Source organism: Mustela erminea, chromosome 5, assembly GCF_009829155.1.
Source record: "Mustela erminea isolate mMusErm1 chromosome 5, mMusErm1.Pri, whole genome shotgun sequence".
Taxonomy (NCBI): domain Eukaryota; kingdom Metazoa; phylum Chordata; class Mammalia; order Carnivora; family Mustelidae; genus Mustela; species Mustela erminea.
Window position 1 is genome coordinate 5405857 of NC_045618.1, and position 141252 is coordinate 5547108.

Below are 141252 nucleotides of genomic sequence, written 5' to 3' on the forward strand. Positions count from 1 at the left end.
TCATTCTGGGACAGGCTGGCCCAAGATCAGCCCTTTGAGACCTCAGACTTTGGCGGGGAGGGGTGTCCAAAATCAATCTCTGGGCCAAAGCAGTAGTTCTGCCTGGTTGGGACAGGGAGAAGGAAGCGTTGAAGTCAGAAATTCAAGGTCGCTTTCTTGGCCCAGCCCCATCTGGCAATGCGGACTGTGAGGCAATGAAGGGGAGAGCTGGGGCCACAGGGCAGAAAAGAGGTTGCTAGTATGTGGAGTTGGTGTGATGGGGAAAGCGGGGGCTGGGGTCAGATTTTTCTACATAAAACCCGACTCAGCTGGTGTCTCATTTCCAGAACAGGGGCGATGAGACTTGGGTCGCCTGTGACAGAACCAATCATATTGTCTTCTGCAGGACAACAGGCAAAGATGGGACTGTTTGCCAGGGTGGATCCTGACCGCTTCCAGATAAATCGGGATAAGCACCAACCACAACCGTGGAGCCGAGGGTGTGCCCCAACACTTTTCCCTGCGTTATGTCACCCACCTCTCCCGGCAGCCCGGCTACTGTGGTAATTCCCATTTCGCACGGGAGAAAACAGAGTCTGGCGGGGCTGAAGGACTTCGAGGATTAGCAGCTTGACCTTCTGGTGAGAAGCAGAGGAGGAGAGATTTCAGCTCTTGACTCGGGTCAGTCTGCACAACTCGTGGACGGGACCGGAGTATCCGCGAGCGCGAACTTGAGGAGAGCCGACGTGCCCGTGGCCTCAGTCCAAGAACGCGGAACCCGCACTTGGTTCATGCCAAGGAGTTTCAGCCCAGCCGACGCGAAGGGCGCAGGCGTTTGCTCACTTTGGGGGTTTAAGCTGATTTGTCAGCAACGGACACCCAAGTTTAAATAGGGCATCCCGGAGAGAGGGGTTTAGCCTCGTTGACAGGTGCCCTAAGCCCTCGGCTCCCGCCCCAGCGCGCGGGTCGCGGTGGGTCTTTCGGCCTCTCGCGGCAGCCCCTTGGCGCCAATGGAAGCGCGCGCTGGGCGCTGGGGCGGGGTCCGGCTCGTGCGCGGTTGGGGGTGGGGGCGGAGGAGTCCGGTCCGGCCCGGCCCCGGCCCCGCCTCCTCCCCGAAGAGGCCCAATCGCGTGGCGGCCTCCGGCAGCCCCGCCCCGCCCCTGCCCGCGCCTGGGCGCCGGACGGGCCTGGGCTGCACGCAGCCAGGCAGCCGGGGGCAGCACCGGCGCTCGCGTCTGGCCTGCTTGGCGGGATGGCTGGCTACCTGCGGGTCGTACGCTCGCTCTGCAGAGCCTCCAGCTCCGGGCCGGCCTGGGCGTCGGCAGCCCCGACGGGCCCCAACTTGCAGGAGCAGCCGCGGCGCCACTGTGAGTGCCACGAGGAGGGTCCGGGCGGGGCGCGCGCCCGGCACCGCGACGTGGCGGCCTCTCGGGCGGAGACCTGGGAGCCCGAGTCGGGACAATCGCTGGGCTGGGGACGGCGGGCTTGGCACACACACAAAGAGCGGGGGGCGGCCACGCGCTCCCCGGCCCCCGGCTCTCTGGCCGCGCCAGGCGCAGGGGTGGGGACTTGAAGGACGGTGGCAACTGGTGGCCCTGGCGCGGCGGGTCCTGCGGCCCTGCGCGGGCGGGGTCCCGAGCCCGGAGGGTATTTTGCCGCCCTGCCTGCCCAGCGTCCCCAGGAGGGGGACAGGCGAGCGAGTAGGGGGCGGGTGCACCCGGCCCGGTGTTCCGGTGAGAGCGAGGGTCGCGGCGCGGGCCGGGCTCAGACAAAGGCGGGGAGGAGGCATCCACTTCCCCTTCCTTTGCAGCCGGGCGCTCGGTAATCCCTCCTCACTGTCAGGCCCGCGGCCGCTATTTTTGGAGCCTTTCACGCGACAGCTGGAGGAGCGTCCTTTTTATTTTCCCTATTGTTTGGTGACCCCCACCCCCCACCCCGCTCCGCTCCAGTCTCAGGAGCCTCTCCGCGGCCCGACCTGCCTTTTCTCGCCAGTATGCCCCTGCACTGCTCCTTGGCTCGCTCCTCTCTCCCGCCTGGGCAACTGGGCGGTTGGTCAGCGGCACCAAAAATGCCACTTTCCTGAATAGTTCCTCACTGCTTCTGTGACACCCTTAACGTCCCGCTCGGAGAGAAAACAGTAATCAGGTCAGAATAAGCAGGATTTAGCCTGAACCTCCATTACCAGCCTCCGCTGCCTCCCACCCCTAACCCCGTGGCATGTGGGCGTTGGCCAGTACTGTGACTCTCCACTGCCAGCTACAAAAGGCAGGGAGAATGTGGGTCCCTTGGCCCTGTCCCTTGCCTGTTGCCACGGAAACCCCTTTCCTGACCTGGCCTGCAGCCCCCTCCGAGTGAGCCAGGACAGTGAGGAAGAGGGAGTGGGGCCCAGGCAGCTTGGCCTTACTGTTAGGGTAGGGTAATCTTTAACAAGTGTGGGAGCAGCTGACCAGAATTGAGGAGGGGAGGGGGGAATCGCTGGCCCACCCCCCTTCTCCTGCCAAGAAGAAAGGGGCATTTCTGCTTTTGTATTTCTGGGATTTGTCTCTAAGTAGTCCGTCTTGCAACTCTCAAGATTCCAAGTGGCCACAGGCCTCAAAACGGAGTTTTCCATATGGTACCAACTTTAGCAAAATAGAGTGGGAGTTAAAGACATTCTCCGGTTCTTCCTATTTCTCCCCTGCACTGATGGTAAGAAAGAAAGCTTTTTTAGTCGTAGGTCTTTCCAGATGTCCCCAAGCCGTTGGTTTATTAATGGAGCCAATACGTAGTATTTGAGTTGGACAAGAGATTCCAACTGGGCTTTCTGCTAGCTTGTTACCTGGCAACGCTGCAGGAGACAGAATGATTTGGCATTCCCCTCGAGGACAAGGAAAGAATATATTGTTTTTGGCTAAAACACTCGGTTGTCTTTGCTGCTCGGTAATTCATGCATGGCTCTAGTTTTGGAATTCTAGGCCTCCAGCGACTGCTGGTGGTGGTTCCCATATGCTGGCTTTCTCGGCTTTTGGGAAAGTGAGGGTTGGCTCGGCCCAAGCACTCACGGGAAGAATGGGTCTTGTCTGGCCTGCCTTACCTCCACTCCTCACCTGGGAACTTCTTGATTTTCTCACCCCACCTCTTAACTTTTCAGACCTTGGTGACTTGCCTGCACTCCTAGATTTCAGGGAGTCACTTAATGATTGTTCAAAGTTCTGCAGACCCACCGGTGGAGGGATTTTATTATTGTTTTAAGTTTTATTTATTTGAGAGAGAGAACAGGAGAGGGGGGAGGGTCAGAGGGAGAAGCAGACCCCCTGCTGAGCAGAGACCCTGATGTGGGACTCGATCCCCAGACTCCTGAGCCAAAGGCAATTATCCAACCCACTGGGACACCCAGGCACCCCCACTGGTGGCGTTATTATGTGTTCTCTGCTGAAGCTGGTTTCAACCACAGCAGGTAGGACCACTGCTGCCCCATCAGAGGTATTTTGGGTGGGCATGTTTAGGCATGGCAGGTTTAGAGGAACATCCTCCAGAAGGCCTGGGGCCAGCCCTCATATCCTCCCTGGGAGGTTGAAGCCTGTTGCGCTGGTTCCATTCAGGGTATGAGGTGCTGGACACTGCCCTCTGGTTCCTGGAAGCCAGGCTCTGTGACCTGTCCTGGAGTTTACACTAATAGAAATGCATGTTGAAAATGCCAGTGCAGGGACCCCTGGGTGGCTCAGCCCGTTAAGCACCTGCCTTTGGGTCAGGTCATGATCTCAGGGTCCTGGGATCCAGCCTAGCATTGGGCTCCCAGCTCAGTGGGGAACCTCCTTCTCCCTCTGCCCTTTACCCCACTCATTGTCTCTCTCTCTCAAATAAGTAAAATCTTTAAAAGAATATAAAATGCCAGTGGATTGCACATTTTAACACAGTGTAAAAGTGTGAGCTTTTCCAGGGCAAGTTACCCACTGCCTGGCAGAGATGGCATCCATGTACATTTGTGATGGTCTAGGTGCTGGGGTATAGCTCAGTGGTAGAGCATTTAACTGCATTTGTGATGGTCTGGTGCAGTCTGCTGATGAGAATTCCTCAGTCTCTGTGGCTGTGCATTCCAGGTTGGGGGGAGGGGACAGGAGGGGAGGGAGGCGGAACGCCTTTCATCCCAACAGGAGGCAAGGGCAGGACAGACCAGATTGACTGTGACTTGACATTTCTTTTCTTTCTTTTTTTTTTTTTTTTTTAAAGATTTTATTTATTTATTTGACAGAGAGAAATCACAAGTAGGCAGAGAGGCAGGCAGAGAGAGAGAGAGAGAGAGGAGGAAGCAGGCTCCCTGCTGAGCAGAGAGCCCGTAGCGGGACTCGATCCCAGGACCCTGAGATCATGACCTGAGCCGAAGGCAGCGGCTTAACCCACTGAGCCACCCAGGCGCCCATGACTTGGCATTTCATTTGTGACTTCAACAACTACTGTGTTCTCCTGTGGGTCAGGTGCGGTGCACGGTGCTGGGGATAGAGCCAGGGGTAAGAGGCAAAGATTTCTGCCCTTGGGGAGCCCAAATTCTGATGCGGGGACAGTCAGTAAAACAAGGCCAAAGTTGGCTAGTGTGGTGTAAAGTAACACGAGCTGAGGGGAACAAATCGGCCAGGCAGGTGTGCGAGAAAGTTTGGATGGGACGGCGGGAAAGGACCTTGAATCAAGTCCTAAGGCAAGGAAGCAAACAAGGCCATTTGGTTTTCAGGTGCCAAGGCCATGCTGGAGGGGACCACCTTTGCTTGAGGGAGGAGTGCCCGAGGCTGACACAGAGTTAGGACCGGTGGTTAGGGACCGATTAGGTCAGGCCTCATGGGGGGCCTTGCATTTCTGAGGGCTTTGACCTTTACTTTGAGTGCAAGGGGAAGTTTTGGAGGGTTTTGAGAAGATTTACATTAAACAGGAGTGCTCTGGCTGCAAGGTCTTCGTAGGAGGCTTGTAGTCCTAATCTGGCAAGAGTTGGAGAAAAGAAAAAAGAGGGGGGTAGCGCTGCATTTTGAAGGAAGAGCCCCTCACCTTTGCTGATCTTAGCTTCTCTGCTGACCGCAGTCAAGGTGGGAAAGTGGTAAAGCACTCACTCTTCGGGTGGCTCTCTCGGGACAGAGAGACCTTCAGCCTTGAGTTTGGAGCGGCAGGCTGATCTTGAACCTGGGGAACAGGCTTTGAAATCCTTACTTCGTGTTGGGTGCTAGCGGTCCAGATGGGGAGGAGAATTGGCCTTCCGGGCCGCCTGTGGCTGCTGTAATTCCATCCCGCACCCTGGCCAAGAGGATAGCGTGCAGTATTGCGTGGAGGCTGGCCCTTGGAAGCTGTCAGGGAGGCCCATGAGCTCTGTTTCTTGGATTTCAGATTACTTGTCATCATTGTCTCCCAGAGAGGGGCAGATGCTAGGGTGTCTCTGCCATATTGGCTGAACCACACACCAGGTCTCCCAACTCCGATGCCTTGGGGCACACGACCTTGGAGAGTAGGTGATAGGCCTGGAATGAAGGAGAAGCTGTGCCCCCTGCACAGCCCATCCTAGCTGTGGGTGAGCGCCAGCTCCGTGTGGGGAAAGAAACTCATGCTTCAGGAAGAGACTGGGGGGCGCCTGGGGGGTTCAGTGGGTTGAGCGTCTGCCTCTGGTTTGTGACATTCCAGGAGTTCCTGGAAATGCTGGGTCAGGCTCCCTGCTCCCTGAGGAGTGCCTGCTTCTCCCTCTGCCACTCCCCCTGCTTGTGCTCTCTTTCTCTCTCAAATAAATAAATAAAATCTTTAAAAAGAAAAAAAGAAAAAAGAAGAAGAGACTGGACTTTTATGTAAAATCTCCTGGGTTGTCTCTCCCTCCCACCCCCCCCCCACGGGTTTAAATTTTTAAAAACTTAAAAAAAAACTTATTTTGTATCGTGGTAAACAACTACACAACAAAAATCTCCATCTTGACCGCTTTTAAGAGTGCAGTTCACTAGTGTAAAATATTTTCACATTGTTGTTGTACAGCCAATCCCCAGAGCTCTGTAATCTTGCAAAACTGAAACTCTGTACCCGTTAAACAACAAGGCCCCACCCCCTCCTCCCCCCAGCTCCTGGCAGTCTCCGTGCCACTTTCTGTTTCTATGAATTTGACTACTCTAGGTACCCCCTGTAAGTAAAAATAAATAAATAAATAAATAATTTATAGTAACTAGCTTATTTCGGTCCTCATAATGTGCTCCAGGTTTATCCCTGTCATAGCTTGTGTCAGCATTTTCTTAATTTTTACGGCTGAATAGTCCATTCTCTATATACTCATTTAAAAAATAGTCCACTGCCTTCCACTTAGGTCGCGATCCCAGGGTCCTGGGATCGAGCCCCACGTTGAGCTCTGCTCAGCGGGGAGCCTGCTTCCTCCTCTCTCTCTCTGCCCGCCTCTCTGCCTGCTTGTGATCTCTGTCAAATAAAATCTTTTTTTTTTTTTTTTAAAGATTTTATTTATTTATTTGTCAGAGAGAGAGCGAGTGAGAGCAAGCACAGGCAGACAGAGTGGAAGGCAGAGTCAGAGGGAGAAGCAGGCTCCCTGCAGAGCAAGGAGCCCGATGTGGGACTCCATCCCAGGACGCTGGGATCATGACCTGAGCCGAAGGCAGCTGCTTAACCAGCTGAGCCACCCAGGTGTCCCTGTCAAATAAAATCTTAAAAAAAAAGTCCATTTGAAATTTGTTGACCTTCTGAGTAAGGTATAGGAATTGGGAAAAGCGTAAGCAGTATGGTTATTAATTCCTTGTGTATTTATTACTGCTTCTATTTTCTAGTAAGTTACCTCTTACCTATGTTACTCGCAGCTGGATTGAAAGTGTAGCGGTGCTGTCTGTCTGTGTAAGTATTCCACATGTTGAGTCTGCCGGCCATCCCGGGGGAAACGGACTTTGTGGAATTTGAACCTAAAGAACTTGAGCAGCAAAAGCTGTTGACTTAGCTCCAGGGCCCATCCATCGCTGTCAGAAACCTTGGCAGCACTGCCTTTTTTAGCTTCCGAGCAAGTCCATTCATATTTGAGTGGTGGGGACCCCAGTCTTGGAGAAACTTGGAATTAGGAACATTGTTTAACGTTTGGAGGGACATTTCTCTTAACCTTCCTGGATTTGTTTCCAGAGTCGTCTTCTCTCCAAGGTTCCTGTCACATTTTGTTCATCCGTTCCTTCCTTGACAGACACTTGATTTGCTTCTGCCTCTTGGCTGTTGTGAATAATTCTGCTATGGACATGAGTGTACAAATATCTCTTTGAGACCCTGCTTTTAGGGCGCCTGGGTGGCTCAGTGGGTTAAGCCGCTGCCTTTGGCTCGGGTCATGATCTCAGGGTCCTGGGATCGAGTCCCGCATCGGGTTCTCTGCTCAGCGGGGAGCCTGCTTCCTCCTCTCTCTCTCTCTGCCTGCCTCTCTGCCTACTTGTGATCTCTCTGTGTCAAATGAATAAATAAAATCTTTAAAAAAAAAAAAAGACCCTGCTTTTAATTATTTTGGATGTATATCTAGAAGTGGGATTGCTAGACAGTGTGGCAGTTCTTTTCTTTTTTTTTTTTTTAAGGGGGGGAGGGCAGAGGAAAAGGGAGAGAGAGAATGCCATGCAGGCTTCATGCCCAGAGCAGAGCCCAAGTACCCCCCACCCCCAACTCCATTTCCCAACCCTGAGATCATGACCTGAGCTGAAATCAAGAGTTGGATGCTTAACCCACTGAGCCCCCCGGGGACCCCTGGACAATATGGCCATTCTATCCTTAATTTTTTTTTTTCTATCTTTAATTTTTTGAGGAACCATCATACTGTTTTCCGTAGTGGCTGCAACATTTCCATTCTCACTAGCTGTCTTACACAGGATTCTGGTTTCTCCACATCCTCACCAGCACCTTTTGTTTTCTGTTTGGGGGAGGTTTGTTAAGTTAGTTTGTGTTTTTTGATAGTAGGCATCCTCTTGGGTGTGAGGTGGTATCTCATTGTGATTTTCATTTGTATTTCCCTCATGATTAGTGCTGTGGGGTGACTTTTCATATGCTTATTGGCCATTTATATATCATTTAAAAAACATTTTATTTATTTATTTGACAGAGAGAGAGAGAGAGATCACAAGTAGGCAGAGAGAGAGGGAGAAGCAGGTTCCCTGTGGAGCAGAGAGCCTGATGTGGGATTTGATCCAAGGACCCTGAGATCATGACCCAAGCCGAAGGCAGAGGCTCAACCCACTGAGCCACCCAGGCGCCCCATTGTTGGTGGTTTTTATTTTATTTTTTTAAAGTAGGTTCCATGCCCAGTGGGGGGCTTGAACTCACAACCTTGAGATCAGGAGTTGCGTGCTGCACTGACTGAGCCACCCAGGCGCCCCAAGCCTCTGCTGCTTTGCCTCCCATGGCTGCGCCCATCTCTGGCAAGTGTGCCTTCAGGGAGGCTCTACTTGTGACTTTTTTTTTTCCCTTAAAGATTTTATTTATTTATTTGACAGAGCAAGTGAGAGAGAGCACAAGCAAGGGGAGCGGCCGACACACGGAGAGGGAGAAGTAGGGTCTCGGCTGAGCAGGGAGCCCGATGTGGGGCTCGATCTCAGGACCCTGGGATGATGACCGAAGCCGAAGGCAGGCGCTTAACCAGCTGAGCCCCGCAGCGCCCCACACCTGCCTCTGATAATAGCCCCTGCTTGCCTACTCTCTCCATCTGTAGGTTTCCCCTTACATACTCACTCCTTGAGGTCTGCCACTGTTAGGTTTTTCTCAGTGTTTCAGGAAGAGGTACTTAACACCTGGTTGTAAATAAGTGGGCCCTGTGTTCTCTGAGGGTTTGACACCTGCCGGCACAGCAGGGAGGGCTTCCCACTGTGATCTTGACATTGAGCTCTGGGTGCAGGGTGTCCACGGCCCACAGGCTGCTGTGTCTGAAACCCAAAACTTGAGTGGAGCCCAGGTGAGGCTGAAACCTTTAGGACTGGCCCCGGATGAATTCTCCTTTGGGATTATAATTATGGCAGATTGAGTACAGTTAAAAAAAAATCTTCATTCGCTCTCATGACATTAACTCATAAGAGATGTTCTTAAAAACTAAGCGGGCTGTGCAACACCTCAGTAGACTTTCTGCAGGTCCTAAAGCCCTTTTATACTCAAGCTTTCAACCAAGAAGGGTGGAGGAATTTTTTAACTTGGGTCCAGAGGCCCCTTCGAGTCCTGGAAGGGGTGGTAGATTGCTGCCAGCCAGCTGCGTCTGCCTTGTTCTCTAGGGAACGGAATGTTTGGAGTCTGTGTTTGCTCTCTGCTTCTCTGCATGTGACCCACGAGGGTGTCCAGAGCCGCTCTTCAACCAGAGACCTGGGATCTAGTCTGACTTCTGACACAAGCCACACTCCCTGGGTCTCATTTTTCTTCCTAAATAATCTCTCCCATTCTTTTTAGGTTAAAAAAAAAAAATCTGTTTGCATATCCTTGGGAGATTATTTTTAGATTAAAAAAAATCTGTGCACATCTTTGGGAAGTGAGTCATTTTTGCTGCACATAATTCACCTTTTTCTTGGTGGGCCGGGGATGTCAGCATGAGTCACACGCTGGTGCGTGTTGTAGGACGGAGATAGGCTTGCGGTTGTGGGGTTTTGGTCATTTCTGTTTTAAAGGTGTGTTGGTGGTCCTGCTTGTTTAGTCTCAGGCCTGCTTTTCAGAGATTTCTTTCCCTTGCCAGCCTCCCAGCGGTGGTCACTTCTGATGTTTTTAAGTGAACGTCCCGGTCCCCTCTTAGGACTTGCTGTCTAATCTCTGGTGAGGCAGAAGACCCAGAACAGTGTCTGTAAGGATTGTGTGCAACATAAGAGTCCGTGGGCCCTGAGTGAGGGCTGAGGCGGCTGCTGGGGACTGAGTCCCGCTCTCAGCTGTCCTCCTGCCTGAGCTTTCTGGTGACAGAGGCCCGACTGTAGGTTTTACACAGACCCGCTTGCCTGACTCTGGAGGCCCTGCTTCTTCCCCGGCTGTGGGCAGAGCGACGTGCTGGAACAGGATACCTCTCTGTCTGCTACAGGCTAAGGTTCATCGCTCTCTCCCTCCAGGTAGCCTGCACTGATTGAAGGGGGTGGGCGGTTTCCTTGAGTTTTCTTTGAAATTCACTGCTCAGACTGTTGATGTGTCTCGTGAGTCAGACTTTCCTTGGAGAGCCGCCCCCCCCCCCCCCCCCCCCCCCGCCACTTCTCTTGTCCTCTACCATCTCCTTGGACCTTAGATGCTTCTCTGACAGGACTGGCCTCCCTGAGTCAGCTTGGCTCGAGGATTCTGAGTTCTGTTCCAGTTGCCCTAAGCCTATGCTTTCCATGGATTTCGAAAGGTGTGAATCCTGGATGTGTTGTCTTCAAGCAGTGTAACGGAACGGGGTGGCAGCGGCTCGTAGGTGTCCCTCCCTGACTTACTGCTGGATGGGGTGACCCCAGCTGGCTCTTAGGCTCTGTGTTGGTCTCTGCTGCCTTCAGATCCCAGGGCAGAGGGTCTGATGGGCCAGACTGGCATCCTGCTGGCCAGTTCTGGGCAGCCGTCCTGGGCGGGGGAATCCAGGCCCCCCAGGTGGCCAGGGAGCTGCTCCTGCGGAGGGGGAGGGAACGTGGCTAACGGGGCCGGCTCCCTCCTTGATGAAGGGCAAGTCCAGCCAGGTAGGAGAAGGGCTCCCCCTTGAGCCTTCTAGAGCTGTGATCGCTGTGTGGGCCTGGTTCCAGATGCCGACAAGAGGATCAAGGTGGCGAAGCCGGTGGTGGAGATGGACGGCGACGAGATGACCCGGATCATCTGGCAGTTCATCAAGGAGAAGGTAGCCCCTCCCACAGCGGGTGGCTTTCCGCACGGCCCCTCATCCCTGTGACGGCCCCCGGGGCTCACCTGCCACCCTGGTGGGCAGCCGCAGCCCCGTTCCCGTCCTTCCATCCACCCTGCTGTCACGTCCACACCATGCATGGTTTTCACGACGTCGGGCGGGGGCCCGTCCTCAGCCATCTGTCTTGTGCCGGTGCCGGTGCTGAAGCCCACGTGTTTTCCAGAATGGGGGGGGTGCCCGCTCAAGGCCTATCCTGTATGGTGTCCGTCTTGATGTCCCACAGTCCGATGGGCATTCTCAAGGGAGTGGAAAGAGCAGGGTGGCGTGCTCACCTTTCCTCAGTGGTTCAGGGACGTTATCTGGGGTCGGGGCCGAGGTGTGTCCTGACAGCAGTGGGTCTGAGCCATCATGGCGGATGGCTCCCAGCGTGGCTGCCGGGCTTCTCCAGAGTCTCGTGGTCTGGATCTGCCTGGAGAGCTTGTTGGCCATGTAGAGACCCCCGTCCTGTATTGTGTGTGTGTCCGTAAGAAAAAGGTCGAGAATGGCCACTTCTGAATGGGGAAGAAGAGGGAACCCGTTGTACGGAGAAATCTAGATTCATCTCGAGTTGGTGGGCCATCGCAGTCCATGCTAGGGGCTGGACCCTCTGAGGGGCTGCAGCCTGGTCTGCTGGCCTCTTTCCAGAGAGCCCTGGCATCCTGACAGCTTCCGCCTGGCCCCTCTGAGGAATGGCTGATCCTGCCCCTCCCCCCCGCCATGCTGCCTCCTTCCCTCATCCCTGCCCTTCCTGGGTGTCCTGTGCTATGGCCCTCACAAGCTCCTGAGACACACACACACTGATGCCTGCCCCCGTCATCTGTCCCTAGCTCATCCTACCCCATGTGGACGTCCAGCTCAAGTATTTCGATCTGGGGCTCCCACACCGTGACCAGACCGACGACCAGGTCACCATAGACTCGGCGTTGGCCACCCAGAAGTACAGTGTGGCCGTCAAGTGTGCCACCATCACCCCCGATGAGGCCCGTGTGGAAGGTATGAGGGTGTGGAGGGGAGGTGGGTGGGTCGGGGCAGTGGGGGCTCTGCCATGAGCCCGGTCTCCCTGTGACAGCCGGGGGGATAGGGGAGCCCTAGGGGTTCCTGCAGATGAGGCTGGGTGGGGTGGTGCTCCCAGGCCGGTGGTGTTTGTGCTGTGCTGTGTGGCTCTGGCCAGGGTAGCGGTCCTTGGCGACAGCGAGGAGGAAGTTCATGCTGATGCTGTTATAGTAAGGACAGGCTCTCTGGGCAGCCTGCCCCTCTAGCCTTCTAGACTGTTCCACAGACAGGTTTACGTAGACACTGGGGTACGTAGCTCAGGGGTTTGCAGGGGTGGGGCCACCCCTGTCCAGCAGAGTGCTCTGTGTCAGGCATGTATCCTTGAGAGCCTCAGGGCTCTCTCTCTGGCTTGTATCTCTCCACTGTCTTGGCACCACAGCTCTGTGGCCGGGGAAGGGTCTCAGAGAGGTGCCCTCACCAGGCTTGGACTGGCTGCTGGGCCCTGGTTCTGGGGACCACTTTCAAGGGTTCCATGAACTCAGGGACCATTGTGTGGACAGAGGGGCCAGGTTTGGAAAATTCGAGAAAGAGTAGCTCAGGGGTTTGCAGAACTCTTTCTCTGTTGCTACGTCCTGCAGTGTGAGGGCTCTGGGAGAAGGCATTCAAGGCCCATTTCCAAATGCCCGAGTGCCTCCTGTCTTTCGGGTGGAACCTGACCATAGGCTGTTGGAATCATCTTAGTGTGAAGCTCTTTTTGCAGTTTTTCTCTCACTTCTCCGGAGTCCTGGGATTTATGCATCCCTGTTTTGTGGACGAGGAATTAGGGAGTCACCCTCTCAGTAATGCGGGCTGGACCCGGTGGCTGGAACCGCACGTCTGCAGTGAGGCCAGGTGCTGCCGCATCCGAGCGTGATGTGGGAAAAAACGGCAGACGCTAGCCATTTCTGAGTTTATTTAATTGCCCAAAGGCTAAGTATTTTAGCAGTCATTTCATTTTTCAGCTCAGGTTAAGCCACTTGCATAAAATTCACAGTTTGAGGTGGTGGAGTTAGACCCAGAAGCCAAGAAATCTGATCCCACAGCCTGCACATTCGAATCCCAGACAACCCCGGGCCGACTTCCAGGGCTCCCGTCTGGCTGCGTTCTTGCTGAGGGTTCAGATTTTGGTTGGAAGGCGGGGGCTGCAGCGGGGCCACTTTGACTCTGTCCTCACAGAGTTCAAGCTGAAGAAGATGTGGAAGAGTCCCAACGGGACCATTCGGAACATCCTCGGGGGGACCGTCTTCCGGGAACCCATCATTTGCAAAAACATCCCCCGCCTGGTCCCGGGCTGGACCAAGCCCATCACCATCGGCAGGCACGCCCACGGCGACCAGGTGGGTGCCAGCGAGGGTGGGCTCGCACTGGCTGGGGCACCCTCACGCGGACCCCCCTGGCCTGAGCCGCGCTCTTGTCTCCATAGTACAAGGCCACGGACTTTGTGGTGGACCGGGCCGGCACGTTTAAGATGGTCTTCTCCCCGAAGGACGGCAGTGGTGCGAAGGAGTGGGAGGTGTACAACTTCCCCGGCGGCGGAGTGGGGATGGGCATGTACAATACCGACGAGGTGAGGCCCCCACGGCTCCTGAGCGCGCCCCTCCCTGAGCCTGGACCCCTCCCGGGCTGCTGCGGACTGTGGGTTCTCACTTCCCCTGCGTCCGTGGCTGAGGCAGGTCTGAGGCCTGTGAGCAGATGCAACCAGGACACGTTCAGGGGAGCCCGCAGTGTGCCTGGGGCGGAGTGGGCGGGAAGACTCCTGATTAGCGAGCTGCCCGCTCCCTGACTCTCTGTGCTCCTTCTCCGACACCCCGACCTCCTGTGCTCCTTCTCCGACACCCCGACTTCTGTGCTCCTTCTCCGACACCCCGACTTCTGTGCTCCTTCTCTGACACCCCGACCTCCTGTGCTCCTTCTCCGCCCCCCTCCCCGGGGCACGTTAGTTGGCAGCATGGTTGGCTTAGCCAACTGGATAAGCATTTTTCCCTTACCCAACTCTTGGCTTTCGTGTCTTCCGCGGTTGCCCTCATTCTCGGGCTGTGAGGAAGTGGCCACAAGGAACCCCAGGCTTGTCCCCTGCCAACTTCGTTGCCCTGTCAGAAAAGGGCCTTGTTGTTCATGGTTCTGGCAAGAGTGCCAGGCCTGGTCCCAGGACCACCTCCGAGCCAGGCACGGAGGGCTCAGAGAGGATGAGCCCGGACACTGGTACCCTCTAGAGACAGGCAGGTGGGCGGGGGGAATGGGGGAATGAGACCCACCCCAGCCATATGGTCGAAGAACTGGGGAGAGGAGGGTAGTTCCCAAAGCAAACTTGAGGGGCTGCTTTCTCCCAGAAGTTGGGAGGAAGCTGCTGGGCCAGTAGAAGCAGCTACGGCTCCCTCCAGGGTGTCAGGGCGGGTGGTGTGGAGGGAAGGGATGCCATTCCAGGGGTCGGACCTGGTGCCCAGCGACCAGAAAGGGCTGGCGGTCCCCAGGCTGGGGAGCACACCAGGGACCTCTCTCTCTCCCCCCGCAGTCCATCTCGGGTTTCGCACACAGCTGCTTCCAGTACGCCATCCAGAAGAAGTGGCCGCTCTACATGAGCACCAAGAACACCATCCTGAAAGCCTACGACGGGCGCTTCAAGGACATCTTCCAGGAGATCTTTGAGAAGTAATAGCCTCTTGCTTTATTGCTCCCTAAGGATTCCACAGCCTTTCTTGCCTGTCCCCCTAGCCCCCAGCCTACGGGGGTGGGGGCCATTGTCCTGGTGCATTTGGTTCAGCTCTGAGCTTTGGGGGAGAGCCCCAACCTGTCAGCCTCCCGCCCTCTCCGCACAACAGGCCCTTTTGCTCCCAGGCACTACAAGACTGACTTCGACAAGAATAAGATCTGGTATGAGCACCGGCTCATTGATGACATGGTGGCTCAGGTCCTCAAGTCTTCGGGCGGCTTCGTGTGGGCCTGCAAGAACTATGACGGAGATGTGCAGTCGGACATCCTGGCGCAGGGTACGCTGGGAGCATCGTTCCCCGATGGGGTGGGTTGTTGGTCTTCTCTGGCTGTGGGATTTTTCAGACCCTTTTCGTAGAGAATTTCTCTAGCGTGGCCCACTGGCTCGTTGCAGGGTTTCCCATGGACAGCAGGGGGCAGAAACTCTCTGACATCTGAGGGAGGAAGGCTTCCCAAATTAGGTTTGGACTAGTGCATTACAAAGGCTACTGTTAACAGAGAAGAGAGAACATAGGAATTCAATCTAAAGGGCTAGGTGTGTCAGCTTTGAGGTTGTCCCTGCCCAGAGGCCAGGTGACTGTGGCTCCGGGTTTGGGCTAGGGTTGGCTCTGAGAGAAAAATGGGATTGAGTGCAACCGGCTGCTTTTTGAGGCACAGAGAATTCATTTTGCAAAGTAAATCTGTTGGATGCAGAATATTGGGGAAGGTGGCAAAGCCCCAAGCCCTAGAGTGTCTTAGGAGACAAATTGGATTGCAGCAGGAGTGTGAATGAGGCCGTCAGGTAGCGTGAGAACTAGCCCAGTCCTGTTGGGAAGGAGAGCTGGAAAGGCTGTGGGAGTTGACTGCGGGGGAAGTACAGCGAGGGAGGAGAAGCAAGGTCACAGGAGATGGGCTGAAGTCTAGCTCCTGATCAGGAGGAAAGTGGACTCCACCCAGGTGGTGATGAAAAAGCCTAGGGGCCCGATGTTCTATAAAAACCTTTGGCTTTATTATTTCAGTAAGTGCAGTGGTGATCCTCTCGCTAGAACAATTCCTGTCTAGGATGGAAGGATGAAAAGACATAGCAGACAAGAGAAAGGCATGAAAGTTACCCTTAAGTAATAAGGAATTGGTGAGTGTGAGGGTCCAGTAAACACGGAGAAGAGACACCCTCCCCCCAGCCAGACATTCTTAGACAACTAATTTCCTTTTCCTTTTTTTTTTTTTTTTTAAAGATTTTATTTATTTATTTGACAGAGAGAGAGATCACAAATAGAGAGGCAGGCAGAGGGGGAGGAGGAAGCAGGCTCCCCGCTGAGCAGAGAGCCCGATGCGGGGCTCGATCCCAGGACCCTGAGATCATGACCTGAACCGAAGGCAGAGGTTTAACCCATTGAGCCACCCAGGCGCCCCCACCTCGCCTTTTTTTTTTCTTTTTTAAAGATTTTATTTATTGGGGCACTTGGGTGGCTCAGTCATTAAGCCCTGTTCAGTGGAGAGCCTGCTTCTCCCTCTCCCTCTGCTGCTTCCCCAGCTTGTCCTTTCTCTTTCTTGCTGTCTCTGTCCAATAAATAAAATCTTAAAAAAGTTTTTTACTAATTTATTTATTTGAGAGAAAGTGAGATAATACAAGTGGGATGGGGCACGGGGTTGAGCAGAGGGAGAAGCAGGCTCCCCAATAAGCAGAGGGACTGACATGTGGCTCCATCCCAGGACCCCAGGATCATGATCTGAGCCGAAGGCAGACTCCTAACTGACTGAGCCATCCAGGTACCCCTTAGATAACTTGTTTTGTTAAAGAAGTTTTTCACTTTTTTGGGACGCCTGGGTCGCTCAGTCAGTTAAGCATCTGCCTGCAGCTCAGGATGTGATCTCTGGGTCCGTGATGGAGTCCTGCATTGTGCTGCCTCCTCAGCAGGGAGTCGGCTTCTCCCTCCGCCTGGCGCTCCCCCTGCTTGTGTGTGCATTCTCGCTAGCTCTCTCTCTGACAAATAAAATTAATAAAAAAAATTTTTTTAATAAGTTTTTGGCATTTACTCTTATTTATTTTTTGACAGATGGAGATCACAAGTAGGCAGAGAGGCAGGCAGAGAGAGAGAGGAGGAAGCAGGCTCCCTGCTGAGCAGAGAGCCCAGCGCGGGGCTTGATCCCAGGACCGTGGGACCATGACCTGAGCTGAAGGCAGAGGCTTTAACCCACTGAGCCACCTAGGTGCCCCAATAAAAAAATTTTTTTTCACTTTTTTCTAATTCTTGGGACTTAGAATTCTTATTTTGGTGCCACGGGGTGCTTTTGAACCCCAGGAGACCTTGACCATAGGAACGGTTGACATCTGGATTTGGGGAGATTTGGAAATAAGTCTCCAGTTTAAAGTCACCTAAAAGAGCAGTGGATAAAAGTGATGTTTATGCAGTCGTCTGCTCTGTGCTTGAACGGGCTGTTTGGTTATGAGCCAGGCTGGAGGGGTTGGGGGGACGGAACTCTTGGGGTCTGGGGCCCTGGGGGCCACAGGCTCGGGGACACCTGGTGGCGGGGACCCAGATGTATGTTCACAGGCTGATGTACACCCCGCTGCCCTGTGCGGGGCTCTGGAGACCCACAACAAGGGTAGACAAGCCCGAAACGGGGGCCTCCTCCCAGGCGCCGTCGGGGGTCCTGAGCTGAGAGGCAGCTCCCAAGCAGGAGGGCAGGTGGGCTCAACCTAGTGGTCTGCGGAGTGGTGTTGGCACTGAAAGGAGGGCCTTTCCCATCCACAGGTTTTGGCTCCCTTGGCCTGATGACGTCTGTGCTGGTCTGCCCGGACGGGAAGACCATCGAGGCCGAGGCTGCTCATGGAACGGTCACCCGCCACTACCGGGAGCACCAGAAAGTGAGTGGGAAGACTGTGGTCGCATGCGCTTCTACCCCAGGGAAGCTGGGGCTGGCTTGTCCGTCTGGGAGCGGGCACCTGCATCCACGCGGCCCCCTTGTCAGCTGCTTTGGCTCCTGAGCCCCCTGTGACCCCTGCCTCCCCCCACCCAGGGCCGGCCTACCAGCACGAACCCCATTGCCAGCATCTTTGCCTGGACTCGTGGCCTGGAGCACCGGGGGAAGCTGGACGGGAACCAGGACCTCATCAGGTGAGCGGAGCAGGAGGGGGCCTGAGCTGGCCCAGGGTGGGGTCCGGGCCCAGCCTCTGTAAGCTGGGGCCTCACTCTGCCCCACCGCCTGCAGGTTTGCACAGACCCTGGAGAAAGTGTGTGTCCAGACGGTGGAGAGCGGAGCCATGACCAAGGACCTGGCGGGCTGCATCCACGGTCTTAGCAAGTGAGTGGCCTGTGGCAGAGGGTGGGGCTGGCCTTCGGGGACCTCAGGGCTGGGTGGGGAGAAGCCTGAGGCTCCTCTTGGAGGCTGCTTCTGGAATGGGCTTCGCTGCCAAGGGCCTAAGGTGAGACAGGTCCACAGTCCTGAGGCCCAGTGAGTTTGTCCCCATCCCTAGTGGCTCGAGCTTTGCCCTCCCCTTCCGGACGAGCGCCTGCGCAACTCCAGGCCGCGGTGGGCTCTAGGCAGCCTGACAGGCGGCCTGGGTGTGCTGCTCCCTGCGGGCCCGGGAGGGCAGCCCCCCCACCAGGTTCCTGAGCCCCAGCTCTGCCCCGGAAGGCCTGGCGGGACCTGTTCCTCACTCGAACCGTGTTCTCTCGGCAGTGTGAAGCTGAATGAGCACTTCCTGAACACCTCCGACTTCCTGGACACCATCAAGAACAACCTGGACAAGGCTCTGGGCCACTAGTGGGGGCTGGGCTGGGCCGAGCTGGCCGCTGAGTGACCGCCCCCCCCCCGCCTTTCTAGGGGACATTTTTTATAAGCAAAATGTTTTTAATATCTTTGTGTTTCGCCTCATGGTGATGTGAGGGAACAGAGTGTTTTACCTCAGCCCGTCAGTGTGTTTTGCATACTGTAATTTATATTGCCCTTGGAACACACGGTGCCACATTTAGCTACTAAAACAGCTCTTCACAAAAATCGGCTGCTGTGTTTGTGCCCGGGGGAAGGAGGCCGCCCAGCCCGGGCCCCGGAGACAGAGGGCCTCCAGGGCTGGTAGGTTGTACCCAGGACAGACTGGGACCCTGCAGACCTGTGTCCCGGGTCTCCATCTGTCAAGGGCCACCTGGAGGGGAGGGGACAGGCAGCAGCATGAGTGTCCTGAGTTCCCTCAGAGCTACCTGACGAGCCGCTGGGACTCGGGGCGTGCAGGCCTGTGGGCTCCCTGGAATGACCTCGCACAATCCTGTTACTGTACCCTCCTCTCTCTCTCTGCTTTGGGATTGCCATCACTTCCTGTGAGATTTTGGTTTTTTATTTTGTTGGTTCAAACCTCAACATCTCCAGACCTCTTTCTGTGGCCTTTTCTTGGTCTTCAAAATGGATCCCACACAGCAGCTGCCCCTCTGTCCCCTCCACGACTGCCTGGGGCTTGGGGCTCGGACCCGGACTGGAGTGGGGGGGGCGCGCAGTCTAGACCACTGGGTTCCAGACTCAGGTTCATCTTCACTGTTCTTTGGCAAAACTGGAAAGGTAAGATTATCAAGTTGCTGTAAGCTGGAGAGATCCGTCGGAAGGGCTGGTTTTCATGCAGGGATTGCATTCGACTTGGTGTCTGGTCCCCTTCACTTGCTACAATATATACGTGGCAACCCTAAGTCCATTTCCCCAGTCTCGGGGGGACTCTCCTGGCTCCTGACACTGGACAGTTGGGACCTTGGGAGCCTGGATTTTTAGCCCCTACTCGCTCCGGTGGCCTCCATCTGGTCAAGGGACTACTTACTCCCTTCGCCAATACCACGGAACTTCCCGGGGCTGTAAGAGGAAAGCTGGTGTGCTAGCTCTGCATAGGCCCATCTCCTGGGGCAAAGCGCAAGGTTTCCGGCCCTTTCATGCCCATCACAAGGAGCTGGCAGCCTCCGAGTGCAGTCTGGCATCGTGAGCTGGCTTCGGTCCTGGTGCCCTGTTGGTGGGTCAGGAGGGAAAGTGGCTTTCCTCTGCAGGTGGTGGGAATTCTGGGGCCTGGGCCCTGGGCTCTTGGGGGGCTCTGGGAGCAGCTCCCGGTAGGCACCTGGCCCTTGCAGGTGGCCATCCCCAATGAGGCAAAGGCTGGTCTGGGTTTCCTCCCCTCCTTGGAGAGAGATCCCCCTGCTGTGCGGGGTTTGGAAAGCCTTGTTGCGGGTTCCTTGTGGGGGAGGGGTGAGGACCGAGTCCTCAAGAACCAGGGGAAGAAGCACTCACAGTCACCTCGCTAAAGAATATTCATTTATTTATAATTATTGCTAAGTAAACTTCTCTTTTAAACAGGAACATAAAAACACAGTAGGGCTTTGCACAAGTGGAATTTCTAAACAGGTGGTTTGTATACACGTCAAAATAAGTTAGGATGGAATATGTCCAGGAGTTTCCAAGTCACCCAAGAGGCCGCGCGGGTGCCTCTCTTGAAAGGTCGAGGGAGGGGTGAGGACAGGAGCCTTGCCGAGACCACCCCCCAGCTCCGGTGTGTGAGTTGTGCTGTTTCCTTCTCTTCGCTTTGCCCGGGTCCAAGGCACAGGGCAGGGGGGCGTTCAAGTATCGAACCTCGCAGAGGGCCGGTGCTGATGGCGGGGCTGGGGGAGGAAAGGACAGCCCCACCCTGGGGGCAGACCTTCTCCCTTGGGTTTCCATGACCAAGGCCACTGCACTGGCAGGAAAGAGGAGGAGGACGAGGAGGTACAGGGTTCTTTTTGGTACCAGGGGAGAAAGACATTGTGGGAAGAGGTAGTTTGCAGGGGGTGAGGCTTCTGCTCAGCAGGAGAAAATGTCTTCTACAGTGACGGGGTCACTGCCACCTGAGGGTCATCATGGCGGGCACCTGGGGGGCCGGGGGGAGGGCCTCGGGGTTCTGGAGGGGAAAGGCTCCCGTGAGCCCCCAGCTCTCTTGTCTGCTGCCTCTTAGCGGGAGGTTTAGCAGAGAAGGAAGGGGCACTTGGCTGCCTGCTCCTGAGGCCACCTTGTCCTCCCTCAGTCCTGATCACAGCCACCCTGAAGCCTGGCTTGGTCCTTCACTAAGGATACAGCTTTGGGGGCAGCTGCATTTCCGGCTGGTCCTCCCGTCCACCCCGGCTGTTACCCCTCCTTTCCTGGTTTCCGGGCTGAGGCTGGTGGCTTCAACTCCTTCGCGCCTTTGGGGACAGCTCCGCCTGCCCCTCCCCACCGAGGCCTCGGGAGGCAAGCGGGCAGGAGTCCGGGTGCCCTAGCGGTTCCTGAATGTGCTACTTCATGCCCTGGGCGGCCTGTCTTCAATTCCCGGGGCGGGAGCTGGCCTGGGACAGAGGCCAGGAGAGCGGGCAAGCGAGGGAGCGAGCCGCCGGCTGAGCAGAACCGAGCGGCTCCCGCCACTGGTGCCGCGCGAGTCACTGGCTGGAGGGGCCGGGCAGGGAACAAGGACCTGCCCGGTTCGGCCTCCCGCCTCCTGCCCCGGCCCCGAGGCTCCCTGCCGGCAGCCCGTCCCCTCCGCGCCTGAGCCCTGCCCCGCCAGCTGCCCGCTCGAGGTTGGGCAGGCACGAAGCACGCACAGCACATGAGGGAGCTTCCATTTGGAAAAAGAAAATGATCTCCATCAGAAAAGAATAGGCTACACAGAAGTGGAAAGGAAAACAAAATAAATTACCTTCAAAATACCCCATTTGCTCAAAAAAAAATTTTTTTTTTCTCTATGGTCTTCATTTTCTTTTTAACTAAGTGGCTCTTCTTGGGAACCTGTTGACTCTTGGCTGTCCTGCTTCCTCAACACGGATACTTGTCAATAATACAGCACCCCAGCCACCCCCAAGGTGGTCCTGGGCCGCCTCTGAGGACAGCCCCTCTCGGTCCCCTGCCCCTCATTTGAGGGGCCTCCGTCTGCTTAGCAAGTGCCCAGCCAAAGGCACGTCCCTGCTCTACTCAACGTCGGGGGACCCTGGTGCAGTGACCCGTTCAGCAAGGAACTGGATGACAACTGCTGCAATCTACTTTAGGGACACCCACTTTCAAACTGCTGGAAGGTGGGGGCCTTCGGGGGATTGGCTGGGGAGGACACCGGCTGGGGGCTGGGCTATACCCCGCTTTCCTGAGGCCAGGACCGGGCTGCATGCATGCCTGGCTCCGGAGAGTGTGGGAGGCACCAGGAGGTAGAAGGCAGGGGGTCCTGCCTGGCTGTTGACAGATGGGGTGGGGAAGGGGGCTCTGGGGCCTGAGCGGTTCCCAGCCCAGGGCCTGGTGGGGGAATAGGGTGGGGGTGGGGCGGGCAGTGCTGACCAGCACAGGAGCTCAGACATCCCTAGAGGCAGGAGTTGGTGGGGAAAGGAAACAAGGCCAGGCTCAAGTTCTGTCTTCCTCCAGTGCCAGGACCCCTGAGGAGCTATCAGGAGGCCCCGCCCACACCGCTGCCCCAGCTCTGTGGGGCCTGGACAGACCTGAGGACCTGGGCCCTAGTGTCTTGGCCCCATATGGCCCCCGCCAGCATTTTTCCCACTCTCCCACAGCAGCAGGCCAGGGCGACCCAGAGCTGGGCCCCCTGTGTTCTCCTTCCTTCCCCAGATGCCTGGGGCCTGTGCCTGGGTCACAGCTGAGGCCAGTACAGTCTCCATTTGGTCTACAAGTCCCTAGTGGTGCAAACGACTCGGTGGGAGGGAAGGAGGGCTTAGGACCATGGGGCAGTAGCTTCTCCGCTGCGGGAGGGGTGGCCCGCAGCACGTGGGTCTCCCCCCACATCCCCTGCCCTCCCCGCCCCCTCTGGACGGCCCAGCTTGTGCTATAGCACGTTGTAGTAGGCCATCTCCTTCATGGCCTGTTCGGTGAGGACGCTGGCCTCGGCGCTGCTATCCACACCGGCGTAGGCGTAGGCGTTCTCGAAGTCCTCCATCTCCTGCTGGCTGTCGAGCTCGGAGGGGTCAGTGCCCGTCAGCTCCATCATGGGGTCTGCAAGACAGGGGCACAGTTAGGCCCAGAGGCCGCCTCCCGGGAAGAGCCAGTCACTTCTACACGGACGCTGAGGGCCTTTGTCAAGAAAGGGCTTCCTAGTCATTGCTTCCAGAGGATTCTCCACGGCTTCTCTTCCTTCCTGTGCCAGGAAGCCCCAGGCTTCGCAGATGTGTCACCAGACCTGAGCGCTGAAGGTGGGGAGGGGGGCGTGGGGAAGGGGGAGCCGTGCAGGATTGGCCTTGAACTCTCGTTTGCCCTCCTATGCATCCTCTGCAGTGTTTTGCATTGATCCCCTTGGCCACATGAAAGCCTGCGGCTCTACATCATGTTTATACACCCATTTAGCCCCTACTGCATACCTGGAACTTTCCAAACACTGTCTCCTGAACACGCACAGCAATCCCATGGAGGAGGCCAAAAGGAAGTTCAGAGAGGTTAATCAACTTGCCAAAGGGCACCCAGCTGTTGTTTTGATCCACTCTGCTGCTCTGCCTCAAATGGCCAGAGGGAGCCCTTTCTAACCTCTGGCTTCCTACCAGCCTTAGTGCTTTAAACCAGCTCTGCCCAGTGGTCTCCCTGGGCCTTACTCTTCAAGGACAAACACCCAATGTAGGTCAACAGAGATGCACGAGGCAAAAACTCGAAGAGGCCTCTTGTAATTTAGTCAATTTGAAATCTTACTATAAAATTCTTAGCGTCATAACAAAAGCCAGATGGAAAGCTCCACAGGGCGGCCCGGGGCTGCCTTCCATCAGAGGGAGGGAGGGAAGCCCAGGGTATGATCTGGGGACCCTGGGAAGCTGGCTGGCAAGGACTGTGGCTGAGTCCCGTGCACCTAGGAGAAGTGATGTGTTTTGGGGACAAACAGACCCCGGTCAAGGGGGTGGCCCTAACAAGTCTAAGGCAGGGTTTTGGCACTATTAACATTTGGGGCCAGAATTCTTTGCTGCGGGGGGTGCTAGGATGTGCATGGTATGATGGCTAGCAGTTTCCCTGGTCTCATGCAGATGCTGGTAGCATCACTGCAGGGACAGCAACCAAAAATGTCTCTACACTTTACCAAATGTCTCCAGGGGGCAAACTCACCCCCAGCTGAGAACCAGTGGTCTAAGGGCAATTCTGTCCCTTGTCAACGAGTGGTTCAGGAATGAATTCAGGCCAGTGAATCATGAGGAGAGGCCTGCTTGTAAATTTTTTGAGTTCACACAATTCTCATCAGTTTCACAGAGCAAAGGGAAGAGTCTCTTACTTTCCCACTGGTTGTGCAAAAGGAAAGAAGGGCAATGGCAACCATCTTGTGACCATGAGGAAAATCAGAGCTAATCAGAGCTAATGCTGTGAACAGACAGAGGGAACCTCATCCTGGTGTCCTTGTTGAGGGGCTCAATCAGCCAACTCTGAAGACGGCCGGGATTTCGAGTTCTTTGTGAATCTACTTCATTATTGCTTACGTCAGTCTGAGTGTGGCAGGTCTACTAGGCATGCCCAGAGCATCTGACCCACCATGAGTCTTCCTGACTTTATAAAACAGGGTCAGCGGTTTGAAATCTTGAAGACACTAGGCTGTGTCTTCCTGAAAATCCTAGTGCCATGCCATCATGTAATGCATTTGATTAAACATTAAAAACAAGCTAATAGCATACCACTTTTTACAAGGACATTGATCCATCTCCCAAATTAGAGTTCCAGTTTATTAGATGGTTCCTTCTAGAATATACACTGCCTTTCTCCTGCATCAGTGTGAAGCCCGAGCTTTTTAGACCAAGGCTGAATGTGAGAGACAGGCTGGCTTGGGTCCCAGCCATTCCAGTGCCAATCACTCCTGTACTGCCTATCATCTGGAGAAGTCAGGAAGAAAACAGTCCTATGCATCCCTGGTTACTGACCTCACACAGAAAGAGTGTGTGCCTCCACCATCCCCTGGGGACAATGTGTGCAGGGACAGCTGTTTCCAAAAGGACAAATTCTGCTCCGGTCCCTCCTGGTTGGGTTAGGTACATGGCGGGTCTGCCAGACTGTGGCTAGTCAGACCCTAGTATACACAGAGTTATCTAAAGTGCTTTAAAGTGCTGATCCCAGGCCATATGCCAGATCACTTACTTCGGACTCTCTGGAGTTGGGACTCAGGCATCAGCATTTTAAAAATTCCCCAGGTGCTTCCGATGCACGGCCAAGTTAGAGAATCAGACCTTTTAGAGTCCAGATCAAAGGTTCTCCAAGTGAGGTCCTTCATTGGCAGCTTTGGTATCCCCTGAGAACTTGCTGGAAATGCAAATTCTGCAACCCTATCCCAGACCTACAGATTCAGATGCTCCGGGGGTGGAGCCCTGCCATTTGTTTTAACAGATTTCCAGGTGATTCCAATGCAAACCAAAGTTCGGGCCTCTAAAACTCTACTGTGTGACAGATTGCCCTGGGATCTTTTTTGAAATGCAGATTCTGATTCGGCAGGTGTGAGGGAGGGCTGAGTTTGCAGTTCCAGCAACATCCTAGGCGATGCTGATACTGTTGGTTCTCATACCACATTCTGAGTTGGAAGGGGCTGCACAGAGCACGTCTGTGCAGCTAATGGGGTTGCATCCTTGCTCACAAGAATAGAAAACTGAGGGCATCCGTTTCTGCCAGAAAACCCAGGCCACTCCCTCGTTAGCTGCTGCAAAACCAAGTTAGGGTGCCCGCAGCCATACCCAACCTCTGACTGACTGCCTGCGAGTAATGTCATCCAGGGAGGTTAACTCACCCGTATTGTTCCCTGCTATGTAGTCTGAGAAGGCATGCCGGATAGTCAGCTAGCTCCAGACCACCCAGGGAGCCTTTCCAAAGTGCTATCAGCTCTTTCTTCCAGTAGAATCTCTAAAGTCCCTTCTCCCCTCAATAAGGCCAGAGAGACTAATGTTCTTCCACAACTGATGAATGTGGAGGGCACAGGCTGTCGCTCACACTTAGGGATGTCACAACACCAGCCTATGAAACGGCTACCGACTGCAGAGGTGAGGCTCCTCCTCTAAGTGCATGGCCTACATGGTCTTCGGCAAGCACCATGAAAAGTGTGATGGATTGTGGTCACACTTTTTGCCTTGGCTGCTGGGAAACTCAGAGCTCTCCCTGGGGCTGTCCACACACCCTCCCGTAGATGGGACTGGGACCTCACCCAGCTTCCCTCATCTCTCTGGCTGCCCTATCCCCTTTTGTTATTTCCTTTCCCAGCCAAGCGTTTCTTTTAAATGTTACTGTCACAGTCATACAAGTGTCTGTCCTCCCCCCACGCCTAGGTGTTGTGATCCTCCCTGAGTACCTAACTTCTCTGTCCTTCAGCTTCTGCTTCTCTAAGATGGGTATGATTAGCAGAGCCGACCTCCCCATGTGGAGCCCCTGAGTTAATAAAGGCCTGGCACACAGTCAGCACTCAATCAATAGTGGTTAGTATTTTTATTTATCATAGTTTACGTGAGCCCGCTGAAGTCCTCTGAAGCATACATACACGCCCCATCGCCAGCACCACCTTCCAGGGCGCCTCCCGGCCAGCCCGCAGCCCAGCCCAGTGAGGTCTCAGGCCTGGCCAGCCTTCCCCGGCCCCTGATTGGACAGGAGGCTCCCGAGTGAGCTGTGATGGGACCGCTCCGGCACCGCCCACTGTGCGTGGCCCACCCACCTTGGCTGTCCAGGCCGATGTCCATAACACCGTGCTTGACCTTCATGTGCCGGCTCAGGTTGCCCTTGAGGTTAAACTTGCTGGAGCAGTAGGGGCACTTGAAGGGCTTGCTGCCCGCGTGCAGATGCATGTGACCCAGCAGGTTGTACATGCGGTTGAAGGACTTGCCACACACCTGCAACACGCCGACTGGGCATCAGGAGCCTTCCGGGGGGCCCGCCCCTCCCCCACCCCCAGCCCGCTCCCACCTCCCTGCGGGGGCTTGAATCCCATTCGCTATGGACAGTGCTCACTCTGTCCTTTCCTAGGTGACCAACCCTAGAGGCCTGAGAGTCATAGAACCAAGGTCACTGCTCTACTCTACCTGAGCCAGAGTTACCAGAAACCCAGGGCTGGGGTCTCCAGCCACACTGAGTCCCATGCCTGGGCTTCTCCCCTCTGGCTGTGCCAGGACCTTCACCCCCTCCCCACCTTCCAAAAAAATACCACCTCAACAGCATATAGGCTCTGAACACCATGACCCACGGTGACCCACCCCCGCAACCCTGAGCCTCGGCATTTTCACCCCAAACTGGGCTCCCCCTGCTTGGTCAGCTCTGGGCAGGTCCCAGCTGCCGCCATCATGCCCACCCAGGGCCACCCTTGGGGATGTCCTGCCCAGGGACGCTGACAGCCCCATACCTTGCATTTGAATGGCTTCACAGGCGAGTGTACAATCATGTGGGTCTTGAGGGTCTGCTTCTGCACGAAGGTCTTGAAGCAGATGTGGCACTGGTAGGGCCGGACGCTGGTGTGGATCAGCATGTGTCGCTTCATGTTTGCCTGCAGGGTGAACTCCCGGCCGCACACCTCACACTTGAACTCCTTCACGCCCTGGAGGGGGTGGGGGTGGGGGTAGAGATGATGGTCAGGCCACACGATGGGCACAGCCTCTGGAAGAGTGTGGGTGTGTGCAGGGGTAGGGGCACAGTGTCTGAGTGTGTGCACGGCTTCCAGAAATCGACTTCCTGGGGGTGTTCTGGATGGGTCCCACTCGTGGAAAGCCACTGGGAGAATGTCAGGACAGGGCCACCGTCTCCAGAAAGTCTTCCGGTTCCTACCCACACACCTGCTGTCTCCTGCCCACCTGGGCAGGTATACCTCTAGGTCTGCCCCAAGGCAAATGTGTATACTCGTTCATTCGTTCATCCAGGAACCATCTACTGGGAAGCATCATGCCAGGCATCTGGGATCTGTGGTCAAGGAGACAGCCACAGCTTGGTGGACTGTCCTCAGGTCAAGGGCACATGTATGTGTTTTTCCCCTTAGTGTTCTGTCTCAGCGGTCCTTCTGGCTCACGGACCCCCCTTGACAATCTGATGGAAAGTATGGACACTAAGGAAAAAATGACACTTCAGGGGCGCCTGGGTGGCTCAGTCAGTTAAGCGTCTGCCCTCAGCTTGGGTTGTGATCCTGGGGTCCTGGGATTAAGCCCCGCTTCGGGCTCCCTTCTCAACGGGAAGCCTGCTTCTCCCTCTCCTAAGCCTCTGCTTGTGTTCCCTCTCTCACTGTGTCTCTCTCTGTCAAATAAATAAAATCTTTAAAAAAAAAAAAAGAAAGAAAGAAAAATGACACTTTCGTCTGAATGCAGAGTTCTCAAACCTCTGGAGCCCATCTAGTTTACCCCTTGAGAGTTTCCCAAGCTTCCCTGGTGATAAGAACCAACCGCCTTGTTGCTCACGCAGTCTCTGGAAGATTCCTCCCTGGAGGGGCCGGGCCCAGGAATCTTTGGTCTCAACAGGTTGCTGAGATGATTCTTATCATTGAAGTAGTTTGGGACACCTGCCCCAGGAGACAATGCTTCCAGTGGCAAAGCCTCTGGTTTGACTGTAACAGGCTTGTCCACGGTCTGGAGGGGACCCCAGAATGGGACAGGGTGTTGTGGGCACAGGGGGTCCGACGTATTGTTGGGGGGAATAAAGTCAGGACAAATGCGGGGACCTGATCTCTCTGCTGAGCCAGTCACACAGTAGACCCCCAGTGGGACAGACATGTGTTTGGGGTCACAGCTGCTGTCCAGACTGCTTACGTGAGTTTTGTATTACAAGGTGGCAGCGCCTGTGTCTACCTCCTTCAGCAGACGGGGCTGTGTGTCCTGTGTCTGGACTCGGGGGACACACTGAAGATGTGTCTGACCACCAGGGGGCCCCACCTCCAGGCGCTGACTCCCTAAGTACATATATGCACGCACTGTGCAAATCCAGACTGACGACAGGCATGTTTTCCATCTTGCCGGCCTCTGATTTTTGTTCTCGGATTTTCTTCACGGTATTATTTCTCTTTTAACACTTTGCAGACTTGTGGGGCTTTTTAGTAGAGGAGAAAAATGGCACAGAGAGGGTCCGTGTGCTTATGGCTCCCACCACCGCCCCCTGCAGACATGAAGTCAGTCAGTCGTCTGGTTTCACTCGACGCACGGTCCCACTTTTATGGCCGAGCCTGGACTCAGCTTCAGAATCCTTCTTAACGTCACACTCTGGGCAGCTGTACCCTACTGACTGGGGAGCAGCGGCCAAAGCCTACAAGTCGTCTCTGCTCTAGAGGAAGATAGTCCCCGGGTGGGGAAGGAGGGAGTCACCCCCAACCCCACCACTCGCTGCGGCGTCCACTGGGAGAGGTGAGGATGCAGGCTGGACCCCGAGTGGCCTACGGCTGCCATTATGGAACAAGGGAGCTCTTGCACGTTGAGCTGCAAAACGTGAAGTTGGTTGGATTCAGGGTGGAGACGATGGTGTAGGCTGAGGGCCGAGTGAGGCTGTGGGACCCAAAAGGCCTCATTCCATCAGCCTGGACAGAAGGCCCTCTGGGAAGGGGTGACAGTGGCTGAAAGGCAGGGTGGCTTGTGGGGAGGAAGGGGATGGTGGGGGACAGTGGGTCAAAGTAATGTCTCGAGGACACAGTGGACAAGGCCAGTGTGCTCCATCTTTCATCCCTACAAATCGCTCTGCCTGGTTTGTGTCCTTTTCCATAACAGATATTTTTCCTTCTTTCGGTTCCCTTTTAAAATGAAATATATTTAAGCTTTTTCCTAAAGGGAAACCACAGGTTTGGACACAGTTCGGTAATTACAAGGAGCAAAGAAAACCTCCACTTCTGACCGTCTCGTCCACTGCCCTGTGGCCTCCGCCCTCCGGGAGGGCAGGCTGCTTCGGAGGTTCTCCAACTGGGTTCCCTGGGGCCTGCTGGGGCTTCTCCAACATTTCATTCAAAAACTTCAAAAATTAAGTTTTACTGTTAAAAAAAAAAGCCCTGAGTTTCAACTGTATTTTTTTTCTAATACGGCTCCGAAAGAATATGTAATTATAAACATGACAGGTTCATCTGCCTCCCGTCTCTATAGCTCCCTAAGGGATCTGAAGCAGGACTTTGGGGAGCACTGGACAAGGTCTGCAGGAGGAGAGGGAAGAGCCTCAGGCCTGGGGCCAGGCCCCTTGCGGGGAAGGAGAGGTGCTGGGGAGGATGTGCCGGGGAGGAGCAGAGGCGCCAGGGCAGCCCCCAGGGAGGGCCGGCAGCTAGGTCCCCTCCCCCAACAGCCCCAGGAGGGCAAGTGGCTAGAGCCCCCTTCCCCCCTGTCAACCCTCCCCCCACAAGCCCCCCTACCTTGTGGGTGAGGGAGTGCTGCTTCAGGTGGTGGATCTGGCTGAACTCCATGCCACACTCCGTGCACACGAAGGGCCGCACGTTCTGGTGCTTGAGCATGTGGTTCTGCAGCTGGCTGCGGTAGTGGAAGGACTTGTCGCACTCGAGGCACTGGTACAGGGTGGGGCCCTGGTGGGAGGCCAGGTGGCGCTTGAGCTGCGTCAGCGTGGAGAAGTCCAGGCCGCACTCCACGCAGACGTGGCAGCGGCCGCTCTCATGCTTCACCTCGTGCGCCTTGAGCTCGCTGGGGTAGGCGAAGCCGCGGCCGCAGAAGTGGCAGCTGTAGGGCTTGACCTCTGAGTGCAGCAGCATGTGGCGCTTGAGGTGGCTGGTCTGCGTGAAGGCCTTCTGGCACACCTGGCACTTGTGGGGCCGGGTGCCCTGGTGCGTCAGCAGGTGCGTCTGCAGGTGGCTGGGCTGCTTGAAGAGCTTGCTGCAGTGCGGGCACGAGTGCGGCTTGATGCCGTTGTGGCCCAGGATGTGCGTCACCAGGTTGTACTTGGACGTGTAGGACTTCTCGCACATGCGGCACTGCCAGCGCTTCTGCCGGTCGCCCGCCTCCACCAGGTACGAGTCGTCGATCTGCACGTTGATGTCCAGCCGGTCCAGCTGCGCCTTCTTGTGGCGCTCCACCGTGGAGCCGGCCGCGTCCGCCTCGAACTCGCTGGCCTCCTGCCACACGAAGCCCTGCTCCGGCTTCACGGGCTCCGGCGACTCCAGGGCGGGGGCCTCGGGGTCGCCCAGTGGGGCCAGGTGGGGCGCCTCGAAGCCGCACTCGGAGGACGGCAGGGGCTCCGGCCCGGGCAGCGCCACGCCGGGCTCTGGGAAGCTGTCCCGGGCCGGGTCGGGGAAGTGGGGGTCGTAGGCGGTGGCGTCCAGCTCCGGCCGCGGGGCTCGGGGCAGGTGGCGCAGTGTCCGGGGCTTGCGGCTGAAGGCGCTCAGGTCGATCATCTTGACAGCGCTGCTCTGCACCAGGGCCTCGCCACCGCCGCCGGCCACCTCAGCAGGGGCCTCGGGAGGGCCCACATCCTTGTCATCACCGGGCACGGACACCTCGTAAACCTCCTGCTCCTCCTCCTCCTCCACCTTCTCAAACTTGACCTTGGGCACCAGCCGTACAGGTGGCCGCGTCTTCCGCCGGGTGTGCTTCTCGAAGGCGGCCTCCACCTCCAGCACCTCCTCTTCCACCGGCTCCTCCAAGGCCCTCCCGTTGCAGGCCAGCTGGTAGACATCGGGGCCGGGGGGCCCGGGCTCCCCCATGGCCGTCCCGGACAGCTCGGGCCCCAGGTCCGGGTAGAAGGCTTCGGCGCTTATGGTGGCTCCGAAGAGCTCATTTTCCGAGACCAGGCCCAGCACGGCAGCCTGAGCCAAGGACAGCACCACCACGGCATCCGTCTGTGTCCCTGAGTCCATGAAGCCCTCCATCCCGTGGCGGCTGGCTAGGAGGGCATCGCTGCAGGAGGAGAAGGGAGCGTCAACACAGCCGGCTCCAGGCTGCACACAAAACAGACACACACACACACACACACACACACACACACACGTTCAGCAGAGACTTGGCTAATTTGGGCTGTGTCTGTCCCTGGTGTGTTTCTCTCGCTGCCTTGGGAACAGGACACCCTTGTCATCATGGGGATGATCTGCCCATCATCTCCATCTCCCTGTGGGATCCCAGATAAGCTGTGCCCCCTCGCCGGCCTCAGTCTTCCCACCTGTTAACAGGAAGGTGGCATTTCCACAGTGGTTCTCAAACTATGTTCCCCAGAACGCCCTTCCAGAGAGTTCCTCCAAAAAGCTGATTTGAAATTGTAAAAAAAAAAAGATTCCTCTCTTTCAAAAATCGATTTTAGAGAACCCATTTCCTCAAACGTAATATATGCCTTCCCCCAGCACATTTTGTAGCCCCACTGGCTTTGTTCCCCAAGGTAATGAATTTTACACAGACCTTGAGACCGTACAGAGGTGTTAAACAACTGTGACCATCAGTAAGGGCTTGACCATATGAATGAGCTGTTGTGGTTTTTAGTTTTTATTTTTTTAAATGTGTTTTCATTATTACTACATATATATATATATATATATATATATATATATATATAAATAAAGATTATTTACTCATTTATTGGAGAAAGAGAGAGAGAGAATAAGTGGGCGGCGGAGCAGAGGGAGAGGGAGAAGCAGGCTTCCCACTGAGCAGGGAGCCTGATGCGGGACTTGATCCCAGGACCCCGAGATCATGACCTGAGCCAAAGCAGACACTTAACTGAGCCACCCAGGCACCCTGTTTTGGTTTTTTAAAAAATATATCAAATACAGATAGAGATCTATCTCTATCTATATTGAGGTGGGGGGAAAGAAAACAAATATATGGCAAAAATAAGGTAACACAAAAATAAATCAGGTGCCAAGGTCGATCTCGGGGTTACCACCTATCTATGAAGCCTGATGCTCCACGACTGTGTCTCTCTAACAGGTGATTGTTCTGGATTAGCGAAGTATTACACATTTAGATATCTAAATTTATGCCGATTAAAAGTAGGCCTTTCCTCTGATTTGTACACTGGCGTTCCACGTAAAATGTGATCTGACGGAAGTCCCCATGATGGTTAACGCCAATGTTTGAGAGCACTGTCTGAAATAAAGACCAAGAGTCGACCCTCAGGTTCGCAGGCACGCGCTCTGACCTGACCGGTTCTTCTAAAAAAGCCAATGCTCTCACCTGTTGGGGCCCAAACCCTGGTGCACGGGCTCCCTGCCTTCCTGGGGGCGCAGTCTGGGTAACAGGCCTTTGCACACGGCTCCTCCCACCAGCCTCCCAGGCTTCCCTCAAATTCCACCTGTTCCTGGGACTCCCTGGCCCTCCCTCGGGCCCAGGCACCCTCTCCAGGCCTCCCCAGGACTGCTGTGTGTGCCCCGGATGTGGGAGGGCCTCCTCCCTGGCCTGGGACACTCAGCCTGACTGCAAGGCCCACCCTCACTCGGCGCAGTCCCATCAGAAGTGCTCCATAGGGAGGGGAAAGATTATTGCTGGGGTGGCTCCTGGCTGCCCGGCCAGCTCTGGTCCCAGGGTCAGGGTCAGGGGCATGGCGGGCTTCAGCCCTTCCTCAGGAAACTGGCTCTGGGCCTCCTGCCTCCCTCCCCCCACAGGCCAATGGAGCTTCCCCTTCCTGAAGCCGGCTAAAAATAAAACACCCCAGACAGGAATTTAGCTTCCTTGAAATGGACACTAAAGATTAAACTATTAATCTTAAAGTCAGGCTCTCGTGGGAGGGTCAGGTGGAACGGAACCTGACTCGGGCTCAGGGTCCATCCGGAACAGGCCGGAAGGGCTAAACCTCATTCAGCCCTGCCCCAATGCCCCACTGCATGGAATGGGGGTGGGCAGCTTGGCCCCAAGTCTGAGCTCTGTCACTTACAAGGGACTAAGGTCACTTCAAAGTCTCTTCTGCACCTCAGTTTCTCCATCTAAAACATGGCGATGGGGGCGCCTGGGTGGCTCAGTGGGTTAAAGCCTCTGCCTTCGGCTCAGGTCATGATCCCAGGGTCCTGGGATAGAGCCTCAAGTAGGGCTCTCAGCTCAGCAGGGAGCCTGCTTCCCCCCTGCCCCCGCCTGCCCCTCTGCCTAATTGTGATCTCTGCCTGTCAAATAAATAAATAAAATCTTAAAAAACAACAACAACAAAAAACATGGCGATGGAAAGACCTACCCACGGAAGGATCGTGAGAGCCCAGAGGTCGTAACTAGATGAAGGGGATTTGTTAATTATCAAGCCCTCACCAAATGCAAACAATTAAACTTATTTATTCACCCAGATCCTGGAAGAAGAGCTTCCTGATGAAGGCCATAGAGCAGAGAGACGTCTCCCTCCCGGGGCCCCCAATTCAGCAAAGGTTGGGGTGCTTCTGGGATGAGAACCCATTCATTTCTTTGTGCCACAAACGCTTGCTAATAAAATCCCTGCTCCGGGTCCAGCCCTGTGCTCGGAGATGTGAGCTGGGGGAGGTAGTGGGTGAATCCTTAGAGACCGCTGTGCCCACCACGCCCACCCTGTGGGGCAGCATCGTCGCCTCCCCGCCCCCCCGGGGCCACCAGTCTGACACAGCACCCAGGAGCAGCCCTTATGCTGACTGTGGGTTTGAGCAAAGAACCCGCTCAGCACTTTTTCTAGACTCCTGTGAAGTCAGGGCCAGGGAGGGAGCCACTGACCGCCAGCAGTGGAACCAGTGCTGGGGACTTGGCCCTGGGTCTGGAGTTCAAAACCGGATTTTGCCCTTTCCTTGCTCAGGCACATCCCACAGCCTCCCCAGCCTGCTTCTTCATGGGTGTGGCGGGGGAGCAGCGTCTCCTCGTGGGGTGGAGAAAAGAGGAGGACGGCAGTGTGGATGTTCGTTCCCTCTCTGGGCTCCTCTCTGTGGCCCCAAAGCCGGCACCCTCCCCTCCTGGCGACCTCGAGGGAACATGTGCGAAGAAACCATCAGGCCTCTGGCAGCTGATGGGGCGTGGGAGCACAGGTGGTCCCCCGGGGGGCGGGGCATCCTCCAGCTTATTGTCCCTGCTAGGAGTGCCCTTTAAGAGTGCAAGGGACCACTCCTAAGGATCACACCAGCCTCTGACGGAGCAGGCGTCCCCTGCCTCTGGGAGCAGGCAGGCTGAGTCAATGTTTCTGTGACAGGAGCCTCGGCCTGGGTGTGAAAGGCGACCTGCCCGGGTTTCTCGCTCGAGAGGAGCTTGTGCCCATGCGGGGAAGAGCACACAGGTGCCAGCAACTAACCCTGAATATGGGCAGAAGAGCTAACTTCCCATTAACTGAGTGCTCACCAAGTCCCAGGGGAGCCATTCAATCCTGAAATAAGCCCCTGGGGGGTGGGGCCAGATGCACTCCACGAAGCCCAGGAACCCAGGGCCTCAGTCACAGGCTTGAGTGTCCCCTCAGTCACAGCAGAGCTGGGCCGTGCAGGCCCGGGGGCCCTCCGGCCCGGCCCCATCAGGGCCCCAGGCCTCCAGCTCTGTGCCTTTAATCTGTGCGACCTGGTAGGTCGTGTCACGTCTCTGAGCCCGGCGTTGGCTCCCAGGCGATGCCCGGTCACCCCCAGGTTCCGAGGAGCCAGCAGGTGCTCAGATGGGGGGGCCCAGGTGACCTCCAACTGGGAGGCCTCCGAGCTGTCCCTGCCCAGCTGATCCAGGGACCCCTCTAGCGCACCTCTACTCGGACTGCACTTCTTGCTGGAACCCTGCACCAGCCCGTGCCTGCGTGGCCCGTCAGATCCCTGCGCTTCCACTTGGCTGAGCAGAACACCGCCCCCCCCCAACCCATCAGTGCATGTTCAGTGGGGTGACAGGGCCGGCTGAGTGCACGCCTGCGTCTGCGTGTACGTTTCAGAGGGGCCCTGTTTGCTGAGACAGAGGCTCGGAGAAAGAAACAGAGGGAATCTAATTTACCTGCATTGTGCATGCGAGCTCCGTCTACCAGACACAGAAACAAGGAGTGCAAAGCTGGGGACTCTGCAAATCAGTGTCCCTATTTCTCTCTTCTGGGTCCTCTTTTGGGCACCCCCCCAGCCCCCTGCTGGCACAGCCCTTCTGTTTTATGCCCTAGCTCGACACTGCCCAGGCCTGGAGGAGAGCCTACCAGATGTGCACCACCTGTGGGCCAGGTGCTCCCTCCTCACGGCCCCCTTTGTGGCCTCCCCTCTCAGGACAAGGCCAGCCCACCCCCCCCCAATTTATATGGTGCTCAGAATAAAAGCTCACCACGGTGACCCCGAGAAAGGGGAGCTCAGACCTTCCTGGGCTCTCTTCTGGGCAGGCTGCAGCTCAGCCTCCTGCCGGGGCACCCTGGGTTCCCAGCATGGAGAGAAAGGACATGGCAAAGGCAGGAAAAGAGAGAAGATAGAATAGCTGGTTGGTGGTAGCTTAAACACTGGGACGGGGGGGGGGGGGGGGCGTGGATGAGAGGCCATGGAGGGGTAGGGAAGAAGAAGGGGAGAAGGGAAGAGGGGAGAGAGAGGGAGGGGGTGGGGAGCTGTAGAGGCAGAGGAAGGGGAGGGAGGGAGGAGCAGCCCTACATCCCCGGGCCAGGCACCACCCAGGCCAGCCCCCTGGGGAGGGCCCCAAGCCTCACCCTGAGGCCCAGCAGGAGGCCTGGACAGCGACCCTGGCCCCCAGAGCGCGGTCACTTCACCCACTGCTGTACTATAAGGGTTCCTGTCAACACCAACATTCTCGTCAAATGCGTTAAGGGTGATTTGCTGTGTGACCCTGGACGAGTCACCTGATCACACAAGGTCTTGGTTTCCTTGTTTGTAAAAAGGGCACATGCGGTTTCTCGGAACATTGAGGGCAGGTTAATCCTTGGCCTACCTGCCTGTCCCCCAGGGTCCCCTCTGCAAGATGGGGCAGCACTTGTTACCCACCCCCATTGTTCTAGAAGGTGCCTTTCCTGTCAGTGAGAGCCCCTTCACGCATCCTCACTCTGAGAGCCCGAGAGGTCTGGGGAGCTCGGGGCGGCCAGTGTCCCTAGAACACAGATGGCAGGGCAGAGCTTGGGAGGAAGGCACTGGAGCCTGGTCTGCCTCAGGGCCCCCAGGAAGGAAGTGACCAGCAGGTTATTCCTTGACTAAATTCTACCACCAGGACATCTCAAAAACCAACTGACAGCACAGGATCCCCCTTTGGGATGTCCCCATGCACCCGTGATCCACTCACTTCGATGACTACCCTGAGGGTCTAGAGGTGCCCCCACCTGTGCCCACACACAGGCTGCAGGGGGCTCCAGGCTTGTGCTGGAAGGCAGGTTTGGCCCTCGGCCCCTTCATCTTGGCCTTGAGGCACCAGGTGGCTGAGACGCTATGTCTCCAGTCTGGCAACTGAATCACTAACTCAGCCAGAGCTCCTGGGTACCCACTAGGGGCTGGTACTGGTCTTGGTTGTAGGGATACAGCAGAGAGCACTCAAGCAGCTGCCCTGAGTGAACTCAGGTACAGTGGAAGCACCAGGATCTGGCGGGTAGGGGAGGGCATGGGGAGGGGTGTGTGTGTGTGTGTGTGTGTGGTGTGTGTGTGGTGTGTGTGTGTGTGTACGCGCCTTACTGGGGTGGGGTAGGGGCAGGGCTGAGGCCCCGGGGCCCAGTGGAGACAGTTCAGGGCCCCATAGAGAGCAGAGGATGGTCTCACATCTTGGTCTGGCATTTGCACCCTTTGGAATGTGATTCAGCCTCCCCTTTCTGCCCCCATCACCAGCTGCGGGGGGGTGGGGGGGGTGGGGGGTGTGCGCATGCGCACGGGTGTGGGCCGCTGGGCCCTCTGCCCCTGGGTGTGGAGGGGACAGGTAGCTGAGCCCAGGGAAGGAAAAAGGTGGTTAGAGGTATGACCCGGCCTGTGAGCACTCCTGGACTTCAATTTGTAGCAAAACTGCCGTCTGTGTCCTCGGCTGTCTTCCTCACTGCAGACTTCAAGGTAAATCCCCAGAAAGGAAGAGGAAGCAAAAGCCAGGGCTGGAGTCTTGTGCAAACCTCGGGGCTCTTTGCCACAGTCTCACTTCTGCCAGCCCGGGGCCTTCACTGGACGCAGCAGCCTAAGGCCCGAGCTGAGGGCACGGGTGGGGGTGGGGCACAGCAGCCAAGGGGGAAGTGTGGGAGTCTCTGTCTGCCTCAGCTTCCCCTTTTCTCTAGGGACAGATTTGCTGAGCCTGCCTCCAGGAGTCGGGGTGGCTGGGCCACCAGCACAGTGTCACCAACCCACAAACCACACAAGGGCCTGATATACACGTACACTGTGTTCAGCCACTTCTTTTTACAGGTGAGGCTCAGGGAGGGGACTGGCTCAGGGTCATTCAGTGAGAGCATGAGGCAAGGACTAGAGTATAGGTTGTAGGCCTACCCTCAGTCACATGGCCTGTGGGATAAAGTCCTCATGGCCTAGCAGGCTGCTCGGTGCTATGGCCAGCTGAGCTACACCTGATCCTCCCAAGCCTTCCTGACTGCAGTGTGTGTGTTCACATGTACACACACACACACACATGCCTGTCTCCGACCTCAGGGCCTTTGCACAGGCTGACTCCTCTGCCAAGCCCGAGTGAATAACCCCTCATCCTTTAGGGTTCAGCGCAGGCACTGCCTCCAAGGAAGCATTCCTTAGCCTGAGGGCAGGGTGAGGGCCTCTTCTACAGCCTGAGGCCCTCAGGTTAATATTCCTGTAGACTTGGCTGGGCCGTGGCGCCCGCTGTTTGCTCAAACACTAATCTACATGTTGCTGTGAACGCTTCTGTGGATGTGATTAACATCTACAATCAGCTGACCCGAAGTAAAGCAGACTGCCCTCCTTAATGTTGGCAGCTCTTATCCAATCAGTGGTAAGCCTCCAGAGAACAGCCGAGGTTTCCCAGAGAAGAAGGGATTCTGCCTGAAGACCGAATCATGGAAATCCTGCCCGCGTTGCCAGCCTGCTCTGCAGATTTCGGACTTGCCAGCCCCCACAATTGGGTGAGCCAATTCCTTAAAATAAATCTCGCTCTCTCTTTGTATATATATATCCTACTGGTGCTGCTTCTCTGGAGAACTTGGTACAATCACGCTGATTCATGACTGTATGTTTACGATCATCTCGCCAGCAGCCGGCCCACCCAGAGGACAGGGACTGGAGGGGAGCAGAGTGGGCCCGCCAGGGAGTGTCCTGGGAGAGAGGCACCAAGCTAGGGGAAGCGGGAGGGAAAAGCTGACAGCCACTGTGTAAGGTCCCCTCCTCCAGGACGCTGTGACGCCTGCACCCAGGGAAACAAGGGATGGAGTCCCCGGTGAGAGGCACAACCTTGGGCTCCCTGTATTTGTGTGACCTCACAAACTGTCCCGAGGGCAGACATCCTGGCTTCACAGGGTCTAAAGGCCTCAACTGATTAAGAGGACCAGCGCCTGGGCCTGGAATCTTCTGAGATATTTTCTTTTTAAGTTTATTTATTTTTAGTAATCTCTACACCCAACGCGGGGGCTCGAACTCATGACCCCAAGATCCAGTGTCGCACGCTCTTCCGACTGAGCCAGCCAGACGCCCCTGGGCATCCTAGCGTTCCAAAAGTTCCCCAGCTGATCCTGATTCTCCCAGTTAATTAGTTAAGATCTGACGAGCACCCTCGCAGTGACCTGGCCTCGAGGGTGAATTAGGAGTATCCTACTTTATTAATAGGTGGAATTTAAGAAACAAAACAAAGGAAAAACAAAGCAAAGGGAAAAAAAAAGAGAGACACAAACCAAGAAAGAGGTAACTCTAGTGAAAACACTGCTGCTGACCCGAGGGGAGGAGAGGGGCGTGGGGGAAGCAGGTGCTGGAGATTCAGAAGCGCACAGGTGATACGCACAGGGTGACGTATGGAAATGCTGAGTCACTATCGTGCACACCTGAAACTAATGTAACCCCATGTTAGGTAACTGGGATTAAAAAGGAGGACCTACCTTCTTGAGGCTGTAACAGCTCACCCCACGTGGGCTCCTTCCTCTCCCTCCCCTAAGGGCAGCTGCCCCACTCCCAGTGCGGGGTCACCCCACACAGGCGGTACCCATGGGAGCTGGACCCAGATCCTGGCCTGCTCCTCCCCATGCCCCAAATGGACTTGGGCCAGACAGGCTCCTCTCTGGAAACCTGGCTATGCATCAGGCCTCAAGCCCTCAACCACAGGGATGTCCGAGGAATTCACCCAGGCATGCCGTGAGACGGAGTCAGGCCAGGTCAAGAATGGGCAGAGCTGAGCGAGCCTGAGGCATGGGGAGTGGGAGAGGAGGGCTGGGGGCTGTGCCTGGGTCTCTGAGGAGCAGGGCCCTGGCCAGAGATGGACTGAAGCACTTTCGGGAGAGCCTGGGGAGCCCCGTTCCCTGGATGGGCCCGACCCCTGCTTTTGAGATGGGTCGGGCCCCCTTGTCCTGAGATGGGTCGGGAGGGTCTCTGATCCTTACAGAAATGAGCCTGACTAAAAACGACCCAGGCATCTGAGGCAGAAATTAGGGGAGCAAATGTCACGCCGCCTGCAGAGATGCGGGTGTGGGAATGATGCGGTGTCTCTGAAGTCACCAGGCCCCTAGAAGCTGTGGGCCCCCAGCCTCCCACCTGACGCCCCACAGGCTCCCTGGGCAGATGCGTCTGTTTCTTCACCACAAAGGAAGAAAGCTCGGTTCTGCCACAGCGGGACAGTGGCCCTGCTGAAGGGCCTCGGCGCGCACACTGTCGCCGTGTACCCTCATGGCTGGCCTTGGAATCTTCATCGGCAGGGCTGGAAGGAACTCTGTGGACCCTCCTGTCCACCAGCATCATTTGGAGATGTGGGAAGCCAAGGCCCCGAGCCCTCCCCCCACCTCAAAGAGGAACCTGAGAGCTCTTGATTCTGGCTACATTTCTGTCCAACCATGTCAACAAACATGGTGGTCACTCCACACTCAGCCTCCCCCTGGGGTGTCTGTTTCCACGGTCTGAGGGCCTCGAGGGCGGGCACGGTGGGCACGGTGGGCAGTGGAGTCAACCAACCTGCAGGAAGGGTCCTGAGCTCTCGAGAGTTGGCCCTCACAGCTGGCCCTTGGCCTCCAATGCTAGAATAGTCCTAGCTCCCCACCCTGCTCAGGGTGTCAAGTGCAAACACCTCCACCAAGGACTTAGAGGAACTTGCGTGATTGGTTTCTGCCCATGTGACAGCTTCGGGGCGTGCTGCTCGATCCCTGACTTATCACTCCAGAAACGTGGGCTTTTTTCATCTTTAACAGACCTGCCCGCACACAGCCTTTTCATACGCTGTTCCCCCTGAATGGAATGTTCTTCCTCATCTTTTGCCTTTCTAGGGGGCTGCCCTTCCTCAGGAAGCTGTCCCTGACTCTCCCCATGACCCCCAGTCAGGCCTGACTCCCCCACGTTCTAAGAAGCTAGGCATGTAATACTTTCCCTTCCTGGACCTTATTAAAAGTCATAATGCTGTATCTCTTTATGTAACTCTTGGCTTGTTGGCTGGCCCTGCGGTTAGCTCACCCTGACAAGGCCAGAGCAAAGAGCATGTCTGTGTGCTCCCCCCCCCGCCCCCACCCCCCGTGCCTTCCCAGCAGAGTGTGCACCCAGAACGAAGGCCGTCCTTTTGCAAAGACCCATATTCAAGTGCAAAGAAAAAAAAAAAAAAAAGAAGCCCTTTGCTGAGCCCCAGGTGGAACCAGCTCCTCCCCTGAGCCTAGACTTCCGCTCCTTGAACTCCACGACCAGCGCCAGCTCCCAGGAGAAGGGACAGCAGGCCTCGTGTTTCCAGAAAACTCCATGTCTTTCCTCCAGTTCCAGAAGCAAAAAGCACATCTGCTCTCCAGACAACGACCCTGTGCTGCACCCAAAGATCACCAGGTTCATGTCACAGGGAAAAACAAACAAAACTTGGGCTTACAAGTTCATGGGACAAAGATAAGAATCACAGATGGTGGAACGACAGGGCATTCTATTGGGCTTGAACTCCGTCAGGCCCTGTGATGAGCACACACAATCTCTCGGCTTCCGGGAAGCCCTCTGGGGACCGGAGGACCGTTTCTGTTGTGCGGTTGTGGAAACGGAGGCTTGGAGAGAGGCAGCCCCTGTCGGGGGGCGGGGAAGGGGGGACTGTGTGCAGCTGACGCCAGCTGGGTCTCCCTAGGACCCGGGCCAGCTCTGGGCAGGGATGAGCTGTCCAGTTGCATCTTCTACTCCCGCTGACCTCAGTTTCCCCGCCAGGGCCAGAGTCAGCCGTGGGAGCCCCTCATGGCTTCCCTTCTTCCTCACCAAGCCCCGCCCTCGCGGGGACCTCAGCCTCCTCCATCCTGTCTTCCTCTCCCTCCATTCCTCCCCTCCTTCCGTTTCCGTGGCAACCCCATCCTCTGCTCTGCCGCTTGGTCCCGCGCTCCCATCTCCTCTTTCCTCTTTCATCTCTCCCCTCCGCGCGGGGTATGGTCCACCTACCCCTCTGTCCTTTGCTTCCGGTCTCTCACTCCCTTTTGCTGTGCTTTTTATCTCCTTCAATGTTCTCTTGTCATCTCAGGGCGACATTTATTTATCTCTTGCTTAAGAAAAAAGAAAAAGGAGGGAAGGAGGGAAAAGAAACCCCCGTTTCGCCAGCCCGGCTTCTCCAGAACCTAGAGACACAGATGCAGACTCACCCCAGAAGGGGCCCCCTGCCCGCCACCCTGCAGGCTCCCCACGGACCTCACCTGTAGAGGGGAGGAGGCAGATGCACGGCGGGTAGGATACCTGGGAGGTGTCTGGGTGAGGGCTCACTGGGGCAGACACTCCAGCGGCCTGCACCCTGCTCTCCTAAGCTGGGGGAGACGCCGGAGGTCCCCTCAGGATGCAGCAAGGGCAGGAACTAGAGCGTGGGATGAGCCACGTCCGGAATCCCTCCTCCAGGGAGCCCACAGAAGCCCACACGCACACGGCCCCAGCCCCACATGTGGGACGCCCAATCTACGAGGCGACGTACATTCCCGCTCCAGACGGGATGGCGGATCCGTTCCTTCCTCAAGATTCACTCTTCACCAAAATCCTAACCTGTCTCCGAGAAGAGGACACGTCCCCTCTGCTAACCAGCTCTGCATCTCCCCAGTCTAAGGCAGACAGAAGGTGGTCGGCCCATTTCCCTCCAGCCATCATCTACCGAGCTTCTGTGACGGGCCGGGCACGTGATGCGGGCCATCCCATGGAGACGGGCATCTTAATTTTCATTTCACAGATGGGCAGACCGAGGCTTGGAAAAGCGGTCACTTGTCCACATCACGCCGTCAGTAAGTGGTGAAGGTGGGCTTTGCACTGGTTACAACCATGTTCTTCCCCAGTTAGGTCCCTTCTGCCTGAGTCCCCAGGAGGGGAGGGTCAGCCCCCCCGCCCCCACTCCGGCCCAGCCAACCGCATCCCCCCAACCCTGCCTGCTGCATTTCTGTGTTCAATCTGGAGTGATCAGAAATGACAAGAGAAACAAAGAGATTTACCACGGAAATGACAAGGAAGCCGATTATCGCCGTGGCCCCAGCGTCTCAAAGTGACAGAGAGGATAGATAGCTCGGTGGAAAATGGTATTACTCTCCTCCAAGACCAAAGTCACCTGGGGAAGAAAGAGCCTGTGGATCTTAGGGTGCCCCACAGGCCTGTGAGCCTCTGTGGACGCTGTGACCCGTTGCTGGGCCAGGGTCTCGGGCCTGGTACTGGTTCCCTAAGTCCCGGGACTCAAAGGCTCTGCTAGAGGGGCTTCTGGCCCGCCCCGTCGGGTACAGCTGGCAAGGCCTGGCCACAGGAGACAGCAGGTCCCGGGCTGAGGCCTGCTGAGCCCACAGAGGCACGAATGACACAACAGCTCTGCTTCTCCCCCAAGAGGCTGGTTTAGCGCCTCAGGAAGCAAGGTCGGGAGCAAGGTCGGGGAGGAAGAGACAGGAAGCAGCAAAAAGGGATGGGTGAGTAGGGATGGACAGCCCCTGGCTCTGCAGATGAACCGAGTGAAGCGGGGAACCTGGCCCTCAGGCTGGCAGGCTCGGCCTGCCCCCCGTCTCTGCCACTTACGAGCTGTGTGACCTTGAGCAATTTCCTCAACCTCCCCGGGACTCGGTGTTCCCACCCGTAAAATAGGAGGAGGGATATGGCAAGGCCCTGCCTTAAAGCTCCTCCTTCAGGTCAGGCTTGAAGCTGATGAGATCCTGTCTGGGAGGCATGGGAGCCCCACAACAGGACCCACTTCACAGCGGAGTCCAGTGACCTGCCCTGAAGCCACCAGATCACCAGAAAAAGGCGGAGTTTGGGTTTCCCTCTTGGCCAGTGCTTTTAAGGGCGAGGAGATCAGGGAGATCGAGTCTGGTAACAATGCTGGAGCGTAGTAAGGACTAGGTTTCTAGGAGCTCCCGTTTGTCTTCTTCCCATCACCATCCACTCTGCTGGGCCAGGCTGCGGGCTGTTGGTGGGACCCCAAGATCCCCACTCTCAGGGGCCTCACAGTTTGCTTAGAAGGCCAAGACTAAGAACCACGGAGCAGAAGAGCAGACTGGAAATGAGCCTGCGATTGTGGGGGTGCCACAGAAGGACAAAGTAACGTTGCCCCCCTCCATTTCAGCCTGGGGGGGGGTCAGGAACATTCTTCCTTGTCATGTGGCACTTTGGGAGGCCACGGAGGCTCGGGCTGCAGAGTCGGCCGTTGGTGTGAGCCTGTCTCTTCTGCAACAGGGGACCGAGGTTCCCCTTTTCCAGAGCTGTCAGGAGGTTTCCTTGAGCCCACTAAACCCAGCGAGTATGACCCCTGCTGCTCTGTATACAGATGTCGGATGGAGGGGCAGGGAAGCCTCGAGATGGGGGAGGCTGGCTAGGAAGCCCCCATCCCCAGAGATGCCGGACGGAAGAGGGTCTGTCCGGCTGGAGGCAGAGGGTGGACAAGGGACAGTAAGGAGAACAGAAGAGCCACGGGCGGAGAGGGTGCTGAGGGATGAGGGTGGAGGAGGGCGGCCTGGGCCCAGAGCCCTCCCCTTCTTCCCCTCCACCACTGCCGGTGTGAGTCAGCCCCCAGCAAGGCTGTCTCCCGATGCCCAGGCCGTAATCAACATTTATTTTGCACACCCACACACCCAACTCGAGAACGGATTTATGCCAGGAGAGGAGTAGAAAATGCCTCTCATTCACGGAAAGCCTCCATGTAGCTCCCGGGGGGTGGGGAGGGACAGCTGGCTCAACATTTCGGCTGACAGCGTACACAGGCAGACGTCAGACACGCACGCCGGCCACCCGGGCCGGAATCAGCGGCGAGCGGGAGCCTCGTGCAAATCCATCCATTCTTAGTCACCTTCATGCAGGGAGGGACGGGACCCACGCAAGGGGCGGGAGCCGGCGTGCACACGCACACTCGCGGACCCCGCAGGCTGGCCGGGGAGGAATGCACGTGGGGGCGGAGGGAAGCCACATGCGACTGTGCGAGAGGCCGGCAGGGTGGGCGGGCTGGGCATCCCAGTGCGGGTGGGGGCTGCTGAGTCTGCCCAGTCCTGGGCGTGAGCTCGGTGGGCCACGGCAGGCCTCATCTGCAGGCTGGAGGAGAGGTGAGGGGAGTCTGGGAAGGTAGGGGGTCCTGGGAGGGAGAGCCAGGAGGGGCCCTGGAGGGCAGGTCCCCAGCAGGGAGGCGGATCCGCAGACCCAGAGGAGAAGTGCTGCTCGAGTGGCCCACTCAGCCCAGAGCGCTATCTGGTTCCCTCTTCAGTCTAGATCACAAAGGATGATACTCAGGGGCTCCAGAGGCCTCAGCTGCAGAGCCGTGAGCTCTGGGTCGTGGATCCCCAGGCGCAAAACTTCAAATGCATGTGGGCCCGGGACCCAAGGGCCAAAACGACTTCAGTGGAGGTGACAATCAGGAAACAAAACTTCAAATGTATGTGGTCCCGGGACCCAAAGGCCAAAATGACTTCAGTGGAGGTGACAATCATAAAATGAACAGCTATCTGGCCTTCAGCAGGGGTGACTGTGGTCCAGCTTGAAGGCTTCCTCCCCACCATCCCGCGGGATGTGGAGTCAGCCGGGCCACTGCCTGCCTGGCTGAATGGCCTTAGGTGATTCGCTTCACCTCGCAGAGCCTCAGTTTGCTCAACTGTAAAATGGGGATAAGCTGCCCGCCCTACAGAAGGGTAGAGAAGACTAAACAGGATCATGGGGTGAAAGTACCCAGCATGCGGGCTGGCGTTTGGTAAATGGCGGTTTTTTTTTTTTTTTTTTTTGGTTTCACCACTACAATATTTGTGCACCCACGATGTGTGTCACCTAAGACCCTAGAATATCTGGCATGTCTTTAATACTACGAAAAATACGCTCTCACCACTCCCATGAATGAGCACGACCACGTGGGAAAAGCATCTCCTATCGTGAAGGAGAGAAAGTAGCCAAATCAGGGACATGGACAGAGAGGCTGGGAATGAACCTGACCTTATGCAAGCTTCCAGTTTTGTTCTCAGCTCACAAAGGAGCCCCTGGCTTGTCTGGGGACTTGGCATTCCCGACCCCAGGGCTTGCGGGCCGTGAGGGTCCCTCGGGCCCAGGGCCCAGAGCGGAGCCCTGGGAGAGTCAGGAAGGCCTCTCCCCACCAGACGTGGAAGCCCTCTTCACAGGTGCCAGACATCGTCTCTTTTCAGAAACATTACAACCCGGGCCGCCTGGGTGGCTCAGTGAGTTAAAGCTCTGCCTTCGGCTCAGGTCATGGTCCCAAGGTCCTGGGATCGAGCCCTGCTCCGGGCTCTCTGCTCAGCAGGGAGCCTGCTTCCTCCTCTCTCTCTCTCTCTCTCTGCCTGCCTCTCTGCCTACTTGTGATCTCTGTCAAATAAATAAATAAAAATCTTAAAAAAAAAAAAAAAAGAAACATTACAACCCATCAAGGCAGCCCTGAAGACCAAATTCCTAAACAAATCCCAAAGCCCAACTCTCCTCCCGCAAATAGTTGATTTCTGGGACCCCTGGGCACCTGCTCAGTCTCTCAGAGCTGGGATGGCCCACCGTCAGCAAACAATCCTGATGGTCACAAGGTGAAGGGAAGACGCTGAGAATGAGACTCCCCCCGCCCCCCGAACCCGGATTCCCTGAAAGGAAAATGCCCACGAAGCTTCTTATGAGAAAACCACACTCAGGGACACACACACAGGTCAGGGGACAAGGCTCACTCTCTTCCCTGCACTGCAGCACAGGCCTGCCTCCGGGAGGCTGGGCAGAGCCCCTCCTCCAAACACCCTCCAAGCTGGGTGCCAAGTGCAGGATGAACACAGGCTCTTCCGGGACTCGGGAGAGCCAGGCCGAGCTGGGGAGGGAACCCGCCCGCTGGGGCGTGCACAGCCCTCCAGGGCACCCTGCCCGGGATCATCTCTGCTGGGGGCCAATCTGGCCTCCCTCCGGGCAGCCCCGGGTGTGGGCAGGGCCCATCCCTGCTCTACACACCAGGGATGAGGGTTCCGGCTGTCCTGGGAGCTACAGTGCTGGCCCGTGCCAGCTCGAAGGGCACCACCTGACCTAGTACTGACCACTGTCTATGTGGTTGGTACCGGTCCCATCACCCCCTGTCCTACACATAAGGAAACTGAGGCACGGAAAGATTCAGAACAGCAGGGCTTGATCTCACCACCCCGAGATCATGACCTGAGCCGAAATGAAGACTGGGACACTTAACCTCCTGGGCCACCCAGATGCCCCAGGCAGATGGCGTTTATAAACTTCTAGGGGAACGTGAAATTGCTAGGACATCCGGGCAGGGTTGGTAAGGTGTTGGTCTGTAAGGATTACAGAGAAGAGTGGCTTTAAAAGCAGAAGCGCTGGTTTAGAGCCCAAACTGGTTTCCGAAGGCCTAAGTTCATTCCTGCCCCTGTTCACGCCCACAGGTGTGACCACTTCTCTCTCCCAAAGTGCGGTGGCATGGACAGCCCCAGCCTCACACGCTGAAAAACGGAAAGAGCCCACAGAAGAACCTGGCACCACTGCCGGCTGCTATTGTTAGCACTGGGCACCCTGCTGGGGCCATAGCACCCCTTGATGCCAGTCCTCGAAGGGGGGCTGACCCCCGGCTCCTCTGCAGCCCTCGTGGCCGGGGCCCAGGAAACACGCCTGCCTCTCAAAAACCTTTCCAGACCCTCATTCCTCGGCCGGGAGCTGCTCCCTGTTCATCTCCAGGCTGGGGTGGCTGTGGGCGCCTTCCCAGTGTGTGTGGAGATGTTCCGGCCCAAACCGGAAAAACCTGCCGGCCGCCCACACCCCTAACACTTGCAACCTCCAGTTTTGCCAGCAGGTGTCCTGAGAGGCAGGTGGGGCCAGGAAGAGCAGTGGTGGCCTTCTGGCCGGGCGCTGGTCTCCGATCTCTCCAGCAGGGACGATGCCAGCTTCCCCGGCTGTTCCATCCTTCCCTGGAGTCCAGATCCCAGACTTCGCCGGGTAACCCCATTCCCTGCTACCTTAACCCATAGTCCACTTCGTCCAGCTCCCCAGACCCAGAGTGAGGACACAGTCCATGCTCCAGGCATGCTTCCTGAACAAATCACCTTTTGGGGTGTTGGGGGAGGGGTGGTGGTTCAGATCTACCTCCCCGATGCTCTTCCTCCACCAGGACCCCGGTGGCCACAGGTGAGCCGGCTCTCTGTCCCTACCTGTCCTGCTGTCTGGCTTGGTCACTAGCTGTTCCTGCCCGGGCCACCCTCCATGTCTGGTGCTGACCTGTCCTTCTACCTTCCTCCACAGACATGGCTGGAACCTTGTCCCAGTCTCCTCTGGGGAGGAGGCAGCCCCTTTCCCTCAACACCTGGTGCCCTCAAGGCGTAGGGGTATGGGGCTTTCCATCCTACCTTGCACTCAGATTTGTGCTGTGCTAGAACCATCCCACACCTATTCACACCTCAGCAATATTTACGAAGCCCCTGCCCTGGGCCAGCGGGCCTGGGTGTGGCAGAGGAGGGAGACACAGAGCTTGCCCTGGGCCTCCCCTTGGGCCTTGGGGCTTATGCCAGCATGCTCATTCACATCACCTGGGTCCCTCGCACCCCAGGGCTCCCCGTATCTCCCGCAGGTCACCTAGACATTCCTCCTGGGCTCTGAGGAGGGGCAGAGAGACGGTCTCCCAGACCGGCAGCCTGAAGCCAGCCCTCCACGGGCAAGAAATGGACCCCCAGCCCTGGCCGCTCTCTCCCGCAGGCCTGCCTCCCCCACACTCCTCAGGTAACCCACTCACAGGCCGTCCCTCTCGGGCCTCAGGCTCGAGGCCTTCACCACACCCCGGCTGCAGCCTCTGGAGGTGCCTGATTTCTTGTCTTCTTGCTACTCCCTGAGCAGGGGGTGAGGCCCCATGTCCTCCACCGCCGCTTGCACCCCTGTTCTCTGTCCCCTCTACCGGTCATCCAAGGCGAGTGCTTCTAAACGCAGAGGCTTTGATCTGGGCCTCCCCTCTGATCTGGAGGCAGCCCTGCCATGTTCTCCAGGCTCCAGGCCACTCACGGCTTCCCTCCATCTCTGCTCCGTCCTCCCGGTGGGCTCTGCTGTCCTGTCTTACCGGGGCTTCCTCAGACTCTCCCCTCTGTGCTGATGTCACTAGATGGAAGCCTCTGGTCCTCACCCCGCACTTCCTAGGCATCAAACCTCTGCCAACCATCCCTCCGAACTCCATAGAGGGCTCGCCTCCCGGCAGCCGTTGGCCCCTCTCAGCATCCTCCTCTGGGCTGTTCCAGGTTTTCAGTCCCCTCTGTGGGACTCCAGGGCCAGGTGATGCGAAACCTGCTGCCCCCAGGGGATGGGGGTCACATGCCACACAATCGAGGCAGTGCGTGCGGACCCCGCCTTCTTGTGCTCAGCCCACGTACCGGATCCCTTAAAGGAAAGCCAAGTTCTCACAGAGCAGGGTGGTTTGGGTGGGTCGGGGGGTCTGCATCACCTGGGACCTTGACCCTCACATCAAAGTCCACCCTAGGGCCAGGCAGAGATGGAGCTGGTCCCCAGGGCCACCTCTGACTCCTGCAGGCGGCAGGACTGGCCCTTCCCGGCAAGAACGGTCCGCCTGTGCGCGGCTCCCTCTGGTCTGGCGAAGCCCCTTTCCAAACCCGCTTCCCCTCTCAAAGTGGGAGCCTAGAGGAAACCATGTCCCACACGGCGGGCTTTTTTTTTTTCTTTTTCTTTTTTCCCTTTTACACATTTAGAGCAACGGAGGAAAAGGAACACATTCACATTCTCCCCCGCTCAAATAAACCGACTTCTCTGTTCGTTCCATCCCTTGAAAACAGAAGCACTATTCAAAAAGAAAAAGAAAAAAGAAGAAAGAAAGAGGCAGAAAGAACTGAATAGAAGAGGAAGAAGGGGGGAAGGAGAGCGGGAGGACTGTGGTCCCCGAGGGAGCCGGGCAGGGCTCGGCATGAAAGGCAGAGCGTAGAGGGAAGGACAGCAGAGACACAAAGCGGGAGGGAAAGACGGGAGCTTTGAAAGGAAGAGTGTGCTGTGTGAATGCGGGGCAGGGGAGGGGGGCCTTGAAAAGGAGCAGCCGAGGCGGTGACCCCTCATTCACACTCGTGCCAATCCCGGTGACAATGCAGACCCTTCCCTTCATTTTTTCCTTCTCCCCTTTCTGGGGGAGAAAGGGAGGCAGGGAGAGGCGGAGAACTGCAAGTTAATTCCTAAAAATACCAAAAATAAATTCAGTTCCATCGGAGAAGCATCAAAGGGCGGCTTGAAAGGCGTCCCCCCCCCCCCCCCCGCCCCGACGAAACTCACTACACCCACGAGAGCGGGGCTCCCTCTCGGGGAGCCGGGGCGCAGGTCCTCGGCCTGCTGCTTGATTTCAGGGTCCTGGGTGAGCCAAGGCAGGGAGGGCCTCAGGGTGCGACGCTGTCGGGGAGGCCTGGTCCCCGTGGGCGGCTTGGCCCTTGTGGTTGTCCTGCTCCGGCTGAGAGCTGAGGGCCCAGGAGGGAGGGCCCAGGAGGAGGGTCTGAGCGGGGAGGCTGAGCTGGGCGGGCAAGCCTGGCGGGAGGCACATGGTACTTGTGGAGTGAATGACACTCTAGTGGCTCTGGGAATGGAGGTGGGGGGTGTCCTCTGCAGGGACTCGGGCTGGGAGGGTGAGATGTGGTGTGGGATCACTGTGCTTACAGGGGAGGGGCCTCTGGGGCCTCCGTACAGATCAGCACTTTCCTGAGTTAGCCAGGATCCAAAGACTGCGGGATATGGGGGTGCACCAAGGACCCCACATCCCTCATTCCTCTCTGCAGTCAGATGTCGGTCAGGACCCAATATCTCCCATGTGCTCAGCCCAGTGCTAGGCTCTGGGTAACACAGCACATAGGCCCCTGCCTACCCGCACACAGCCCTCCGTCCAGTGACCGGAGTGGCTCCCAAGACGTCCCTCTGAGATCACGGGTGAATGTCCCCGGTCCCCCTGTCTTTGTCTTTCCTGGTCTCGCCCTCCTTGTCTTTCAATACTCAGTGAGTCATGACAAAACCCAAAATGGGGTCACCTTTATGCAGAGGTTCCTTTTTCCTTCTGATCACCCAGACGCCGGATAATGAGAAATGCCTGGGAACAGAGAGGCCAGGTGCAGGAAGATTGATTGGTTTATTGATTGATTGATTGAGCGAGTCTCCCCCTCGCTCCTCTATTGAGCAATCAGTCTGTGCCGAGCTCAGTGGCGTGGGCTGGGATTTGAAAGTGACAAGGACCAATAGGAGGCCCCCCGACACGCTTGAGGCCAATCTAGTGGGGGGTGGGGATGGGGTGCACCATCGTGCTGGGAAAGGAAGCCCTGCCTTTGCTAGCTTCATCTGGGAAGGGCTGTTAAGTTGGAACGGGCCCAGAAAGGCCTCCAAACTCAACAAGGACGCCGAGAGATGAGGCACATGGAAAATGCAAAGGAGCGCAGGGTAGGACATTTCTCTGCACCACCAGGAGCATGTAACTACTCTTGCTTTTCAATCCAATAAACGCAAATTCCCACAAATATTTACTGAGTGCCTGCTATGTGCCAGCCGGCTCTTGTGCATTCCTTGAGAATGTGGTGAACAAGGCTTGCCCTCGAGAACTCAACTCACAGTGTAGGGGGAGCAGAGGCAAGGAAAGAGGTGATTACAATCTTGTGGGGGGGGGGCATGGGGGCCCCCGAGGAAGGGCAGCCTGGGGGAGAGCGAGGCTGGGGGGAGGGGGTCAGGGAAACCTTTTCAGAGGAGGGGGCATGGAGTTAGTTATTGTAATCCGTTAAAACGAACTTGATTGTCATTTGAGAAAGCTTTAAAGAATGTCACCAGCAAGATACCCCATTGTCTAGGAAAAAAAAAAAAAAAAGAAATTGATCAATGAACTACGGATGAAACATCTGATAGATGTTTTCTCGATCCTTTGGTGAATTGGGAAAAATCAGAAATGGACCCAGAAAACTAAGCTGCTGAGAAAAATAATGAACTCTTTTTAAAGAAGAAATGTAGCTCAGTACTAGGCTCCACAATGAACCCTGTGTTACTAACATTGTGAACTTCATCCCAAATTGTGATAGAATAATATTAAGCAGGAAGGACAAGAGTATGGAGGCGACAGATAATATCCAAAATTGCTAAATGGAGAAGTGGTAGGATCAACATATTGTTTCAAATTGTGGAGGTGAATAACAGAGGGGAAATGAAAGGAACTGAGAATTCATTTCTGAGTCTGGAAGGCTGCAGCGGCCAACGAGGCGGGCGGGGCCTGCCGTTTCCTCCTGATCAGGCCTTCAGTATTGTCTGACATTAAAAAAAGATGCATATGGATTAGTTTGATAAAAAAAAAACACAAAATGAAAAGCGAGCAAACAAGCAAAAAAGACTTGGCACTGTAAGCCGACCTGGGATCTTTCTGGAGTACTCAGCCGAGAAACAGAAAGGGCACCATGCTTATACATTTATGAGAACAGAAATTTCTTCGAGAAAGAAGAGCACGATTCAGTGGGCTCCTGCCCAAGGTAACACAATTAGAAGAGAAAGCCTGAGCCCCGGGACTCCTGGCCACACCCCAGCCCCAGCTCGCCACCTCCACCCCCGATGCTCAAGCCTGGAGGCCACCGCGTCCAAAGCTCCCTCATGCTTGGACACGCACGCGCGCGCGCACACACACACACACACGCCCACACTGACTGTTCCCACCAGCCACTTTGCTGGACGTTACAGTCTTTTCTAGGCCTTTTAAACTTGAAACACGTGATACCAACACCTCACTTGTCCAGAAGTCCCTTCTCTGGCAAGCTCACTTCCCCCCAGACCAGGGCCCGGTGGAGGGTACCAGCCAGCTCAGAAAGCCCGGAAATTGATCGGACTGAGGATGCCTCTGAGAGGGGTCTTAGCAGTTATACTCACTCTTCCCTCCACAGACAACGCCCCTCCCTTGCAGCCTCTGGACTCAGTTCTTTTTTGTTTGTTTGTTTGTTTAAAGATTTTATTTATTTGACATGGAGAGAGAGAGAGAGTGAGAGAGAGCACACAAGCAGGGGGAGCAGCGGGCAGAGGCAAAGGGAGAAGCAGACTTCCCGCTGAGCAGGGAGCCCGATGCAGGGCTCGATTCCAGGACCCTGGGATCATGACCCGAGCCGAAGGCAGACGCTTCACGGACTGAGCCACCCAGGCGCCCCGACCTCAGCTCTAACAAGCTTGCTTGTGTGTCTGGCTTCCCAGACCGGCAGATGCAGGCCCCAGATGAGAAGGACCAGTAGGAAGGTGACAGTGTGGGACCGGTCAGGGCGGGGACGGGCAGCTCTAGCGCCTCCATCCATCAGTTCAGTCACTGAGCTCCTGACCGTCCAGACGGGTCTGGTCCTATAAGAGTACATCCAGGGCTCTGTTTAGCACTTGGGAATGCAGGGGCTGGGCCCAGGGCTGAGGTTCGGTGACATGACCCTGTACCTTACCCGGTCTCCCAGCTGCCAGCTCAGTGCAGGGCGCATGGGAAGCCCCGGCGTGGGCCAGAAGGGCTGGGCTTCGGGCCACCTCTGCCCGCCGTGGGGACCTGGGCATGAACTCAGTCTCTCAGAATCCCATCCACGCAGCGGCTAGAGAACCCCTGCCCAATCGGGCCAGGCTTGAGGTGGATCAAGTGAAATAATCTTCCCAGTTGGCTGAAACATTTCATAAATATAACGTGATATCACTAAGGACGCCTCTTCTTCTGGCGGCTGGATGGGACATCCCATGACGCGCACAAGGGCAGGGGACAAAGGAGTTACTCTCAACTGTACCCTCTGCCTTCGGACTCTTTTGGACACAATGAAGCAATTATCGGGCACAGTTTCAAAACCACGCAAACTTAACTTGCGCGGACGCAATCAAAGACAAAGCCAGAATCCATTCTACAAGATAGCCGGCCTGCCTGGGCTCTTCAAAGGCACCGGGACACGCACACAAAGCAGGGGGACTGTTCTAGATTAAAAGAAACCACAGAAACGTAACAACCAAACGCAACGCGTGAGCCTTTTTGGATCAGGAGAAGAACCTAAAAAACGCGTTCAGAGGACAGCTGGGGAAGATCATCTGATTATATGTATTATATTATTGGATAGCGGTCATTTCTTTAGGCATGAAGACGGCATTGCAGCTACGAGGGAAAAGTTCTTGGTCCTAAAGACACCTGCCGAGGTATGGAGGGGTGAAGTATCATGCTGCCCCGAACTCACTTTCAAATGATTCAGCAAAACCATCTGAAAGAGAGCGAGATAAGGCAAGCGTAGCAAAAATGTTAACTGGGGAACCCTAGATGAAGGTTCTTAGCTTTTGGGTTAGGCTCGACATTTTCAAAATACAAAGTGATGAAGAAATAGATCCTGCAGGTGAATTGTGACTTGTTCTTTGTGCTTTTGGGGCCCATCTTTGGTTTGTTACCCAACCTGCCCAACGCAGACTCGACTCCATGAGGACGGGGGTCCCACTCCCCGATCCGTCTGCATGGCACACACGGGGAATCCCTGGACGGCACGCGGGACTCCACAGGCAAGGCTGCTCCCCGCCAGCCTCGGCCACAGCGGGCCCCGCCCTGCTGCCAGGTGCGGGGGGCGGGGGTGCGAGGGGGAGTCAGCACCTGGGCACGGCTTCCTCTCGGGTCGGCCCCCAGCCCCGGGGGGAGATCATCTCTTCCCCTTCAAGCCCATCTCCTGTGTGCCCAGATTTCAATACTTTAATAATTTTTTAAGATTTTATTTATTCATTTAACAGAGAGGGAGAGCCCAAGCGGGGAGAGCAGAAAGAGTGGGAGGGAGGAGCAAGCCGTCCGCCGAGCCAGGAGCTGGACGTGGGACCCGATCCCAGGACCCTGGGACCCCGACCCAAGAGGAAGGCAGCTGCCCAATGAACTGAGCCACCCAGGCATCCCCAGATTTCAATACTTTATATCTGGGCCCAGTGGCCCCCTGGATCTGGAGTTCTTGGAGGACAGAAGCCCAGATAGGGGTACCCGACGTCTAAAGGTCAGAGAAAAGGATCCAGATTGCGGGGACCACGGTGCTCACGATGCTCTAACAGGACCTCGAAGTGCCTGCTGGAACCCGTTTGGGCTGGAACACACCGGCTCAGCCCTCATCCCATGCTAGCCGGGTGCTGGCGAAGGCTGGAAACCCCAGGCTCCGCTACCCAGTGGTGATGTTCCCTAGAGAGGAGGCCTCAGTTTCCCTTTCTGAACATGGGCCCTGCCAGGTGACTCAGGGATCTCCAACCATCCCTACTTAGCGCTCACTTAGCTCATTCTGGCCAGAGACTCAGGGTTGATTGAGCAAAGCAGCCCTCCCATCGTCACGAGAGACAAGTGCTAGTGTGTTCTCGCTGAGGCCATCTTCTGCTCACAGGGGATCTTGGACTTGCTGCCCCGGGCGAGCAAAGGAAAACACCCAGAGTGGGCCCATCCCCAGAGATTCTGGTAATTTCCAAAGCCCCTGGGTGATTGGAATGTGCACCGGGGTGCAGTACCATCCCTTAAGGAACCAGATCAGAGGTGAGACAGACCTTCTCTCCTTCCTGCTGCCCCTCTCAGGTCCTCTCCCCTCTCTACCTCCCCAAAGGTGGGGCTCAAAGGTCCCTTCAGCAACCCCGTGCTGCCCCCCTCTCTGGGCGGACGGGGCCCTGAAGGCACACGAGCATCTGGATGCCATTCTCAGGCATCAGGAAGCCAGAGGACGGTTTTAGGCAAGGGACCATGGTGACCCAGTGGCTGCTCGGAGCGTCCTTCTGTTTACAGTGTGGCCACGGTGCAGGCAGGCCGGGACAGCGTCCACTGGGCTTATCTGTTAACTCCTCCACTGTCCCCACCCCCCACCCCTGGCCCTCCGTGGAAGCCTGGAAACTTCCGTCTTTGGGAACCATGGCCAGGTTTATCACTGGGGCACGAGCAGTATCGCAAGGAAGAATAGAGCAGGCTTTCTTTCCACTGTGGCCAGTAGGGCTGACAGCTGAATGTGGGCAGGACATGGTGAGTGACAAATGCTAACAATGAGAATTCATTCCAGGCTCCCAATGGGCAGAGACCATCTGGACGGAGCCAGAGGCCACTGAAGGGACGTCCCTTGGTGGGGGAAGGTGCTGGCTTCAGCCACTTCAGAGAGAGGCTCTGGAAATCCAAGGAGCATTCTTGCTCATTCAAAGGGGCATTAAAATCAAACAGCACCACATGAATGGTTGGGAAATGTCACCCAGCAAACACGGGAAGGGTTTCCCCCCAGATGAAAGCCATGGGGTAGGAAGAGGGAAACAGAGCTGGGGCGAGGGGGAGGACGGCCCAGAAAGAGGGGAGGAAAGGAAGGAGGAGGAATGGGAGAGAGGGTTGGTGTTTCAAGTTTAACCCAGGAAAGGGGAAACAGGGTGGAGGAGAAAAAGGAGAAGTGGAGTCCCTCCAGCCCTTGGGAAGAGCTGCCCAGGGACAGGGCGGGGAGAGCTCGTCGCAGAACTCACAGCTGGGTGGAGCCCAAGTCCCTGTTCTTCCGAAAAGAAGCCCAATGTGGCCACCCCGGAAGCCTCAGAAATCCGTCAGGCAGGACTGACCTCAGGGTGCAGTCCCCCCGCCACCACGACGGCGCCAGGCTCAGGAGGGTCTGTGCTTGGTTCTCCCGTGCGCTGCTCTAGCCATCTTGAAATTCTTCCTCATTTTCAAACCAGGGGCCCTCATTTTCATTTTGCAACAGCAAATTATGTAGCCGGTCCCGGCTGACCTTTGCAGAGGACATTTTTGCTAGAAAGGCAGGAGCAGGAAGGCAGTGGGCCGGCTCCGGCTGCGGCTCCGTGTTTGCTAACCAAATACGCATCCTGGCCGTGTTGACTCAGCCAGCCCGTATTAGCAAGGATGGGGCTTCCCAGGCTGGCTGAGAGCCGGCCAGCCTCAGATGAAGTGTGAGGAGCTGTGCGTGCCTGATGGGGTGGCATCATTCCAGAAGCTCCGAGGGTCTGCCCCACACCGGGCACAAGACAGTCGTGACCCCATCCCTCCATGGAGGAGGCACGGGCGATCCTCAGGCCCCAAACTCAGGCTGTATACCACCCAGTCCTGGAGGCCCGCCTTCCGCAGTTCACGGGCACTGAGGGTCCCCATCCAGGGACGTCTGGGCTCCTCTGAGCAGAGCGGAGACACCATGTCCATGGGTGCTGAGGGCTCCGAGAAGGGAGGCTCAGCTCATGGCCGGCACGCAGCAGCCAGAGAGCTACAGGGTTTGGGGACAAGACCATGGATTCATGTGCGGCCCCTGCACCATTCACGGGCCCACCGTGTGGTCACCAAGTCTCGAAATGAACTGACCAGGCGGATCCAGTCCCACACGGCAAGCACAGGCCTGACAGCTCAGCCGCGTCCTGTGCTGCTCTCCTTTTCTCCGTGGTCCTTCATTCAAAGGCCAAGGTGCAGGCCAGGGACCCCACATCCCAACACACTGGCCTCTCCCCACTGCCACAACTTTCCTTCTGAAAACCAAAGGCATACTCTCCAGATTCCCTTCCTGCCAGCAGGGAGACCCTGGGGTCTGGTGCCTTTCTGGAGCCCCCGCCATCAGCCTCCTGCTCCGAAGGGGCAGAGGACCCCAACAGCCTCATTTCCAAGGGCCTACAGTTCAGATGATCAAAACCTCTTGTCCCCAACCTGGGGGCGACTGGAAGAAGCCCAAGTCCCCACAGGTGCCAGGTGGGCAAAGGAAACACACCTGCAGGCAAAGTCCAAGGCGGCTGCAAGCCGGGAAGCCCCACCAGAACCAAGCCGGCCTCACCAGGCCTGCAAAGGGCGTCTTGGGCCGTAGGGGACCGGAGGGCAGACAGGCCTCATGGAAGGGGCCAGGAGAGTGAGGCAGTGAGGCAGGAGGCCAGGCCTCCCTCTCTGCCAGGGAAGGGCCCTCCAGGAACTGGATTAATCAGCAGGAAACTGATGACTGTTTCCCCCCACCGGGGGCACAGAAAATACACACACACACACAGACACACACACAGGAATTCAGACACCGGGAGGGCAGCCGGCAACTTCCTGGAGACCCACAATGCAATCCACTTCTTTCAAACAACACAGACAAAGCAGCACCAAGAACCCTCCCTTTCCCAAGTGCAGAGTCCCTCAGTGTCATCTCATTTTTATCTTGCACGGAAGCCCTTCTAGGAGGGACTGTCACTGCCCGTTTCCTAAACTCTGAGAAGAGTCGGGGAGAAGGAAGGCCCCGGGGCCAAAGTCCTAACTCTTAGTGTGCATTTCCCAAGCCCGGCCTGCAAGTCCTCCGAGGGACCTGGCCCTCGCTGACCCCGGGGCAACAAATCTCTCCCCCAGGATGCCCGACCAGGCTTTCCCCGAATCTTTGGGGACACGCAGAAGGGCTCACAACGGAGTGGCCAGCTGGTGTAGCAGCTGACCCCCGTCTGCACGAACCAGCCTGTGGGGCTCCCGTAAAGAATGAGAACTAAGGGTGGCTCCTGGCCCCCCCCAACCCCGACCGTGGCAGAAGGCACGTGATGCCCACACGGTCCACGCCGGGCTCACGATGCAGCTGCTGGTCACGCCCTCGGATGCTGTCCTGACAGGTGGCGCCCCGTACATAGCTAAGTCTTATTCTCAATTTCTCTGGGCTGGGTGACACAGTGCAGAACAGCACCATTGGCCCATGGCCCATCCTTTCGTGTGGCTCTGGCCCAAGAAGGTATGACAGTGCTTATACATTTAAGAAATTAAACGTAGGGGCACCTGGGTGGCTCAGACGTTAAGTGACTGCCTTCAGCTCATGTCATGATCTCAGGGTCCTGAGCCCCACGTGGGGCTCCCTGCTCAGCCAGAAGTCTGCTTCTCTTGCTCGTGCTCTCTCTCTCTCTCAAATAAATACATAAAATCTTAAAAAAAAAAAATTAAATGTAGATGTGTAGCTTTCCTCTTAGGCGGACACTCCACTGCTAGGTAAGAGAGCCTCAAATTTGCCCTTTCGAAGGTCATCTTGCTTGCCTCTCCTCTCTCTTAAAACAGGAAAAAAAACATAATTTAAGTTTCTTAAGTGTTCTTGGAATTTACATTCAACTGCACACAGCCTGCTGAGCTCCACAGAGCTAAGGTTTGAGGAGAATATTCTGTCAATGGGAAATTCACAAGTGTTCAGCTGGAGTACAAAATTTGCAATCCTTAGCCACGTTCATCGCTCTGCTGGGTTCCTCCAGATGGAAATGGACTCTGGTTTATACTAGCCCAAGCATCTGGAGGTTTCATCTCTGAAGGACAAGGCCACTGTAACAGTTGAGGGTTGGCCCGGGTTGTCTGCAGCAAGACCGGCAGCTAGGAACCACCCAACGTTACTTTAAGGTGCGATCTCTTCGGTCCTGCCTGGATCCAGTACACTTGGGGCTGGACGCAGGCAACTGCATTTCTATATATTTTTTAAAGACTTTATTTAAATAATTTGCACGAGCAGGGGAGCAGCAGAGGAAGAGAGAGAAGCAGACTCCCCACTGAGCAAGGAGCCTGATTCGGGACTTGATCCCACAACCCTGGGATCCTGACCTGAGCCGAAGGCAGATGCTTAACCGACAGAGCCACCCAGGCTTCCCAAGGAAACTGCAGTTTAACAATTCCCTCCTGAGCAGGGAACAATGAATGACACGGCTACTGAAGATGGCCTGAGTATATGAGAACCCAGAGTTACGGGGCACCATGGGGCACCTCAGAAGCTTTGGCCTGGGGAAAGCAAAACAAGCCCAAACCAACAAGAGAAGCTGGGCTTACTGCACAGGGCAAGTGCTGTGTCAACCCCTGGCATAGAGACGCTAGTGGCATAAATCCCATTTGTTTGCTGAGAAGAGCGGCCTCCCCTTCTCCACTCAGCTGAACCTGGCACGTAGGAAACACTCAACTAACGTCAGCGGCTGTTGTTCAGGAACGAGGAAATTAATGGCCAGAAATGCTTGCGATTCACTGAAAGTTAAGCTCTTGGCAAAACCAAGACCTGCCCTGGAATTCAGGCCTCGTTCCTCTGGGCCTCAGTCTCCTGATCTGTAAAGTGGAGCTGATGTAGTTGCTGATGCTTACGTAGTTGTGATAACTAAAGGAGAGGGCGGCTTTGAGACCGTGTTTATTAGCCTGCCCTCCGGGAAGCACTCAACAAACGGAAACTGTCCACAGAACCAGCACTCTCAATTTTGAAAGTCTGAGAAGGCCAGAGAATCTGCTTCTGTCTGGCTGGAGTTTGTTTATTCCACATGGATGTTAGCATTAAATGCTCTGGTGAAGCTGAATGGCCAAAACAGGCCCTCCGCCTTAGTGGGGGCCCCTTCTGGTTGGACAAGGAGAGCTCACCACCCTGCAAACAGGCCGCCCCCTGACACACACCTGGCCTGGGCCTACTCCTGGGGAGACCAGCTGGCGGAAACTCTCTGCAAACACGTCCCCGGCCCTGAGAGCTTGCCCAGTGGGCACTCGTCCAGCACGCTTATTATGTCCATAACATGCCAAGCATGGTGGTGTGCACCGGAAAATACAAGAATAACGGTAAAGAAACAGAGCAGAGCCCTCCCTTGCCGCGAGCTTACAAAACTGTAAAGTGGGTACAAGTTTTCCTCTTTTTAAGATTTTATTTATTTATTTGACAGAGAGAGAGATCACAAGCAGGCAGAGAGGTAGGCAGAGGGGGAGGGGGAAGCAGGCTCCCTGCTGAGCAGAGAGCCCGATGCGGGGCTCTATGCAGGCTCGATCCCAGGACCCTGAGATCATGACCTGAGTCGAAGGCAGAGGCTTAACCCACTGAGCCATCCAGGTGCCCCCAAGTTTCTCTTTCTTTTTTTTTTAATGATTTTTTTTTTTTAAGATTTTATTTACCTATTTAAAGATTTTATTTATTTGACAGAGAGAGATCACAAGTAGGCAGAGAGGCAGGCAGAGAGAGAGAGAGAGAGGAGGAAGCAGGCTCCCTGCTAAGCAGAGAGCCCGATGTGGGACTCGATCCCAGGACCCTGAGATCATGACCTGAGTCGAAGGCAGCGGCCCAACCCACTGAGCCACCCAGGCGCCCCTTATTTACCTATTTAACAGAGATCACAAGTAGGCAGAGAGGCAGGCAGAGAGAAAGAAAGGGGGAAGCAGGCTCATTGCTGGGCAGAAATCCCAATGCAGGGCTCGATCCCAGGACCCCAGGATCACGACCTGAGCCGAAGGCAGGTGCTTTAACCCACTGAGCCACCCAGGCGCCCACAAGTTTCTCTTTCTGATTAAAAAATTATATTATAAGATTAATAAAACTACCCACTGCAAAGAGTTTGAAAAGGATGGAAGAGGAAAAAAAAACAGTTAACACTCCTCACCCTAACCCAGCTGCTTGTGTATTTCTTCTTGGTTTTCACGAGGTGTTGATGGTGGCACCTACAACCTCGTGTCGGGCTCACTTCCCCTCACCTGGGCGACCAAGCAATTGTCCACGTCATATGTTCATAAACACAGCACGTCCACATGAACACACAGACCACCATCCGCCTGCCTACACCGCACGCAAGGACACTCAGATTGCTTCCTGTTTGTCCATACGGCCCACAAAACGCGTTCATGTGTTCATGAAGAGAGAAGGTAAAGAGAAGAGGCGGATGTATGATTCGATGGTGTCAGATGAGTCTGGGTTGAACAACGCCACTGTGTGCACTTGGATAAGTCACTTAACCCCTTTGAACTTCAGCTGTCCCCCAAACTGGCACAACACCTCCTTCACATGGCTGTGGAAGAGGATTAAGCTAGAGACCATTAGTACAGGGCCTGACTTTCTTTATGCACTTTCTTTTCTCTTAAATACCAGAAGGTTGTCACTGTGACTCCGGAATGCCGCCTTTTTTTTAAAGATTTCATTTATTTATTTTTTGACAGAGAGAGAGACCACATGTAGGCAGAACAGCAGGCGGGGGAGGGGGAGTAGGCTCCCTGCAGAGCAGAGAGTCCAATGCGGGGCTTGATCCCAGGACCCAGAGATCATGACCCGAGCCGAAGGCAAAGGCTTATTAACCCACTGAACCACCCAGGTGTCCCTCCTGAATGCCTTCTTAAGGGCTGGGACAATCTGCACAGACACACTTTGGAAGATGAAATCCTCCACACAGATAGCTAAATTCCAGGAAATGTGGAATTCAAACCCGAAGTAATTCAGAAGTGTATATATTCTGCAACTTCAAAATGGTTCAGGAAAAAAAAAAACACATACATGTACAGATGAAACAAATATGGCAGCAGATATCATGGCAACATCTAAACATGAGGGCATGAGTATTTATTACTGTACTGTTCTTTCATTTCTATTTGCAATTTTTCATTATAAAACCTTGGTGAAAACTCCTGCTTTAAAATTAAAAGGTAGGGGTGCCTGGGTGGCTCAGTGGGTTAAGCCGCTGCCTTCAGCTCAGGTCATGATCTCAGGGTCCCGGGATCGAGCCCTGCATCAGGCTCCCTGTTCAGCGGGGAGCCTGCCTCCCCTCCTCTCTCTGCCGGCCTCTCTGCCTACTTGTGTTCTCTGTCAAATAAATAAATAAAATCTTTAAAAAAATTTAGAAGGTAAAAAACCATGCAATACTTTAAAAACTTGCATTGAATTCATTTATTTGTTCAATAAGTAATATTCAGTACAATATCCCTGATGTAGTGAACCGACCTGTTCTCTGACCTCACAGAGCTTACCATCCAGCACTTCTGTGGGTAGGTATTTACTTGCTAATTTTATTGGCTGTTCATTGTCTCTTAAAGGTTCAATCCTGATTAAACAAAACAAAACAAAAATTATTTATTTATTTGGTGGGGGGAGAGGGCAGAAGGAGAGGCAGAGAGTCTTAAGCAGACTCCGTTCTCGGCAGAGCCCAAAAAGGGCCTCGATGTCACGACTCTGGGACCAGGATGTGAGCCAAAACCAAGAGTCGGATGCTAAACCAATTGCACCACTCAGGCATTCCTAAAACTTAATTTTAAAAACAAATATATCTATGATTCTAGTAGAATCAAAATACTAACCCTTTAGGGTATCTAATTTTATTTATTTATTTATTTATTTATTTTTTTAATTTAAAGATTTTTATTTATTTATTTATTTGACAGAGAGAGAGATCACAAGTAGGCAGAGAGGCAGGCAGAGAGAGAGAGAGGAGGAAACAGGCTCCCTGCTGAGCAGAGAGCCCGATGCGGGACTCGATCCCAGGACCCTGAGATTATGACCCGAGCCGAAGGCAGCGGCTTAACCCACTGAGCCACCCAGGCACCCAAGGTTATCTAATTTTAAAATCTTTTTCTCTAGGCTCTCAAATGTTTTATAGAATTCACAGAGCAGTTACAATTTTTTCTTTAAGTGTAGTCAAATCTGTTGGATTTTTTGATGACTTCTTTTTTTTTTTAAGATTTTATTTATTTATTTGACAGAGATCACAATCAGGCAGAGAGGCAGGCGGGGCGGGGGGGGGGGGAAGCAGGCTTCCCGCTGAGCAGAGAGCCCCATGTGGGGCTTGATCCTAGAACCCTGGGATCATGATCTGAGTCGAAGGCAGAGGCTTTAACCCACTGAGCCACTCAGGAGCCCCTTTTAAAATATTTTATTTATTTGACAGACAGAGACCACAAGTAGGCTTAGAGGCAGGCAGAGAGAGCGGGGGAAGCAGGCCTGCTGCCAAGCAGAGAGCCCGCTATGATGCGGGTCTTGATCCCAGGACCCTGGGATCATGACCTGAGCTGAAGCCAGAGGCTTCAACCCACTGAGCTACCCAGGCGCCCCTATGACTTTTTAATTTCTAAACTTTGGAAATGGACCTCTAGCCCACGATTTGGTATAGAGTAAACTGTATATACGGAACGTTTACTTTTTCTTTAGTAATGTTTTTCTGTTTCAGTATTACTGGGGATTCTAAAAGCAACGTTAGACGGTGAATATGATGGTGGGCCTCCTTACTTTATTATGGGTTTCAACAGGAACGCTTCTAGTGTTTCATGGTTAATTACAACATTGGCTATTGGTCTGAAACAGATACTCTTCATCACGCTACAGATGCACCCTTCCATTCCTTTTTTGGTGTATTGATTAGGTAGAAATGGTTGTTCGATTTTAATCAATTTTCCCCTGCATATATTGGAATCAATTTGGTTTTACTTCTTTAACCCATTAGCATGACGTAGTTACTATATAAAGCTTTCCTGATATTGACAATTGCCCCCACTGGGTTATGGTAGATGACTTGTTTAATACATTATTGAATTCTATTTCCAACATAACATTTCCATTCTTTAATATGGTCTCTGTGCCATGGTTAGTATCAGGCTTATTTTGCTTTGTAGAATGAACTGGATCATTCCATCAATCTTGTGCTAAGCCATGGACTTGCTTAATGTTATCAGTATTATCAAATTTGAAATAATTACCTAGCAAAAACACTTGGGACTGGTGTCTTCTTTGGTTAAAGGGGGCAGTGCTTTGATAACAATCACATGTTTGGGTTTTTTCCCCCTCAATTAACAACATACATATTTTCAGAAGAGCCTTCATTTACTTGAGATTTTCAAACTGAAGCCGATTGTGCCTACATTTGTATTTCTTAAAATGTCTCTATCGCGAGGTTCCCTTTCCCGTTCCTATTCTTTCTTTCTCTTCTTTCTTTTACTTCTCAAGTAGATTTGCCAGAGGTTAGTCTACTTTATTGTTTGTTTAAAAACAGAATCAGCTCTTGGACATATTTGCTAATTTTACTGTGTTTCTGTTTTCTAATTCATTTATTTCTGGCTTTACTCTTTTTTTTCCTCCCCGTTTTCCTTAGAGGCTGTTTTTTAGGCTTTTTTTCCCCTAAGATCTCAGGCTAATGCTCAGTTTATTCTTTTTCTCTGTCTCCCTTCTTCATAATAAAAGCATTTAAGTCCATGAGAATAGCGCGGCTGTCTCCCCGAGGTTTGGTTATGTGGCATTCTGGTTTTCAAGGCTTTCTAAGTATTTGTCACTAAATTCTTTATTTCTTCCTTGACCAAAGAGCAATTTAGGAGAGGGTTTTAAATTTTTTCAAGTGGTTGCATTTTGGTTTTAGTCTGTTTAAATTTACAATTATTTTGGCTACGTTTACTGCACGGTGGATCAAAGAAGTCCCCGACTGGCACAATTTCTGTTGTGGGAGGAACGTGAGTTCTTACAGTTGGTTACTGGGCTGACAGAAATGTCTGCAAAGCATATGCTCGCTTGCAAAGCACAAGGCTTTTCAAAAGTACTTGCTTGCCATAATGTTACGTCAAAAGAAAGAGAAAGAGGATACAAAGTTCAATGTGCTTGTAACCACGTTTAAAATACGGTATGTTTACATATGTGCGCTGCAGAAGGCTGGGACCACAGACGTAAAGGCACTGAACAGTGTTGATACTTTTTACTTTGAGGAGACTATGGGCAATTTTTACTTGCCAGTATTTTCTTCTTCTTCTCCTTCTCCTCCCCCTCCCCCTCTTCCTTCCCCTTCTTCTTCTCCTTCTTCTTCTTCTTCTTTTTTTTTTTTTTAAGCAGCATGGAGCCCCACACAGGGTTTAAACTCACGAGTCTGCGATCAAGATTCGGACGCTCAACCGACAGAGCCACTCTGACACCGTGACGCTTTCCCGTATTTTTAAATTTAAAATTTTTAAGATTTACTATCTTAATAATAAGATTTCCCTGAATGCTCATTTGCCTACGCTTTGGTTAGAGAAAGGCTTCTGCCACGACGGAGTGTTTTTGCACACCGTCCCCTGGGCACGGTTAAGGAAGTCACCAAACGAACGTTGAGGAATGATGGGATTTGAACTGTAATGACAATGGCAATGACACCTGAAGATGGCGGCCCTGGGGAGGGACCCACAGTCACTCTGGGGCTGGAAGGCCCCTCTGGAGGAGGACGTTCATTCCCAGGGGCACCCAGGGGAGTCACCCCCATCCTCCGCGGTCCCCACTCGCACACGAGCAAGCCCTTGTTACTGGGATGGCAGACTCGTCCTTTGAAGGAAAAAAAACAGCAAAATCCAACTACTACAACGGACCCACGTGGGCTTTTATTTTTTCCCTTCCTACATGATCGCTAAGGCCCACCCCCCAAAAACCACATTTCCAACCCCAGCCCAACTGCTAGAGTTGAACTTGAACTTGAAGCAACTCTGTCCAAGCCCCCCACTGGGCCCTTGCAAATGCAGAAGGGAGCTCACCAGTGGGGTGGTGTGCGAGGAGCTCCTGCGGCTCCCCCCACAACTCCGGTTCTCCCTGCAGGCACCAAGTTCCCAGTCTGATCTGTGTAGCGTCTACACAGCCAACTGAAACACCCAAATCAGAATGCAGCCAAGGACTTCCAGCCATCACCCTTTGGAAGAAGGCTCTCTAGGAGAGCCGTGTTCTCAGCCCATCAGCCAGCAGAAGTGCTCAGAGGGAAAATGGGAGTGAGCTTGTATTTTCGGTCTAATTTTTATCTAGAAGCCTCTCCAGTGGCTCACCCGGCCCACCTCGGGATGTCCTGCTTCACTGTTCTGGTGTGCCCTAGGGGCAGAGTGGTTCAATGGATGGAGTGTGAACTCTCAAACCTGGGTTCCAATTCCCCTACCATCCCTTACAGGCACAAGGCCTTAGGGAAGTGGCTGCCTGCATGAACTTGTTTCCCTGCCCCTAATGAGTCTGGAAGGCTGTTTCTTGCAGGGTTATTGAATTCAGAGAGTCTAGCCCTGTGCCGGCCCGGAGCAGGTGCTCAACAAACACAGGATCTTTTCTGCCTTCTCGTTCTCTTGCCCGGCTTGGGGGAAATCCAGCGCGAAGATCTCACGCGCTCCTGCAACATTTCAAAAGCGCTTCCTACATTCTCAAGTCAATTTGGTAGCCATAAATATGTATTAGGAACACACCCTGGTGGAAAAATTTTACTTGGGGTTATTTCTTGGCGAGTTTTAAGAAATACAATCAAGCATAGAAAATGCACTTTTGTAAATTATCCGAAGTGCTACACTTATTTCTCTGAGGGCTTTCTCGACTCTCAGGTCAACGTTTCCATGGGGATTTACACACATGGATTTAACTACAACATGAGTCCCAAGTCCCCTGATTGATGCCAGTGATCTGTCATGTTGCTCCTTTGCTCAGAGCCCATGGGGGCTCTGGCTAGCCTCTGAATTAAGTCCAAGCCTTTGGACACATTCCCAGGCCAGCCCCTGCCTCCAGCCCCATCTTCTACCATCTCCCCTACACATCCTACCTGCCATCTCCACCAAACCACCACTGAGTCTTCAAATGTGCCGGTTCTTTCTGCCTTGGCATGTTCCAGTACCCAATGGGATGCTCCTGCTCCCCTTGTCTGCTGAGACTCCCCTAAACACCACCTCCACCAGGCAGTCTTCTCTGCATACACTCCTACCCCCACCATGTTCCCAACTTCCCGTGCTCTTGTTTGCAAATCCAATATTCCTTCTGGCTCACTGGGCACAAAGGCCCTTCCATTTCCCTTTATGCCACAGAGCTGAGCACATGGTAGATGCCTGGGAAATGTTTGCTGCTCTGATGAAGAATAAAGAGATTTGTAAGAGAGAAGAGAACTCAGGATGGCTCTTCCCTGACTTGACGGCCCTGCAGTACGCAGGTAATAACGATTTCCATGTGCTATCCCGCACAGAGCACAGCTGTAAAAAGTAGGCTCATAAACCCATTTCACAGGCCATGAAACCAAGGCTTGGTCGGGAAGGCTGTGCCTCATCAGGGCTGGGAGATGGTGAGCCAAGATGCAGAGCCGTGGCTCCTGTGAACCCAAGTCCCGTGGCTTAAGGTAACATCCTCCCCTCTGTGTCAGAGCCCACCTCCGTGGGGAGCTTGTGGCAAAAAGAGCAGCTCCCTGTTTCCATAGTGAAAACACTTTCTGTCCTGCAGAGCTCCCCAGGGCCAAGACGGTGCCCAGGCAGAAGCTGGAACACACAGGGGGGCAAACCCATGACCCTGTCTTGGGCCACCCTGAGCCGGGACTCTCACCCTGGGACCCGGCACGGTCCCCACTGCTAAGGGCGGGGTTCCACACCCCCTCTAACTGGACACTAAAGTTGCCCACCGCTTGTGCCTTTGGTGGGTCCAACACCATTAAAAGTGGATCCTCATCTTCCCCAGGTCTTAATTGGCTGAAAAGCGAAGTGACAGGTTTCATTCTCTGTCCAGCAGCAGAATGGGATCTAAGGGTGCGTCACAAATGGGGGGGGGGCGGGATGGTGATGGGCTATTCAGAGACAAGACGCAGGACCCGGCAGATAAGAGATCTCATCCACCAGACAGATAACGGGGCTCCAATGACAAAGGAGCTCGAAGCCGTCGCTGGTGTATCGAGAGAAAGGAAGAGCATATTAAATTTTAAACAAAGCCCACCCAGGGGAAGCCTCCAGCCTCCCTCTCCCGGCCCGCGCCTCTCATTTCCAGCACAGGTTCATAGAAACTGAAACATCCGACCCTCATCTCAAGGGGCTGGGTTTTGTGTGTGTTTTTTTTTTGTTGTTGTTGTTGTTTTTTGGAACCCAACGGGCAGCAGCTGGCATGCTGGGTCTCTGGGTGGGAGAGGGGCAGCCTGGGCCTCCAGAAGCCCCTGTGGCCTTTCCACCAGGCCTGGGAGAGCAGGTGCGGGGAGCCAGGAAGGAGCGGTGGTGACACACTTGAATGTGCCAGATCCCGAAGGTGGGCACCAGCCTGGGTGTCCCCGGCACAGCAGAGGAAGGAGGGAAGCTAAGAAGCAGGGAAGGTCTTCAGAGGCCATGCCAACCAAAAGTGCCCCAAAGAACGGGCTGACACGCAGGAGGAAGAGAGTCGAAAAGGAGGAAGAGCGAGTGTGAAGCTGGAACAGGAAGGCCCGATTTAGCCTGAGCAAATGTTACTTCCTCCGTAATTCCATCAAGCCTTCCTCCAGCCCAGCGGTGCAGGAGTCAGGCTGGCGCGGCTGGAGGTCTGGGCAGACGCATTCCTCCCCCGGGGAGGAGGGGGGGTTGCATAGAAAATCCCCAGGACCTGTAACCCCAAACCCCAAGCCAGGTCCGGAGGAGCAGCCTTGGTCTCTGGCCTCAGGGTGGGATGTCGGCTGTTTGGGCATCCTCTTGGAAGAAAGACTGTCAGAGTTCCCCACCACTCTGGAACCCTCGAAGCCAGGACCGTCCCGGGCCTTCTAAGGGTGGGTACCTGGAGGTTTCCCTGGGGAGCCGAAGGCTTGCCCAGCTGCCGGCGATCTGAGCAGACCCAGCCCTCGGGTCCCCCAGCAAGCCCAGGGGCAAGGACGGGATGTCCTACCTCATGGCGCAGCTCAGGCTGCTGCCCCGACACCGACTCTCCATCAGCACGTGCTCCCCGTTTGGAAAAGTGATGTCTGAGGAACACCCAGCCGGGGCTTAAAAGAAAAGGCCTTTGGATTTACCCAAAAGGAGGAAAAATAACAGTATAACCTTCCTGGAGGGCTGTTTAGCCATCAGAAAAGAGCCTTTAGAACGTGTCCTTGGCCCAGGGATTCCCTTCTAGAAACGGATCCCAAGGAATAATCAAGGCTGTGGGCAAAAATACCCAACAATGTCCCTTAGAAGACAGGAAGAGAGAACATACTGGAAACACAAGAGGCCGCTTAACTGTATTGTGGTCCTTCTGTTTGAAGGAATATTATGCAGCTCCCTCCCTTTTTTTTTTTTAAAGATTTTATTTATTTATTTGACAGATAGAGATCACAAGTAGGCAGACAGGTAGGCAGAGAGGAGGAAGCAGGCTCCCTGCTGAGCAGAGGGCCCCATGCGGGGCTCGATCCCAGGACCCTGAGATGATGACCTGAGCCGAAGGCAGAAGCTTTAACCCACTGAGCCACCCAGGCGCCCCTATTGTGCGGTCCTTTAAAGTGAGCTAGAGTCGATGAGCTTAGGAGGCGTACGGAAGCTGAGTCCCTATATGTCACACCTGAAACTAATGTAACACTGTATATTCACTCTACTGGAATTAAAACGGGAAAAAAAATAGTGGTGCCTGGGTAGCTCGGTTGGTTAAGCATCTGGTTGGTCCAGGGGTCCTGGGATTGAGCCCCACGGAGACCTCCCTGCTGGGCGGGGAGTATGGTTCTCCCTCTCCCTCTGCCCCTCTCCCTGGCTCGTGTGTGAGCTCTCCCTCTCTCTCTCCCTAATAAATAAATAAAATCTTAAAAAAAAAAAACTAAAAGAAATTAAATAAAGTGACTTAACTCCATGAAAATTTTAATCACAAATTGTTACAGAAGAGAAAAAAAAAGGAAAGAAAAAAGTAACATGAAGGTACACATGGTATGATCTCTTTTTAATTAAAAAAATATAGGCTGGAAAGGCATATAATATACTGAAATATTAATAATTATAGAAGGGTTTTGTTTTCACCTTTTTGCCTGTTTATGTTTCCTAAATTTTCTGCAAAAATCATAAATCTCTTTGTAACAAGAAAAAAAATCAATAAAATCTATTTTCTAAAAAACAAAAGGAAGAGATCCAAGAGCCAAGAGACTGTTCATTCCTTGGACATTCAAACCTGAACTGGATTTGGAAAACAAACAAACAAACAAAAAAACCCCCCAAACTGAACAGACATCTTAAAACCACCTAAGATTATTTTCAAGAGCTAAGGGGTAGTTTCCAGCAAAGAGGAATTAAAATCTCTGGGAGGTCGGAGTGAGTGCAGGCGGGGTGTGAGTCATAAGCAGACAGCCAACCCCCCCAGAATACTCAGAACCCAACTTCTCTGTCCAGGTCTTTCAAATAATTGCCACCGGGAGAGGGAAACAGAGCAAGCAGTGGGGCCAAGGTGCAAAAAGGCAAAACAAACATTTCTTTTGTCCTTTATGGAGGACGGGACAATAGCTTTCTCTTTAAACAGTAAATTCAAAAAGGGTGGTGGGGGAGGCCAGTTCCTGAGCTCAGATGGGTTAACCTACCTGGATAGGGAATAAATTTTTTTTTTTAGATATTATTTATTTAGTTGACAGAGAGAGAGCGAGCACAAGTAGGCAGAGAGGCAGGCAGAGAGAGAGGGAGAAGCAGGCTCTCCACTGAGCAGGGAGCCTGATGCGGGGCTTGATCCCAGGACCCTGAGATGGTGAGCTGAGCTGAAGGTAGACACTTAACTGAGCCACACAGGGGACCCTAGGGAATCATTTTTACAACAAAGGCATAAAAGCTCTAAGAGGAGGGGTTGGCGGGGGGCTGGATGGCTCAGTCGGTTAAGGGTCCAACTCTTGATTTCAGCTCAGGTCACCATCTCAGGGTCGTGAGACCAAGCAAAGGTAGAGGGCGTGGTTCTGTTCTGGGAGTGGAGTCTGCTTGGGATGCTCTCTCTCCTTCTCCCTCTGCCCCTCCCCTCTGCTCGCACACATGCTCTCTCTGTTTCTAAAATATAATAATAATAACAATAACAATAAAATAAGATAAAATAAAATTGGGGTTTGGAGGACAGATTCCAACAAGCTCTGTAACTGAAACAAAAGAACTTAGCTGATGTTACACAGAAGTTCTCCTGGAGAATGAGCTAGAACCCAGGAGGACTGGAACTGGAACACTTGGGAGGGCATTAAGAGTACTCAGCACACGATTTATAGAAGTTGGCCTTTGCCTAACAGAGATGACCTAGAGCCCAAGGAAGGAACAGTTCCATAGAAGATGGTCTTAATTATTTCAAGCATCAGGAAAACCCAAGGAGGAATCATGGCAGACATCTGAATTTCTCCAGTGCTCTTTATGATCAAAAGCTTTAAAGTCTACCTCTAATAATAAAAAGAATTTATTCATTTGAGGAACGTTTGCTGAGTGCCTCTGACCCACACATGCACTCAGTGAACGGCTGGGTACAAACTTTACACAGGGACAGCTCTGTGATGTTCAGGGCACTTCCAACAGCCAGACAAACACGAATGGACTGGGTAGGAGGGTGGGCCACTGGGGCGGATCCCTTGTCAAGATACCAAGTAGCCGGGTTGGACATGCCGGCTCAGGCCCAAAGATCCTAAAGACTTCTTACCCCCTTAATAAGTCCTCGGCCCCAAAGGACCCTGCCTCTTTCTTAAGAAATGATGACTCCAGCTCAGAAAATAAATGTGATGCCACACACAAGGACAGGTGGTGCTGGATGATTTTGTAGCTCTTAAAGACATCAAATTCTTCCCCCGGGTGAAGCTGTACCTATAAATTACAGCCTCGTATTATACACGGCCAACACCTTTAGCTTTGTTCTCCTACAGCATTTCTCCTTGACAAAAAAGAAGCTGTCAATACTCTACTTTGAAAACAGCATAGAAGACCAAAAAAAAAAAAAAAGGAAAGAAAAAGAAAAGGAAAAAAAAAGGCAAGCAAGCACTTTTCCTTCCCTTTAATTAAAGGGATGCCATCCACTTGCACCTCTGGATAGAAAAATAGAAACAGAAAATTATTCTTCCAGAATCTTCTAAGTACCAAGTGCCTTTAGCCCTAAAAACTTCTCCGCCATTTAACAAAGTGAAAGCCCCGGCTTCAGGCTTCAGGCACCAGGAAGTGTTCCCTCAGCACCTGGCAGCAGCTGGTACCTACCTGAGGCCAGTTCACAGACAGTAATAAAAGCTCCCTTGAAATAATGTTAAGGTTCAGACACTCTGATAAAAGCTGGGAACTTCAAAGGTAGGGCTGCAAAGCCCATCCCTAATCCTCCTCATTGTGTCTGATGTGGCTGGCTGGGCTCGGGGGGCTGTCTCCACCACCTACTGCCTGAGCTCTGCCCCATAGGCATTTGAGAGCCAGCAAGCCAGCTGGGGGAGGTGGGACAGAACTTTCCACTCTCTCCCTTGGGAGGGGTGGGCCTTTGGCCATGGTGTACAGCCAGTGCTCTTTAACCAATGGGATGTCAGTTAAATATAAGGGAGGAAAACAAGACCAAAAAAAAAAAACTTGTCTACAGACAGGAGCCCAGTGGTTCTGGAGTGATAACTAGATTCAATGCCAGGTTCCAGGGCTCTCTCCGCGAACTTGAGCACATCATTTCGGACTTGAAGCTTCAGTTTCTCTGTCTATAAAAATGGTAACCTCACAGGTGAGGGGAGTAACTAAGATGCCCCGTGTGAAAACGCAGAGCAAAGGTGAGGTTTTTCTTCCCATCCTTCCTTCTTTCCACCTTAACCTCCTCCTTTTTTTTTTAAACCTTAACTTCCTTTTTAAAAGATTTTATTTATTTATTTGACAGAGAGATCACAAGTAGGCAGAGAGGCAGGCAGAGAGAGAGAGGGGGGAAGCAGGCTCCCCGCTAAGCAGAGAGCCCGATGTGGGGCTCGATCCCAGGACCCTGAGATCATGACCTGAGCCCAAGGCAGAGGCTTAACCCACTGAGCCACCCAGGTGCCCCTTAACTTCCTTCTTTAAAAATAATTTTTTTTGGGGGGCGGGTTAGGTAGGATATGCGCATAAGGCATAAAATTCGAGATGTATGAAAAGTAACCTTGCAGAGCTACTGCAGACAGGCAATTCTGTCCTGTCCTCTCTCATTTAAGAAAATATTTCAGTGACCAGGACCACACGGATACACAGGGAAACGTTCACATTCTTTTTTACAGCTGCACGGACTGCACTGTATGATCATAGGACAATTTATTTATCTGTTCCCTCCTGGTGGACATTAAGATTTTCTTTTTCCTTTCTTTCTTTTTTTTTTGGGGGGGGGGCTTCTTACTTTTACAATCAATGATGTAATGAACTGTCTTGAAAAATGCTTGTTTTGCATGTTATGTCACAGACCTGTGAGAAAAATTCCCAGAACTGGAATTGCTTGTGCACTCTGGATTTTAATAAATATTGTCAAAATTCTCACTGTACAACATGCACTCTACAGACAATGACGGGAGTATCTGTTCCCACTAGGACTTCTCCAGAATAGAGCTAACTTGCATCTCTCTAATTAGCAGAGGGCTGAGCATGGTCTTACAAGGTTAAGAACCATTTGTATTTCCTTTTCTGTGAACTGTCCATGTTTGTAGCCTCTTTTAAAAATTGAGTTGAGGGGCGCCTGGGTGGCTCAGTGGGTTAAAGCCTCTGCCTTCAGCTCAGGTCATGACCCTAGGGTCCTGGGATGGAGCCCAGCACTGGGCTCTCTGCTCAGCGGGGAGCCTACTTCCCCCCACCCCCGACTGCCTACTTGTGATCTCTGTCTGTCCAATAAATAAAATCTTTTTTTTTTTAAAGATTTTATTTATTTATTTGACAGAGAGAGAGAGAGATCACAAGTCGGCAGAGAAGCAGGCAGAGAGAGCGAGAGAGGGAGAAGCAGGCTCCCCACTGAGCAGAGAGCCTGATGTGGGGCTTGATTCCAGGATCCTGGGATCATGACCTGAGCTGAAGGCAGAGGCCTTAACCCACTGAGCCACCCAGGTGCCCCAATAAATAAAATCTTTAAAAAAAAACTGAGTTGAGGGATGCCTGGCTCCGTTTTTTTAAACCTTAACTTCCTTTTTTAAAGATTTTATTTATTTATTTGACAGAGAGATCACAAATAGGCAGAGAGGCAGGCAGAGAGAGGTGGGGGGAAGCAGGCTCCCCGCTGAGCAAAGAGCCCGATGTGGCTCCGAGCATGTGACTGGATCTCTGGGTCATGAGTTTGAGCCCAACGCTGACCCTAGAGCTACCTGAAAAAAAAAAGGATGAAATAAAATAAAACATAAAAAAAAACTTGAGCTGACCGTCTTTTTCCTAATGATTTGTAGGAGCTCTTTAGATATTAAGGAAACCACTCTACCTATGACCTATGTTGCAAAAATGTTCTCTAGTTTTGAGAACTAGGAGACTCTTCTGATTCCATTTATGATGATTTTAGCCACACAGAAATTTCTTACTTGTGTATAAATACGTCAATCTTTTCCCTTTTATGGCTTCTGGGTTTTAAGCCATAGTATCTCCTGGGTTCATTTTTTTATATTTACCATCTTTAAGCCATCTGAAATTTATTGTGTTATAGTGTGTTCATTAAAAAAAAAGAAAGATTTTATTTATTTATTTAACAGAGAGAGAGATCTCACGAGTAGGCAGAGAGGTAGGGAGAGAGAGAGGGAAGCAGGCTCCCTGCTGAGCATAGAGCCCGATTCGCGGCTTGATCCCAGGACCGTAAGATCACAACCACCAGAAGCAGAAGAGGCAGAAGCTTAACCCACTGAGCCACCCAGAGCCCTTAGTTTGTTTATTTTTTAAAGAAAGCCATCAAATTGTCATTTTAAGTCACACAATTTAAAATGCCATCTTTATTCATATCAAATTACCTTTAATTTGCCTCTGAGTCCCTTCTCTTTTTTCCTCTTCAAATCCTGCCCAGCTGCTTCAAATCATGCTCCTTCTCTCCATGGCTCTCACATCCCTCAATTCCACTTGTGAGCCAAGACTTGATCCATGTTATCATGACGGACAATCATGCAAATTGTGCTGAATCCCAGCATCTCAGAAAAAGTGGAGATCTCAGAAGCATCCCTTCATTTTACAGCTGAGGATACAGAGATCCAAAAAAGTAACCTGGACTCGTCTAAGACTACGAGGCAGGTTTGTGCTTGGATTTTTTTTTTTTTTTAATTCTATCCAAGAAGAAGACAAGACTTGATTTTGCCATAAATTCTGCTCAATGAATAGGTCTCTATTAAGCAACTACGATGGCCAACAGTGCACCAGGTGCTGGGGTTCCAGAAATAAAGGGCACCACCCCCAGCTTTCCAGAAACTCAGAATCCAATGTGGGGTCTAAACACGCACATCTACAGACTAAGGGGTAAGGCAACAGGGGCCAACGGATGTGGGAGAGCAGGTCGATTCTGCAAGGGATGGCTCCGAAGATACATGGTTCTTTTTTTTTTTTTTTAATATTTTATTTATTTAACAGAGAGAGAGAGACAGAGAGAGATCACAAGTTGGCAGAGAGGCAGGCTGAGAGAGAGGGGGAAGCAGGCTCCCCGCTGAGCAGAGAGCCTGATGCGGGGCTCGATCCCAGGACCCTGAGACCATGACCCGAGCTGAAGGCAGAGGTTTTACCCACTGAGCCACCCAGACGCCCCCGAAGATACATGGTTCTTAATTGGGCCTGGCATGACCAGGACTTTGTCCAAATATGTAGAGAAACTATTTGGCAATAGGGAAACGATGAGACAAAGTAGGGTGTCTGGTCATATAAAATTAGGAAGGAAGTAATCTGGTTTCGTGTTGCTATGGGTGGGCTTTAAAAAAAAAAAAGGCTCCTCTGAGGATCTGCGGTCATTGCCAAGCCCTCGAGACAAAACACTAAGAATTATAAATAAATGGACCCATCTGAAGGGCCTTCAGGTGTCTGGTAGAAAGCACGTATCCTCTGTGGAAGAAAGAACTCTCATTCCGTATTTCAAATAATCCTTGCAGATAGAATTCTAACAAACATAAACTCACAATCAAAAATCATGAGACATGGGGCCCCTGGGTGGCTCAGTCGGTTAAGCGTCTGCCTTCGGCTCAGGTCACGATTCCAGGGTCCTGGGATGGAGACCCACGACAGGCTCTCTGCTCTATGGGGAACCTGCTTCTCCCTCTCCCTCTGCCTGACATTTCCCCTGCTTGTGCTGTCTCTCTCTCTCAAGTAAATGAATAAAATATTAAAAAAAAAATCATGAAACATACAGGGATACCTTGTTAAGCACTTGGTTAAGCATGTGACTCTTGATTTTGGCTCAGGTCAGAGCCTGCCTTGGGCTCTGTGCTCAGCGAGGAGTCTGCTTGAGGATTCTCTTTCCTCTCCCTCAGCTTCTCCCTCCCTCATGCATGCTCTCTCTCTCTCTCACTCAAATAAATAAATAAATCTTAAAAGCAAAAGCAAAAATCATGAAACACATAAGAAGTGAGCCCTCAAGAGTGGGAATGAGCAGAAGCATCGTAGGACAGAAGTGTCCCTGCAAACATTTTAGGGACTGGAATTATCGGATACAGAATCCAAAAGTAAGAATAGTTAATGTGATTAATAAAACGGGGAATTAACACAAGTAAGGAGTAAGAGATTATTAAAAAATACAAACCACCATGTGTCCTCAGAAAAGGATAAAATAGAAACAAAGAAATAAAAAAATATAATTTTATATTAAAATGATTAAAAACTCAAAGGATGAGCATCAAAAATTGTAACTGCAACAGAAACATGCAAATATATTAAAATTTGTGAGTCAATATTGATACTAACAATACTTCTGTGGAAGGGTTAACCAGAAGGTTAGAGATAACTAAAGAGAGAATTAGTGAGTTGGAAGACAAGTAAGATATTATCCAGAAAACATTACAAAAAACCCAAAGACTGAAAATGAAATGAAAGTTAAGAAACATAAAGGACAGAGTAAGATCTACCTTACATCTAACTGGAGTTCCCAAAAGAGAGACCAGAGAGAGCTAATGATGGAAAGATAACATTCCAAGAGGTTAACTGCTAAAAATCCTTTAGAGCTGATAAAAGTCACCAATCTTTGGTTTCACCCAATGAATCCTTAGCCAAAGAGATTCAAAACCACTCCTAAGGAAATAATAATGAACTACAGAACATACAAATCAGTGTGCATACGTGCGCACACACGCACACACACACACACACACACACACACATCCCACCACCACCATCAACAACAACCAGGCAGAAGATAATACTTGAGAATTGTGCTACCAATTTCTCAACATCAACAACCGGCCAGAAGACAATGAATTACTATCTTTATTTACTTTATTTTAAAAAAGATTAAAGCAGACTCTGCACTGAGCGTGGAGCCAGATTTCAGGACCCTGAAATGATGACGGAAGCCAAAATCAAGAGTCCCATGAGCGGACCACCCAGGCCTGACTGCAATACTAACTTTACATACTCAGAGAAAATAGCTACCAAGCTAATGTTTTATACCCACTAAAACAATGCGTTAACAACAAGGATGACACACGATTTTAGCCAAACAGGAACTGAAAAGTTTATGACTAAAGGTCTTCACCACATGGGGTTCTGATCTCAGAAAGTAGGTCTGAGATGCAAGGAGAAATCTAAGTAAACAAAATGGAAAACAGGTGGAAAATCAAACCAAAGGTTAACTGCACAGAACATTAAAAATAAATTCCCAGGGGGGCCTGGGTGGCTCAGTCGGTTAAGCCTCCCTTTTTATTTCAGTTCAGGTCATGATCTCAGGGTTGTGAGATTGAGCCCCAGGTCCTGCTCTGCACTGGGTGGGCGTGGAGTCCGCTCCCTCTCCTTCTCCATCTCCGTCTGCCCTCCCCTCTCCCGCTCTTTTTTTTTTTTTTTTTAAAGATTTTATTTATTTATTTGACAGAGAGAAATCACAAGTAGATGGAGAGGCAGGCAGAGAGAGAGAGAGAGAGGGAAGCAGGCTCCCTGCCGAGCAGAGAGCCCGATGTGGGACTCGATCCCAGGACCCTGAGATCATGACCTGAGCCGAAGGCAGCAGCTTAACCCACTGAACAACCCAGGCTCCCCCCCTCCCGCTCTTTAAAAAAAAAAAAAAAGTAATTGCCTCATTTGTGGAACTGAAAAGAGAGAAACAAGATGTATCTAAACCTCTGTGTGACAACTGAATGTGTCACAACAGTGACTTTACATAAAGCATTCCAAGGTCGTTGCATTATTTGAGAAAAGATAGAGACACCAACTAATTTTATACCTTCTACAGTCTGCATGCATTAAAAGAATAGAAACAGTGTATAACCTGCAACACAGGAGAGGAAAAAACAAAGTGAAGGGAAGAAAGAAAGAAAAAAAACTTTTAATCAATTAGAAAAAATGAACAGGGGCGCCTGGCTGGCTCAGTCGGTCAGTGGAGTGTGCAACGCTTGTTCTTGGGGTGGTGGGTTTGAGCCCCATGATGGAAGTAGTGATTACTTAAAAATAAAGTCTTTAAAAAGTTAAAGAATGAATGAAGACTCAGAAACAGAAGAAAGAGAAAGCACAAACTAATAAGATGGCAGAAAGAAATCCATACATATCTAAAACTAAAACCAATGTTAACCCAGCTCTGGACCGTTTACAGGACACATGAAGACAGGGACATAGGGTAAGAGTCTGAAACCACAGCCATGGAAGGGAAATGAGCAGCAGAGAGCCATGGCAGAGGCACCAAACTGTTGCCAGGAGAGGAGGGAATGGCAGAGAACAGTAGGATCAGAGAGGCAGGGAGAGAGCCCCGAGTGATAAGCCAACACTCTCCATGACAGTATCTGGGACAGAGAAGTCAGGTAAGTAGGGGCCCTCAAACGGGCTGCCAGGTGTGATCCGGGGAGTGGGCCAGGGGCCTTTGTAAGAGCAGGGAGGAGTAGGGGGTTAAATGCTCTCCTGTTTCGGAGCTGGAGAGAAGAGTGGGAGAGAGGAAGCAGGGACAGACAGGGTAAACTCTTCTCTGAAGTCCTGGGGGGGAGAGAGTGATATGGGAATTGGGGAGAGGCAGGGCCAAAGGAGAATGTGGGGTGCACAGGCCTAGGGAGGCAGCTGGGGCAGGGCACAGGGGATGTAGGGGTGGGACTGATGGTAGGCACTGACGTCCCAGCTTGGGGCAGGGGTGGGCAGGGGTGTTAGGGGATGGGAAGAATCCTGAATGTCAGAGCTGACCTGCTTTCAGGTAATGGCAAGACCACAGTGAACGCATCCCCGTCAGCCTCCAAAGGGTACCTGATGCTTTTCAGAAGGCGGAGGGGATGTGGTCCTTGTGAGGACATGGTGATATGGTGCACAAAACCACCACCAAAGCTTGGCTCTTGCTTTTTACCGAACGCCCACTGGGAACGGGATGGGGTCACGGAAGGCGTTCAAACATGACCCAGAAGACAAACCACACATCACCAAGAGTCGTCACAGAAGTTACAGCTTCCCGTGTAAATCTGGAGGGAGGACCCACTCCTGCTTTCTCTGTGATCATTCTTCCCTGATTTTGATCCCCTTAAGTATTACACACCGGGGCTACAGAAGGAAGAAAGGGAAAGCAGTTGGGCCACAACATGATCCGCTACCCTCAGCTTCCGATGGCACTGAAAATCCTCACGTTTCCAACACGTCTCTCAGTACTTCCAAAATATACACACAATAGAGCGTATAGATTTAATACCAGAAACGCCTTTACGATATCAGTTGCAGAAGACAGAATTAAAACCCCCGTACAGGTCAACCCACTTCTACTAGTCCTTTTATTCCACTTATAAATATATAGATTAGAAAGATAATACACACTGATAAAAATTCACATAACACAGAAATGAATTAAAGAGAAAACAAAAGGCTTCTGTACTTGGGGGTAAGGCGCTGGGGATGGGGGAAGGGTCAGGTCTTCGAGCTACACACATTAATTAGTAAGTAGTAAGAACCAGTCATTTTACCTTTTTGAAGCTGCTGATTCGACATACGTTTTTGGCCCTGCTTTGGCTTCTCACATCTTTTAATCCCCCTTTTGGAATCTACCCCAGTCTCTTGCCACCAACTCACCCCTTATTCGACAGTGCATGTCTCCGAGCACCTCCCGCCCAAAGCTAGAATCTTTAATTTAGCCTGGCCGTCTTGTTTTCTAATTTGTTTTTCTTTTTCTTTCTTTCTTTCTTTTTTTTTTAAATCCTGAGCAAACAAAAATGAGTTGGGCCCAACAGTGACACAGGCTCTCTCATGGGCTAGCCCAGCAACCTGGTGCGATGTGCAACCTGTTTCCTCGGGAAAAACCTTTCTGTTTTGCGCATGAGCAACCGGGAGACACTTAACCGGAAATCGTAGGGACTTCCATAACCTCCACTTCTGTTCTGCCAGAAGCGTTCTCCCCTAGTCCCACCTGCCCTGTTAACGACGAGAGGCTTTGTGAGCAGGGACGCTCTGGGGCCCGACTGTCCAGTGCCAGGCCTGCTTCTGACACTTGACCTCCGGAAAGCTCTTCAACCTAAATGACCAGATATACAGCAAGTGCTTACCACGGGGCCCAGTCCTTGGCAAGTGCTGTGTCCTAAGAGAGTTGGGGAGATTGGTTAAGAAAGGCATTTGCCCCTAGTTTGGGGAGACCACAGACCCCTTGGAAGCTGGCGAGTGCTCTGGGTGCGAAGTGCACGCTCACCCCCGTTACCCCCGGCACAGGTGCACATGCAACTCAAGTACCCCTCCCCGCCACCCTTCCCCCCGCCGCCGGTCCTCTCTACACTGATGTGGGGATCTCAGGCGCGAAACTCTGTGGCAAGGCTTTAAGTCTCATGTTCACAAGCAATGGGCTATTGAGCAACTCCCCCGTTTCAGGTTCCGCTTTCGGCAGAAATGTTACACCTTTCTTCCCCAAAGCCCTTCTGACCCTTGCCCGTTTTGCTCTCGATTCAGGCCAGATCCTCCCTGGGTCACCTTAAGACCATCTCTCTGCGTGCAACAAAGCTGCACATGCTCTCTGCGAATCATTCTGATCCTTCCCCACAGCCCTCGATGGTGGGGCCGCTTGTGCAGCATCTACTGACGGCAGGCCATGGCTCGGACCCGTGCCTGCTGAGCCCTCCCACACCCCCACCAGGCCCCCGCAGAGGTGGAAGCTACAGACGCCCGGGCCCTTGTTCTTAATAAGCTTGGAAAAAGCGCAAACCAGCAAAAGCCAAAGATGACAGAGGCCAGGAGGAACTCATGAGATGATCTAATTCCCTCATTAACCAGGGAAGTAACTTTCCCAGTGGCCACCCCACTCATTCACGGCTGACAAGCTCCCAGCTCAGTACTTGGATTCCTTTGGCATGTCTCAGACTGTACCATGCAGGTGAGTTGCATAAAATGCAGTTTCTGCACTTCTGGCAGGCTCCTGGGCCGCGATGCTGATGCTGGGGGTGCCGGGACCGCTTAGAGGAGAAAGGGTTTATGTCAAGGTTAACGGACTGTCCCACCCTGGCTAAAAGCCTCTTTGCCCACCCTTCCCGTGGCTGTTTCAATGGCCTTTCTTCAGGAAAGCTCCCTTCTCCTCCATCCTCCCTGATTATCGGCTCCCACGGCCTCTGTACCATTTTCCCTTTGAAGCGTTTATAACAACTGTAATTAAAGAGTATTTGTATAATTATTAGTTCAGTGTCTGTCTCCCAGGGAGACTACAAGCTGCATGAGGTCGGGCCCAGCACAGAGACTGGTAAATCATACTGTCAATGAAAGGGGAGCCCTGGTGCTCTAGGAGACCCTGGCCCAGAACCCTGGAGTAGAAAGGGAACATTTGGGGGCGCCTGGGTGGCTCAGTTGGTTAAGCGACTGCCTTTGGCTCAGGTCATGATCCCAGGGTCCTGGGACTGAGTCCCGCATTGGGCTCCCTGCTAAGTGGGGAGCCTGCTTCTCCCTCTCCCCTCTGTCCCTCACCCTGCTTGTACTCTCTCTGTCAAATAAATAAATAAGATCTTAAAAAAAAAAAAAAGAAAGAAAGGGAAAGTTTACACCCATGGAAAACACCTTCTGGAGGCCTCAAAGGCCAACAGATGATACTTCTAGCTTTAGGATTCCCAGCAGTTTTAAATACATCCCAACTAAAATTTAAGCTGAAAAGGATACTTCAAAAGAAAAACATCTAAATGTTTATCAGGAGCAAAATAGTCCCAGATCTGGTACTAGCCATTCTGCTTGGGGGATAGTTAGGCCTCTCAAAGAAGCATTCCCTTAGCGTCTTCCTTGGGTGAATGGTCTTGGAGCACAGTGTGGGCTCTGGCTGTGGGAGCAGAGGGCATGCGCCCTGACCAGCCTCACTCTACTACAGACCAAATGTTCCTTTTTTTTTTTTTTTAAAGATTTTATTTATTTGTCAGAGAGAGCGAGCAAGAGCGAGCACAGACAGAGGGGATGGCAGAGTCAGAGGGAGAAGCAGGCTCCCTGCGGAGCAAGGAGCCCAATGTGGGACTCGATCCCAGGACGCTAGGATCATGACCTGAGCCGAAGGCAGCTGCTTAACCAACTGAGCCACCCAGGCGTCCCCCAAATGTTCCTTTTTGAGTTCTCTTGCTGCCACCCTTTTGAGGAACCCCAAAGCTCTGAGGCCTCAGCTCCTTGGTGTGGGGACAGATGCCTGACCTCGTTGCCGGGGAGGCAAAGTCCGAAGCCAGACAGCCGGGGTTCAAGTTTATCAGCTCTGTGCCCTGGGACAAGTGACTCAACTCCTCTGTGCTCTAGTTTCCCCATCTGCCAAATGGGAACACGAAGGGACATGACATACACAAAGAGCACAAGCCCGGCCTCAGATACGTGATTATTACTGTTTTCTGTCTATGCAGTGCAATTGGAGATCTCTCTGTTGTTTTGCACAATCTCTACCCAGTGCCTCCACCTATTCCGGACCGACTCTTCCCAGCTCCTCCTGCCTTACCTGTCTGGAGCTTGTCTGAAGCCATGACTCACTGCAAAACTCTGCAGGTTCCATCAATCACCTTCCCATCCCCGCCTCTGTGTGTCACTCGTGGGTTCCTTCTGGGAGGGAGGTCTCTTTCCCAGTGCCCAGTACACTTACTCGCCAAGTATTACAGAGGGCCCACCATGTGCCAGGCTTTGCTCTGGGCACAGGGGCTCAGCAATGAACACAGACTTCCTACCCTCACGAGCAGACGTTCTAGGAGGAGATCTGGCCCATGAACAGATACCAGTTCAGGCCTCTGACTCTTCCTCACACCCATTCTTCACGGCAGATTAGTCCTAAATAAATCGTACATGAGTACAAAGCAGGAAGAAAGCAGGCCAGATCCCAAACTGCTGACTGTGACATGGGGACATCCTGTTGATGAAATGCTGCCCCATGGAACTGGGGGTCTTTGCTTCTAGTTCCCCCCAGCAGTCACCGCTGGCCTGTCAAACCCTTCAGAACAGTACATGGGCAACACACCCGGACAATAAGGCTTTCCATCTACCTGTCCTCTGCAGGCAGCATACATCCATGGTTTCCTTATTCTCAGAGCCATGCTCTTTGGACAGAGCCTGATTCGGGACCCCCCCGCAGGAAGAGAGGCAATGGCCTTGTGTTGAAGAGCACTGGACATGGACTCTAGAAGCTCACATTCAAATGCTGACTCTGCCCACAGAGTGTGGCCCTGGGCATGGAGCTTTTCTTGTGCCTCGGTATCTCTTAGAAAATCTCTGACATGTCTTCCAGCTTAGTCTTAGGGTTGAGATCAACCATCATCATTAACAGGAGACTCAGCAGACGCAGAGATGCCTTCATTCAGCAGCATGAGCCTGGGACCCGGTGGTGAGCAAGCACCCTCTGAGACACACCTGCCTTCTCCATTATTTACTCCCGTCTAACTTCAAACTTGAACTTTTTAAGCAGACTCTGATAGAAATATCTCTGGGCCCCAAGGCAACCCTAAAATAGAAGTCATGCAAAATCTCCGGTGGTCCCATTAGTCTCCCTTCCTTCAATTTGAGAACGGCTCCAGACCTTGTCTGTCTCCTTGTCTCCAGACGGCGAGCCTAAAATAAGTCTCCCTGGTAGGAAATGCCCGGTTGGAATGGAAGGGACCCCAGTACGGAACATATGACCTGCCGGCCACACACCACAGGACAAGGACTCACCTAGGAATCTGCCTGGAGAAGAGTGAGCGCCTATCCCCATTTCAACTCAATGCAACTCCCTCCACAGACAAGTGGGCAACCAGGAGAAACCACAGGAAAGAAAATGTGACCCAAATGCCCGCCCCCCCCAACTCAAAAGAAAGCAGCTCTACTCCCATTGCCCTCGAGTGAGAAAGCCAGGTCCTGCAGGTGTCTGGAGCACGGGAATGCAGCTGGAGCTGTAGGTGATCAATTAGGGTCAGGCGGGTGCCTGGCCCAGGGTGACATGTGGCTCATGGGCCAGTTGATAAAGGCATCAAGAAAATTCTAGAAAACAATATTCCCTTTAAAATAAACAAGAAAGCTGGGGTGCCTGGGTGGCTCAGTGGGTTAAAGTCTCTGCCTTCGGCTCAGGTCATGATCCAGGGTCCTGGGATCGAGCCCCACACTGAGCCCCGCATAGAGCCCTGAATCGGGCTCTCTGCTCCGGTGGGGGAGCCTGCTTCCCCCTCTCCCACCTGCCTCTCTGCCTACGTGTGATCTCTGTCTGTCAAATAAATAAACAAATAAAATAAACAAGAAAGGTACGATCATACTGGGTCACCCCCCAAAAACTGGACAGGCCCCTGGCTTAATCACAAACACTAAAAATACATGTTTTATGTCTAATGACAATTAGGGGTGGTTTTCTTCCCTTCTCCCATAAGACCCGGTACTCTGAAGGCCCCCTTCCCCCAGAAAAGCACATCGGGGTGCAGGGCCAGGGCCCTCTACTTGGGAGAAATGAACATTGACTGTTGTTGCTTACACGTGTACAAAGGCAGAACTCAAAGAGTAGCTTCAAAGTTGGCTGGGTGACCCCCAAGGGTGCAAAGTCCTGCTTTGCACACCTGTGGGGGAATTTTTTGTGAATTTCCCAGGCGCCCACGGGAACCGTTTCCGTCCGCTCCAGGTCCACACCGGCTAGGAGTTTCCACTTTGCATAGAAATAAAGGCGCTCAGGGCGTTCTTAACAGTTAGGGCGCTCAGCCTGCAGCTCAAAGGTGGGCCACCAGGATGGTCATTCGCGGACCGCTCAGACAGGGAAGGACGAGCACCTCGCAGTGTCCCTGTGAAAACGCACCCAGACTACGGCTCTGCCTTTGCCCCAACCAACGCTGAGCTTAGAGATACACTAAGGGCCGTTTCGGGTTAGTTAAAACCCACGCCAGCACCTCCCAGGGCTCTTAAATCTTCCCAAACTACAGCTCAGACTGGAGGGAAGCAGTTGCAGCAACCATAAAAGTCATCTTAAAAGGCAAGTTGGAAAAAAACCCGATACGCACTAGTTAGCAAGTCCGCAGTTCGGGGGGCGGTGGCACCACGGCCGGATCTGTGGGATCCGCGCGCCTGCAGGGGCTGCCCCGTCGGTCCCCGGGTCCCCGCGCCCACCCGGGAGCCTCCCGGCCCCCTAATCTGACGCTGCCGATCACACCCCACAGCTCCGTCCAATTAGGAAAATGACCGCGAGGAGACAGAGAGGGGCGACGAGGAAGGGGAAGTGAAACTAGGGAGCCTAGGGACAGGCCGTGGGGACCCCGCCAGCCGGCGAGCGCCTTCAACAGGTCCCCCGCCCGGGGCGCCCCGACGCCGGCCCGGCCGGGTTCCAGCAGCGCACCGCGTGTGGCCGCCGACTGCCCTCCGGGGCGCCCCGGATCCCCCACCTCCTCCGCGGCGGCGCGCTCGGCCCTCCCCCGCCCCCCACCCGGGACGGCGGGGACGCGCAGCAACCGCCCCCCCACCCCACCCCCCCGCCACCCGGAGAATAAAGTTTGTGGGCAGCCGCAGGGGCGGGGCGGCGCGGCGAGGGGGTGAAACTTTGAGTCCCGGGCCGGGTGTGGGGGGAGCGCGCGGGGCGCCGGGACACCCACGTGCGGGCCCGGGAGCCGCCGCCGCCGCCTCCCCGGCCTCCCGCTCCGCCGCCGCCGCCGCCACCGCGGCGCTTTCCTTTCATTTCTGCTTCTCTCTCTCCCTCTCTCTCTCCTCGCTCGCTCGCTCATTCGCGCGCTCTCCTCGCTCTCGCCCTCTTTCGCTCGCTCCCTCCCTCCCTCCCCTCCCCCTCCCCGCCCCCCCCCACCCCCCAGACGCCATCTCTCCCTCTTTCCCCGGCTCTCCCTCTCTCCCTCCAGCTCCCCGGCATGAGGGAATGTGGAAGTGAAAGGAAAAGACGACATGTTTGCAGCGCGGCGCGGGCCTGCGCGCGGCCGTCCCCGGGGAGAGGCGGGGGGCGGGTCGGCCGCGGCCGCCTCGACCCACCCCCGCGCCCCCCGCGCCCCCGCCGGCGCGCCGCCCGGGGCTGCGGGGCCAGGGGGCCGGGGGGCCGCGCGGGACACTCACCCTGCTCCGGGCGCGGCTCCTGCGCTGGGGCCCTCGGCGGGCCGGGGCCGGGGCCGGGGCCGGGCCGGGGGCTCCTGGCTGCCCACCGCCCGGGCTGCTGCTGCGCGCCCGCCGCCCGCCTCCACGCGCGCCCGCCGCCTGCTCCTGCCGCCCTCCCTCCGGCTCCTCTCTTTCTCTCCCTCTCTCTCTCTCTCTCTCTCCCTCCTCTCTCTCCCTCTCCTCTCTCGCTCTCTCTCCCTCCTGCTCGCTCTCTCCCTCCCTGGAAGAAGGGAATGAGGCAGGGCTGACGTGAAGGGATGCAAAACAGCTCCTCCTAACCCAGCTCGCAGAGGAAGAGAGACAGAAAAGCAGCCCTTTTATCTCTCTTTTGTTTTCTCACTTCCTTCCACCCCCCCAGCACCCCCCTCTTGTCAGCCCAAGTTTTCTTTTCTCTTTCTACCGCAGAGAGGATTTTTCTTCCTTTCTTTCTCTTTCTTTCGGTTCAACTCTCCCACTCAAATTGAAAGCCTGGAGGGTTTTCTTTCTCCTTTTTTTTTCTTCCCTCTTTTCTTCCTTCTTCCTCCTTTCTTATTTCTCTAAAAGGGTTTTGTTTGCTGTGGGAGTTTCGTTTGAAAATCAAGTCACGCCTTTTTTCCTCCTTTTCTTTCTTTCTCTCTCTTTTTTTTTTTTTCTCCTCTCAGCAGAAAAGGGGAACAAAGATTAACTGAAGCGGGGGAGAGGGGGAGCGTCAGAACCTCGCATGGAAATGGGGGGCCCGGCCCGGCCCCGCACAAAGGGGGCCGGGGGGCTGCGTGCCCCCTCCCCCCTGGGAAGCCCGGGGCGTCCTCCCGAGAGGAGGGTCGGTGGGGGTGGGGGCGGGGGCAGCGGCGGCGGCTGGGTGCCGGTTCCTTCCGAAGTGCGGGCGGGGGCCGCCGAGTCCGCCCCTCCCCAGCCAGGGGTGGAAAGCTGGGTGTGTTCTTTACTTATATATTTTTAAAGTAGGCAGATGGGCTTGGAACAAACATCCCCGCAGAGCACTGAACTGTAAAAGAGCCTTTAAACAGCTGTTTGCAGAGCCCTGGACGGCCAGGCTCGAGGGAGCGGCGCGGGCTGCGAGTGCCGGGACCGGGTTGAGAAGGGGCTCGGAGGAGGCGCTCGGAGGAGGGATCGGCCCCCCGTGGGCTCTCCCATCCCTGGGCCTGGGCCTCGGCCCTCCACCCCCGACCGGGCGCACGGCTGGGGGGCGCCGAGGCGTGGCCGTTCGCAGCGCGGGGGGTCAGGCCCCAGCGCCTCCCCGCGGGGCCGCGGCCTCTGGCACAGCCTGGCCTCCCCCAGACCCCGCTCCCGGGCAGGCCGGACCCTCGGCCTCCCAACGTCCGGCACGCCCGCCACTCAGAGCCGCTTCTTGACTCAGACGCTGGGCCGGTGTCGAGTCCTCGGACTGAGCCGGGCACAGCCGCCAGGAAGGGTCAATTATTCATGGGGCGCCTGGGCGTGCTCCCAAGACCTGCTCTGCCCTCAGCTTCTCCGGAGAAGTGGGGAGAAGACAAGGGAAAAGTTCCCAGAGCAAACTTGGCCACGTTTCTCATTTTCCCAAGTAAGTATTGAGCACCTGCTGGATGCCTGACCCTTGGACGGGGGCTGCTGCCAGGGGCTGGGGAGAAACGTGAGGTCTTCGTGGGCCCCGAGGGTTTCCGCAGGAAACAATGCCAGAGCGGCTGCAGCCCAGGACCAGGTCATCGAGAGGAAGGAAAGCCTGAGTCCTCACCCCTCCCTCCTCTCTTCCTTCCCCTTCCCTTCCTTCCTCCCGGCTGCTTCTCCTTGGCTCCACCCCTTCTCCTCATCAATTCCTCCCACACTTCCCTGCTCTCCCTGGCTTTTCACTGGAGGGTCCCTTCTCCCAGCGAGGAGCAGATGCTGAGCCCCATTGTCTCTCCCCCAGTGACTGCAGCCTCCCGGGGACAGGACCTGCCACTCTTCACCCCTCCCCCCAGCCCAGAGGCCCTGGCCTTTAGAGACTGGAGCCCCAAGGCCACTGCCCCTCGCCCCACCCTAAACCAGCTCCTGGTGTTGTGAGCAGTGACTCCAGTCACTCAGAACATGGTTTGTTTCTGCCTGGGAGTGAGAAAACAGGAGCCCGAGACTTCTTGGCTTTAGCAAAGGAGGACACCGTGGTTTTCACATCAGAGCGCTGAGCCCAGGATGACCCCAAAGCATTCGCCCACTATGCCCTCTTAATAGGATAGACAGGAAGCCACATTGCTGTCATTTTATATCCCACTTAGTGCACCTAAGCTGTGTTCTCCAAACAAAGCAGAACACAGCTCTGATAATCAAGCATTCAATTAACAAATGCTTACTGGCTCCCTCCTCTGTGCCCACCACCGTGCTGGTTGCTGAGGACCTCGCCATCGGCACGAGTGGCCCTCCCTTAGGCTTCGCAGCCCTGCAGGGGAGGAAAAGTGGCGAGAGGACAGGCAACCGTGATGCTGTGTGATACATGCCAGGATGAACCAAGGAAGCCCCTAAGGGTACTCGGGCTGGGGTGATCAGGGATGGCTTTCTGGAGGAGGTGGCATCTCAATGAGTAGGCCTGTGCCAGGCAAATGCGTGGGAAGGTACAGCCTGTCCAAAGGCCCCAGGGCAAAAGAGAACATTCTTACAGATTCTTGGAATTGCCACAAGTATTTGCTGTAGTGTGGAATAGAATGGGGGAGTGGGGAGTGAGGGCCGGCAGGCACACAAGTCAGGGAGGGGCCAGTGGGGAGTGTGTTAGGGCGTAAGTTGGGGAGGGGGGGCCCTATCTGTGCGAGATACAGCACATTTTAACTTTTTCCACTTGCTAGCTTCAAGAACTTGGGTAACAGCAGCCTCAGTGAATGATAGACTCAGTTTGGTCACTCCTGTACTGGGCCTGGAAGGGCCCAGGCTTACTTGCTGCATATCCCTGGGCAAGTTGACCCAAGTTTTCTCATCTGTAAAACGAGGATGAAAGCCCCTCACAGAGTTATTGTGAGCCTTGCCCGAGCCCATGCCCAGCACAGGATCTGGGACAGAAATGCCGATATATGGTAACTTTTATTCATTATTATAAATCAGGGAATGACTGACAGGGAGGTGCCCATACAACCTGGAAGTGGCATTACATTCTGGGTTGAAACCAGAATGACTCATGGTGTCAGAAATGTGATATGCTCCCTGGGGGAGAAGCATTCCTTCGAAGATGGCCCCTGTCCTGGTGGGTGACTGGGATTGGGGCAACACCAATGTCTGATCGGGATGCCCAGGGTATCATCTCCTGAACATGACTGGAATGTAGAGACCGGAGTTCCAGAGGCCTTGCCTGATCAGTGGAGTTGTATGGCCTGCCCGAAGAACAAATAGGAATCCTAAAATCCAGGAAGGCCCCTAGGAGCAGACACCTGGGTGTGTTTGCTCAGCGGAGAGAAGTAGACACAGACATTCACAACAAGGGGGAGAGAGGGAGAAAAAGAGATTATTGACTCCTCCAGAGCCCAAATGAATTCCCTTAAAACCTCTCAGGCCTTTGCTTGGGTTCCTCATTCCCCAAGCAACCAGCAGATGAACTTGGCCCCACCAAAATGCCCCTGGTTGGAGGCAGACCCTGGTGTTCCAGCTTCTGCATTGTAAACATTTTATATCTCTATTATTTCTTTATGACACAAGTTCATTGTGAAAGAATTTGAAAACCAGCTAAGCCCAACAGAAAAAGAACCCCCTGTAGAGACATTGTATCTTGGTGGAGATCCTTGGACAATTTATACCCATATACCCGCATGTAAATGCACATCCCAGTGAAACTGTGCAGAGTAAATCTTGTTAAACAGATGAATGATGATACGTGTAAATATTTTATTTTTACAAAATTAACAAAAATGACATAGCGCTATGCCTACTGAACTACAACAACTTCTCTACTTGGTAATGGGCCACAAATATCCTTCCTGTGTATGAACATCCACGTCATCACCCACGGATGATACCGTTCCATGGTGTGCGTGTGTCTTCATTTGTTTAAACGAATTGTTGCACTGTGGGATGTTTCCAGTTTTCCACTTTCATGGACCCGCTCCAATGAACATACTTGTGCAGGCTCCCGAGTGCCAGGTGGATGTCGGCTTCTGGTCGTCATTTCACATAGGAGGACACTCACATGCTGAGATGTTAAAGCAAACTTCCAAGGCCACAGCTGTGGTGTGGCTGAACCAGACTTGGAAGCCAGAGTTCCCATTTGAGAATTCTTTTCCGGGACGTCTGTTTTCTCCTATTCCTTTTTTATAAAAAGATTTATTTATTTATTTATTTGACAGAGAGAGAGAGAGAGAGAGATCACAAGTAGGCAGAGAGGCAGGCAGAGAGAGGGAGAATTAGGCTCCCTGCTGAGCAGAGAGCCCAACTCGGGACTCCATCCCAGGACCCCGAGATCACAACCTGAGCCAAAGGCAGAGGCTCAACCCACTAAGCCACCCAGGCACCCCTGTTTTCACCTATTCTTTAGGGCAACTGTTCCCTCCATGTACCTCCCCGGTCCCGTGACCATGGTCGGGACAGGTGACCCACATCCTTCTCTGACACCTTTTACACTTCAGGAGTGTCCCCTTCTGGGGGGAATTGGGAGGAGTAAAAGCAGTCTTGTATGACAGGGGCTTCATGATGCTGCATTTCGTAAATTGTAATGCCTCCGTGAATGTCAGGAGCTCCCAGCAAGGGCCTAGATGCACAGTTAGACACCAGTGCTATTGAGCCAAATCCCCTGACCTGCCCCAGCCCAGGAAGGAAGCCTCCAGAGTCACACTAGGGAGGGAGAAATAAGCTGTCGTGAGGCAGAAGCAGCCAATGGTGGCATCTCCAGGGCCTGCCATGGTTCCCCGCCTAAGAGCCAAAATGGGAAGGAAGGTTTGTTATTATGAGGTGTACTCACCCTCGTGGTCTCCTGAGGGAGGACGTGTGCATGCCACAGGCCTTCCAGAACGTTCGTTGGTAATCAACATCCCTGAAAATCTGAGGAATGTTGTAAACTGAGAAAAGGGATGAAACACAGCTCTTCCAGTGTTTCAGTGGATGTGTTCACCAGAGTAACGGCTTGGAGATTAGCAGGTTAAACAAACAGATTAAAATCTGTTTGTTTGTGCGTTTTTTTTTTTTTTTAAGATGTTATTTACTTATTTAAGAGAGAGCATGAGCAGGGAGGAGAAGAGGAAGCAGGCTCCCCGCGGAGCAGGGATCCTGATGTGGGGCTCAATCCCAGAACCCCGAGATCATGACCTGGACCGAAGGCAGATACTTAACCAGCTGAGCCCCCCAGGCACCCCTAAAATCTGTTTCTTTCATTGACAGAACTAAACCTTTTAAAACTGACCTTTGAAAAAGTATGACTGGTCACTTTGCAGTATTTAATACTGGATTTTTAGTATCTAACCTCTTACTGGAATCTGGTGTCAGACCCCAGGGTTGAACTAAAAAGAGGAGTGGAAAGCAGAGGTACGTCTGCGGCCCCGAAGGACAGGTTAAGTGGCAGGAGACCCAGAAATGGCAGAGAATCACTGAGAACTAGGGCGGGGACCGGGGTCCCACAGAAGGTGGGCAATGACTGAAAATCCTCGGAAGTATAGCAACACAATTTGGGAATAACCAGGGTTTCCAGAGCAAACCCAAAGAAAAGCGAAAAGTCTGTGTGGCTAGATGGGGTGAACGTCTAACATCTGCAGATTCTTTTTCCAGGAGTAATGACAGGTACATCAGATAATCCAGCGCTCCCACCCCCTTCTTGTGACCCAGGGTGCATGTTTGCATGAGTTCATTCCCGTCGTGTAACTTAACTGGCCTTATTTGCATAAATATAAGAATAAAAATATGCCCAAAGAAACACGGCCACTGACCATAAACAGGAAACTGCCAGGATCACCAAACAGTTAAAAACAAATAGACAAGTAAAAGCCACAGTGATGACAGGTATTGCTATGGGAAGGCTAATTAGTACGAAGCCTGGAAAATTGATTGATATTAGAGATCAAGAGTTTAAAAGTTACTCTGATTCAGTAACTTCGGTTCTAGAAGTCTGAGAGAAAGACAGCAAGGTGAACAAAAATGCATGTGAAGGATGTTTATTAAAGCGTTGCTCATGCTGGCAAAAGTTAGAAACAAAAAAAAGGAGACGGAAATAATCCAAGTATTCAACAATGAGGAAATTTTTAAAGAAGTTAGGGCATGCACATTTGATGTAATACTATATAGCTACTAAAAACCATGTTTTTTTAAAAAAAGATTTAATTGATTAACTAATTAATTAATTAATTTAGAAAGCATGGGTTGGGGGAGAAAAAATCTCAAGCAGATTCCCCACTAAGCACGGAGCCCAATGTCGGGCTCCATCCCTTGACTCTGAGATCATGACCTGAGCAGAAACCAAGACTAGTGGTGAGCTACCTCTAAAAACCATGTTTTTGAAGAATATTTAATGACCTGGGAAATGTTTGTAACATCGGAAGCAAGATACAAAATTGGATCTGTGTCAGAATTCTATTTTAGTACAAATTTATGTATGCATACATATTTATCCCCCGAAACACATATTTATATGTTTTACACATATAAATTCAATATAAATTTAAATATTATAAATATTATAAGTTTAATATAATTATAAATATGTGTAAATAAATAACATTTATTTATCCCCCAAAACACATATAAAATACTAGGAAGGAAATACAAGTTTAAAAGAGTTATTCCTGGAGACACCTGAGCGGCTCAGTGGGTTAAGTGTCTGCCTTTGGCTCAGGTCGTGATCCCAACGTCCTGGGATCGAGTCCCACATTGGGCTCCTTGCTTAGCAGAGCCCAGTACCAATACCTTCCTCTACCTCTGCCTGCTGCTCCCCGGCTTGTGCCCTCTCTTTCTCTCTCTCTCTGGCAAATAAATAAAATCTTTAAAAAAAAAAAAGTTATTTCTGTTTGTGGGAATTATAGGTGATTTTTATTTCCATCTTTGACTCTTAGAGTATTTGACAACTTTCTATGTTGATGATACTATTTTAAACAATGACCGATATTTACAGAGCAAGATCTAGGCTTCTTACCCCCTCCATAGTCAATGGCAAAAAGACCCAGTCCAGGCCTTCAAGAAGCTTCTACTCAGTAGGAGAAAACAGTCAAGCAAACAGCAAGTGAATTCTGCAGAATGTAATTCTGCCTCCTCCCTTGGAAATGTTTGAGGACCTAGGAGGAAAGAGGAACCAGCGTTTTGGTTGCTGATGATTTGGGCTCTGGGTTGAATAGACTATCTGTTGTGAAAGTGTATTGTGCAAAAGGAGAATGGGGCTTTTTATGAAGGGAGATAAAGAGGGCGTGGGGTGGAAACTGCTAGGCTGGGGGAGGAGGAGGCAGGCCTGGACGTGGCGGTTGGACTGTGGGCAGGGCTGCCCTGAAGGACCTTCCAAGCTGTCCTCCTCGTTCTACACCTGGGTCACAGTGTCCAAGGCCTGCCGAGTGCTTGGCGCTCTCTTCGTTAACATTGGCTCAGCCAATGTGTACTGTCCATAAGAATGGATGAAAGAATCAGCATGTAACATCGGGGGTCACGCTCACACATTTCCTTTAAGGCATCAATTGAACACGTTGTCTGGAAAAGAAAGACACGATTGTGAGGCCCTGACGATGAGCAGGACGGGAGGAACTGATACTCCTGACCAAGGCGGGGAGGTGTGCGTGTGTGTCTGGGTGTTTGTGTGTATGCGTGTGTCGGCTTTAATGTCAGGAGGGACCCGAGTTCAAGTTTGAACGTGGCCACAAATGGAGTCGAGGAACTCTTGGCTGTGGCAGCTTGTGAGCTGTGTGACCTTGGCCAGACCCAGTCTCGGAATGCTTCACTGCCTAGAAAATGGGCTTAGGACAACCTAAGTTCCTGGAGATCAGAAGAGATAACTATGCCTGCAAGAGAATGCTGTGTAGACAGCAAAGCACTCTGCAAATGGGACAAGCTTTTAATGTCAGTATGATTACCTATAAACCCCCAGGCATCACCTGCTCGGCAGGTACTGGGGAGGGGTAGGGACCATAGCGTGTCGGCTTTGCTGTGTCAAATCTTCAGACATGAATTCTCTTTTTGGTCTCCTGCTTTTGCCTTTAATCTTTGCTTCATCAACAAACATTTACTGAGAACCCACAAAGTGCCCGCCACCCTCAGGGGTCTCCCAGGCAACAAAGGGTGACACGGGTAGGACTAGTGATGACTTACATGAAGAACAGAAGAGGCAGACCCAGCTCTTATCTTTGGGGAGACTTACTTAGAAGTGGTGACGTTTAAGATGAGTCTTAAAAGAAAAGTGGGAATCAGCTCAGGGAAACAGGCAGGGGACACGCGTTGAACAGGGGAATAGACTTTAGGAAGTTCCTTATGCGGCAGTTTCCCAGTCCGAAGCCTTGTCCTATCCCACTGCTGAATGAGACAATAACACGCCAAGGGCCTTGCACAGAACCCGGCCTTCGGTTGTTCCTGTAGAAAAAAGCCAGTTCTTTGTCCTCTTGCTATCAAAATCACTTCCCCTTTGAAACTTACTTCCTGCTCACATTTTGCGCTTTCCCCCCCGGCTCCTGAAGATATTTTGCCTGTTGGCTGGGGCTGTAAGTTAGACTCAACCTATTTGCCAGGATCCACAGAATAATTTTAAAAGTGGAATTTTCGACCGTAAAGAAAAATCTCAGTAAATTTGAAATACAGACCTCGTATGGATCACATCCCTCATTCACAATATGCTGAAACTAGAAATGAATGGCAATAGGTTCTTCAAAATTCTCCAGAATTGCTTTTAGATAAAAGAGAAAAGGATAAAGAGTTAATTTGGAAAATAACCCAAAGATGAACCAGATCTATGAAAATCAATGGTGTATGTGAGAAGTTCTACTCAAAAAAAAAAAAATTTTTTTAAGGATTTTATTTACTGGGGTGCCTGTGTGGCTCAGTGGGTTAAAGCCTCTGCCTTCGGCTCAGGTTATGATCCCAGGGTCCTGGGATGGAGCCCCACATTGGGCTCTCTGCTCAGCGGGGAGCCTGCTTCCTCCTCTCTCTCTCTGCCTGCCTCTCTGTCTACTTGTGATCTCTACCTGTTGAATAAATAAATAAAATCTTAAAAAAAATTTAAAAAATTTAAAAAAAGATTTTATTTTCTTATTTAACACAGAGAGAGAGAGATCACAAGTAGGCAGAGAGGCAGGCAGAGAGGGGGGAAGCAGGCTTTCTGCTGAGCAGAGAGCCCCATGCGGGACTCGATCCCAAGACCCTGAGATCACGACCTGAGCCGATGGCAGAGGCTTAACCCACTGAGCCATCCAGGTGCCCCTCTACTCAAAAATTTATTTAGCTTTATTTATTTATTTATTTATTTATTTATTTATTTATTTGAGGGGATTTGTGGAGGGAGGAGCAGAGAGAGAGAGACAAGCAGACTCTGCCTCACGAGCACAGAGCCCAATGAGGTACTCCATCTCACAACCCTGAGATCATGACCTGAACCGAAATCAAGAGTCAGACCCTCAACCGACTGAGCCACCCAGTTGCCCCCAAAATTTGTTTAGCTTTTAAGATGATTTTACTATTAAAATCAGAAGAAGTTAAACAAATAAAATATTCACTACATAAATTTAGAAATATCAGAAAACAAAACCCCAAATAAAGATAAGGAAGGAAGGATGCCTGCGTGGCTCCGTGCGTTAAGCATCTGCTTTTGCTCAAGTCATGATCCTGGGATCCTGGGATCGAGTCCTGCATGGAGCTCCCTGCTCAGCGGGAAGCCTGCTTCTCCTTCTCCCCCTGCCCCTCCCCGCCTGCTTGTGCGTGCACATTCTCCCCCTCTCAAAAGATAAATAAAATCTTAAAAAAAATAATAATAAGGAAAGAAGAGATCAGGCAAAAAGCAGAAAAGATAAATTAGGACAATGGAAAACAGTCCAATTAATGCATGTGCCTTTGAGTCGGTTCTTTTTGCAAAAACGAGGTCTAGATAATATAATGGGCAAACGTAGTGAAGAAAAGAAAGCAGAAACAAACACAAGCCGAAATGGTGGGAATAACAGAAGCAGAGAGACTTTAAAAATAAAAATCTAAAAAGAGAGTACGGGACATTGCTGACAAATTTTGAAAACTCCCATGAAAAAGGCAATTTTCTGGGAAAAAGAAGATAGAAAAATTTCCCTGTGTGACAGAATCAAAAGGAGAAAATCTAAAGTGCCTCCTTCGGTTTCTGCTCAAAAGCACCCTGGACAGAGAGACTTCCCCAACCAACTTTCCAAAGCCCCGCACTCCCACCCCCCTGTGTTTCCATTTTCCCCGGAGCGCTTCACACCATCTGATATGACATATGTCTAATTGCTTCCTTGTTTCCCGTCTTCTCTCCCCCCTGGAATAGGAGCTTCCTGAGAAGAGAGAATTTGGTTTTAGTTTTTTTTTTTTTTAATTAAACTTTTTGTTTTGACATAATTGTGTTTTTTTAATTAAATGTTTTATTTTGAGATCATTCTAAGAAAACCGCTTGGCTTGCTGTTGTATACCTACTGCACAGACCTGGCATACAGCGGACTCTAGAAATAAATACTGGTTTAATGAATAAGTGAATTGAGGAAGAATTTAAGGGAGAGATCGAGAACAAAGTTGTCAGTCCAGAGGGTTTTACTGGGGGGTGGGGGGTGGACATCTTTGAAAGTTATGGGGCACGAGTAACCCCATGTTCTAGAAACTAAACCAAAATATAGCATTTTCTCAAAGAAGAAAACTGCCTTTTTTTTCCCCCTCTAACAGAAGACTTGAATAAGGAGAGAACCATCCTATGCCTGGGGTAAAGGTTAAATAATGTGTAGGTAGAAAGGTGAAATGAATTTAATGGCTGAGTGCAAACCCAAATGTGACTCTTTTTCAGACTTTTGCAAAAAAAAAAAAAATATATATATATATAATTCATTTAGCAATATAAGCAATTTCAAAGAAAATTTTGTAAAATAAGAGGAAGGAGGGAGGGAACTGATCGATATATAAAACATACTACAAAATTATAATATTTGAACATACTAGAAAATTATAATATTTAAAATTGTGTCGTATTAGGGCAAAGATATACAGTTATTTTATTTTTTATTCATCTTATTTTAATTAATTAGTCGTTCATTTTAGGAAAGAAAGGAGAGAGAGAGTGTGCCGATGCTGGGGGGAAGGGAGGGACTAAGGGAGAGAGAGGCTTGTAAACAGCCTCTATATCCAGTGCAGAGCCCAGCTCAGGGTTCCATCTTAAGACCCTGAGATCATGACCTGAGCCGAAATCAAGGGTTGGTTGCTTAACAGACTGAGCCACCCAGATGCCCCTATTTTTCTTATCTTTTTGTGTTGTTTTTATTTAAATGATGTGCAGTTATTTTATTTTGTTTTTTAAAGATTTTATTTATTTATTTATTTATTTATTTTTTTTTTTTTAAAGATTTTATTTATTTATTTGACAGAGAGAGATCACAAGCAGGCAGAGAGGCAGGCAGAGAGAGAGAGGAGGAAGCAGGCTCCCCGCCGAGCAGAGAGCCCGATACGGGGCTCGATCCCAGGACCCTGAGATCATGATCTGAGCCGAAGGCAGCGGCTTAACCCACTGAGCCAGCCAGGCGCCCCTTTATTTATTTATTTGACAGACAGATCACAAGTAGGCAGAGAGGCAGGCAGAGAGGGGGGTGGGGAAGCAGGCTCCCCGCCGAGCAGAGAGCCCGATATGGGGCTTGATCCCAGGACCCTGGGATCATGACCTGAGTTGAAGGCAGAGGCTTTAACCCACTGAGCCACCCAGGTGCCCCGATGTGCAGTTATTTTAATAGATTAAAATAGATAGCTCAAGGGGCGCCTGAGTGGCTCAGTCAGTTGAGCATCTGACCTCCGCTCAGGTCATGATCCCAGGGTCCTGGGATCAAGTCCAGCATTGGGCTCCCTGCTCAGAGGGGAGCCTGTTTCTCCCTCTGCTTGTATCCTTCTCTCTCTCTCTCTCACTCTCTCTCACTGTCAAATAAATAAAATCTTTTAAACTATTTTAAAAATATATTTTATTTATTTATTTGACGAGAGAGATCACAAGTAGGCAGAGAGGCAGGCAGAGAGAGAGAGAGGGAAGCAGGCTCCCCACTGAGCAGAGAGCCCGATGCGGAACTCGATCCCAGGACCCTGAGATCATGACCTGAGCCGAAGGCAGTGGCTCAGTGGGTTTAAGGCTTTATTTGAATTGTATGATTTTACATTTTTTACATCAAGAATATGCCCATGTTCACTTACACCATTTTAAAAGGTAAAGTGGTGACAAAAACAAAAAGGCATAGTTTTAGACATTTTTAAGTATTTTAAAAACTGTCTTTAAAAATTATATAAACAGCAGGTATAAATGATTTCTTTTTAACTGTAAAATCCCAACAGATAAATGATCAAAAGATACCGTAAGTCAGGTCACTCAGGAGAAAATAACCAGAAAACAAAACGACAAGAAAATGTTCGTGCTCACAGTCATTTAAATAAATCCAAAGTGGAAGCCAGCACGGAGGGTTCAGATTCCAACTTCCCTTCTGGGCCCCAGGACTGGCTCCCTCTTGGGGGAACCCAAAGCCCAAGAGGGTCCCTGCTCAAATGCTCCTAGCTGGAGATTTTGCCAGCACTGCCCTCCTGTGGAGTGCGTGGCCCTGTCCCGCCCCGACAGGGCCCTCCGGCCCTTTCTGCGGCAGGACGCAGTGTGGGCGGAAGGAGATCCAGTAGGGTGGCCAGGCTCAGACAAAGCTGAGACCTTTGCTGGCACCTGAGCACTAGAGCATGGGGAAAGGTTGGCATTAGGCCTTCCCAGAGCTGGGAGGAAACCAGGAGATGAGGTGGGCAGGACAGATGAAAACAAAGGGATTTTAAAGCTCACGGAGCAGGGGGCCCCGGGGTGGCTCAGTCGGTTAAGCATCCAACTTTTGTTCTAAGCTCAGGTCTTGATTTTGGTGTCTTGAAGGAGCCATGTGTTGGGCTCCCTACTTAAAACTCTTGGAGCAGAGTGGAAAAACTCTTGGGCACAGAGACCTTCTGCTCCACTGTCTGGCTCCCTAGTGTTGCTGACAATGTGTGGACCCTGTGTGTCCACTGTGCGACTGCAGACTGCTCATCCCTCTGGATCCGGACAACTTGGGTTGAAATCCCAGCTCTACCAACCACTTACTTGATGCCAGGAAAGTGAACCTTCCTGAACTCTTTTTTTACTTTCGTGCATTGAGGATAAGAACAGAGCTCCAGGGGCACCTGGGTGGCTCAGCTGGTGAAGCATCTGGCTTCCACTCAGGTCATGATCCTGGGGTCCTGGGATCAAGCCCCATCAGGCTCTCTGCTCAGCAGGGAGCCTGTTTCCCCCTCTCCCTCTGCCCTTATGCTCTCTTTCTTGCTCACTGGCTCGAGCACGCACTCTCTCTTTCTCTCTCAATGAATGAATAAAATCTTAAAAAAAAAAAAAGAACAGAGCTCCAGGGGTGGTGGTGGGGGGAGGGTTCAGCGAAGAGCCAGCGAGGTGCTCAACAGGAGGTCAGGCACAGTAAAAGGCTCACTAGCTGGCCAGTGAGGGCTGGTTTATCATTCTCCAGAGGCCTGACCTCTCATCAGTGTGAAGTGGTTCTTGGATATGAACTTGTGGGTCTTGTGGCTGCGGGCCATCTCCGCTCACATGGTCTCTATATGTCACTTGTCCAAAACAGAGCTCCTTATCCCCTTCTGGTCTTCATAATAAACCTGTCCCCACACTGGGCTCCTGTCAATGGTACCACCGTCCATCCAGGGTCAACCAGAAACCTGCCATTCCTTCTCTTTCACCCCTGATGCCCATTAATCACTGAGGTGGTTGATTTCACCATGGAAAGTCTTCTCAGGCACTTCCTCTCCCATGGGCCTGGTCCAGCTGCCAGTATGTCCTTCCCCTGTGACAGCCTCTGGACGCTCTGGGTCCACTCTGGACCCCTCTGTCCTATTCTTCAAAAAATATTCTCTTAATAACTTAAACCCTTTTATTTATTTATTTTTGTGAGAGAGAGAAAGAGAGAGAGAGAGAGAGCAGGAGCGCAAGTTGGGGGAGAGGGGCAGAAGGGAGAAGAAGCAGACTCCCAGATGAGCAGGGAGCCCAACGTGGGACTCGATCCCAGGACCCCGGGATCATGACCAGAGCTGAGGGCAGATGCTTAACTGACTGAGCCAGGCAGGTGCCCAACTTAAACCCTTTTAATGGACTTCTACTGCTCTTAAGATAAATCAAAATAAAAAGCCCTATTTACTAAGCAGCTACACTATCCCATGCTCTGTGATTTATCTCCTTCAGCTCTCGAAACCCTGTTAGGTAGATACCATCACTTCCAGCTGGCTGGGTTACCTTCAACAAGTTCATTTAGTGCCTCAGTTTCATCATCTGCTAAGTAAAGATAAAAACCTTACCTCATTGAGTTATTGTGAGGACCAAACTAGTTCTATCACAGACACTGCTCAGAATATGCCCGGCATGTAGTATGTGCTCATTAAACTGAGCTAAGTGTTGGAGAAGATGCGCTGTGTGGCAGATAGGGAAAGAGAAACAGAGAAGTTAGAAAACTCACCCAAGGGCTCCCGGTGGCTGAATGGCCATCACTGTGCTGATCTTCAGGGAGCGTCCAGGTGTCCTGTCCGTTGCTCACCATGCCTTGTTAGGGTTTCTGGGCTTTATCTTTTAAGAAAATGATTTCCAGGGGCGCCTGGGTGACTCAGTTGGGTTAAGCCTCTGCCTTTGGCTCAGGTCATGATCTCAGGGTCCTGGGATCAAGCCCCACATCGGGCTCTCTGCTCGGCGGGGAGCCTGCTTCCCCCACCCCCTCTGCCTGCCTCTCTGCCTACTTGTGATCTCTCTCTCTGTCAAATAAATAAATAAAATCTTTAAAAAAAAAGACAATGATTTCCAAAGTGTGTCTGTTAAATGACAATGTATAAGAGGTTGTCTGTGCCAGAATGGGCAAAGGATTGATGGAGAAAAAATCAAAACAGGTCCTCTACTGAAAGATTCCTCAGAGCCTTTACTTTGTCATTATGTGTATATGCCATAGAAAGTTTCTTAAACTTATTTGACCCAAGATTAAGGGCTCTAAGGCACACACGGAAGGCTATAAGAAATGCTCCTGTCGGTCCCGGGCAAACTTGAAAGGTTTTTGGAGGGTTGCAAAGGATGGGATTTTAGGCAAAGAAATTCTGTGACACGGTTGCCACTGTGGAGAGAGCACATGGGAAAGGAGAGGGAATCTTGTTCTCGGGGAAACGGAAGCAGCAGAGAATCACCCTCCCGGGCCAATGGGCAGGTGTGGGATGGTGCTCTGTGTAGGCTCAGCTGGGGAGCTGTCCCCATACTTCTAGATGGTCAGAGAGGGGAAAGCCTGAGGGCTAGCGACACATGGATTTGAACGCCCCTGGGGCTGAGACTAGCGCCTCTCTTGTTTATTTCCTCCCACAAGCCCGGGTCATTCTTCTGCAGGTCCAGCCTCCCCCGTAGCCAGGTCTCCTCCTTCCCAGCACCTCCTGCCCCGGCCTTACCACCTCTAGCCCCGGCGCTGCAGAACCACCACCCGGACAGGTAATGGGACCATCTCTTTTGGATTCCACTCGTGGGCCCCGAATGGCCTAAATCATGGTGCAATCGCAAAGACCTGCATCTTCCAGACACGCCTGTTAAAAAAGATGTCAGATGAATGTTCTCCTTGATGTACCTACGTCAAGAAAAAGGAAAACCGTAACATGTGAGGGGAAATTCAGTCTAACAGGGAGCTCTGCTGCCAACCTCCTGAGTCCTTGGAAGTTGGAGAAGCCCCCTTCAGATCCTTACAGGAGTCTCCATCTGCTAGCTCGCGCTCATTAATTAGCGTCCTTTTTCTCAGGCATCAGCACTCGCAGCAAATAATGACAAGGTTTCAGATCCAAAATCTTTTTTATTTATCACCCACTGTTGTACGCTTTGCTTTCTATTTTTCATTGCAAATAGCCAAGCATTTCCACTATATTATGGACTGCATTTTACAGTGTTAGGCAAGTTGGGGGAGTTGACAATAAAATATGCCCCCTCCCCTCTCCCCACATGGGTAAGAATGTGCTGAGTTCGAAACTGATTTACAAATGATTTTTTGGAGCATAATCTGTCTGGAAGCTATTTGGCATATCTCTGTAACCACAAAATTGTGGATCTGATTGTGAATTTGCTCACCCCAAGGAGACTTGCTTTTCTTTCTTGTCTTCGTCCCTCCCTTCCTTCCTCCCAGCAACCCTCTTTGTGGCTCCCATTCTCTGTGACATCCAACAGCAACCCCCCCCCCACACCCCTCCCTCCTGCTTCTTGTGATTTTCCCCAATGCTGCTTGGAGAGCGCCACCCCTCCTCCACGCTAAGTTAAGTCTGGGTGGGTGTTGACCTCACCGAAAGGTGATCTATACCCAGGCCCAGCCAACCAACACAGCATGTTTCCCTGTGTCCATGCTGAGCTGAGTCAGGCCAGCTAGAGCCAGTGAAACTCTCTTAGCTTTGTGGGACCAGCCTTTCCCTTTTCCTGAGAGGGTAAGCGCTGTGACCGCCATCTTTCCATGACCAGAAAGTGAGGCCAACATTGAAGAGAGCAGAGCTGAGAAGTCTTTGGTCCGCTGATAGGCTCGGGGGAACTCCACTGACACGGGGGGCTTTTGCCCTATAAACCACTAAATCCACTTGGCTTAAACCAGTTGGGGTTGGGTTTTCGGTCACTTGGTAACCAAAAGGGTCCTTATGGGTTCCCTCGCTCTCTCACGTCTAGCCAGCTCTTCTGCTTTGGCGACCCTCGTGGCAGGTTCCCCGATCCCCCAGTGTGGATCACAGCACACCGCTCTTCTCCCTCTCTTTGGAAAATGAACAGTGCATACGTGTCTTGCTGAAAGAAAAGGAACCGTTTTTAAATATTCCGAGCTTCAGTCTGCTCTGTACCTGCAAATAGGCAAGTCACATATGTTCCCGGGGCTCCAGCAGACACTAGCTGTCCTCTGGCAGCCGGCCGGAAGCCCGGAGCAGTTCTCCTGCAGGGAAAGGCAGCCAGCCCACAGGCAGAACCAAGGAGATGTGAACTCAGGGTGTTTTGAGTCCCTTGATCCAAACTGACCAGACTGGCCTCTCCTGCGCTTCTCTGGAGGCAGAGAGAATTCGTGCCATCTTTGGAAGAGTAGTAAACCTGGCTGTTAAGAGGGAAGAAATGCAGTTAAAGGCATCAGCCAGATCTGGGGCCAAAACCTCATCTCACGGCTTGCAAGCTCTGTACTGTGGCAAGTGACTGAGCCTCAGTTATCCCATCTGTAAAATGGGGATAACAGTATCCACCTCATTCATGGGGCAAAGCATCACGCCTGCAGTAAGCAGCCCATATATGAGGGAAAATCATGGTTCTTAATATAATTAGTTATCTCCAAGCCTGGTCTCCCCTGAGTTCGCTGAATGAAGCATGCTGTTGGCTGTTAATGGGGAAGGTTCTAAAGATGGAGAAGGTGGACAGTGGCTATGGCTTGGCTACTCTTCAGCGGAAGTCGTGGGCTAAAGAACATGAACTTTAGCTTTAAGGATGGCTTAAGTTCAAGTCTGGCTCCATCACTTATGAGCTGTACGACCTTGAATAAGCTATGAGTGACTTTTCCGAGCCTCCATTACCCCATCTGTAAAATGGGCAGGTGGAAGCCTATCTCAGAAGCGTGTGAGGAGGCGATGAGCTAGGGCGTGCACCTGCCTGGCACATTGTTTAAGCTCAGTAAGTAGCGGGGTACAGCTCCAGTGTGTCCAGAGGCCGGCTCTCCCAGTGATGGTTCGTAATTATGTAAGCACAGCAACGAGGCTGCTGGTATCTTTATTTAAGCGGAATTAATTATTCCTTAGACAAGGGATGTAATTTACGGTGAGAGACAAGGAAGAGAAGCAAAAGGAGGAAGGATAATGAGAAAAACAGCACGTGTGAGGGAGGAAGAGCTCTGCGAGATGGCGCTGTCTGGAGATCTTCCCGCAGACTGCTGCTCTCTGCCAGCCGATGCCAGCAGCACTGGCCCAGGTGTTGGAGAGCTGGGGCCCAGCCTGTGCTTCCTCCTCTGGAAACTCGCATCGCTTTGGCTCGGGCGGAGATGCCTTCCGTAACTGTGTGACCTTGCACGGGTCACAGCTTCTCTGAGCCTCATGCTCTCTCTGTGAGATGAGGGTATTGACGCCTGTCTCTTTCACAGGGTGGGTGTGGGGATTGAAATGCGGAATGCGGATGCACTTTTAAAATTCCTAGAATCCTCTTACGGGCCCAGATGGACTAAACAGTCTATGGTTTGGAGCGTGCCATTTTCCAATGCACATTAAACACTTTGAACATGCTTTTCCTTTTTCTTTTCTTTTCTTCCTTCCTTCCTTCTTTTTTTTTTTTTTTTTTAAGCAGGGGAGAAACAGAGAGAGGGAGAGAATCTTAAGCAGGCTCCATGCCCAGTGTGGAGCCTGACACTTATGACTCTGAGATCATGTCCTGATCCGAAATCCAAGAGTCCGACACTTCACAGACTGAGCCACCCAGGCGCCCCGAACATACGTTTCCCATGTCTGTTTCATGCCCTGGAAGATGGGCTTGTGCCTGTACCTGTACCTGCAAATAGGCAAGTCACATATGTTCCCAGGGCTCCAGCAGACGCTAGCTGTCCTCTGGCAGCTGGCCGGAAACCCGGAGCAGGTGGGAAAGGCAGCAACACACAATCTGGCTGGGGCTGGGTTCTTGCTGGAGGATTGATTGGGGTGGGTGTGGCTGTTAAACGCAGCATGGGTGGAGGGGTTACACAGGAGGCAAGGCTAGGTACTTAGGCACCAGACAGACCCGAACCCGAAACCTGGCCTCCAGTTGGGAAACACTGGGCCGATTTTTTATGAACTTTCCAGTCTCCCTTTATTCACGGGCACGAGAGCGTTATTGTGAAGACAGAAAGAGAAACGTGTGTCAAGTGCTTAGCATGGTTCCTGGCACCTTTTCCATCTCTGTGAGTTTTGTTTTATTCTCCCAAAGAGGAGAAACAAATCAGAAACTCCCAAACCCCTGAATCCAGCCTGGGTTAATTCGGAAATGAACACTCGACCCTCCAAGGGTGAGTCTGATTTTCAAATGTGCTTGTCTTCCTTCACTTAATACTGCTTGATTGGCTTAGAATGGCAGAGTGGGGACTCTCGCAGTCAGAGGGGATATTAGCCAGGGCTTGGAGCCATGGCCTCAGGAATCTGCAGAGAGCTGCGTGGATGCCAGGAAGACCCAGTAGGCAGGGTTCCAGGGGTCGGCTGTTGAAGGTGGTTTGCAAACCCCACAGCCCCATGCTTGAGCCCATCACAGTGCTCCTTCCGTGTGGCTGAGGTCCTTCTAGAAGAGTCCCATCGCCGTAGACGTTATTACCTCTCTCTGCTGCGGCAGGAGTCTATTGCCATCACGGTCATCCGTGTCCAATTTTATTTTTGTTTTTTCAAGTTTCAGAGCTTTTTTTTTTTTTTGGCAGTATAAACCCCAACACAATACACCAGCATGATTTCATGCATTGAGAGAGGAAATCTTTCCTGGATAAAGAGGGAAATTATGCAGATGACTTCGGCACGACCTCTCTCCTAGGCAGCCATAGAGTGAAACCTTTCATTTAGAGGTCTGGCCCTTCTTTCTGCAGTTTGCTGTAATCTACATTCACCAAGGAAAACTTGTACTGATCGGGGCACCTGGGTGGCACTGGCTCAGTGGGTTAAACCTCTGCCTTCGGCTCAGGTCATGATCTCAGGGTCCTGAGATCCACACTGGGCACCCTGCGCAGTAGGGAGCCTGCTCCCCACCCCCCACACCTGCTGCTCTGCCTACTTGTGATCTCTCTCTCTCTCTGTGTCAAATAAATAAATAAAATCTTAAGAAGAAAAGCATATTGATCATGGGGACCCAGTGTGTTCCAGGGTCCTGGGTTATTTTTCTCATCCTGACATCTGGATTGAACAAGGCCAGCAGCAAGACACTGCACACTGCTCCAGTACCTTCCCCTCCAATAAATACAAAGAGAGAGATCAAGCTTGGATGCTTCTTGGCTGGACCAAGGATCTGGAGAAACAATGGTGGCGGTAGGAGCCTTGTGTCCAGAAGAAGAACAGATCAAATCTGCAAGTCCCTACACCTTGTGTTCAATTTTAGATCGATTTCTAGAATTCTCCAGCATCACCCACCAGGAGCTCCAGGGTTCTGCCTGCTAGGCCCCCCTGAGCATGAGCTGGGGTGCTGAGGCTCAGTGCTGAGCACAGATGGGTAAGGGAGTCCAGAATGCTTGAGAACTCAATCCTTTCCGCAGGGGAGGTAAAGATGGAGTGTCTGGAGGCCAGAGGCCAATGAGACAAAGAACACTGTCCTCTTTGAAACCTTAGGCTGGCATTAATATCATCGAGGCTTCAAAAGACATCCCATCATTCTAATAAAAAATGAAAGCCGGAGAGGCTCCGTGCCCAGACTGGCCGGCATACACGTGCCAGGCCAGGCGCCTCCAGCAGAGGGCGCACGCAGGGATGGGAGATGCCCCCACGCCTGGTCCCATCTGGTCCCGCACCGCCAGAGCAGAGCAGGTACCTGGAGAGGCACCGCCCCAGGGATACGAGTCATTCCAGAGGAGAGGCCCCGGGAGTGTTGGGGGCGGGGGAGATAGAGACTGGGGCACGTGACCCCCAACCTTGCACCCTAACTGTGCGCATCTGTTTGTTAGGCATTTGTCACTCGTTTGGCGCTGATTGGGTTTCCACCTAGTGCAAGGCACAGCCACACACTACTTCCAGATTCACCTGCTGAAGACACCGCTGGAATCGCGTGCTTCCGCTCCAGGACCTGCAATGACTCCCCATGTCCACGGCTTCATATGATGTCTCTGCCTGGTGTCAAGACCTCTGACGTTCTGCGTCATCTCTCGGTGCACCATTCCCCTTGGGCAGGCAGACTGGTGCCCTCGCCCGCTCCCCCTAAACTGCCACCTGATTTCTTCTTTGTAAAATGGCCCTGGTAGTGCCCCCTGTCCCGCATAGAGTCGCTGGTGTGTGGATTAGGTGAGAGAACACGTAAGCACACAGTAGGCATCATGATAAATATTTTTGGCGATAGTGACGCTGCGTCTCAAGGAATTCCTTCCTTTACAACATCCACCCCCCCCCCCACCCCCCCACCCCCCCGCTTTGCCCAGTCAAGACGTCTCTGTCTTTCACAGCCGGGTTGAACGCTGCTCTTCTTTCCAGAAGCCGAGCAGGGTCCCTTGGGGCCAGTAGTTTGCAAAGCTGGGACTCACCCGAGAAAATCTGTTTTTCTTTTACATGGCTTAAAATGTTTTCTTTTGGGGGTAGAAGCACATAACATAAACTTTACCACCTTAACCATCTTTAAGGGAACGGTGCTGTCGTGTTGAATATATTCACACTGTTGTGCAACACATCTTTTGAACCTTTTTATCTTGCAAAACCAGCGCTGTACACGTTAAACAAAAACTCTCCATTTCCCGTTTGCCTCAGCCCTTGGCAACCACCCGTTAACTTTTGTCTCTATCTATTTGACTACTTTAGATACTCAGTATAAGTGGAATAAGGCACTATTTGTCTTTTTGTGACTGGCTTCTATCACTTAGCATGATGTCCTCAAGATTTTTCTGTGTTCAGTATGTGACAGGATTTCCTTCCTTTTTTAAGGCTGAATAACGTTCTACCATATAATGTGTATACATACATACATATACATATTTATGAACCACATTTTAAAAAAGAATTTCTCTCTTTATTTGAGAAAGAGCAAGAGAGAGAGAGCATGAGCAGGGGGAAGGGCAGAGGGAGAACCAGGCTCCCCGCTCAGCAGGGAGCCTGATGTGGGACTCCATCCCAGGACCCTGAGATCATGACCTGAGCTGAAACAGAGAGTCTGCTGTCTAACTGACTGAGCCACCCAGGTGCCCCACCATAACTGTATTAAAAAAAAATTAACATATAATATATTATTTGCCCCAGGGGTACAGGTCTGTGAATGGTCAGGCCCGCACACTTCACAGCACTCACCATAGCACATACCCTCCCCAATGTCCATAACCCCACCCCCCCTCTCCCTACCCACCTCCTCCTGGCAACCCTCAGTTTGTTTTGCGAGATTAAGAGTCTCTTATGGTTTGTCTCCCTCCTGATCCCATCTTGTTTCATCTTTTCCTTTCCTACCCCCCAACCCCCCCCCCACGTTGTCTCTCAAATTCCTCATATCAGGGAGAGCATATGATAATTGTCTTTCTCTGATTGACTTATTTCGCTCAGCATCATACCCTCTAGTTCCATCCACATCATTGCAAATGGCAAGATTTAATTTCTTCTGATGGCTTCATAGTATTTCATTGTGTATATATACCACAGCTTCTTTATCCATTCATCTGTTGATGGACATCTAGGTTTTTTCCATAGTTGGGATATTGTGAACATTGCTGCTACAAACATTTGGGTGCACGTGCCCCTTTGGATCACTACGTTTGTATCTTTAGGGTAAATACCCAATAGCGCGATTGCTGGATCATAGGGTAGCTCTGTTTTGAGGAACCTCCATGCTGTTTTCCAGAGTGGTTGCACCAACTTTTATTCCCTCCAATGTGTAGGAGGGTTCCCCTTTCTCTGCATCCTTGCCAGCAGCCAGTCGTCGTTTCTTGACTTGTTAATTTTAGCCATTCTGACTGGTGTGAGGTGGTATCTCACTGTGGTTTTGATTTGCATTTTCCTGATGCCGAGTGATGTGGAGCACTTTTTCATGTGTCTGTTGGCCATCTGGATGTCTTTCTTTGCAGAAATGTCTGTTCATGTCTTCTGCCCATTTCTTGATTGGATTATTTGTTCTTTGGGTGTTGAGTTTGATAAGTACTTTATAGATTTTAGCTATTAGCCTTTTATCCGATATGTCGTTTGCAAATATCTTCTCCCATTCTGTCAGTTGTCTTTGGGCTTTGTTGACTGTTTCCTTTGCTGTGCAAAAGCTTTTGATCTTGGTGAAGTCCCAATAGTTCATTTTTGCTCTTGCTTCCCTTGCCTTTGGAGACGTGTCTAGCAAGAAGTTGCTGTGGCTCGGGTCAAAGAGGTTGCTGCCTGTGTTCTTTTCAAGGATTTTTGGTGGATTCCTTTCTCACATTGATGTCTTGCATCCATTTTGAGTCTATTTTTGTGTGTGGTGTAAGGAAATGGTCCAGTTTCATCTTTCTGCATGTGGCTGCCCAATTTTCCCAGCACCACTTGTTGAAGAGACTGTCTTTTTTCCATTGGACATTCTTTCCTGCTTTGTTGAAGATTAGTTGACCATAGAGTTGAGGGTCCATTTCTGGGCTCTCTATTCTGTTCCATTGATCTATGTGTCTGTTTTAGCACCACTACCATACTGTCTTGATGATAACAGCTTTGTAATAGAGCTTGAAGTCTGGAATTGTGATGCGGCCAACTTTGGCTTTCTTTTTCAGCATTCCTCTGGCTCTTTGGGGTCTTTTCTGGTTCCATATAAATTTTAGGATTATTTGTTCCATTTCTTTGAAAAGAATTGATGGTATTTTGATAGGGATTGCATTAAACCTGTAGATTGAAGGTGGGGGACGATTAAAAAAAAGCACATGTAGATTGCTTTAGGTGGCATGGGCATTTTCACAATATTTATTCTTCCAATCCATGAGCATGGAACATTTTTCCATTTCTTTGTGTCTTCCTCAGTCTCTTTCATGAGTACTTTATAGTTTTCTGAGTACAGATTCTTTGCCTCTTTGGTTAGATTTATTCCTAGGTATCTTATGGTTTTGGGTGCAATTGTAAATAGGATCAACTCCTTAATTTCTCTTTCTTCTCTCTTATTGGTGTATAGGAGTGCAACTGATTTCTGTGCATTGATTTCATATCCTGACACTTTACTGAATTCCTGTACAAGTTCTAGCAGATTTGGAGTGGTCTTTTGGGTTTTCCCAGACCCCAAAGGGGTATCATATCATCTACAAAGAGTGATAGTTTGACTTCTTCTTTGCCAATTTGGATGCCTTTAATTTCTTTTTGTTGTCTGATTGCCGAGGCTAGGACTTCTACTACTGTTGAATAGCAGTGGTGATAGTGGACAGCCCTGCTGTGTTCCTGACCTTAGCAGAAAAGTTTTCAGTTTTTCTCCATTGAAAATGATATTCACTGAGGGTTTTTCATAGATGGCTTTGTTGATATTGAGGTATGTACCCTCATCCCTACACTTTGAAGAGATTTGATCAAGAAAGGATGCTACACTTTGTCAAATCCTTTTTCAGCATCTCTTGAGAGTATCATATGGTTCTTGTTCTTTCTTTTACTAATGTATTGTATCACATTGATTGATTTACAGATGTTGAAACAACCTTGCAGCTCTGGAATAAATCCCACTTAGTCGTGGTGAATAATCCTTTTAATGTACTGTTGGATCCTATTGGTTGTTATTTTGGTGAGAATTTTCGCATCTGTGTTCATCAAGGATATTGGTCTGTAATTCTCCTTTTTGATGGAATCTTTGGTTTTGGGATCAAGGTAATGCTGGCCTCAGAAAATGAGTTTGGAAGTTTTCCTTCCATTTCTATTTTTTGGAACAGTTTCAGGAGAACAGATATTAGTTCTTCTTTAAATGTTTGGTAGAATTTCCCTGGGAAACCATCTGGCCCTGGGCTCTTGTTTGTTGGAGATTTTTGATGACTGCTTCAATCTTCTTACTGGTTATGGGTCTGTTCAGGTTTTCTGTTTCTTCCTGGTTCAGTTTTGGTAGCTTATATGTCTGTAGCAATGCAACCATTTCATCCAGATTGTCAAATTTGCTGGCATATAGTTGCTCATAATATGTTCTTATAATTGTATTTCTTTGGTGTTGGTTGTGATCTCTCCTCTTTCATTCATGATTTTATTTATTTCAGTCCTTTGTCTTTTCTTTTTGATAAGTCTGGGCAGGGGTTATCACTCTTATTAATTCTTTCAAAGAACCAGCCCCTAGTTTCGTTGATTTGTTCTACTCTTCTTTTGGTTTCCATTTCATTGATTTCTGCTCTGATCTTTATTATTTCTCTTCTCCTGCTGGGTTTAGGCTTTTTTGGCTATTCTTCTCCAGGTCCTTGGTGTAGGGGTACAGTTAGGTTGTGTACTTGAGACCTTTCTTGTTTCTTGAGAAAGGCTTGTATCGCTATATACTTTCTTCTCAGGGCTGCCTTTGCTGTGTCCCACAGATTTTGAACAGTTGTGTTTTCATTACCATTCATTTCTATGAATTTTTTCAATTCTTCTTTCATTTCCTTGTTGACCCATTCATTCTTTAGTAGGATGCTCCTTAGCCTCCATGTATTTAAGTTCTTTCCAACTTTCCTCTTGTGACTGAGTTCTAGCTTCAGAGTATTGTGGTCTGACAATGTGCAGGGAATGATTCCAATCTTTTGGTACCGGTTGAGACCTGATTTGTGACTCAGGCTGTGATCTATTCTGGAGAATGTTCCATGTGAACTAGAGAAGAAGGTGTTCTTTGTTTCTTTAATTCCACATATGAGTGAAATATGTTATTTGTCTTTCTCTGACTTACTTCACTGAGGGTTATATCCTCCAGATCCATCCATGTCATTGTAAATGGCAAGATTTCATTCATTTTTATGGCTGAATAATATTCCATTGTTTATACACACCACATCTTTATCCATTCATCTATTGATGGACACTTGGATTGCTTCCATTATTTGGCTATTATAAAAAATGCTACAACAAACATAGGATGTACATATCTTTTCAGATTAGTGTTTTTATATTCTTTGGGTAAATACCCAGTGGTGGAATTACTGGATCATATGGTAATTTTATTTTTAATTTTTTGAGGAATCTCCATAGTGTTTTCCACAATGGCTCCACCAGTTTGCATTCCCACCAACAGGGCTCCTTTTTCTCCACATCCTCGCCAACATTTGTTGTTTCCCATGTTGCTGATTTTAGCCATTCTGAGAGGTGTGAGATGATTTGAATTTCCCTGATGAAGAGTGACATTGAGCATCTTTTCATGTGTCTGTTGGTCATCTGGATGTCTTCTTTGGAGAAATGTCTGCTCATGTCTTCTGCCTATTTAATCAGATTATCATTATTATTATAATTGCTGTTGAGTTATATAAATTCTTCATGTATTTTGTATACTAACCCCTTATTAGATATGTCAGTTGCAAATGTCTCCTCCCATTCAGTAGGTTGTTTTTTAGTTCTGTTGATTGTTTCTTTCACTGTGCAGAAACTTTTTATTTTGATGAAGTCCCAATAGTTTATCTTTGCTTTTGGTTCTGTTGCCTTAGGAGACATATCTAGAAAAATATTGCTATGGCTATTGTCAGAAAAATTACTGCCTGTGTAATCTCCTAGGATTTTTATGGGTCCAAGTCTCATATATAGGGCTTTAATTAATTTTTGAGTTTATTTTTGTGAATGATGTAAGAAAGTGGTCCATTTTCATTCTTTTGCATGTAGCTAGCTGTCCATCCTCCCAACACCATTTGTTGAAGAGACTGTCTTTTTCTCAATGGATATTCTTGCCTTCTTTAGCAAAGATTGATCAACCATATAATCGTGGGTAGGTTTATTTCCGGGCTCTCTATTATGTTCTATTTATCTATGTGTCTATCCTCCTGTAGGTACCACACTGTTTTTTATTACTACAGCTTTATAATGTGGGACTGTGATACTTTCAGTTTTCTTCTTCTTTTCCAAGATTATTTTAGCTATTTGGGACCTTTTGTGGTTCCTTACAAGTTTTAGGATTATTTGTTCCAGTTCTGTGAAAAAGGCTGGTGGTATTTTGATGGGGATTACATTAAATGTGTAAAGGGCTTTGGATAATAAAGATATCTTTAACATTATTGGTTCTACCAATCCATGAACATAGAATATCTTCCCGTTTGTGTCCTCTTTTATTTTGTTCATCAAAGTTTTATAGTTTTGGGAGTACAGGTATTTCACCTTCATAGTTGAGTTGATTCCTAGGTATTTTATTATTTTTGGTTCAGTTGTAAATGAGATTGTTTTCTTAGTTTCTCTTGTTGCTACTTCATTATTAGTGCATAGAAATGCAACAGATTTCTGTATATTAATTTTGTATCTTGTGACCTTACTGAATTCATTTATCAGTTCGAGTGCAGTTTTTTTTGGTGGAGTCTTTAGGGTTTTCTGTACAGAATATCACACCATCTACAAAATAACAAGTTTTACTTCTTTCTTATCAGTCTGGATACCTTTTATTCCCTTTTTTTGCCTGATTGCTACTGCTAGAACTTCCAGGACTGGGTTGAATAACATGATGACAGTGGACATTCTTGTCTTTTCCTGACTTAGGGGAAAAGCTTTCAGTTTTTCACCAATGAGTGTGATGTTAGCTGTGGGTTTTTCATATATAGCCTTTATTATGTTGAGGTATGTTTCCTGTAAACCTATTTTGTTGAGGGTTTTTATCAGGAATGGATCTTGTCAAATGCTTTTTCTGCATCTACTGAAATGATCATTTAAAAAAAAAATATCCTTTCTCTTACTGATGTGATGTATTATGTTGATTGATTTGCAAATGTTGAACCTCTCCTGTTCTTTGGAATAAATCTTACTTCTTGTGGTGAGTGATTTTTTATGTGAATTGTTGGATTTGTTTTGCTAATATATTGTTGAGAATTTTTGCATCTATGTTCATCAGAGATATTGGCCTGTAGTTCTCTTTTTTGGTTATGTCTTTATCTGGTTCTGGTGTCAGGGTAATGCTGGCCTCATAGAATAGATTTGAAAACCTTCTTCCTCTTTTATTTTTTGGAGTAGTTTGAGAAGAACAGGTATTAACTCTTTAAATGTTTGTTAGAATTTGCTTGTGTATCCATTTAGTTCTGGACTTTTGTTTTTTGGGGTTTTTTGAGTACTGATTCAATATCATGGGTGGTATAGTTAGTCTATTGAAATTTTTTATTTCTTCTTGATCCAGTTTACGAAGTTAGGGATTTATCCATATATTCTTGGTTGTCCAATTTGTTGGCATATAATTTTAATAATATCCCTTTATAATTGTTTTATTTCTGTGCTGTTGGTTATTTCTCCTCTTTCATTTTTGAATTTATTCATTTGAGTCCTTTCTCTCTCTCTCTTTTTCTCTCAATAAATCTGGCTAGAGATTTATCAATTTTTTTGATCTTTTCAAAGAACCAACTTCTTGTTCATTTATCTTTTCTAGTGGCTTTTTTTTTCTATATCATTTTCTTCTGTTCTAATCTTTATTTCCTTCCTTCTGCTGGTATTGTGTTTTGTTTGTTCTTCTTTTTTAAGCTTCTTTAGGTGTATGGTTAGGTTGTTTATTTGAGATTTTTCTTACTTCTTAAAAATTCCCTTTTAGAACCACTCTTGCTATATCCCAGAGATTTCTGGACAGTTTTGTTTTCATTTTTATTTGTTTCTATGTAACTTTTTTTTTTTTAAAGATTTTATTTATTTATTTGACAGAGAGAGATCACAAGTAGGCAGAGAGGCAGGCAGAGAGAGAGAGAGGAGGAAGCAGGCTCCCTGCTGAGCAGAAAGCCCAATGCGGGACTCGATCCCAGGACCCTGAGATCATGACCTGAGCTGAAGGCAGTGGCTTAACCCACTGAGCCACACAGGGGCCCCTGTTTTCCTATTTTTAGCAATACTTTTTCCCTTTCTTTTAAAAAATGATGTTTTTTATTTATTTATATTTATATTTATTTATTTTTCAATTAACATATAATGTATTATTTGCTTCAGGGGTGCAGGTCTGTGAATCATCAGTCTTACATAATTCACAGCACCTACCATAACACATACCCTCCCCAATGTCCATCACCCAGCCACTCAATCCCTTCCCCCAACCCACTGCAACCGTCAGATTGTTTCCTGAGATTAAGAGTCTCTACTGGTTTGTCTCCCTCCCTAGTCCCATCTTGTGTCATTTGTTCCCTCCCTTCCCCCCAATGACCTCCTGCCCTCCCTCTCAAATTCCTCAAATCAGAGAGATCATATGATAATTGTCTTTATCTGATTGACTTATTTAACTTAGTATAATACCCTCTAGTTCCATCCATGTCATTGCAAATGGCAAGATTTTGATTTTTTGATGGCTGCATAGTATTCCATTGCATATATATACCTCTTCTTCTTTATCCATTCATCTGTTGATGGACATCTAGGTTTTTTCCATAGTTTGGCTATTGTGGACATTGCTGCTATAAACATTGAGCTGTATGTGCCCCTTCAGATTACTACATTTGTATGTTTAGGATAAATACCCAGTAGTGTGATTGCTGGGTCATAGGGGGGATCTATTTTCACCTTTTTGAGGAACCTCCATACTGTTTTCCAGAGTGGCTGTATTAGCTTGCATTCCCCCCAACACTGTAGGAGGGTTCCCCTTTCTCCGCATCCTCGCCAACATCTGTCGTTTCCTGACTTGTTAATTTTAGCCATTCTGACTGGTGTGAGGTGGTATCTCACTGTGGTTTTGATTTGTATATTCCTGATGCTGGGTTATGTGGAGCACTTTTTCACATGTCTGTTGGCCATTTGGATGTCTTCTTTGCAGAAATGTCTGTTCATGTCCTCTGCCCATTTCTTGATTGGATTATTTGTTCTTTGGGTGTTGAGTTTGATAAGTACTTTACAGATTTTGGATACTAGCCCATTATCTGATATGTCATTTGCAAATATCTTCTCCCATTCTGTCAGTTGTCTTTGGGTTTTGTTGATTATTTCCTTTGCTGTGCAAAAGATTTTTATCTTGATGAATTTGTAATAGTTCATTTTTGCCCTTGCTTCCCTTGCTTTTGGCAATGTTTCTAGGAAGAAGTTGCTGCAGCAGAGGTCAAAGAGGTTGCTCCCTGTATTCTCTTCAAGGATTTTGGTGGATTCCTTCCTCACATTGAAGTCTTTCATCCATTTTGAGTCTATTTTTGTGTGTTGTGTAAGAAAGTGGTTCAGTTTCATTTTTCTGCATGTGGCTGTCCAATTTTCCCAACATCATTTGTTGAAGAAACTGTCTTTTTTCCATTGGACATTCTTTCCTGCTTTGTCAAAAATTAATTGACCATAGAATTGAGAGTCCATTTTTGGGCTCTCTATTCTGTTCTAAGGATCTGTGTGTCTGTTTTTGTGCCACTACCATACTGTCTTGATGATGACAGCTTTGTAATTGAGCTTGAAGTCTGGAATTGTTATGCTGCCAACTTTGGTTTTCTTTTTCAACATTCCTCTGGCTCTTCAGGGTCTTTTCTGGTTCCATATAAATTTTAGAATTATTTGTTCCATTTCTTTGAAAAAAATTGATCGTATTTTGACAAGGATTGCTTTAAACATGTAGATTGCTTTAGGTGGCATAGGTATTTTCACAATATTTGTTCTTCCAATCCATGAGCATGGAACATTTTTCCATTTCTTTGTGTCTTCCTCAGTCTCTTTCATGAGTACTTTATAGTTTTCTGAGTACAGATTCTTTGCCTCTTTGGTTAGGTTTATTCCTAGATATCTTATGATTTTGGGTGCAACTGTAATGGGATTGACTCCTTAATTTCTCTTTCTTCTGTCTTGCTGTTGGTGCATAGAAATGCTACTGATTTCTGTGCATTGATTTTATATCCTGACACTTTACAGAATTCCTGTATGAGTTCTGGCGGTTTTGGACTAGAGTCTTTTGGGTTTTCCACATAAAGCATCATATTATCTGCAAAGAGTGAGAGTTTGACTTCTTCTTTGCTGGTTCGGATGCCTTTTATTTCTATTTGTTGTCTGATTGCTGAGGCTAGGACTTATAGTACTATGTTGAATAGCAGTGGTGATAGTGGACAGCCCTACCATGTCCCTGACCTTAGGGGGAAAGCTCTCAGTTTTTCCCCATTGAGAATGATATTCACTGTGGGTTTTTCATAGATGGTGAGAATTTTTGCATCTGTGTTCGTCAAGGATATTGGTCTGTAATTCTCCTTTTTGATGGGGTCTTTGTCTGGTTTTAGGATCAAGGTAATACTGGCCTCATAAAATGAGTTTGGAAGTTTTCCTTCCATTTCTATTTTTTGGAACAGTTTCAGGAGAATAGATATTAATTCTTCTTTAAATGTTTGGTAGAATTTCCCTAGGAAGCTGTCTGGCCCTGAGCTCTTGTTTGTTGGGAGACTTTTGATGACTGCTTCAATCTTCTTACTGGTTATGGGTCTGTTCAGGTTTTCTATTTCTTCCTGGTTCAGTTTTGGCAGTTTATAGGTCTCTAAGACTGCAACCATTTCATCCAGATTGTCAAATTTGCTGGCATATAGTTGCTCATAATATGTTCTTATAATTGTTTATAATTCTTTGGTGTTGGTTGTGATCGCTTCTCTTTCATTCATGATTTTATTTATTTCAGTCCTTTCTCTTTTCTTTTTGATAGGTCTGGCCAGGGGTTTATCACTCTTATTAATTCTTTCAAAGAACCAGCTCCTAGTTTCGTTGATTTGTTCTACTATTCTTTTGGTTTCCATTTCATTGATTTCTTCTCTGATATTTATTATTTCTCTTCTCCTGCTGGGTGTAAGCTTTTTTGACTATTCTTCTCCAGCTCCTTTAGGTGTAGGATTAGTGTTGTGTACTTGAAACCTTTCTTGTTTCTTGAGTAAGGCTTGTGTCACTATGTACTTTCCTCTCAGGGCTGCCTTTGCTGTGTCCCACAGATTTTGAACAGTTGTGTTTTCATTATCATTTGTTTCCATGAATTTTTTCAGTTCTTCTTTAATTTCCTGGTTGACCCATTCATTCTTTTGTAGGATTCTCTTTAGTCTCCATGTATTTGAGTTCTTTCCAACTTTCTTCTTGTGATTGAGTTCTAGCTTCAGAAGACTGTCATCTGACAATGTGCAGGGAATGATCCCAAACTTTTGGTACTGGTTGAGACCTGATTTGTGACCCAGGATGTGATCTATTCTGGAGAATGTTCCATGTGCACTAGAGAAGAATGGTATTCTGTTGCTTTGGGATGGAATGTTCTGAATATATCTGTGGTGTCCTTCTGGTCCAGTGTGTCATTTAAGGCCTTTATTTCCTTGTTGATGTTTTGCTTGGGTGATCTGTCCATTTCAGTGAGGGGGTGTTAAAGTCCCCTACTATTATTGTATTATTGTCAATGTGTTTGATTTTGTTATAAATTGGTTTATATAATTGGCTGCTCCTATGTTAGGGGCACAGATATTTAAAATTGTTAGATCTTCTTGTTGGACAGACCCTTTGAGTATGATCTAGTGTCTTTCTTCATCTCTTATTATAGTCTTTGGTTTAAAATCTAATTTATCTGATATAAGAATCACTACTAGCTTTCTTCTGATGTCCATTAGCATGGTGAATTGTTTTCCACCCCCTCACTTTTATTTTTTATTTTTTATTATTATTTTTTAAAGATTTTATTTATTTATTTGACAGACAGAGATCACAAGTAGGCAGAGAGGCAGGCAGAGAGAGAGAGAGAGAAAGAGGGAAGCAGGCTTCCTGCGGAGCAGAGAGCCCGATGCGGGGCTCGATCCCAGGACCCTGAGATCATGACCCGAGCCGAAGGCAGCAGCCCAAACCACTGAGCCACCCAGGCGCCCCACCACCCCCTCACTTTAAATGTGGAGGTGTCTTTGGGTCTAAAATAAGTTTGTTGCACGCTGTATATTGATGGGTCTTGTTTTTTTAATCCATTCTGATATCCTGTGTCTTTTGATTGGGGCCTTTAACCCATTTACATTCAGGATAACTATTGAAAGATATGAATTTAGTGCCATTGTATTGCCTGTAAGGTGACTGTTACCGTATATTGTCTTTCTTCTTTTATGGTCTGTTACTCTTAGGCTCTCTCTTTGGTTAGAGGACCACTTTCAATATTTCCTTTAAGGGTGGTTTGGTGTTTGCAAATTCTTTTAGTTTTTGTCTGTCCTGGAAACTTTTTATCTCTCCTTCTGTTTTTAATGACAGTCTATCTGGACAAAGTATTCTTGGCTGCATGTTTTTCTCATTTAGTGCTCTGAATATATCATACCAATCCTTTCTGGCCTGCCAGGTCTCTGTGGATAGGTCTGGTGCAAATCTAATATTTCTACCATTGTATGTTATAGACTTCTTGTCCTGAGCTGCTGTCAGGATTTTCTCTTTGTCACTGAGATTTGTATGTTTTACTATTATATGACGGAATGTAGACCCATTTTTATTGATTTTGAGGGAAGGTTCTCTGTGCCTCCTGGATTTTGATGCTTTATCCCTTTGAAAGATTAGGGAAATTCTCTGTTATAATTTGCTCCAATATACCTTCTGTCCCTCTCATTCTTCGTCTTGTGGGATCCCAATTATTCTAATATTTTTTCATCTTATGATATCACTTATCTCTTGAGTTCTCCCCTCATGGTCCAGTTGTTGTTTGTCTCTCTTTTTCTCAGCTTCTTTATTCTCCATCATTTGGTTTTTTATATCACTAATTCTCTTTTCTGCCTCATTTATCCTGGCAGTAAGAGCCTCCATTTTTTACTGCCCCACATTAATAGCTTTTTGTTTTCAACTTAGTTAGATTTTAGTTCATTTATTTTCCAGAAAGAGATTTTATTTATCCAGAAAGGGATTCTCTAGTATTCCATGTTTTTTTCGAGCCCAGCCAGCACTTTGATAATCGTCATTCTGAACTCCAGTTCTGACATCTTACTAATGTCTGTATTGATTCAATCCCTAGCATTCAGTACTGCCTCTTGTTCTTTTTTTTTTTGAGGTAAGTTTTTTCTGCTTTGTCATTTTATCCAGATAAGAATAGGATGAACGAGAGAACAAAATACTAAAAGGGTAGCAATGACTCCAGAGAAATATCAGAAGAGACCCAAAGCGGGGAGAGAAGAAAGGTGAAAAAAAAAATATATATATATATATATATATATATTGGTGAATAGAACAGAGCCACAAACTTGATTTTCGGTGTATTTTGGTCTGTTAGAAGAAACTGCCTCCAAAAATTTTAAAGAAAAACATATATATGTACAAAAGTAATGGTATACACAATGAAGGGATAGAATATGACTGTAAAGATGAAAATAAAAAAGATTCTAAAAATAGAATTGATAAGATCAGAAGTGCGTTGAAAAAAGAAAAAGAAAGAAAAGAGAGGAAAGAATGTGATCAGGCTCTAGACTAGAACAAAGCCATGTGTTAGATTTACAGTGTATTTTGATCTGTTAGAAGAAACTGTGTCCCAAATTTTTAAAGAAAGAGAAACCTATATGTATACAAAAAATAAGGCTAAATACAATAAAGGGTTAGATATTACTGTAACAATGAAAATGTAAAAAGATTTTTTAAAAAAGTATTGATATGATAAAATAGTTTAAAAAGGCTAAAATAGGAAAGATGAAAAATTATAAAACAATAGGATAAGAAAAATTAAGATTAATAAATTTAACTTTGAAAGACTAAAGAACCATGGGGAAAAAAAGCTATGATGTCTATGTGTTGCATTCCCCTAGCTCTGGAGTTCCTCAATTCTCATTTATTGATGAACTTGGTCTTGGATGGATGTTCTTTTTTTTTTTTTTTAAGATTTTATTTATTTATTTGTCATAGAGAGTTCAAGCAGAGGGAGCATCAGAGGGAGAGGCAGGCTCCCTTCTGAGCAAGAAGCCCGATGTGGAACTCAATCCCAGGACCCTGGGATCATGATCAGAGCCAAAGGCAGGTGCTTAACCTACTGAGCCACTCAGGTGTCCCTTGGCTGGATGTTCTTTCTCATCTTCTGGAGGAGGGTCCTGTTGCAGTGATTCTCAAATGTTTTTGCCCAAAGCAAAATTGCACTGCCCTTGCCGGAGGCCAGGCTAAGTCTTCAGCTGAAGTTTGCTCTGGGGAGCTTTTGTTCCCCGAGCACTTTCCATAGAGCTTTGGAGGACAGGAATGAAGATGGCGGCACCCTGGTCTCCAGCCCATAGGAGTCGGGGTCCTGTTCCTAGCTTGGGGTCCTGCTCCTAGCGTGCCCTCAGAGAAAAGCCATCAATGCCTCCCGTCTCCCTGGTCTCTGGCTGCACTCCAACCTCACCTGGCCTGTGACTGAGTATTTCTATCTCTGGCACATGGCCCTGTTTGGAGTCTCTAAACCCATCAGATTCCTGCAGCACAGTCCCATGCCCCTCCTCCCAGAAGAGAAAGGAGGGAGTGTCTCCAGATCTGCCACTTGTGGGGTCCCTGCTCAAAGAGCAGTGGTCCAACTGTGCCTCAGATCATGGTTTAAGGTAACCCCGAGCTGAGAGCCCCCTCCTCGGCTCTGTCTCTGCAGCCAGCCTCTGCACTCTGATTCCTGGGAGCTCTGACACACTCAGACAGCCCCAGTCTTTCTGTAACCCCATGGGTCCTGAGACCACATTGTTCCCAGGAGGGTTCTACCCCTACCGCCCCCCCCCTTAGCCTCTAGAGCAATGTCCCTCAGTGGAACAGACTTTTAAAAGTTCTGACTTTGTGCTCCGCTGCTCTACCACTTGCTGGGAGCCAGCCCCTCCCCGCCACTGTCTCTCTTCCCATATTTCGTCTCGGATTCACTTCTCCGCATGTCCTACCTTCCAGCAAGTGGTCGCTTTTCTATTCCTAGAATTGCTGCTCTTCCTCTCTTTGATCTCCTGTTGAGTTTGTAGGTGTTCAGACTGGTTTGATAACTATCTAGTTGAACTCCTGGGACCCCACGATATTTTGGTCTCCTACTCCTCTGACACCTTGCTCCTCCCTCCCCCCAAAGATTTTATTTTTGAGTAATCTTTATACCGAATGTGGGATTCAAACTCACAACCCCAAGGTCAAGAGTTACATGCTCTATGGACTGAACCAGTCAGGTGCCCCTACATTCTGCTATTTTAATTACCATGTGTCTTGGTGTGGGCCTCCTTGGGTTGATATTGTTAGGAGTTCTACTTCAGACTGGCAGAGAAAACTCCACAACTAAATGTGGACCAGTGCCACCTTATTGATTTATTTGAGAGACAAAGAGAAAGGGAGAGAGGACACCAGAGGGGAGGGGGCAGAGGGAGAAGGAGAAGCAGACTTCCTGCTGTTCAGGGAGCCTGATGCCTAGTGCAGGGCTTGATCACAGGAACCCAGGATCATGACCTGATCCAAAGGCAATCCCTTAACTGTCTGAACCATCCAGGCACCCCTGTGATCATTACTTTAAATTCTCTTTCAAACATATTATGTATCTCCATTTTCCATAGGTCTCTTCCTGTGGTTTTTGTCCTGCTCTTTCATTTGGGACATATTCCCTTGTCTTCTCATTTTGCCTAACTCTTTGTGTCTGTTTCTCTGCATTAGGAAAGTCAGCTACATCTCTTACTCTTATAAGTAATGGGCAGAGGAGGCATTTTTAATAAGGTGGCCCTGGTTCTTTTCCACTGGGGATGCACAGCCCCTGAGGAGACCAGTGTAGCCACGGTTGCTCCTTGAGATGCTCATGGGGGTGGGAAGATGGTGAGGTTGTCCTCCTCAGGAGGTTGGGAGATGCAGTGTCGGCAAGGTTTGCACCTGTCTTGGGGGGGTGGAGGGGAGACCCGCAGAGCGTGGACTGTGAGGCAGCTCTGGCTAATGGGGTCAGGGCACCAGTTTAAGCACATTAGGTGGTGAATGCCTTGCTGCACATTTCCTCTGTCCTGAGAGACAGGGGGAAACGGTGCCTGCCAACTCCTTTGTTCCTGGAGAAGTCCCTCAGGAAACTGAGATTAGTAACAAACTCTCCTTCCTGTATGCTCCAGGCATCTTCCAAACTGCTGCTTGTAGTTTTTATCTCTTCAGGTGTTTGTTGCGCTGTCTCTTTAAGGGCGGGGACTCAGTTTCCTAGCTCCCCCTGGGTTCTCCCAGAGCCAAACCTGCTGATTTTTAGAGTTCCAGGCTTTATGTCTCACTGACTGAAAGAACTCAACGAAATTTGGCCCCTCTGATTTTCAGCACCAAATGCTATGTGGATGTGTCTTCCCTGTGCAAGCTCCCTGGTGGGATAGTCTGTTTCTCCTCCTTCTCTGAACCCATGGATCCTTCTCTCCTCTGGTCAGATCCACAGGGCTTAGCTGTCTCCACGGCATGTCTGCCCTGCTTACCTTCTTCAGTGTGGCCTCTTTTCTACATTTAGTTGTTTTGCTAATCTTCAGGTCATTTCCTGGGTTATCTGCATTGATGTGAATGTTACTTAGTTATACCCACGGGAGGAGGTGAGTTTAGGGTCCTACTACTGTGCCATCTTCCTGGAAGTGACTCTTTTTTTTTTTTTTTCCCATTCCATAACTCTATGTGTTTTGATTGGAGTGCTTAGTCCATGTACATTCCAAGTAATTATGAATAGGTATGTTTTTCTTGCCATTTTGTTACTTGTTTTATCATTGTTTTTGTAGTACTTCTCTGTTCCTTTCTTCTCTTGCTCTCTTCTCTCACGGTTTGCTGGCTTTCCTTACTGATACACTTAGATTCCTTTTTCTTTATGTTTTGTATATCTATCACCAGTTTCTGATTTGTAGTTACCATTAGGTTTGTATATAACATCTTCTGCATACAGCTGTCCATATTGAGTTGATGGTCCCTCAGCTTAAACCCATTCTAAAAGCACTAAATTTTTAGTCTTCTCCCCTTCATGTGTTACATATGTGGCGTGATAGTTGACATCTTTTTATTCTGTCAGTCTATTTTATAGATGTACTTAATTTTACAGCTTTTGTGCTCCCTACTTTTTTTTACTCATGTTTATGGTCCTTCCTTTCCACTCTGAGAGTCCCCTTTAACACTTCTTGTAAGGCTGGTGTAGTGGTGAAGAATTCTTTTAACTTTTGTTCATGTGGGAAATGCTTTTTCACTTCTCTTTGCCTGAATGATAGCTTACCAAACAGAGTATTTTTGATTGCAGGTTTTTCTTTTTTCTTTTTCTTTCAGTGCTGTGAATATATTATGCCATTGTCTTCTGGCCTGCAAAATTTTTGGTGAAAAATCAGGTGATAGCCTCATGGGATTTCCCTTGTGTGCAACTGTTTTCTGTTGCTCCTTTTAAAATTCTCTCTTTACACTGTGTTTTTGTTTGTTTGTTTTGTTTTGTTTTGTTTTTGCTATTTTTATTATTACTATGTGTCTTGATATGGATCTTCTCGGGTTGATTTTCTTGGGGGTGGGAGAAAGTCTCTGAACCTCCTGGATATGGATTTCTGTTTCCTTCCCCAGTTCAGAAAGTTTTCTGCTATTATTTGTTCAGATAAATTTCTGCCCCCTTTTCTCTCTCTTCTCCTTTTGGGATGCCCATAATGCAAATGTTATTACACTTGATTATGTCACTGAGTTCCCTAAGTCTATTCTTATTTTTTCTAATTCTTTTTTTTTTTCTCCTGCTCAGCTTGATTGCTTTCCATTACTCTATCTTCCAGGTCACTGATCCATGCCTAGGCTTCCTCTAGCCTAACTTAATTTTAGTTATTGAGCTCTTCATCTATATTTTTAAAAAATGTTTTTTATCTTTGTTCAGGATCTCACTGAAATCCTTCACTCTTTTCTCAAGTCCAGTGAGTATCTGTATGATCATTACTTAAAATTCTCTATCAGGCTATTACTGATCTCTGTTTTATTAACTCTCTTGCTGTGATTTTTGTCTTGATATTTCCTTTGGGACATATTCCTCTGTCCCCTCATTTTGTCTGACTCTCTGTGTTTGTTCCTGTGTGATATGAAAGTCAGCTGCATCTGCTGCTCTTGAAAGCAGTGGCCTTATGGAGAAGAGGTTGTGTAGTGCGCTGCAGTGCAGTGTCCCCTGTTCACCAGAACCTGGTACTTTAGGGGTGCCTCCTAGTTGTGTGATGTGCACCCTACCTTTGCGGATGAGCCACATTTGCCTTCAGTCCAGTCACCTGCAGTGGTTCTCTTTGCCTGATTTGGTCCCCATGTTGTTAATAGGCCAGTCAGGGTTTGCCTTGGGCTTACACTGGGTCAGAAAAGGCATTTGCCAGAGCCGGGTGGCACCAAATTGAAGGCACTCTCCCTGTGTTGTCCCCCTGAGAAGACTTCAAAGATTTATTTATTTATTTGAGGAGGGGAGGGGCAGAGGGAGAGAGAATCTCAAGCAGACTCTGTTCTGAGCACAAAGCCTGATATGGGACTCAATCCCACGACCCTGAGATCATGACCTTAGCCAAAATCAAGAGTTGAACACCTAACGAACTGAGCCAGGCAGGTGCCACATGCCCTGAAGAGCTTTCATTGGTGGGTAGGGACTGTAGTCAGACCAGATGTTCATGATCCAGTGTTGACAGATGTGTATTTTTAGGAATTTATCAATTTCCTCTGCTAACCAATTTGTTCATGTACAGTTATTCACAATATCCTCTTATAATAGCTTTTATGTCTATAAAGACATAAAAGACATAAAGATATATAAAGACATAAAGACCTTAAGGTCTCCTCTTCCATTTATGATTTTAGTTATTTGAGTCTTCTCTCTTTTTTTCTTCATTAATCTAGCTAAGGTTTTGTCAACTTTGTTTATCTTTTCAAAACCCAACTTTTAATTTTGTTGATTTTTTTTCTATTCTCTATTTCATTTATCTCTGCTCTAATCTTTTATTATTTCCTTCCTCTGCTAGCGTGGTTTTACTTTGTTCTTTTTCTAGTTCCTTGAGGTATGAAGTTAGGTTGTTGATTTGGGACCTTTCTTTCTTTCTTTTTAATGTAAACACATACAGCCAAAAGTTTCCCCCTGCTTTCACTGCATCTCTTAAGATTTGGTATGCTGTGTTTTTGTTTTTGTTTGTCTTAAGGTATTTTCTAATTTCCCTTGTAATTTATTCTTTGGTCCATTGGTGATTTAACTACATGTTATTAAATTTCCACAAATTTGTGGATTTTCATTTTCCTTCTGCTATTGATTTCTAGTGTCTCCCATTGTTATTGGGAAAAGATACCTTCTATGATTTGAATCATTTAAATTTGTTAAGACTTGTTTTGTGGCCTAACATGTGGCTTACCTTAGAGAGTGTTTTGTATGCACTTAAGAAGAATATATATTCTGCTGTCAGTGGGTGTTCTGCATACATCTGTTAGGTCCAAATAGTCTACAGTGTCATTCAGGTCATGTATTTACTTATTGATCTTCTGTCTGGTTATTCTATTTCTTTTCTTTAAAAAGATTATACCATCTCTTGAAAGAAATATATTCACATGGTTCAGAATTTTAAAAGTACATGAAGTCCTTCATTTTTGTCTTCCACTCTCCAGTTCTCCTCTCCAGAGACACTCAGTGTTATCAGTTTATTGGCTCTTTTGGGGGGAGGGTTAAACAAAATACATATTTCTGGGGCTCTTCCCAGAGTTTTTGGTATAGTAGGTCTGGGTAGGGTTCTGGAAAACTGTACAGGAGGTTATTCTGTTGCTCCAGATTTGAGGATTACTGCTCTAATCATCTTTCACATAAATGAACATGTAGGTCAGGCATTTTATTGAAAAAGACTAAGGCACAGAGTAGGATGGGCTACTCAGGATAGATAATTGAACGGAAATTTTCAAAGAACAAGAGGCTGTCAAAAAGAGCATTTTGCAGCTGGGCAGTGGTGTGGAGGAAAGGCTGGTCTGGAATTAGGAGTCTTGGGTTCTCATCCCAGATTTGCCACCAATTTGGGGGAACATTGGACACTGGTCAGTGCCCTTCTCTGACCTAGGTTTCCTACCCATGAAGTGAAGAGATTGGACAAGACAGTCTCCAGAGTCCCCTTCCCTGCAGCTTTAACATTAAGGGATTCCAAGCCTCTGCTTTCCCATAACCCATCCATGGGCTTGTCAGTGTTTCTGAATGTTTGCCTCCATAGTCATCGTTTCCTCCCTCCCTCCCTAAACATGTAGTGGGCTTGAAATGAGAGTTGTATTTTCTATGAAGAACGTCTGGGAAGGGGATCCTAGGCAGAGGGGTTAATGTGTGCATGGGTACATGGAGGCAAGAAATAGCATGGCCCCTCCTTGTGGGGGAGGGGCTGTACCTGGCTCAGCATAAGTAGGATGGGGGGATTAGGAAGTGTGTCCCGGGCTCCTGATGAGAAGTTAGGAGGGTCCAGGCATTAAGAGCCTTGTGAGCCAGTCTAAAGAGTTAGGGCTCTGTTCTAGAGGCAGTGAGGAGGCCTGAAGATTTTATATTGGAGAGTGATTCCCTCTAATTTAATTTTAGGGAGAATACCCGAGCACAAATATGGGAGGCAAACTGGAGGGAGGCAATACAAGCATAACGGAGACCAGGCAGGAGGCTGTGGCTGAAATCTGAGCAAGAAATCCCCACAACGTGGGCGCCTGGGTGGCTCAGTGGGTTAAGCCGCTGCCTTTGGCTCAGGTCATGATCTCAGGGTCCTGGGATCGAGTCCCGCATCGGGCTCTCTGCTCAGCAAGGAGCCTGCTTCCCTCTCTCTCTCTGCCTGCCTCTCAGTGTACTTGTGATCTCTCTCTGTCAAATAAATAAATAAAATCTTAAAAAAAAAATAATTAAAAAAAAAAGAAATCCCCACAACGTGAATTTAAACAGTGAACTTGACGGGTGCCTGGGAGGCTGAGTTGGTTGAGTGTCTGACTTTGATTTCAGTTCAGGTCACGATCTCGGGATCCTGGGACTGAGTCCCGTGTCGGGCTCCATGCCCAGCATGGAGCTTTCCTTTCCTCTGCCCTGACTCGGATTCTCTTTCTCTAAAGTAAATGGATATGTCTTCATAAATACAGAAATAACCAGCAAACTTGAAAGAGTAGATGGGTTCAAGAGACAATAAGAAGAAACGATCAATGGGGTTGGTAACTGACTGGTCAAGACAGTGAAAGAGATTTTAGTGATGTCTATCTTTTCTGAGCCTTTATGCCTGTGAAATCATCTTAACTATTAACAAGGCTTTATACAGGGGCGCCTGGGTGGCTCAGTGGGTTAAAGCCTCTGCCTTCGGCTCAGGTCATGATCCCAGGGTTCTGGGATCGAGCCCTACGTCGGGCTCTCTGCTCCGCAGGGAACCTGCTTTCTCCCCTCTCTCTCTCTGCCTGCCTCTCTGCCTACTTGTGATTTCTCTCTCTCTGTCAAATAAATAAAATCTTTAAAACAATTATAAAAAATAATAAAAAAAGGCTTTATACAAAAAAAATGTTGATTCCACTGTTACTTTAAAAAAAAAAAGATTTTTTTCATTTATTTATTTGACAGAGAGAGACACAGCGAGAGAGGGAACACAGCATGGAGAGTGGGAGTGGACGAAGCAGGCTTCCCGCCAAGCAGGGAGCCCGATGCAGGGCTTGATCCCAGGAAGGCAGACGCTCAGCGTCTGAGCCACCCGGGTGCCCGATTCCACTGTTGCTTTTGACAGAAGATTAGAACCATTCTGAGCTGCCTTTGAGGTATGTTCCCCCTGAGGCAGCCTGTGGGACTGACAGCTTGGAGGGGCAGTGACTCAGTGAGGCCCCCATTGCTGACTTCTAAGGGGGAAGAGAGCTTGAGGAAGATGGTACGGGGTCACCTAAGCTCTTTGAGGGTCAGAAACATGTCACCCCAGGTCACATGAAACATAATAAAATGCACCTGCCTCCACAATTCAGTATCATTTGAATCTAACTACACTGAGAGTCGCATTCCGCTTGCCTGTTTGACAAAGGTTACATTTTGCAGGCAAACATTTATTGTGATCGTGCTATTTTTAGTCTTGGGAGTCAACCTCTTTTGTTTGCTTGTTGGTCGCTTTGTAGCTTGCAAACCTTTTGCTCAGCCTCAGCGACGCGTGAAGGGACCTGGGGTGCGCTGAGGCCAGTGGGTGGCAGTTTCGGGGAGCCCCGCTGCATCCACGGAAGCAGCTTTCTACTCACGAGAGAGCTGCCCCACCAGAAGAGCTGCCTGTTCCTGGACATAATTTTATTTTGGGCCAACTAACCTTCATTTAGCACCTGGTACATGCCGGGCACCGTCCCTCCATCAGACCTGCGGCAGGAAGGGTTTCTGGCCTTAATGGGGAACAGGAAAGCACAGTCTCTAGAGTCCTTCGTGTTTAACGATTTCATGGCCGTGAATGCACCGCCCAGCGGCCTGCCACTCCCAGTGTGATTCCTGGTCCAGCAGCGCTGGCTAGGAGCTTGTTAGAAATGTGGATCTCAGGCCCTGCCACGCCTCCCACCCCAGCCCTAGGAATCAGAATTCGCCTTTTCACAAGCTCCCAGGTGATTCCAGTATGCGGGACTGCTTGAGACGTGCAGTCCTTGTGGGCTGGCGGGCTTCACTGGCCTCACCAGCAGTGACCTGTCCTGGGCTGACCGCAACTCTCAGTTTAGGGGCTTATTTGTGACTAGGGGCGTCATGAGCTGACGGCCACACATGCATCCCCAGCCAGCAACTCTGGGCCCCTGTGGGGGTGGCTAGAGGCTGTGGGCTAGAGCTCATGGGGTTCGCTCAGGCAGTGGGGCCGCCACCTGGGTGAGGAAGGGGCCTGCTGAGGACTCCCTGCCAGCCTCAGGGCCCCCTCCTGTAGCCGCAGAATCTGTTCTGTCTTGTACAACGAGTCTCCTTGGCTGACCTGGGAAGGCATGGGGCAGCGTGGGGCTCTCTTCATTCAGCAGGCGGGCCGAGGCCGCCGCTGCTATGAGGGGTCTGTCTCTGGGGAGGGCAGAGCAGCGCCTGCAGGGACCCTGGGCAGCCTAGAATTCTGATTTTCTGTCCTACCACCTGGGGGTTGGGAGGCCACTCAGTCCCTTACTCTCTAAGCATTTGCTAAGCACCCACTGTGTGCCAGATACTTTGCCAACATCTGGTTAATCTGTGCCCCCAATATCTCCCAATATCTCCCAAGGAGTGCCTGGGAACTGAGGCTCAGCCTTGTGAGGCGACTGGCCTAGGCTGCCTGGTGGGCTCCCATGCAGGCCCACACTGAGGAAGCCACGGTGTGGGGCCTGGTCTTGGGGAGGGGAGGGCAAGCAACGAGGGAGTTATGGGTCCGGCGGGGATTGAAGCGTACGGAGCCCAGCACCAGCAACCATGGGGTGTGCAGCCCTGGGAGTGTTAGGACAAATGCCCCCGTGACTCTGAGGTCGGGTAGAGGATCCCAGAAGGTGGAGCCATGGCTACTGGGTGGCCGCAAAGTACCAAGAACCAGCCACGTTCTTCCAGAGAGCCTGTGGGAAGCCCCGTGCTCGCAGGATTACGATGGAGCCAAAGGCAGATGCTTAACTGACTGGGCCACCCGGGTGCCCCTGCCTACTGATTTCTAATGTCCTAGCTCATTCTTTTATTTTTGAGTGTATCCATTTTATTATACGACCTTGTATTGTTCCCAATTATTTTTCTCTTTTAAATGGCCTCATTTTACCTTTTCTCCTCTCCAATCTTTTAAGCCTTCTGTTTTCCTTTCGGAGCTGCTATTTAGTTATCTGTTTTTATTGTGGTGTATTTCCCTCCAATTTAAAAAAAATCATATTCTTCTGACTTGAAAGTGTAATGCATTTTTATTGCTAAATGTTTGGAAAATATAGGAAAAGGGTATAAAGAAGAAAATTAAACTATCCCATTAAGCTCTCCTCTAGGGATAATAAGCACTGTCGCGTTCTTCTAGTCTCTTCAGCTACCTCTCTAGCCACACACGCTTACACATACTGCTGTAACCCTTTGTCCACCATTGCGCTGTAAATATTTTCCCACGATTTGATGTTTGTTGAGAAAGAGTCTTTATTTCCTCATAGCGTGAATGGTCTAGAGCAAACAGTGGACCCGTCCCTTCCTCCACACCCACACCCCTGCGCCTCAGACCAGCCCAATGTCAGGAGAAGGTGCTGTTCCTCTACATCCCTCTAGAATGTGAAAATGCATTTTCATGTATGTTTTAAACAAGAATTGTAGGGCTGCTTGGGTGGCTCAGTGGGTTAAGCCTCTGCTTTCAGCTCAGGTCATGATCTCAGGGTCCTGGGATCGAGTCCCGCATTGGGCTTTCTGCTAGGCAGGGAGCCTGCTTCCTCCTCTCTCTCTCTCTCTCTCTCCCTCTCTGCCTACTTGTGATCTCTCTCTGTCAAACAGATAAAATATTTAAAAGAAAAAAAAAAGAATTGTATTAGACACGTGGTTCTGCCTTTTGCTTTTCCCCTCAACAACGTGATAGGTGTCTTTCCATGTGAGCCCCGAGTGGGGCAGAGGTGGGCTTGCGGAGGCTCCACCAGGCAGGGTGGGGTTCACCGCCCCGAGTCAGATAACCACGGAGGGCCGCGCTGGCCCATCTGTCACCGCGGATGTTCCAGAGGGAGCTCATGTTTGTGGCCCATAAGCCAGAGAGGATCAAAGCACCATTCATTTCATTATTAGCAGAGCAAATGCCTGAAACCGGAGAGGCCTGGGTTTGAAAACCGGCCTGCAACGTGCCTCCTGGTGCTTCCTGGTGTTCCAGCAAGTGCAGAGCAGGAGGCCAGCCCGCCAGCACTGCTCGGCGGGCACAGGCCGGGGATGTGGGAGGAGGTGGCTTCTCCAGTTTCCTGGTTCCCACTCAAGACGAGGTGCGAGGGTAGCCAGCTGTCCAGGCTGGAGCCCTGCCTGAGCAGCAGCTTTGCTATAGTCTGTTGGATTCCATCGTAATGATGCTAGCAACACGGAGTGACTGCAGGCCAGGCACAGCTCCCAGCCTGCTTCTTATCTTCTCACTCTTAATCCTCATGAGCACTCTGGAAAGAAAACATGATATGATAGTATTTTCGGATGATAATGTTTTTCAGAGAAGAAATCCAAGGAACAGACGAGTTACTTAACCACTCGTCAGTGGTCACACAGCTGGCTGGAAGTAGACTCTGGATTTGAACCCAGACAGTTTTCCTAACTGTGATGCTGTTCTAGTTTAGTTTCTAATGGCTCTGAGGTATTTACCTCATCCGGCATCTGGGTCCCTGAGTTAACCTCCTACAGCGTGATGCCACATGAGGGTCAGGCCCTCCCTCTCTCGTGGGAGAGCAATGAGTAGACATTGAGACAGTCACACTGCACCCACGTGAGTATGTGTCCTCGTTCATCTGGGTCAGGAGGCCCAGGAAGGCCCAAATGAGGAGCCACACCTCACACGGGACTCAAAGGTAGAAAGAAGTTGGTCTGCGGCGCATAGCCAGGCTGAGTCTGGGCATCTGGGCAGCCCCAGTGTAGGGGAACCTGAAGGAGATCTCCAGAACCCAGGGTGAGGGACAGCCAGGACACCCCAAGGCAACCAAGAAGCTACGAGCCCCCAAAGGTGAAGAGGGAGGGCAGCCTAGGGAAGAGCAGCCATGGGCGTGTCCATTCAACACCGTGACCTCACCCTTGCTAGACCAGGTCTGATCAAAGCCTAACAACTCCTCCTCCAGGCTTGGGGTGTGTTGAGAGGAAGTGGCAGAGCAATCTTCCCTGCACGGAAAAGTACAGGCCGAGCTGACACATTCTTTTTAACCACGGCACATCATGCCATCAGGAGGCTTAACCTACTCACGAACATTTAGCCGCGTGCTCCCCCTCTTTAAACATAAGCGAAACTCAGGGAATAAATTCCACTCCTTCTACCGTGTTCTCCATTTTCTCCGAGCGGCTTTTATGTCCTCCAGCAAAGTTGTATAGCCTTTGTAACATAGGAATTTTACATTTCTTGTTAAATTTATTCCTAGGCATTTTACAGCTGTTATTATTTTGAACTTAGGGTGTTTAAAGCATACACACACACACACACATATATACGTGAGTGTATATATATGTATGCATCTATATATATGTGTATTGTGCTTGTATATTGCCAGATATGCCCACCTTTTCCTTTGCACCTGCCAACTCTGATACCAGCCTCGAAAGGTCTTCTCCACTCCAAGATTATGGAGCCATTAGCTTAGATTTTCTTCCAAAACTTTCATATGGTTGTTAGCCAAATTGTTAGCCAGTAGAACCAATGTAATGTATTGAGTTACCCATCTTTTCCCCACTGATTCAAAATCACACCTTTATCACACATCAGAGTCTTATATCTAGTGAATCTTCTCAGTTTTGTGTTCTGTTCTATTGATCTGTTAGTTTACTCCCAGGCCGATACTACAAAATGACTTTATTTCTTATTAGAAAAGCAATAAAGGCTTATTACAGAAAGATCAGAAGATACGCAGACAGAAACAAACAAAAAACACTCACGATTGTATCCCAGGATAGCTACCATTTTACTCTGGTGTTTCTCATTCTAGATCATTTCATTTATATAAACATGTGTAAAGATATATTCATACAGTAAAATTAAGACAATGTTGTACAGTTTCATCAACTTTTTTCATTGTATGATACTTCAAGAATGTTTCCTTGCTAATAAATACTCTTTTTTAAAGAGGGAGAGAGTGTGGAAGTGGGGGCATGAGCAGAGGGAAAGAGAGAGAGATAATCTGAAGCGGATTCCGTGCTGAGCATGGAACCTGATGTGGAGGCTTGATCTTCCAGCCCTGAGATCATGACCTGAGCTGAAATTGAGTTGGATGAGCCACCCAGGTTCCCCCTGATAAATACTCTTTAAAAAATTTTTTTATTGAAAAGTATAACATGCATGCAGTATGGTACACAAAACACACACATTTAACGCAGTGATTTATCACAAAGTGAACACCCATTCTCTTTCACTATCTCAAATAAAAAAAATCTTTAAAAAAAAATAAAGATTTTTTTTTTTTTAATGAGTGAGAGAGAGCAAGGTGGGGAGGGGAGGGACAGAGGAAGAGGGAGGAGCAGACTCCCCGCTGAGCAGGGTGCCTGACATGGGGCTTGATTCCTGGACCTTGAGATCATGACCTGAGCTGAAGGCAGACGCTTAACTGACTGAGCCACCCAGGTGCTCTGAGAGAGAGAATCTTAAACAGATTCCAAACCTAGTGTGGAGCCTGATGTGGGACTCGATCTCATAACCCTGATATCACAACCTGAGCCTAAATCAAGGGTTGGATGCTCAAACAACTGAGCCACACAGGCGCCCCTGTTTTCCTCTTATTAATTTTTTTTTTCCAGTCCCAGCCAGTGAAGCTAAGATGGGTAGAGGAAAAACTCTTCCTCTCCTACAGTTTGGGCAACTATGAAGGGCCAGTAAAAGCTTGGGAGGCCCCACTGGTTCTGGAACCTACAAATGAAATCCTGGAACAATGGATAAAACTTGGCAAGAGGTAGGAATTCGTTTTTCATGTCAACCTCCTGGATGTCTGTTTGTGGTAGCTGGTTGTAAGAGGAAGGTAAAAATTCCTCCTTGTCCTTCCCCGCCCCCCAAATTTAGATTAATAGGCGAAAATATTTGTGTGAGATAGTTCTTTGGCTTTGTGCTGTTTTTGCTATTTGCTATTGATCTGATTTTCTCCCAAGAGTAGACATAATTTTTCTTTGTCTTGGTATTTTATGTCATTTGTCACAGTGGGGAGAATCATAAAACTCAAGTATAGGTCCTGTAAGCCCCTTGTTTGAGTTAGCGACACAGATTGGTGAGCTGACTTCTCCCCAGAATGATATCTATTTGGACAAACTTTGCTGTGGGTCACCAATTAAAAAAAAGAGAGAGAAATGAAATTCTGCTTCTGTTTCATTTCATGTCTTGAGAGTTTGGCTTGGGTCTCATGAGTGGATACTTTCCTTGTTTTCTCTGCCTCCCCAGGAGTACAGATTGTTGGGGGTCTGCCTCCGTAGGTGATGGGCCATCAGGCTGGGCATCTGAGATGCTTCCTTACCAACTGTGCCAGCGATCAGGGGAATTTGTCTGGAGAAGGGGTCACAGCTTGTAAGAAGTCTTTGTTGTCTTTAACCCTCTCTGCCTCGGCAGTGCTGGGAAAATCCCATCCGAGCCTTGCCTCCCTGGAACTGCAGGTTAGTGGGTCTGCACTTAAAGACATCTAACTTTTGTCGGATGTTGGTGTTTCCTTGTTGCATGTGACAACAAAGATCTTCACTTTCTTTGACAATCTCTGGGAGTGACCTTTTTGGATCACAGGGGCTATACCATCTACACTTGTTCTGGGGACCCCGCTTATACCTATAGTAAAAATTTATTCTAAGCCTGGAAAGCTGTCTCTGGGTTTTCCCTTAAAAAGTTTTTCTGGGGGGCGCCTGGGTGGCTCAGTGGGTTAAAGCCTCTGCCTTTGGCTCAGGTCATGATCCCAGGGTCCGGGGATCGAGCCCCTCGTCAGGCTCTCTGCTCAGCAGGGAGACTGCTTCCCCTCTCTCTCTCTGCCTGCCTCTCTGCCTACTTGTGATTTCTCTCTCTCTGTCAAATAAATAAAATCTTAAAAAAAAAAAAAAAAAGGTTTTCTGCACCTGGCTCAGTCAGTGGAGTGTGTGACTCTTGAACTTGGGATTGTGAGTTCGAGGCCCATGTTGGTGTAGAGATTACTTAAAAGTAAAATCTTAAAAAAAAAAAAAAAGGCGTTTGTGCTGCATTTGGAATGAATATACCTTTGGGAGATCCTACCTATTGATGACCAAGTAATAGTTTTTTTTGTTGTTGTTTTTTTGTTTGGTAATAGATCTTTTGATTTGAAAACATTTTTATACATTAATGGATTTTTAGAGAGATCTCATTCAAAGTATCATATTGATACCTATGGAAAGATGGCATTATAAGGAGGGCACATGACACAAGGCTGTACCAATAGTCCAAGGGACTCCCTTAAATTAAAAGGCAAAAGTCAGACGTTAAAAATCAAAGACAGAGAGAAAAGTTGGAAATCAGCTGGAGGAAAGTGACCTGTAACATACAAGGGAGCGCCCATAGGTTCCACTACCCAAGATCCTGTGGTTTTAGTGAATATATATCAATGAAATAGAATAGAGAGTCCCTAAACAGACCCATGTAAATCTAGTCAACTGATCTTTGACAGTGGAATAAAGATGATGCAATGGAGCAAAGATACAATTTCAACAAATTGTGCTGGAACTACTGGACATGTACACGCAAAAAAGTGATGATGCGGCCACAGACTTTATGTCTTCCATAAAAATTAACTCAAATGGATCACAGATCTAAGTTTAAAACACAAAATTATATAAACCGACTCTGTGAAAGACAATGCCAAGAGAACAAGAAGACAAGCTACAGACTGGGCCACAGTGTCTGTGAAAGCACATCTGATTAAGGACTGTTGTCCAAAATATACAAAGAGCTCTTAAAACTCAACTATAAGGAAAGAAACAGCCTGATTTAAAAACAGTCCAAAACCTCAACAGGTACTTTGCCAAAGAAGATAAACAGATGGTAAATAAGCCCATGAAAAGATTCTCGACATCAAGGAAATGTCTCACTTTGGTAAGACCACAGTGAGATACCACTACCCGCATCTGTTAGAATGACCCAAATCCGTTAACAGTGACAACACCAAACAGCTCCACCTGTTGGGGAGCAACAGGAATTCTCATTTTTGCTGGTGGGAAAGCAACATGGCGGACTCCCTTTGTATTTTCTTACAAAAATAAAAATACTCTCATCCTATGATGCAGTGATTGTGCTCCTTGGTCTTTCCCCAAGAGAGTTGAAAACTTCTGTCCCTAAATCTCCTGAGCAAGGATGTCTATAGCAGCTTTGTTCATCACTGCCAAAACCTGGAAGCAATCAAAATGTCCTCCATTGGATGAATGGATAAATAAACCATGGTGTATCTAGATAATGGGATATTATTCAGCACTAAATAAGAATGAGCTATCTAGTCGTGAAAAGACATGGAAGAAACTTAAATGTGTTGGGGTTCAGGATACACTACCCCCCAAATATGGCACAGCTTGGGATGTTGAATATTTTAAGCTGAAGGAGCTTGAGAAAACAGCAGAAACAGGAAGGTCTCTGTGACCTCCGCAATCCCTTGTTCTTCTTCCTTGAAACACATCATAAAGCAGTCACGTGAGAGGTACCCTCCCTTTAGGTGGAGGAAAGGCGCATCCTTATTTATAGGACTTGGAGAGTTCCTCCAGTTTACTACAATTAGTGGATACTCCTAATCTAGCATACTTTGCCCCTGCTGTCTTTTCATCAAACCTACCATAGAAACACAGAAGTTTTCATCTCTTTATGAAGGCTCATGTGTCGGGTAACACTCACCTTAGATCATTTTGTTGACCTTTCTCTTATTAACCTGTCTTTGTTGGTGTAATTGTCAGACCCAGTCAGGGACCCTCAAGGGGGTCAAAGGAATAACTTTTCTTCCCGTACAAATACATGTTTCTAAGTGAAAGAAGTCGATCTGAAAAGGCTGTATATTGTAGGATTCCAACTATGGGACATTCTGGAAAAGACAAAACTATAGAGACAGTGAAAAAAAATCAATTGCTATCAGGGGTTTGGAGGGAGGGAGGGATAAGTCATGAATGGCACAGAAGATTTTTAGGGCAGTGAAACTATTCTGGATGAATCTGTAATGGGGGGAGCGTGTCACTGTACATTCGTCCACTCATGCAGAATATACAATGTCAAAGGGAACTCTAGTGTAAACCATGGACTTGGTTGATGATGATGTGTCCATGTAGGCTCATCAGTTGGCCCAAATGTACCCTCTCCTGGGCGATATGGATAATGGGGGAGGCCGTGCATGTGTGGGGATGGAGGCTACATGGGAAATTGCCTTCCTTAATTTTGCTGTGAATCCAAAACTATCTAAAAAATAAACTATATTAAATTTTTTTTTTAAATGACCCAAATCCTCCTCACCAACTGTAGGAACTTTCTTATTTATCTTAGGACACTGCAGATACTGGAAAAAGCCATGACTTTGGAAAAACAATTGTCCTACGGGTAAGCATAGGGAGGGAGGATTAAGTAGTAACAGCCCTAGATTTCCGATACTAGGGAAATAGGCCCCCTGAATTCTTTCTCAGAGAAACCCGACATCCTTTCTCTGTCCCTTTGAGATGTAAGTCTTACTATACCTTTGAAATATGAACATCCAAGGAGATAACTCTTGGCTATGCAGCCACCTGAGTGGGAGGAAAATAAACATGAGCAAAAAAAGAAGCATTTGGACATAAGTCTCCACCTGGTGTTTTCAAAAGGGTCCCTGGCCCAAAATGTAGTCCACACTCTCTGTGATACTGCATCTCGGGGCAAATAAAAATCCTAAAGCTCTCCACAGGTATTGGCAAGAGCTTTAACCCTCATTGAGCAAGGTAATCTTAACTTGTTCTGTCTGCCAGAAACAACTCTGATTAAATCCAAAATAAGACTAGGATGAGAATCAACTCATAAAAGTTAGCAAAATTTATGTTTCTATTTTTATACCAAACTCAGCAAAAATTTAGAATAAAAGCTTTAAGACCTCTATTTGCATTTGTATGTTTAGGTATTTAGGTTGTGTACATGTGATATTATTCTAAGTCCGGATGGTATTGCCCAAATTAATTTGTAAGAAATCTCCATTAATTAACTTTTTAAAAAAAGATGTATTTATTTATTTATTTGAGAGAGAGAGCGAGCGAGCACGTGCGAGTGTGGAGAGAAGAGCAGAGGGAGAGAATCTTCACGAGAGCTCCTATCCATGAGATCATGACCTGAGTTGAAACCAAGAGTTGGAGCTTAACTGCACCACCCAGGCCTCCCTCTATTCATTGAGTTTAAAAAATAAATATGTAGGGGCACCTGACTGGCTCCATCGGTGGAGTGTGGGACTTTTGATCTCAAGATTGTGAGTTCAAGCCCCATGTTGGGTGTAGAGATTACTTAAAAAAAAAAAAAAACACTAAAAAAAAAAAAAAGTAAGTGCTCATATAAATTAAGTCTTTCTAATACTTTAAAAGAAAATAAAAATTAACCTCAATGTTTTCCAAGTTCCCGTGATGTGGGATAATCTTTGGTAAATAATTTGGTTAGTTTACAATTGTAAGCTAATTGGTTAACTAAAAGTAAGTATGTCTTTAGAATTGACAGCATTAGACAGAATGTAGATATAAAATTTTATTCTGTCTGGGTTTACAAGTCAAGCTTCTCTTACATGTCTAAGATTATAAAATTATCAATTCAACCTAAGAACAAAAGAAACAATAGAGATGAAGGGCTTGATGTATGTCAAACATGGCAGTAAAAACAGAAACGGGGGAGAAGGGAGAGACATATGTTTCACTTTTAGGTTTTTTGCTTCTGTGACATTTTTTTTTATAGCTGGATTTATCAACAACCACAAAAAATCAGGATGATGGTTAGCTTTATTTAATGTCTCATGGAGCTTTCATGAGCAATCCAAACATAGTTGTTAAGGCAAATTAAATAAATGTAAGTGGGAAACATATATAAATGAACATTTATTTATTTAAAGTAATCTCTGCACCCACCGTGGGGCTCAGACTTACAACCCGGAGATCAAGAGTTGCACTGTCCTCTGGATGAGCCAACCACAGGCCCCATAAATGAACATTTTTTTTTTTAAGATTTTATTTATTTATTTGTCAGACAGAGATCACAAGTAGGCAGAGAGGCAGGTGGGGGGCGGGGCAGAGGCAGGGAGCCTGCTGAGGGGCTTGATCCCAGAACCCCAAGATCATGACCTGAGCTGAAGGCAGAGGATTTAGCCCACTGAGCTACCCAGGTGCCACCCCGTAAAAGAACTTTTTAACAGTAATTGTGTTTTATAATATATCCACTTAAAAATAGTTTCCAAAATCTTTTTGGTAACTTGGAACCTTAAAGTTAAACTTTTAGTTAAATGATAGATATTCAGTAACTATCTAGATCATTTAAAAAAAATACTGAAACATTAATTGCTAAACATAAATATAAGTTTATCTACTTTGGCTTCTCAGTTTTTACAGAGAGGCAAAAGATACTTGGATCTCTTAATAAACATGCCTTTTTTGCCATCCTGAAAAATTATACTATGGAAAATTATGTAGAAATTATGAAATGGCATATTAATAAATTTACTAATTTGAAGAATGCTGATCTACAACAATTCACAATTGCCTGCTCCCTAATTTTCTCCAGAAATTAAGGTCAGTAAAACTTAAGAATTCTAATCAATACATGTAAATGAGTTATAAGAATACTACAGGTAAAGGAGAAAACCCTATATGCATAGTGTGCAAGGAAAGTGAGACAGGTTTTTAAGGAAAGATGTAAGGAATGACAGGTGCATTTTTTTTTTTTTTTGGATTTTATTTTTAAGTCATCTCTGCACCCAACATGGGGCTCGAACTCACAACCCCGAGATCAAGAGTCACACGCTCCACCCACTGAGCCAGCCAGGCACCCCACAGTGGGTACATTTTTGTTAAGGGAAAAGGAGAGTAATTTTGTCCTCATTTAAAGGTTATTTAAGGTTGTCTCAGAATTAGAAAGAGGAAAATAGAGGGCAAAATCCTAAAGGGTATAGAAAGTTAAAAAAAGAAAGAGACAGAGAATATCTTACCTCGTGGTGTCAAGCTGGCTAAAGTTCATGGATTTATTATAAGGGTATAAAGAAGCTTTAATATCAATAGAATACCAATGCAAAAGTAGAATTTGATTTTTCTTTCTCTGTTAAAAAGATAAAGTTTCCTAGGATTATTGATCTGTTCTTTTTTTTTCTTTTAACGATTTTTATTTATTTATTAGAGAGACGGAGATTACAAGTAGGCAGAGAGGCAGGCAGAGAGAGAGAGAGAGGAGGAAGCAGGCTCCCTGCTGAGCAGAGAGCCCGATTCGGGGC

General features: G+C 50.1%; 2 protein-coding genes, 1 long non-coding RNA gene and 1 pseudogene across 9 annotated transcripts; 1 reads left to right on the forward strand and 3 right to left on the reverse strand.

The window, feature by feature from the left end:
• Positions 1–1134: 1134 nt before the first annotated feature.
• IDH2 (isocitrate dehydrogenase (NADP(+)) 2) lies at positions 1135–18517 on the forward strand. Its single transcript, XM_032345549.1, has 11 exons — positions 1135–1346; positions 10662–10753; positions 11623–11788; positions 13004–13164; positions 13251–13394; positions 14340–14476; positions 14663–14814; positions 17272–17384; positions 17537–17634; positions 17729–17821; positions 18200–18517. Exons 1-11 carry the CDS (start codon positions 1232–1234, stop codon positions 18282–18284), a joined length of 1356 nt encoding a protein of 451 aa, XP_032201440.1. The 5' UTR covers positions 1135–1231; the 3' UTR covers positions 18285–18517.
• Positions 18518–19788: 1271 nt separating this feature from the next.
• On the reverse strand, positions 19789–86976 carry ZNF710 (zinc finger protein 710). Of its 7 annotated transcripts, none has more exons than XM_032345523.1 (5): positions 86575–86976; positions 29772–31263; positions 26814–27005; positions 26133–26307; positions 19789–22477 (listed from the first exon to the last, which is right to left on the reverse strand). In XM_032345523.1, the coding sequence occupies exons 2-5, from the start codon at positions 31233–31235 to the stop codon at positions 22311–22313; spliced, it is 1998 nt and encodes a 665-aa protein (XP_032201414.1). In that variant the 5' UTR covers positions 31236–31263; positions 86575–86976; the 3' UTR covers positions 19789–22310. The 7 variants fall into 7 exon arrangements, with proteins under 7 accessions (XP_032201414.1, XP_032201410.1, XP_032201413.1 ...); XM_032345519.1 differs by lacking the exon at positions 86575–86976 and adding an exon at positions 79354–79461; XM_032345522.1 differs by lacking the exon at positions 86575–86976 and adding an exon at positions 41751–45989.
• A 2599-nt stretch (positions 86977–89575) lies between these two features.
• Positions 89576–93863, reverse strand: LOC116592038. The gene is made up of 3 exons (XR_004286277.1): positions 93653–93863; positions 91496–91575; positions 89576–90844 (listed from the first exon to the last, which is right to left on the reverse strand). It is a non-coding gene; the product is annotated as an uncharacterized LOC116592038 (long non-coding RNA).
• A 12390-nt stretch (positions 93864–106253) lies between these two features.
• On the reverse strand, positions 106254–107540 carry LOC116591996 (annotated as a pseudogene).
• Positions 107541–141252: the final 33712 nt, after the last annotated feature.

Excerpts from the sequence above, each read along its gene's own strand:
- ZNF710 (XM_032345518.1), bottom strand. The coding sequence starts at position 35,771 with ATGGCCTCTCATCCACGCCCCCCCCCCCCCCCCGTCCCAGTGTTTAAG. Across the intron at positions 31,264-35,562 it reads CCTTTCTCGGGGTCACCGTG|CGATGCCCTCCTAGCCAGCC; the intron begins GTGAGCTTTTAT and ends CTCCTCCTGCAG. Across the intron at positions 22,478-26,132 it reads CATCGGCCTGGACAGCCAAG|ACCCCATGATGGAGCTGACG; the intron begins GTGGGTGGGCCA and ends CCTGTCTTGCAG.
- IDH2 (XM_032345549.1), top strand. The coding sequence starts at position 1,232 with ATGGCTGGCTACCTGCGGGTCGTACGCTCGCTCTGCAGAGCCTCCAGC. Across the intron at positions 11,789-13,003 it reads CGATGAGGCCCGTGTGGAAG|AGTTCAAGCTGAAGAAGATG; the intron begins GTATGAGGGTGT and ends CTGTCCTCACAG. Across the intron at positions 17,385-17,536 it reads ACTACCGGGAGCACCAGAAA|GGCCGGCCTACCAGCACGAA; the intron begins GTGAGTGGGAAG and ends CCCCCCACCCAG.